Source organism: Tympanuchus pallidicinctus, unplaced genomic scaffold, assembly GCF_026119805.1.
Source record: "Tympanuchus pallidicinctus isolate F22 unplaced genomic scaffold, pur_lepc_1.0 scaffold4, whole genome shotgun sequence".
NCBI lineage: Eukaryota > Metazoa > Chordata > Aves > Galliformes > Phasianidae > Tympanuchus > Tympanuchus pallidicinctus.
Genome location: NW_026294758.1, coordinates 10070409 through 10214587, shown reverse-complemented (window position 1 = coordinate 10214587; position 144179 = coordinate 10070409). Strand labels below are relative to the sequence as shown.

At 40.7% G+C, this 144179-nt stretch overlaps 3 protein-coding genes and 1 long non-coding RNA gene across 8 annotated transcripts; 2 read left to right on the top strand and 2 right to left on the bottom strand.

Annotated features, from left to right (window-relative positions):
• Positions 1-26072: 26072 nt before the first annotated feature.
• On the bottom strand, positions 26073-43142 carry FEM1C (fem-1 homolog C). Of its 2 annotated transcripts, none has more exons than XM_052700597.1 (3): positions 42827-43142; positions 41913-42649; positions 26073-31057 (listed from the first exon to the last, which is right to left on the bottom strand). In XM_052700597.1, the coding sequence occupies exons 2-3, from the start codon at positions 42454-42456 to the stop codon at positions 29748-29750; spliced, it is 1854 nt and encodes a 617-aa protein (XP_052556557.1). In that variant the 5' UTR covers positions 42457-42649; positions 42827-43142; the 3' UTR covers positions 26073-29747. The 2 variants fall into 2 exon arrangements, with proteins under 2 accessions (XP_052556557.1, XP_052556558.1); XM_052700598.1 differs by having other exon boundaries at positions 41913-42584.
• A 20122-nt stretch (positions 43143-63264) lies between these two features.
• Positions 63265-80839, top strand: ALDH7A1 (aldehyde dehydrogenase 7 family member A1). The gene is made up of 18 exons (XM_052700600.1): positions 63265-63484; positions 63607-63660; positions 63856-63921; positions 64906-64986; positions 66626-66749; positions 67309-67441; positions 68057-68101; positions 70857-70934; positions 71628-71725; positions 72677-72718; positions 75344-75438; positions 76264-76348; positions 76626-76732; positions 78024-78140; positions 78552-78649; positions 78813-78886; positions 79833-79908; positions 80529-80839. The coding sequence occupies exons 1-18, from the start codon at positions 63299-63301 to the stop codon at positions 80581-80583; spliced, it is 1614 nt and encodes a 537-aa protein (XP_052556560.1). The 5' UTR covers positions 63265-63298; the 3' UTR covers positions 80584-80839.
• A 12866-nt stretch (positions 80840-93705) lies between these two features.
• GRAMD2B (GRAM domain containing 2B) lies at positions 93706-134272 on the bottom strand. 4 transcript variants are annotated; one of them, XM_052700604.1, is made up of 14 exons: positions 134139-134272; positions 111115-111237; positions 109461-109548; positions 109103-109169; positions 108319-108422; positions 104163-104258; positions 102995-103066; positions 102794-102874; positions 102023-102134; positions 100783-100905; positions 100506-100593; positions 100002-100103; positions 98171-98264; positions 93706-94930 (listed from the first exon to the last, which is right to left on the bottom strand). In XM_052700604.1, exons 1-14 carry the CDS (start codon positions 134255-134257, stop codon positions 94889-94891), a joined length of 1311 nt encoding a protein of 436 aa, XP_052556564.1. In that variant the 5' UTR covers positions 134258-134272; the 3' UTR covers positions 93706-94888. The 4 variants fall into 4 exon arrangements, with proteins under 4 accessions (XP_052556564.1, XP_052556563.1, XP_052556561.1 ...); XM_052700603.1 differs by having other exon boundaries at positions 100506-100596; positions 134139-134235; XM_052700601.1 differs by lacking the exon at positions 93706-94930 and adding an exon at positions 95120-96958 and having other exon boundaries at positions 134139-134249.
• A 1075-nt stretch (positions 134273-135347) lies between these two features.
• Positions 135348-139576, top strand: LOC128089335 (uncharacterized). The gene is made up of 3 exons (XR_008210489.1): positions 135348-135473; positions 136157-136221; positions 136902-139576. It is a non-coding gene; the product is annotated as an uncharacterized LOC128089335 (long non-coding RNA).
• The last annotated feature ends 4603 nt before the right edge of the window (positions 139577-144179 follow it).

The following is a 144179-nucleotide window of genomic DNA, read 5'->3' as shown; positions in this document are numbered from 1 at the left end:
AATTGGTGCAGGGCTGAAAAGGAGAATTCAGAGTAGCCTTTGGGAAGAAAAGCAAAAAATAATGGCAGACTCCATGAAAACGAGCTCTTTTTGTCACTTAGGATATTTCTGACAAAGACAGTGCTCATTTATGGGACATGCAGTGCTATCCCTCATTGCAGATCTGGTGAAATCCAAGAGGCTTGCTGCAGACTGGCAAGCTATGGCAGAGGTTGCTGACTCCTTTTTAGGAATTGTGGGGGATTATTGTGTTCCAATGAAATGTCAAAGAATGGGAGAATAGGGTAAGGAAGAACAGAAGGGTAACAAGAGTCTGTCATCTTCAGAGGATGTCAATTAAGTATGCTGACTCCATGAAAAAACACTGATTCATGTTCTGCATCTTCGCACTCCTACAGAAAAATAGCTTGTTCTGTGCTGTATCTGCAAATTCCCAGTCTATGCTCTCAGCACAAGGAGAGCTTTTTGAAACTTAGGCACACAGACAAGAGATTTACACTGACATTACAAAAGTCAGTTCTTAAAAGTCAGCAGAATACTAATATCTTCCCTGCATTCTTTTTCTTACTTGCCTGAACTACACACAGACCATAATGAAATCTTTCTTACTTTTTCACTGTGACATTCACAAGGAGGTGTCCACTGGCTGTATACGTTTATTCCATGAACATCTGCATGATGCTGTCTCTTTCTCTTTCTGTTTCACCTATATCTCTGTGAACCAGTTCATCTTTGATAGGATTAAGCCTTGACATTTTAGAGATGCCTATGTGCTGGGCTGCAGTACAAGCCTTTGATGCACACAAAGCACTCCCCATGAAGATATATAAGAAGTGAGAGATGAAAAGGTCCTTAAGCATTTGTGAGTCAGTGCAGGGCATAGTGGAGAGAATAGTTACTGATTTATTTAACGAGGCTTTCCAGAGGAAGCTAGAGTGTGCCAGTGGAAAAAGAGCTGTATGCCTCTCCTTGCCACAGCCTAACTTAACAGTTCAGTACAAAGCATGACTGCCTATGCTGACCTATAAACGGGATGATTCTGATAGTACGGCTCAGAAATAGGAGTCAGTTGACAGTCAGCATAGGGACTGTCAACACATGGACTTCTCATTAATTGTAATGTCCCATAACAAGCTCATCTTTGTAGTTACGTAGGAGAAATGTGAAGAAACGTGGATACTCTAAGCAAAGAAAGCTCTTTGCAACTGTGCTCTGGGCATGAAAGTTTGATTAAGCTAGGAAGAAGCACACAGGAAATGACTGTGCATGGGAAAAAAAAGAAAAAAGTGAGTAGAAATAGGATGAACAGAACCAGGTCATTTCTCTCACTCTCACAAAAACACATTTCTGTTTTATTTAGGCCAAAATCACTGCATTATGTAGAGGACACGCTTACAGGAGTGAAGTCCACAGGCAGCAAGGAGACACCTGCTCACTGGAATCCAGCACACAGTTTGTAAGAGGAAAATCTGCCTCAGCTCTGTGTGAGACAGGGTCAGGCACCTGCAGAGCACACTAAGCTGTTTGTGGTAGCACATACAGGTGTGCTGGGTGGTACAGCATGTGACATACAACTGTGAGGCTGTAATGAGAAGCAGAAGGCATATCAGTACAGAGCTGGCAAAGTTTAGCCCTCTGTAAATTGGGGTTACTGACTGATCCCCAACCTGCAGCCATCCTGCCCACGCAGATCTCTCGGGTGATGGTGTTGCCTTTCTAAGGGACAGTGGCTTGCTTCATCTCATGCCTTGCCAGGAGATGGAGGGAGACGTCTGCCCCAGGGCTGCAGTGGGAGGAAGCCCAGCCCAGTCTTTCTGTTGAGGATACCCCAGCAAGGGTGAAGGGCTTCTACAGCAGCCTCTTGGGTTTTTTACTTACCAGCTGGTAGCTCTGCTATAGTGAAAAGGCACCAAAATGACTAAGGTACTATTAAATGTAATAGTTGTGTTGTGGAACATGTAGTAATAAGGCAATGAATTGTCAATATACACATATTCTGAGTCACTGCCTTTAGAGAAAGGAAAGAATTTGGGTCATAGTAAGGCAGAAAAATATATATATATTTTTTTCCCCGTGATATCTGAAACTAGTTGAATGCACACACATGCAAAAAAGAACTCTTCTCAATTAAGGAACCAACTCAACTCACTTTCCCACATCACTAAGAAATGAAGACCTTCACCCTTACTGGGTGTCATACTCCCTGTGTCTTCCCTCTTTGCTGTTGATTCCTTGCTCTTGCTGTCTCTTGTTTTCTTTCCTAGCTTTCCTCCCCCCTCAAGCTTTCTCCATTGCTCAGAGATGCAGGCAGCAAACACTTCCATCCTTACCAGGTATGGCTGCTGCTTCTCCCATTCACCTGTCCCAGTTTCATCTCATGCTGAGCTACTGGCAAGAAGAGACATCAATCTTGGAGACAGAAACAGTGCAAGGAATTGAATTTGCAGCCCTTCCCTGGAGCAACCAGACCTGTGTGATGTATCTTCTCAATACATGTTGCTGATGGCTATAGAGGAGAGAAAAACACCTATTGTTTCCCTTTCTTGCTCTCTAGTTTCCCAGTGATATTTACTTACTGTGGCTTTTATCCACTTTCAGAAACAGTTCACAGGGAGGGCTCTTCATATAGCAGTCTGGGAAGAACTGTTTAAACATATCAGCTGCAGGCTTGAATGTGTTGCATACCAGAAAAAGTCAGCTAGGCATTATTTTTCCACACTGAAGCAATCAGTAATTCCTGGCAAATACTTCTCTTGCATGGTGCATATGAAACAATCTCAGACGTTATTACTATGAAACAGCAACGTGTGCCTTTCCTTTTCAAAAAGCTCTTCACACTCCTTGTCTGTCTTCTCAAAATCTGAAACTGACAACCAAATCTTGGAAATGTGAAAACAAAGGTCCAGGATAATAAAAGTTGAATGGGCATAAGCAATACCCCTGACCCTGGGGGTGTTCAAGGAAAGGCTGGATGTTGTGTTGAGGGACGTGGTTTAGTGGGAGCTGTTGGGAATAGGTGAACGGTTGGACTGGGTGATCTTTTAGGTCTTTTCCAACCTTGGTGATTCTATGATTCTATGACTCTATGATTCTATGAATACCAAAGGTGTCACTTATCAGCTTTGGATAGGAGTACATTTGGACCCAATTGACTGCAGTTTACTAAAACTCTGTAGTAGACTCTCAGCAAAAAGAAACTGAGAAATACAAGCAACATACACATCATAGAATCACAGAATGTTTTGGGTTGGAGGAGACTGTTAAGATCACCTAGTTCCAATCCCCTGCTGTAGGCAGGGACACCTCTCTCTAGACCAGGTTACTCACAGCCCCTTACAGCCTGGTCTTGAGTGCTTGCTTGAAGGGGGCATCCACGACCTCTCTGGACAATCTGTTCCAGTGTCTCACCACCCTCACAGTAACGATTTTCTTCCTAATATCTAGTCTAAATCTACCCTTTTCCAGTTTAAAACCATTTCCCTTTATCCTGTCCCTAAATGCCCTTATAAAAAGTCCCTCCCCAGCTTTCCTGTAGGGTCCCTTCATGTACTGGAAGGCTGCTTTGACGTCCCCTGGAGTCTTCTCTTCTGCAGGCTGAGATATCTGTGATACTACTTAATAAAAATATCAGAACAGGCACTTTTTAAGTGGAGAACATTCATTTTTCAATGCTGTCATTCTATGTTTTTTATTTGGACAGAGTTTTGGCATCTTTCCTGGGTTCTACTGATGCAGCAAATGTCTGCTGTAGAGAAGAACTGTTTTTTTTTTGGCCACCAGGGTCCTAGCTGTGGGCTGCTTTGGTGTAGATGGCAGCAATGATAGCAAGGCCTATCTGTGAGATAGGACGCAGCACTTGCAGAGGTGCAGACACTGAAGCTGCAGATGACCTCACTTAAGGGTTCGCAGAAAGGCAGGCAGCCCTAATCCCCCCTGGGAACACTGGGCTGAGAATAGCAGCATGGGCACTGAACCCAAGCACTGCCTGGGGTGCTCAGCTCCTCCCAGCTGCCTGTTTTTCAGAATCTTGTAAGGTATATTTGATTCCAAAGCATTAATCAGCTACAAGAGGTGCCATTTTGTGGCTAACATTCACTGGTTGGGATACAGGCTACTTGCAGGGCAAACTGCACTGCGTTGGGTGCAGGGTCTACTGCTGGCATTGTCTTCAATTTGGTTAGTTAGATTTTTAACACTGCATCAGCCAGTCAATGAGTAAAGAAAAGAAATGCACTTGATGTTAGGTTAACAACAGTAGTCCATTTTCTCCTTCCTCCAATTAACCCATTATTTTTATCTCCCTGACACATGCACAGTTCTCTTGTTTGGGAGGAATTAGTTGGTGAACATAAGTGCTACATCTCTTCAGTTACGCTGGGCTTGTTTTGTGAAGTCCTTTGCTATTGCTTGACATAAAATGCCTATTGCCATGCTATTATGGAAAAGTGCAGAACAAAACAGGTATCTCTCTAATGCTATTACCTTTCGTGTCATTGCCTGTAGCCCCCATGGTAGGAAATAAATCTCTGACTTGAGCTGAAGTGCTTTGTATAATGGTTTCAAAACTGGATAAACAAGTTTTATGAGCATTCTCTTCTTAACTCATTTGGCATTATGCACAAAATTAAGTTCACCTTTTGCTAATTCAGTGACTTTAATAATGCCAAAGGTACTTTTCTTTCAGATAAAGCGTTGCATGTACAAATATGTGCATGTGTATCTATCATCTGTACACAGTACAAATGTACTACAGCTCAGGTTTCCCATTCCATACGTCTGAGATGATCGCTTTCTTCAGATGAAAAACATCTTCTATCACTGTGTATCCAATTAGACACAGGCACAAAAATCTTCTGAGCTTTTGGTCACATCAGCTGTTCTCTGAGCATTAATTTCTCTCCCAGGAAAAACTACTAAAATGCATACAACTCTGTTCACTTTAGATTACATGAAACCAGATGGTTCAACTCTCCTGTCCCATCCAGAAACGTACCTGTATCCTTGTGAAGAGTAGGGGCATCTCCTTGATGTTGAACTTGAGTTTGAGAGAGGTAGAGGATTTTTAAAAGGGCACAGGCATTTTCTGGTCACAGGATGCCACGACATCGCCAACAGGGGCTGGGGAAGGTTTTGTTTGGCAAGGATCATAGAATAATAAAATGGCCTGGGTTAAAAATGACCACAATGATCAAATAGTTCCGACCCCCTGCTATGTGCAGGGTCACCAACCAGCAGACCAGGCTGTCCAGAGCCACATCCAGCCTGGCCTTGAATGCCTTCAGGGATGGGGCATCCACAGCCTCCTTGGGCAACCTGTTCCAGTGCCTCACCACCCTCTGTGTGAAAAAAATTCCTCCTAACTGGATCTAGTGGATGGCTGGGGCCATGCACAGGGGCTTAAAAGCCACCATCACAATTGATCTCAGGTTAAAGCATCACCACCACCTCTCCAACTGTAGCTGGGGTGATATCCCATGGGAAGACACAGCAATTGCCAGTGTATTGCAGCAAATGAACTGCAGAGCATATCTGTGAAGGAATGGCACTTCTTCAGCTGGTCTTGCTGTTTTTCTGTCTCTGCTTTGCTAAAGATGGTGGGTTTTTTAGGTTTCTTCATGCTCCTGGGAGGGGGAGAAGCAGAGAGACAGTGAAATGAAATGCTAGGCTAGTCGGTAGTGAGTAACGAGTCATTGCATCACCCACAGGAAGAGCACTTTCAGGCAGGTATATTAGATATACTTGACACCCATCTGCAAGTATACCCACAGTTATGAAATGATACGTTATGTTTAACAATGGCTGCATATCCATGCTCAGGAGTGCTCTGCATGCTAGATGGGCTATTACACCAGAGAGCTTCATTGAGCATGAAGGTGAGGAATGTTTTTCCTTTTTCAAACTGTATTGTAATCAAATTCTAGGTAGAAGGGGGACTGATTTTTTCCCTTACTGTAATGGAAGAGATAGGAGATAGATCTGACAAACAAGTGGGACTACCTTATTTTGAGAAAGCTTCACTTTGGTAGGACTAAGTCTGCTTTAGTTGCTCTATTAAATTCCATCCCAAATTTGAGCAAACAGGGATGTACAGGTAACAGAGCAATGGAAGAATCGTTTTGCTTGAAGCATGGCAGTGTACTTATGGAAAATGATGAAATAAAGATGCAGGAGAAAGCTTGTCATGAAAAGCAGCAACAAGAGAGCATGGTGGGCAGTGTGGTACAGGCAACATTTCGTGGAAGTGCCGGAATGACTTTTGCTTGGATTATTGCAGTTTGTCATGTAGGTGGCTTATGGTGGCCATGTTAGAGGAGGTTTTGCAGACCACAGCTCTCTGGAAACTGTTGAAATAAAGTGTTTATGACTCCTATGGAGGGAGACAGAGAAAATGTACAATTTCAGTATGCAGAACTGTCAACAGGCTTTTATTTATTCTGTTGTTTACTCAAAGGCAACTTCATTCGTGATGCCAAGTTGAGCACTTTGGAGGCCCATCCTGGCAGCTGGCAACCTGTTTACTTCAGCTATAATGGTGAGATATTTTTAAACATAGCAGAAGGAACAGTGCAGTGACCTTGCCTTGGATCAGCACAGCATTTTCAGAAGATCAGGAAAGTATTTTTGCCCTTGGAAGGGGAATATTAGAAATCATCTTTTCCAGTACAAGTATCTTGAAGTAACAGAGATACAATATCTTGCTTGGTTTCCATAAAGAAGCTGCAGCTGAGAGCACACTGTTCAGAAAGCCCAAGAGACCTTGGCTTCCTTCCTCCCACTCCTTAAAGTTTCCTGTGTCTTCTGGCCAACTGACTATTTCTGTGATCCTGGATTCTTTGTCTATCAGTAAAATGACAGTATTTCTCCTGAGGATGTTTTGTGACTTAAATAATTTGCTTTAAGACTCTTGGATGAAAGGCTCCAAAAAGTCTGGTGATAAATACATACAGCCAAGACTGCAATTCAATTAAAGCATTCCAATTATTCATGGAAAGAGGAAATGTAAACCAGAAGCTGCCAGATGTCCTCTGCACTCCTTCCAAAATCTTCCTATCAATAATACAGCATGATTTTGTGCTGCAGAGATTCTTCATGCATTCATCATTGGAAAGAAATCTCAATCAGAGCACTACCAGTTCTGTGATAGTTCTCTGCAGATCTATAATCCTCTATAGTAGATATTGGCATCAAGAAAATATCTACTGATGTTTAGCCTGGGAAAAACATCACCATTTGTTACTCAGCCCAGATCAGGTGCGAGGGTGTATTTACACACTTTCCTTAAAAATTCAACCTAGTCGTGGAGATAAGTGTGTGCCACAGGAATGGAAGTGATAACATGCATCCACATTGGAAGAAGTTAAATAAACATTTGTGAATAGCAGTGTGCTTGATGATCTGTTCTTCCATGTATGCTGCTTCCACGAACTGCTGCAGCATTGCAGCCCTGAAAGTTGTGATGCTGGGCTGTGGAGATCTCAGCACAGGGTGAAGGCAAAGCATGCATCCCCTGTGCCACCTGGAGTTTGAGGTGGTCTGCTTCTGGCACTTGGGGTCACCACCAAAAGTCAATCAAAGCAATGTCAAGGCCGGAATTTGCTCCCCCAGTCCTGGTGCAGATGTTATGCAGCTAGCAGCTCTCACAGCAACTGTCCTGGGCTGCCTGTACACTGCTCTTGCAGTGTATTTCCTTTGCAGGTGACAAGTCATATAGTTTGGAAGGTATTGCCAAAATCTCCAGTAGTGACCATGCATCAAAGAGAGCCCTAAGAAATGCTGCCTTACATAAAAAGAACAGGTGGTTATTTTCCCAGCAAAGATTGGCTTGGAAGAGAAGCAAAGGCAAATAGCCAGGAAACGATCGTGTTTCACTTTGGGAGATCTTTCTAGCTGGCTTACGTGTTATGGATAGCAACCAGGAGGCTGGAATTAGACTGCTAGGATACATGCAAACCTTTCATTATAAATTCCAGCCTATTAATGATAGTTTAATTTATTTTGGTGAGGCTCTTGGCTACCTTTGGAAATTCCTACGTAGTTTCCACAGGGCAAAGACTCTGAAGTGTCCATGTGTCCTGCTAGTCTGAGAATGCAATGGTGTGTGCAAGATGAGGAGCTTCCTTTCGGAGAGACAGGGTCTATCCACTTGATAATCTATTGATTTCAAACTTAGAAAAAAAGTAATAAGTAGCAATCTCTCTTTTTTCCCACCCGCTCTTAAGAAAAATAATTTGGAGCAACAATGGGTTCAGCAGACCTGCTGCTTAGGAAGCCCAGAAGCCCTGACAATTCACGTCACCCTGAGTCTGCTCAGCTTTATACTTCCATAGTGCAGTAAGGACATTTTATCTCTAGGACCATGCACGTTCCAGGTTTCACGTGTGGAGATCAGTACAAAACACTTCTGCTGGGCGGCGTCCCACCCCTACACCTTCAGTTCACCGAGCCAAGGTCTTCAACAGCAAAGATCTCAGTGACTTAACACAGAGTTTACTCGAAGCCCAGCTCACCTTGTCACTGCAGCCCTTGCCATCTGCAGTTCAGGTACTAAACAAGATCCAAGGTTCAGGCCTCAAATACCCACATAAAAACTCTCCCAAGAACAGAATCCAACCTTTGGACTTTTTTCCAAGGAAGTTCTGCTTGTGCTACAGTGCGGTTATCACTGCCTCAAAGTGCATCACATGTCCCATAAGGGCAAATGATACGCAATAAAATCCATGTACAGATCCACGTACATATTGTTACATATTACATAACATTACATAAGAGGGGAACACCACTTAACAAATCCCTCCCTTTTCTCACAGATTGCTCCATCACAGCTCTGTGTGTTACACTGGCAGAGGTGTTCACCATGACGTGGGATGGGGGAAGGCTCTTCTAACAAACCAAGTCTGGATGATTCTCCCTTGACCTTTATTCAGCATTTTTACTGACAGATTTTTAAAGGCAGTCTAAGACCTTCGTGTGCTGTTTTGAAATTCTGTGCAGGAGGCTTACTTACTGCTTCAGTTACTTCTATTTCAAAGCCCTTTTCCTTATTTGCATGCGTACTCTAGATGGGAAAGTCTGAAAGTGACCTTCAACAGGTCACTGCAGCTCCCTCTGCTCACTGCCTTGCAACTCTTTACATGGGATTTCATTAGTACCTAGTAACTCAATTTGCATGGCCAAAGTAGGTCATTCCAAATTTAGTCACTGCCCTCTTTTTGTACAGACCCAACCTCTTTACGTTCCTGCAGCTACACCATGCTCTGCTCACTGTGAGGCACAGCTGTGGGACCCTGACCTTCCACCCCGTATCAATGTGGGCTCTGTACAAACAGAATAACAGAATCAGGGAATCACAAACCTTGTGGGAAGCTGAGGCCACTGCCAACAAGGCCTTAAGATCCAAATAAACAGCACAAGAATGAGAGGTGGTCTTCATTTTACCATTGGAAAAATGAGGCAGTAAGGGATACCCAAGCCCGTGGCAGAGCTCGGAGCGTTCACCAGACCTGTCCCAGTACTGTAGCGCTTTCTATCATGATTTTCTAATACAGGTTTTGATTTTCCAGCCAGCTGTCCAGTCACTTAAAATATACTTGTTCTTTCTGTGCACTCACTTTGCTCTGGAGACCCCTGTCTTGGGCTGCCTGACCATTGCAGGGGAAGGATCCAGGCAGGGAGCTGTTGAAATCTGTTGCGAAGGTGAAAGGGTTAGAAACAGCATCCTACACTGGATATCATGCTCAGGTGCTACATGACTGATTATTGTAGGGATGAGATGAAATGAACTCAATTGCTGGAATAAGAACTTCACTAATTGCTCATCTTGGGGCTTCTGTCCACCTTTCATAGCTTTCAGACATTGGTTGTAGCAGGAGGGAATGGTCTAGATTTGGGGAGTATGTGCAGGGCAATCCAGGCTCTGATTTGACATAAAGAACATAGAAGGGAAAGCCCTTTCTCAGGCACAGAGCCATTGCTGAACAGTACTGGCACAGACGAGGCCCTGAATTATCCATTTAATTCATCTAATCCCATTCTGGACCCAGTTGTACTTTTAGTCCCTCAGCACTGTGGCAAAGTAGCACAGGTAGCATTGATGTCCAGCACTGCTGCTGATGTTTACTTCTGACTGCTTCATCTCCAGCAATGATGCAGCTTCACTAACAGCTTCAGAGTCCTCTTTCCCTGCCTGGAGCTTCAGTCGCCTTCATCTAAGTGCCAGCAAGGACATACTGCTTTTAAATTATTCAAGAGAAGCATACCTCTCCCTGGAAAGCTTCCAACTCCCAAGTCCACTGGAATAGAGAGTAGGTTTCTCACACTGAACTGGGGAATTTATACTCATAAAAGCGTCTTTCAACAATATAACTTTCAGACTAGTTTGTTCTGAAGCTCATGAATTGCTTGACTTAGTAAATAATGCTCTTATCTGACTGCTAGTTGGTGTCAAATAGGGCAAAACTTTAATTCCAGCTGGTATATTGAATATATATTTATTTATTATTGCTTCACCTAATCAAGTTGTTAACCAATTAATTTCCAGAAGGTAGCAATGAAGTGCCATACTTCATATATGTATAATCATAGAATCACAGAATGGCCTGGGTTGAAAAGGACCACAGTGCTCATCCAGTTCCAACCCCTGCTGTGTGCAGGGTCGCCAACCAGCAGACCAGGCTGCCCAGAGCCACATCCAGCCTGGCCTTGAATGCCTGCAGGGATGTGGCATCCACAGCCTCCTTGTGCAACCTGTTCCAATGTATCACCATTCTCTGAGTGAAAAACTTCCTCCTAATATCTAACCTAACCCTCCCTTTCCCCCTTGTCCTACCACTATCCATCCTCTTAAACAGCCATTCCCAATCCTGTTTGTGTGCTGCTCACAATGAGGTCTCCCAAGAGGCTATGTGTTGGGCTGTTCTTGTCATTTTACATTACAGCAGGAATCACATTCAGAAGCTTTGTTCATGGAAATCTAGGAACATGCTCTAGAGGTATTTCAACTATTTTTCTAGATCAATTGATTTTTGTGCCTGATCTAACACCAACACTGCTGTTTATAAGGCTATCTTCCTCTACGTTCATACCACCTATTTTTAGCTGAGGACAGAGTGGAAAATTTCAACCTAAAAAGCAAATCTTGTGCTTTCTATCAGGTCAAATCTTGTCAAAAGTTTAAGAAATGCTTGGGAAAAGGTGCCACAATGCAATTGAAGCATAAACTAATCAATTTCCTAGCATCCTGAGAAGTGAATGTGCATAGCTATAGCTCTGTGTCATAGTTATTGAGAAAATAGAACCGGCAGTGGAGTACTGACCCCAAAGATGTGTGAGATACTTTCTATTTTGCTTTTATGTTCCATTTCTGAAGGATCCTTGTGCACACATGGCACAAGATTAGCAACAAGATTCACTCCCCAGCAACATTCCATGTACAAACAGCCAGCAGTCAGAATTGTTAATAATTTACATAATAATATATATTACATGATATATGTGGTGATACATATGATAATATTCTGTATATCCATAACAGCTTGCACATGTCTGTCCAGGTGCCCAAGCCTGCCTGAGTTCTGTGCCCTTACAGAGTGGGGAGCAGACAGATGGAACAAGCAGGTGATGGAAGCTATGAAAGCTGCAAGAACAGCAACGTGCTCCTGAGCCTCTGTAGCACAAACACCAGAGCCTGCTCCTTTGCCACACTTTGCAGAACATCATACGTGTGCTGACTGCAGGATTTTCCCTTTCAAGGAAAGCTTTTGAAAGATAAACAAATCACGTTTTCTCCACTGCATTATTCCCTTCAGGACCATCTAAGAAGCACTGGTACTGTGGAAATAAAAGCAGACATGCAGGAATAGTGAAGAAAGGATCGCACTAAAATTGAAAATACAAGTCTAGTGCTGTTGTAATTTCTGCTGCGACTCACACTGAACTATTTCCATTTTAAAAGTCTGCTTTTTATGGGGAACGCTGATCCCAAGCCCTCAGCACTACCAATAAGGAAACACATCAAGAGGTTGCAAAATGGGTTTTTTTAATCACTAATATCTTCAAGTCTTTTCAGGGCACCCACTCTGTTCATCACTCCCACGGATGTCTTTCATCCCCTCTGCCCAGCCTGCAGTATCCCAGAGCTCTGCTTGCCCAGCCTTGCTTCCCACTGACGTTTTTGGAGTGTTTCACTTTTCCAAACTAGGGGTGCATGAACTGAGGCAAACAAAATAGGGAGATACATTTGATATTAATGGACTTGTCTAACTGACCAGAAGTCAGCAGGTTCAGGTGCGAGATGACCAGCTCTGGACAGCAGAGTCCCTGGCCTTACCCACTGCCCTGCTGCAGTGAGGGAGGCATGTGAGCAGCCCACCACAGCCTGTGTGGATGCACCTGTAAACCACAATGCTGCTGGAAGCATCATCCTGGTAGGTGGGAGAATCAGGAGGCACAACCAAGCAGCTGTTCCATCAGAAGTTCAGATTTATCTTTGCTCCTTTATAATCTCCCACTATGGCACCAAGCACTGACTGTGCTGGTGCTTACGAAAGGCATTCTAAGAAGTGATCTTAAAAGTGAAAGTGTAAATGCAAGATGTACCATCATCTATCTCACAAATTCATCTTTCTGCAGCAGTCTTGTAAAACTGCCATGTCCATTCCAGTTAATACCTGGCAGTAATCTTTTGAATTCAGAGTTTCTTCCTTCCTTGAGTTGCACTGCTTTCACATCACACATGCAGTGTACTGGGGCGCATGCCCTGCTCTTATTGAGGAGGCGTGGGGAGCAACAAAGAAATCTTTCAATTTCAAACATCTCTACTCTCAAGTAACTTCTGTTTTATAAAATGCAAATATGCTAAAACACACTGTGGCAACACTGAGGTGTGACATCACTGAAGAATTACACACTCCTTGCTTCTTTTGTTATAAAAATCACAGTGCCATGACCATGCAAGCCAGCATCCAGCTTTCCTACTAGTGCCAATGCATTTTAGTGTGTAAGTGCTCTTAAGTGACTCCACACTAGTGCTTTTTCACTAATGTTCCTAGGATAAATTTCAGCATTACTGTTTACTCCTTCCAGCTATTCATACCACTTGTGGCCACTCATTCTCCACAGTAGTTCACTCCTATCAGCAAAGGCGAGTTGAAAAGCTGTTTTTGCTCAGTTGCTTCGCTCTAGTATTTGTCTAGCCTTGTAGCAACAAAAAACACACTCTAGGTCGCTTTAAAGCACCTTAAGACCACTGGGTTCTCAAGGTTGCAGCTCCTGTGCGAAGGGCAGAATTGAGCACCCCACAGCAGTCTGGAACCAAGCTCCTCTGCTGGTTCACCAGCAACACATCCTGCTGATCACAAAGGTGTTTGTAGGGCACAGGCAAAGTCGTAACTACATCCTAAGCCCACACCTGCAGCAGGCTCCACTGGCATCCTGAGCAGAGATGTTGCTGTCAGAGTCTCAGAGATTTTAGGAGTGAGTTTATATCCCTCGTGACGAACGACCCTAGTTTGCTTCACTAAGCTAAATTTTGTGTGACCGACTGCTAAGGTTAAGTCTTACAGATGCTGGAGCATTGCTCCCAGAGGGAAAAGTGGCCAAGGATGTAACTTCATTCTGTTTTCAGTCACACAGTTTTGCATCTTGTATATTTTACATGCACTCAAAATTCTGGAAGATACTGTTTGTTTTTTTTCCTTCCAACAGTTTTTCGGGCAGCTTGGTTGCCCAGGAAGCACTGTGGGGACCATGCATGCAGTGCTGACCGTACTGCAAAGCACTGCAGAGGCTACACCACATTGCAACCCAGGGGCAGCAACACGGGTTGCTGGGTGACCTGTCACCAAACAGATGCAGTCACTTGGGTATTTAAAGCACAGCCCCTCGTCAGAGACCCGTGGTTTTGCTGAGACACCTGTTACTTGCGTGTTTGAAATTTCTGCCCTGAACTGACAGGCTCAATATCACGCTCTAGCTAGTTAGTGCTTTTTATAAGGAGATCGTGCAAGATGTGTGCAGTCCTCCCTGACCTGTGATACACCACTGTTACTTAAATCAGACTCAATGTGCACACTACCAAATGGACTGCAGGAGCAGTCTGTCCCTTCCCAAAGGAATAGCAGTTTATGCATCTGTTTGTGTTTCCCAGTGCTTGATGGGAACTGAAGGTGAGCTGCATGCTTCCTACCAAAATACACCATTCAGTAGCAGGAGAACAAATGCTTATTTGTCCTTGTTTGCAGTATCTGAAGGAGAACATTTTCTACCAAGATGGGCAGAAATTGTACTGCAGCATCAAATCACTCTAACTACTAGCGATAGAGCTGACAGCTGAATTCCCCCACCTGCTCTGCGTGCTCTCTGCCCCATAAAGGTCTCATCTCATATGTTGTGGATGGAAACTAAGTGACAGATCAAAGGGATGAACTGAAGGTACGGGGCAGCCAATGCAAGCTCCAGAAGCAGAAGATTCCAATTACGAAATCAAAAGCCTCACAGGAAACCTTACTTCAGTTCTTCTGATTATGCACTTGATGGGAACAGAGATGGTGACCACTTCTGCTGGAAGACTGGGGCCACGAGAATGATTCCTCTGGTTTAGACATGGAAAGTGAGAAGCAGAAGGGCAGAAAGGAGGACTGACCCTGGAGGCAAGCATCGGGGGCTCTACAGCACCAACAGCTCCCACACAGAACAGCAGTCACATTTTTCAGTACGCTACCCTGACTCACATTCAAAATCACATCTGCTCAATGCACAGATCCAAGGGGACAAATTCAGCTCAGATAATGCTCCCAGTTTGTGCATTCTTGGAGCTTACTCTGCAGAGGCTACTGCACTGAGCCAGCCAAGACAAAGCAGAATTCCACATACCACATCCTGACTTGGGTAAAGCACATACATGATTACACTAAGATCAAAACTGAGGTTTTTTTTTTTTCACCAGACACTCAGCAGAGGGTTAAGATGTAAGAATCACATACCACCCAAATTTGCAGGACCCAATTGGGTGCAGCCTGAGGCAACCTGGCCTGACTTAATAGCTGACCATGCTTTCAGTTAGAGGTTGAACAAGAAAGATCTCAAGCTCCCTTCCAAGCTGGGCTATTGCAGAAAAGACACCGAATGGAACCAGCAGCTGGAAAACATGCAGTGTCTGATGAACACTTAGCATCTGGCTGAGAGTCAAATATAAAGTACATCTCCAGTCTCCTTGGCAGCAGCAGGGCTATTCACAGGAAAAAGCTGAGCAGAACCACACTCAGCTATCAGCCTGGTACAAACAGAACCGGATGGGCTGTGGTAATGCAAAACACACTGTCCCAAGGCTATTCCAATCTCTGAGCTTCCAACAGTATTACAAGGATGAAAGTTGTCCATGAGGCCATCAAAGACAGTAGTCTGCCAAGGAAAGACAAGAATGTTTATGCTGCAAATACATTTTGAAAGGTTTTTGTGTGCTTGAAAACACAACTAGGGCTTTATTAGACATTCCATGTCCTCTTTGACAACATAGATTTTATGTTATTAAAAGGCTGATCATGCCGATGCCTGGAAAAATACAGCTTTGCACAGTGCTTTACTTATTCCTATCTCTGTATGAACAATTTAATCCTGCTTTGAAGGATTGATGAGTGCCCTGATAAGGATTGAGCACACCAGCAGCTAAGCATCTTGCCTCATCCCTTGCAGCTGCAATGGTCACCTAGGAGTGAGAGGGGAGGAAGGCAATCCCACAGCCTCTCCCTTGCCTATCTTACAGGTGCCCTGGAGGGACCACGAGAACCATTATAGGAAGCATCCTCCTCAGAAACTTCTCCCCCATGTCTGCTGGCATGCTGTTCCTGACTCCCCCTTTTGCTGGGCATCTGCTCTCTACCACATGGGGTGCAGGAATGTAATCAGAAAAAAGCAATCCAGCCACTTCCAGCCCTTCTGAATTGTTAACCTTGCAGGGGAGCTGTGCCAAACTGCTAAGCACAAGGGTTCCCCCATGGTTTGTGAAGCCTTAAACCCACCAGTGGAAGAGAGACATACTGCTGCAGAGCTGCCACATCCCCTTCCCTCCCCAACTTCTCTGCATTGTTATTGTCTTGTGTGTTTACTCTCCTTCGCAAAATCTAGTGGATAGAGTGGTGATTGTCTCCCTCTGCTCAGCTCTTATGAGGCCCCATCTGGAGTACAGGAAAGACATGGAGATCTTAGAGGAGGTTCAGAGGAAGGCCACTAAGATGATAAGGGGCTGGAGTACCTGTCCTATGAAGAAAGGTTGAGGGAATTGCGATTGTTTAGCTTGGGAAAGAGAAGGCTTCAGGGAGACCTTACTGTGGCCTTCCAATTCTTGAAGGGAGTATATAAACAGGAGGGAGAAAAACTGTTTACAAGGGTGGTTACAAGGTAGTGATAGGACAAGGGGGAATTGTTTTAAATTGAGACAGGAGAGGTTTAGGTTGGATATTAGGAGGAAGTTTTTCACTCAGAGGCTGGTGATGCACTGGAACAGGTTTCCCAAGGAGGCTGTGGATGCCCCATCCCTGAAGGCATTCAAGGCCAGGCTGGATGTGGCTCTGGGCAGCCTGGTCTGCTGGTTGGTGACCCTGCACACAGCAGGGGGTTGGAACTGGATGAGCACTGTGGTCCTTTTCAACCCAGGCCATTCTGTGATTCTGTGATTTGTCTCCAGAATACTCTGAAGCAGTAAGAAATAACCTGAACTCCTGGAGCACAGGGAACATGCCATCAACCTGCTGCTGAAGTACCAAGTATTTTGATGGCAATAACTTCCCTTTGTTGGCAAGCCCTTACACAATGTGGATGTTCTTTCACAACAGTCTTCACCTCAGATGACAGTAAAGGAGAGACTTTAGAGAGCGCTGCACATTGTCAGCAAGCAGTCAGTGGTGTTTGTGGCAGAAAGAAGCACACAGCACAGATGTCTTTTGAAAGGATGTCACCTTTCCAGAGCAAGCAGAAACAAGCCCCCAGGGAATGCACCTCACCCAAATGCAGACTTTTGGGGGACCCCCTTTGGAATGTGTCCACAGCACCAGGACAGCAGGAATTAGGCAAGATAAGAATGATGATAGTGCTCTGCTAATTTTGAATGACTGCTGGAAGCCAACAGTATTAATAATCCTGATGCTTCTTTGCCTTTTGTAGTTGCTTGGACTGGCATCTAACTTGAAAACTAGGTAAATATAATATTGCTGAATATTGCTGAGATGGCTGAAAAACAACTCAATTTTGAATGCTGAAGCTCCAGACAGTCTGCAAAAATGAGATCTGTAGTTTAATGCTGGTTCACTTCCGAATGCAAGTGTCACATCCACAAACATTAACATCTTCATCCAATTTTATAAAACAAAAGTCTAAAATTAGGGATCAGGGGCACGAGAGAGAGGTGCTTGTTCTGAAAGCTTCCCACTGCTAACTCCTACATGTGTAATTTGCCTTGTTTCAGAGGTGTCAAGCACAAGTTCTGCAGCATAAAACACAGCTGGGAACATATCTGAGTAACAGTAATTGTGTACTGAGGTGAATCCTAACTAAACCATAGTCTCTCTCTGCTACCACTTTCCATTGAGCAGGGTGGGGAATTATTGCGCTTTGGATGCTCTCATATCCCTGAGATGAGCCAGAAAGATTTCTAATGCTCCAGACAAGTTCTCAATTGAGTTCTGTAAGTTTAGTTTTGCAAATGAACTGTCAGATTTCATACAGGACCTCTCTCTACTGAGGGAGCAGTCAAAGCGCATGCGCTGGCATGTGAAATGCTCACAGCAGGAAAGGAAACAAAGGTAGGCATGGATTACTTTTCCTCTAAATATTAAGTTATCACACACACAACCACACCAAAACAGAAAAATAGTGTCTATCTATATACACAGTTGCATCAAATGCCCGAGTGCATAAAACCAAGGAATCCCATGAAAATCAGTTTTTTGCTCAGTGAATAACTCTGTCCACTCACAGTTGTTTTGGTTTTTTTTTCAGCAGCATCGAAGACAAAAGCTGTAACAGAGACATTTTTACATTTCTTCTTCTCTTAGTGCCTCAGCTTAGCTAGCTGTAATCTCTGAGTTTGCCACTTCAAGATTTAAAAGAGGCTTTGCCTCTGCTACTTACTGCAAATTCAAGGAGATGCATTTAAAACATAGTTAATTACTCAGGAAAGTTCACAGCTCCTGCAACAAAGAGTTTGCTTCCCTATTTGTAGGGGCATGCCTAGGCACTGTCCATTATACCAAATACGCACATGCATATTTATGCAATGAGCTATACAAAAATTTTTACTTAAGGCAGGCGCACTTGCTGCCTTGCGTTTTTAACGGCAAAGGAATATTTTCAGCACGTTTCAAGTTGTTTTTCAGCACCCGCCTTCCTCCATCCCCAGTTGCTAAGTGCTGGAGCTTCAGGACACATTGCAGCAGGTTGCAGAACTTACATGCTCAGATTGGAGAGAGAGACTACCATTTCTAGGAAAAATTTTGATTTGTAAGTCTATCTGATTAATAAAAATCCCACTTCCACATGGAAGCTGCCCATCTCCCTGATTTAGTTAGCAACAGCAACATTCCCAGAATTCATCAGCCTAATTGGACAGTTATTGAACAGTATTCCATTGAAAGCCAAAAGCACTTTCTGGAAGAAGCACCATAAATCATCTTCCAGAGAACATACAATAAAATATCTGAACAATCTCAGCTATCATTCTTCTGAAGGTCTCTAGCCAATTTTTACAGATGATGGAAATGTTTTTTTTGTTTTTTTGTTTTTGTTTTTTTTTTTTTCCAGCTGCTAATTATTAAAATAATGATGTGCTTTTATCTCTGAATTGGAGACATATGGGTTCAAAAGGTGAATTATTTGGTTGATAAGAAATTGGTTGGAAGGTCACAGCTGGAGAGCTGTGGTCAGTGGTTCTGTGTCCAGGTGGAGGCCAGTCATGAGCGCTGTCCTCCAAGCTCTGTCTTGGGACCAGTACTCTTTTCTACCTTTGTCAGAGTCCTGGGTGATGGCACTGAGTGCACCCTCAGCAAGTTTGCAGGTGGCACTGAGTTGAGTGGTGCAGTTGACACGACAGAAGGAAGGGATGCCATCGAGAGGGACCTGAACAGCCTTGCGTCCATGTAAAGCTCATGATGTTCACTGAGGCCAAGTGCACTTGGCTCAGCGCCGTCCCAGCTATGAGTAGAGACTGGGAGAGGAGCTCCTTGAGAGTTGACCGGCTGAGAAGGACCTGGGGGTCCTGGCAGATGACAAACCACATGAGGCAGCAGTGTGTGCTTGCAGCTGGGAAGCCAACGCTCTCCCAGGATGCATTCAAAGAGTGGCCAGGAGGGCGATGGAGGTAATTGTCCCTCTCTGCTCTGCCCTTGTAAGGCCCAACTGATGGAAAAGTTTCAAGAGCAGCAGCTGTTTGTTGATGGATCTACAGTATGTAGTACAAATAGCTTTGTGGATCCTACTCTCAAAGCCAGCAAAATATTTAATCATTGAAGCACTTGTGAGTCCAGTATTACTAATGTATTTTGTCTTTAACCCTGACAGATGACAAACAACATGAGCCAGCAGTGTGTGCTTGCAGCCTGGAAAACCAACAGCATCTCAGGCTGAATCAGAAGAGTGGCCAGGAGGACAATGGAGGTGATCATCTTTCTATACTCTGTCTTTTTCAGGCACCATCCAGAGTACTGTGCCTAATTGTGGTGCCTGCAACACAGAAAAGGTGTGGAGCTTTTGGAAAGGGTCTGGAGGAGGCCCACAAAGAGGGCTGGACTTCTACAGACACACTGAGAGAGTTGGTCTGGTTTATCTTGGCGTTCTGGAGAGATCTCACTGTGGCCTTCCAGTACTTCAAGAGAGCTTATAAACAGTAGGGGTCTGACAGTGATAAGAGAACGGGGAATGGCTTTAAACTAAAAGAGTGGAGATTTAGTTTAGTGTTAAAAGAAATTTTTTACTCAGACAGTGGTGAGTAACTGAAACAAATTGTCCAGAGAAGCTGTTGATGCACCATTCCTGGAGGCATTCAAGGTCTGATTGGATGGAAGCTGGGCAGCCTCATCTGATCACTTGTAACCCTGCCCACGGCAAGGGAGTTGAAACTAGATTTAAGATGCCCTTCAGCATAAACCATTCTGTTGTACACCCAGAGAAGCCATCAATGCTCTCCATCTCTGGAGGTGTTCAATGTGAGGCTGGGTGGGAGCTCTTGGCAAACTGATCTAGAGCTTGATTTAGCTGTTGGCAACCCTTCCCATGGCAGGGCTTAGGTCTAGGTGATCTTTGTGGTCTTTCCAACCCAAGCCATTCTATGATTCTATGTACATTTCTTTCTACCTTCTGAACAATAATTTATTCAGCATTGAGTTGCTTGCAGGAACAAAGTTTGTACTGAGTGGTCCATTACAGAAAACACTACAGTGATTTAGCATCTGTTGTGGTGGAGATTTTAGCACCATACCAGAGAATGGTTTGATGACTACACATAAAATCTTAGTTGCTAGAGAAGACAAAGCTAGATTTGCACTTACATCTTTTTTGGTTTTGAAGCTTGCTAAAATTACTGAAGTATTATTTAAAATTTCTTTTCTAGCCTGGCAGTTTACTGTATGTGAACAGAGACACCGGTACTCTATCTATAGTCGCTGCCTTGTGTTGCTTTTTGCCACTGGTACAGTAATGACACTTCATTTCCCCACCGATCATTTTTCCAGCATCCTCTCACAGCTGAAATAAAACATACAACTGCCTGCTAAACCAGCCTGGTTTGAAGTAGCTGAATGCTCTTCATTCACTTTCCTTCTGTTCATGTACAACCATGTTGCACGGTTGAAGACTAAGTCAGATGGGTATAGAAAAGTGTAGCACCCCTCCAGTTTGTCTCAATACTATTACAGACAGACCAACACCTTCAGGCACCCTGACTATTACTGCATCCCAGCTTAGATGATGGCCCAGCTCCAAGTGGAGAGCTACCTGTGCCAGCACACTGTTTCCACAGCATCTGCTTCAACAGCAGAGAAGCAAGGCTGTTGTGTGCATGAGATGAAAGAAGAGGAGTGCTGGCCACAGCAGCAAGAGCTGAAGTGTGCCTCTTGGCCTTGTCCCTTGCTCACAGTGCAGTAGAATCAAGCCCAGACCTTTGCCCAACAGCATGAAAGATGGCAAAGAAAGACTACTCCAAGGAGCTGATGAACAAGGGCTGACAATAGGCATCTGTTCATCTAATTCCCTAATTCACGTATAGCCTCTGAAAGTCCAACTGCCCAGCACATCCTCCTCCTTCCTAAAAGCTCTTTCTAAGTTCTTCTTCCTTCCCCTATTCTAAAACACAGCCCTCTACCAGTCTGAGATCGGATTTTCTTTTGCCTGCTTTACTGAGGAGCCTTCGGGAGCTCTGTGCAATCAGTGCTATTTACTGTACAGCCAGAGGTGTTACTATCCAGCCAGAATGAAGCTGGCAATAAGCAATGGTGTGAGCATGTTCAGGGCTCAGACAAAAGTGCATTTATATGCTTCTCCAGACCCACCAGCAGGTGCCTGTATCTTGGGTTAAGGCACAATCACTGCACACACAGTGCTTCACTTCCTGCAAGCATGTCCAGCTGTCTTTTTTTCCCTCCTTTGGATGTAGAGAAAATAGTTCCATATTTAATTCCAGTATGGGAAACCACAAACTGCAGAATCAGCAAGTTTGAAAACATAGGACTGGCTGTTTCAACAGAGGGCAAAATTTTATGTACCTGCATGGGAAGAAATCCAATGCTACTGACTCTGGAATGAGATTTGCTTACAGAATCACCACAGCTTACACCATCAACAACTGCTCTGTATGCAAGCAGTCTCACACAAGGCATAACACATTGTGTGAAGAAACAATCAACAGTCAGAAGGTCTCATTTTGTCCATCTCAGCCAACTTTCATGTTTGTTCTTCACCATCATGAAATTAAGAGAAATCTAACTATAACCCCATTGGTCAGATAGCTCCACCTGGATGAGCAAGTGGAAGGATTATGTGACATGTGGTGTAACAAATATACAAACCGCCCTGACCAGCAACTGCAGCTGCTGCTGTCTAATAACAAGTGGGATACCAGAGGCTTCTCCTGTGGTTGTGAGTAATCTAGCCCTATCTGGATGGTCTCACACCTAGTAACAGCCGAGCTTGTGCCAATTCTACAGTGGAAACTGCTGTCAGGAACTCTGCCTTCTGTGCAGCCTACTGAGAAAATTACTGACACTTTCAAGGCTGCCTTATTTCTGCTGAATATACTAAACTGGCTGAAGATGTTACAAAACTATGAAGGATAGACATGTACAGTACGACTATGCGGTGGTATCAGCCTCACTTCCCTAAGAAGTGAATCTAAAGAAACAGATGAGAACTTTTTATTTTTCCTCAGAGTCTTTGCATGTGAAATCACCAAGGCCATAACATACCAGCTGCAAAGGGTCTCAAAAGTAACATTCCCAGAGCTGGATAACCTGAGCACTTGCTACAGGCAAGCTTCCCAGGGTCATTTTGAGAGAGCTCTGAACCTGTGCCTTGGTTTCTGCATTTCTGTAATAGGGCACATACTTCTTAATATCACACTGGCAGCATTTGCATTAAGGTCAATCATGCTGTCAGGCACGTACAGTACGGCTGATTCATTTTCCAACAGCTAATGATGTGGTAGGTCCACCATAGCAATCAAGCACATTATCTCATTTTCCAGTTCAAACCATTGCACAAATTACAGGGTGTTATGTTGGAAATGCAGTAACCACTTAAAAGGAAGAGGAAAAAACACCAAACAATGTGTCAACCTGCATTTAAGGCAGGAAGAGAAACAAAATTATGACTGTGTTTGTGTTAGGAAGGAGTAGATCTGCAGAACAGAGCTGGTGCCAAGAACCAGAAGTTATACAGCACACTTCTGGGGTAAAGAAGGGAAAAACGAGAGGAAAAAGTGCTCGTTTCAGAACAACTTAGCATCTAACCCCACAAACTGAACACCCCATTAGTGCTAAGTGCCTGTTATGTGAGCTTGTAAAAAACATTTTTCAGCTTAGCTTCATTTAAAAGGAATCCAGGACAGGGAATAAAACAACCATGTGATGTGAACAAAAGCACAGAAAGAGAAGGCAAATGGCAAAGTTGCTTCAGAAGCATGCTCAATCAGCATGGGCCAGCTATGCTGCAGGACAACTTGCCCTTTGGCTCCATGGTTAACATGAGTTGGGACTGAAATAAGCCATATGCTGGTTTAGCAACTGGCTGACTATCTCCCTCAGTGAGAATTTTAATATTTAACAGGTCCCGATTTACTTATTTTTGGCTCCTTGAAGTTTATACTGAATGTGATGAAACAAAAGCATGATGAATGAAGCCAGAAAGCAGCACACAGATAGTTTAGAACTTAATTATACAGGTTAGCAAATAGAGAATTGCTAGATTACAGCTAGCAAACCTGCAGAGAAATTTAAAAGAGACAGCGCAATTCTGATAGTCAGAGGTGCACGAGGAGAGCAAAGCAGAAAAGCAAGTTTGCTATTCTGAAACTATGGGAGGACAACACAAAATAATTTGTCTCACACAGTATATTTAGCCTCTTTTTTCAGTTAGGCTAATGCAGTACTTAAAAGGAAGTATCCAGCAAGAACTGGAACAGGACAATAAAAGCTACACTACCTCAAGAGAAAATAATTCAGTATTGCAACTGTGCTTGCAGCCCAGAAGGCCAGCTGTACCTGGGCTGCATCAAGAGAAGTGTGACCAGCAGGTCAAGGGAGGTGAAAAAAAGGAGGAACCAAGCCATCAAAAGGTTGGTTTTACTGACTTGGTGACGCAGTTTGCTTATCCTTACAGTTCAGAAAGTTTGATTTGAGCATTTTTGCTGCCTTTCACTTGAATACTGGGAGGTTAACTCTCTGCATCAAGGACAAAGAAGCATGAAACTACTGAACATAAGTAACTGTGGAAAAAAGTAAACATTGGAGGGGAATTAAGTTCACTGAAGGACTGAAGTGCCAAACAGATCAAGGAAGAAAAATTTGGCAAGAAAATTACAACTAGATAAAACTTCAAGAGATGCAATGGAAGGAATCCTTAGAATTTCAGACAGTGACCCATGTTTCTTACAGCCTTCAGGGAGTCAAGGGTACTGCTTACATGACGGCCTCATACTTGAAACAGGCACTTGTAGGAGTCAGAAAGCAATTCTGTCTTTTCCTCCATTATGCACATTTGTAACTTTTCTGCTTCCATGTCCACTCTTATCAACTTCATTCCTTCGTGTCAGAAAAGACAGTAAGGTAAGGAGTGGAGAGAGGTGTGACCTTGTTTTCCACTGTTCTTGTAAGTGGCTCTTGAAAAATTATGTGAAGGAGGAAAAAAACCACAAGTGCACTGACTTTGGCAGAGTAGCCTACCATTCACTTGGCCTATTTTGCTCTCTCCTTGTGGGACTGTGAATTTTCATCTTCAACTGACAGCCAGCATTCGTTATTGCCAAAAAGCACTTTGCATGGGTATACAGCTCAGGTGGACACTCCTAAATGAAACAGCTACCATCGTCTGCAACTGCAGAGGGATGAAAAACAATGTAAGTTATCATTTCTGGTTTTCCCTTTCCTAGTTGAGTGAATCCATGTTCAGATTATTAAGCCATCTGTTTAACAAGAGTGTGAAAGCTCTGAATCGGATTATCTCATCCAGAACATCATTTTTTGATGCACGTGTTTCTGACTAGGCCTAAAACTAACACTTCAGCTCTCTGAATTGGACACTACCTCATGGGACTGTGACTACCATGTCTATCTGCAGAGATATTTTACAATTAATGTAGCAATGCTTGTAAAATCTTCCATTCTGCAGTTCTCTTTAAGAAAGATATCTTAGTTTTTTTTTCTCCTACCTTTGTAGGACTTTTTTTTTTTTTTTTTTAAATGATGCAAGCAATGTGGGGAAGAATTGAAAAACTTTAAGAAAATTAATCTGTACAACTTTCTTAAATAGCTGTTGTTCATTTATTACAAGGTCTTTTAAATTTCTTTTGTGCTATAAGCTAGCAATATGCTTAGATAGCATGACTAATTGCACTATCTAGCAACTGGCCTAGACAACCTCTACAGACATCATCTAGAAATAATCTCTCAGTTTAAGCCTTTTCCTAACCCTAGCCCATTACCAGAATACAATGGTTTGAGCAGACCACCATTTCACAGTGAGAAAGGGAATGAAACACACTGCATTTTGTTTAAGGTACAATTCTTAATGACATGAAAATGAAAGTCTAATGCTCCATCACTGGCATTAGTTACCTTCAACTCCAAGGCGTATCAACCATCACTGGTATAACCTTAAAGAAAAGGGATATTATAGACTCAGACAGGTATTCTCCAAAACATATTTTTAATATAATCTGCATCTGGAGCCTCCAGAGAATGTAAGCACAGAATTATGCTTGTAATTTTTTTTTTTTTTTTTTTTTAAAACATTGATGCTAAAGCTAATTACTTCACGTAAAAAAGAAACTGCAGTGTTTCCATACATGAAGCTCACCCTGCACAGAAATTCTTTATGGTAGAATGGAACAAATACAAAATCAGTTAAAACCAAACAAACAATACCTTTTCATTCTGCCCTCACTGAGGGTTCAACAAGTACATTCATACTCGAAGCCAAGAGTTACGGACAGTCTAGTAGGTCTCCCATTGATTTCCTCATAGTTACTTTGAAACATCAAATACCACTTGACTTTATTGCAGTCACAGAAAATAGAAATTAGCATTAATTCTACATGGACACATCTGTCAACACATTCCAGAGTATAACATGCATTCCACTCTGTATATTCCAAAGCTTGAGGAAGATCTTTCAACAGTAGTCATGTTCTGTCACCATCACCTTGCAGTCAATATAAAACTGAGGAGAGGCACATTTTTATCCCCTTTTAAAATACTTTTGTAAAGATTTTGCTATGGCATTCTATTCCTTTTTTTTTTTTTTTTTTTCCCTTTTTAAAGTTTTTTTTCTTTTTTTCTTTTTTTCTTTTCTTTTTTTTTTTTTTTTTTACATTTTAAGTGTTTTATAAAAAAAAAAAAATAATGAAAGTTTAATTTCAATGAGCTGCAAAACATTTATTAAGAGAGAACTTTTTGAGGACTTCAGAAATACACAAAATAGCTTCCTAGCCAGGGACTGCTGCAGAGTACAAATGGAAAACGAATTGTTGCCTTGCATTTCAGAAAGTGCATGCATATTGCACTTAAAAAGAACACAGACATCACAGACAGCTGGAACCTTGTTACCAGTATGATACAAGAGCAGGAACATAATCTTAGAATTTGATAAGAACAGCATCTCACTTTTTACTACAGTACTGTTCATCTACCTGGCTGAAGTATTTCTGTTGAAGCCCAAGAAGAATAGAAGAAAAACGCCAATGAGAATTTCTATCTCTGTTCCCTCCTCATAATCCCCAAAATACACCTTAAAGAGGTCTTAACAAGCAAGGAGGTATCTTTGCACTTGTAAACTGCTTAATCAGTTTTAAAACCTGTGTCACCCTTGCTGAGCATTGCAATTTTTTTTCCACAGTGTTCTCAACATTTTTTGTGCTGGTAGCTCTGGAACTGCACACTTCACCAGAGAGAAGCTCAGCTATGACAAGAATAGTTACAGTTACAACAAAAAACTGTATTCTGAATGCTCTTTAGTTCATTGCCCTGACCACATCAAGTTCAGCTAGTTGTACTATTGCATATAACATCAATAGGCTTCACTAAAATCACTTTACTGCCACCTCTGAATAAGACTTAAAAACAAAACAAAACCTTTTGTCCAGAAGGTTGATATTTAGATTGCAGTGGAGACAACACTGGCCTGAATTAGGAGCTGAAAGAAAATCTGTTACTTCCCATCAGCACTGGCCACAACAGTACGAGCATATATGACAAGGCCTGCCATGCCTCTCCTGATCAAAAAATCCTGAAATTAATCCATAATGTATCATCTGACACAGGCCCTGTACTGACTTTTTTTTTTTTTAAATGAAGCAAAAATTAAAGAGTAATGTAAACATACAGGTCAAGAAGGAAATGGAAAAGACAATTAAATGCATCAAGTATCTGGCAAAAATCACAACACTGAGTTCAGCAGATAGCCTCAACATCATGAAAAATTGACTTCTGAATGGAGCTGATGTGCTTCAGAATTGACATATCAACAGGTATTTAGACAGAACTGTACACAATAAATCAGTACTTTATCACATAAGACAGTTTTTAAAATTAAAGCAAGTAGTTCACAGAATAGGCCTTCCCTGAAAACTTAGTCGCCACTGGATTTACATATATTTAATGACCATCTGCTTTCCAACCATTTTGGAAATGTCTTCCACTCAATAGAACAAATATTGTTTGCTAACAGTGAACTTTTTTGAGATTGTATTTCTAGGCTAACCATGTCCAAATAACTCATTTTAAACTGGTTATTAGAAAATTATGAAGACAAATTTAAACAAAGAACACCAAGTAAGATTCCAGAGTATTAAAAAATCCCAAAGATGTTAAAATCCATCTATTTATAGAACCAATAAATTGTGACCTATAGAAAGAAAAGTACGTTTATGACTTGGTATAATAATGTGGATTATTTGTACTGTGGCATCATTTCTTGATTGCCTCTACTTACAAAGTAGTAGAGAAGCATAAAAAATAAAAATAAGGAGTATAAAAGTCAAGCTGTTGTTCTCACAAAGGACAATTTGGGTGGCACACGTTTTAATTATCAGAAACCAGAAAAAGCCAGCTAATTCAATTGTTTACCTTCCAAATACATTGCCTTATCTGGATTTCTTCATTCCCAGACTTTCAAAAGTGTACATGTGGCGTGGGATAAACAGGTGAAAGTCACTTTTAGTAAACCCTAAAAGTGGCAATACACCAATGGCACTTTCAACATATCTTTGTTTTTAAACATTCCAGTATTTTTTTCAAGAATGACCAAGCTAGTAGTGTACACTTTAAAAAGAACCCCAAAAATGTCAGAAAGCAATGAAGAACTATTCTAACATTCCCTCAAGATACATTCTTCCTCAACTTAAAGACAAAGATGTTCCAACATAAGGTTAGAAAATAAAAAATTACTTTTCTATAATAGCTTTATCTAGTTAATTTGGCCTTTAAATTTCTACAAATCTGTCGAAAGCCATAAGCCAACTTACTGAAACTCTGGAGCAAGAAGCCCATAGGTATGCTTACTACCCACCAGTGGAATGAAGCCTTAACAATATCCAATATGCTAGGCTAAGAAACTTACAAGTGTATTCTATTCAACAGAACTGAATTTCACTTCAAGACATTCGCAGGGCTAATGTGCCATAATATAATCTACTATTAATCAACAGTAAAGTGCTGAATTATATTAATTACCTGAATTGCACATTTATGATCTCCATTTATAGATTTAACAAGTCAAAAGAGCCCTTTCTGTTGTAAAAGCTAAGCTGTTGTGCAAATATTATAAAAATAGGTGCTTTCATCAGGAGCTTTATACACAACAGAACCTCTGCTTTTTTTTTTTTTTTTTAAAAGTATAGCTGACACACTAGAGAAAAGAACATGCAAATATTTATAAAGATATTCCAAATGAAAAAAAGGGACACTTCTATAGAACTTCCAATACCTTGCCATACAGCCACACAGTCAAAATAATGTTAAGTGACGTCTAGACCTGGACTGATAAGCATCATGCCACCAACATGCTTTAGTTTCTTTTGTAGCTAAAGTTGATTTGTAAATTTAAACTACAGCATTCATTTGATCTACTTCTCATTAAATTGTATTGTTAAGTCTGCAGTTAAACTTTGAACAAACTTCACATCTAGTCACATAACCAGCACAAGCAAGACATGACTGCAAAGGGGAAGGTGTCACTTGTATATAATGAAGACCCTTCCCTTAACTGTATGATGCAACAGAATGATTTTCAGATTTAAAGTTCAGAGAAATTATCACGTGAAAGAGTTTCTTCTCCTAAACTTAGCTCAAATCTCCTGAGGATCAAGAGGAAAGAAACCTCAGTTACAGCACTCAGAGAAGTAAAATCTAAGTGTGGAGAACTGATAATTAGTTTCAAAATGTGTCATACTATGAAGCCAGCATTCTCACAAAATCTCCAAACAAACTGCAAAATGAAATGTACATTTAGTTCAAAATTGGCCAAGTGCTGCATAGAAGTATGCTCACACGCAACAGTCGTAACTCAACTAGTGCATAGAAAAGATAAAAGCACTTATGGTAGTTGCAAATGTTAACAAGTCCATCCAACTTAAACAGTTTTACAGTGAGTCCATAAAAAAGAAGAGAGTAGAAATGCTCAAGAAAAAAAAAAAAAAAGATGACCTTCCAAGTGTATAAAATCCATACGACAGTTATAGTATAAGACTCTAGTGGAAAACACTCAACTCAGTTCCAAACAGCCATCAGGCAATTAAGACCAAAATAGACAAGCCTTTGGCAAACAGTTTTAAGTCTAAATATGGCATTTCATTTCTAATTAACTCACAAAATATAATATATGGCATACATTAAATACCAGGTAACCAACTCTGCCAAACTGATGCTAACAATGCTTTAGCTAATGAAAGCAAGATGGAGCAAGCTAAGAGAATGCTGGTGTATCACAACATTGTTCAAAGCAAAACATTGTCACCTAGTCGTGCTTAAGAGAAAACAGTGCTCTGGCATTTCATACTATCATCTATGGAGCAAAATAAAGTTCTCTAGTTTTTCTGGGATGTGGCCTGTGTAGCGTATGTTACGATTCACTACGACACGAGCAGCAAGACACTGCAGTGTAATATGATTTATGGGCTGGATTAAGTTTTTGGCTATTTCTTTATCATCCAGCAAATCACTAGCAGTTTTTCTATGTGAGTTTGTGGCATCAAAGTGTGAACCTGAATTAATGAGAAAATTCATTATGTCTGGATGATTGTTCAGTGCAGCAATGTGCAATGGACTATTGTTATCAGAGTCTCTGACATTTACATCAGCACCACATTCCACCAAGATAGCAGTTACTTGTAGAGAAGGGAATTTACAAACTGGGTAGCGACCCACACATGTAGTACTATTGTCAACAGCAAGGTGAAGTGGACTGAAGTTATTCTTCCCTCTAGGCTGAAGCTTAAGAAACTTATAAATAGTCTGTTTCTTAAAATACTCCTGTTCTGAACTGCAAGGTACCTTCTCCAACAAGCAAATTAAATGCAAAATGATGGCAAGGGCTTTGTTCAGTTGTATTGGATCAGGAGGACACTGGGTTTGTTTCATGGCCCGCTCTATTTCAAGAACACTTTTGCACAGTATACCCATCAGATCCTCAAATGTAACAGTAGTGCCTAGTAGGCCTTTTGCCCTATCCTGCAGCATGAAGGAGAAAAGCTCAGCAAATGACAGTAAACTGCTGGATGTCATAGGGCTCAGAGGATCTAGGTTGCTCTGCTGCATGTCCAACGCGTATTTCCACAAGTTGATGCAACGCTTAAAGTTCCCAGAGTCCGCATAGACAGCACCTCTGTATCTAATATAGTAGGATGTATCTGGGTGAGATGGGCCCAGAATACGTTCTCTAATTAACAGAGCTTGCATTCTCATCTCATCAGGGTCAGCGATAAGATTTTCTAGCTCTTCCGAGCTGTTTACCTCTTTAGCATAAGCATAGGCCATAATTAGTGTTTGTGGCACTGGTTTGCTCAGGATATTAGTTCTGTCACTGTATCTCATTTCCATAGCTCGCTTCCAGTACTTCAGAGCACCAAGAAGATCTCTCTTTTTGTCAACAAACGTTGCTCCTAGAAGTTCCAGAGCATTTATGCATTCAGCCTTACTGGTTTGCACATGCTGGGTCAGGAAGTCCACAATATTTGTGTGGCCTGTCACACTAGCTGACAGAAGTGGAGTCATTCCATAACCATCCTTTTCCATTTTAGCACAATACTTGAGAAGCATCTTCATGATCTCCAAACTGCCAGATTCTGCACAATCATGTAGTGCGGTGTTTCCTACACAAGAGAAGAAAATCAGTTACACAAACAATCAAATTATAGGCTAAATCCTACTGCTTTAACCATTTTAAAAGGTCTGTTTTGACATTTATGCAACATGAAAGGCTTTGCAGGCAGTTAAAATATTTTTAAGATCTGATTAAAACATCGAGATTACAAAGGCAGTTAAAGGAATCAGAATGCTTGATATTACTGATGGAATTAGGCAAATCTTACGGGCCTTTCTGTCTGATTGATAAAAAGAAAATTAAAACAGACTTCCCCACTACACATGAGATTTTTCTTCTAGATTTGCTTCTAAAGAGGAAGCAAAAATCTCTGAAGTTTGTTATCTTCATGCTTTCTTTTTCCTTCTTCACCTGTCAAGTTTTCTTCCTCCCTATCTTCACCAATGATTAAAAATAACGTTATCTGTATGAAAGCTGAAGGTGAGCTAACACAGTAAGAAAATTCCTCCAACACAGCACACAGAATCTTATTTACATTCAGATTATTTTTCTATGCCTGCTACTGCATAGTTTGTAAGTTAAGAGGGGTCTAGTCTTAAAAATTTTTAGAGAAAGCTGTAGCATGCACCAGTACCATCTGATTAAAAATAACATACTAAGCTAATTACAAATAACATTAGACACAACAGTTAAATATTGAACTATTACATTTCAAGTAACTTTGCCCAGTTTCACACACAAATACATCACTGAGAAGTGACTGAGGTGGATAAGCTTTCCTGATCCCCTCCACCAGTACAGAACCTCACACTATGGAATTCAGAAACAACCGCAAGTAAAACTCACACTGTATTATGAATACTACAGATTCTGACTTAACTTTTCAGCCTCCCTCTAAGCAATACGAAAATAATTAACAGAAAGCTCATGTAACTTGTTCCTATTGCTTCCATTAGGGTTTTTTTTTTTTTTTTTATATTATTAGCACTGTGAAATCCTAATTAACTGATTGCCAGATCATCCATCTCTATTACACAGTCAGTAAGTTTCCACACTCCCAACCAAGATTTTTTCCAAGATCACAGTCACTGGATTTTGCTTTAAAAAAAAAAATGAGAGAGAAATTTCACAGAACTGTCTCATTTACATTTCTGTTAGGCTTTTGTATGCCAACAAGACAGCAATTTGCAGCAGGCTTTGTTGTACCCCTAGGCCCTCATGAGACTGACAGCAGGTTAGGAAACAAAGCAACAGTCTTGAAATTTTAATGCAATGTTTGGAAAAGCACACATTTAGCTTAGGTTTTGTTGGTTTTTTTTTTTTTTTCTTAACTTTTTTTTCTTCTCCTGAGAGATGATTTGTTAAAAAAAAAAAAAAAAAAAAAAAAAAAAAAAAAGGAATGAACTGAATATTTTAACTAATGAAATGTTAATCTGGACATCTAAGAGCTGAAGTCTGTATATAAGCAAACTAAGTTTTTTTAAGGAGCTTTTATCTCCCATTCTACTTTCTCCTGCTTTAAATACAGTAAATTGAGACAAAATGTATGAAGTTGGCACTGTGTATGCCTCTACATACATGAAAAAATGATTCACACTTACAAATTACATTTCAGAAATAAAAATAACCTTTCCCTTTATTACTACCCTTCTGAGAATTCATGTAGATCTCCACAAATTTATATCTCCCAGCTTTTCAGAATATGACTTAAGAGCATTTACTTCCTAAAAAGAAAATAACGGATACAAAAGTATTGAAGAATCCAATATGAAGTATTCATATTGAAGAATGAAGAAAAACCCTATAGAAGCAAAATTCACAATTATCTGCGAAGACTGTGATAACTTCCTCTAAATTCATGCCTACCTATCACCAGCAGAACCAGATGATCTAGATCCACAGTGCAAAGCAGTCGCTATACATCAAGTAACAGTTTATTGTGTGGTAGTATGCTTTTACTGCTGAGACAAGAAAATATTCATCCAGCACTTCTACGGCTGTTGGCAGATAGCAAAAATCCGTAGATTCATGGTCTGTTTAGACAAAAATGTTATAAAGGACACAGAGCCTTCTATCTTGATTCCTCCATAACTACCTCAATCACTGCCCCTTCTCACTCTCACTTCTCAAAGCTTCACTTGAAAATTAGTTTGCTGCTTCTTCCTCAAATCGGCTTGCAAACCATCCGACAGCACTTTAAATACGTCATTCTTGCTTTCATTTCCAACAGACAGGAAAATAAAGGAAAGGACGAACGGCTGCTTTTTAGGACTAACAATCTCAACTCAAGCACGCCAAAAAACAACAAAAATAAATTGCTGCCATCCTAATCAAATTCATACAGAGAAGCACAAACAACTCTTTTCAAATGCTAAACGTTAAAAGTTCAAAAAGCTGCAATTGCAGCAGAAAAATAGCTATGGATGTATTTTGCCCATCAACCAGTATTTTAAGTACAAGTTCCAAACAAGAGACAGTATCTGATTTCAGACAGTGAACTTGCAAAGTGTTCTATTCCAAATAAATTTTCCAATGGTGGACAATTACTTCACTATCATCTACTGAGAAGTAAAACAAGTAAGCAGATAAAGACATCCAACTCAAAATGGTGCCCGAAATTATCTATTAGATCAAGACTTCTGAAGCTAAATCCAGCTCACAAACTGACAAGTGATTTTCAAACTTTAATACCGTAGTCAATTATTGTCACTAATGGAGAGTGCTATTAAGACCAACAAATTTTCCAACTACAAGAACAGATTTTCCCAAATTCAGGCAGATTATAAGTCTGGCAAGCATAGTTAATCAAATTTAATTTCCTCTCTCTGTGTTTTGGTAACTCAATAGGTATAGGAGCATCTGACCTCTAAACTCCTAAGACGGCATGGAGTAAAAAAGTAGAGAAAATTAGTGAAACTTGCCAACACATACATTATGTATGTTGTCTGGCTACGCCAGAGAAAATCTATTTAAAAATACAATTACATCATTCAAACCATAACTACAGACTGGCTGATTCCTAAGGCCATCTGCACTTACTGATGAAAGCAAAACCAGATGCATCTGGGTGCTGCCTGAATCATCAGTTAATACAGCCACTTCAAGCCCAGGTCCCCACTCAAAGCAGTGCTCAGGAACTCAGGAATTTGCATCTGCTTCCTACCTTCAGGTCAACATTTTAGGCTATGACATTTTTTTCCTCTTAACTATACTAAAGACAAAATACATTAGTAATACTGGACTCACAAGTGCTTCAATGATTAAATATTTTGCTGGCTTTGAGAGTAGGATCCACAAAGCTATTTGTACTACATACTGTAGATCCATCAACAAACAGCTGCTGCTCTTGAAACTTTTCCATCAGTTGGGCCTTACAAGGGCAGAGCAGAGAGGGACAATTACCTCCATCGCCCTCCTGGCCACTCTTTGAATGCATCCTGGGAGAGCGTTGGCTTCCCAGCTGCAAGCACACACTGCTGCCTCATGTGGTTTGTCATCTGCCAGGACCCCCAGGTCCTTCTCAGCCGGTCAACTCTCAAGGAGCTCCTCTCCCAGTCTCTACTCATAGCTGGGACGGCGCTGAGCCAAGTGCACTTGGCCTCAGTGAACATCATGAGCTTTACATGGACGCAAGGCTGTTCAGGTCCCTCTCGATGGCATCCCTTCCTTCTGTCGTGTCAACTGCACCACTCAACTCAGTGCCACCTGCAAACTTGCTGAGGGTGCACTCAGTGCCATCACCCAGGACGCTGACAAAGGTAGAAAAGAGTACTGGTCCCAAGACAGAGCTTGGAGGACAGCGCTCATGACTGGCCTCCACCTGGACACAGAGCTACTGACCACAGCTCTCCAGCTCAGTAGCTCTCTTACTACTACGAACTTCCAGCTAATTCCTTATCGACTGAATAGTGCAACCTTTAAACCCATATCTTCAATTTAGAAATAAGGACGTTGTGCAGGACCTAACACTGGTTACTATTAGCATTATCAGAATGAGGGTAACTTTTTAGCTACCTATACTGTAGTAGGGCTTGAAGACCACAATGTGTAGGCTAATAAAGGAAGATCATTACCATCAATTTTTAATATCCACATCTCACTTACTATCACTAGAGAGTAGAAGTGCAATAATGAGAAGGAAGCACTGAAATAACTAAAAGACATTGTGACAGCAACATTAAAGATATCAAGTCTATATCCTACATACTGTATAGGAAATAGAATTTCTCTGCTATGAAGGCAGGTGGAGGGAGCTGGGCTTGTTCAGCCTGGAGAAGAGAAGGCTGCGAGAAGATCTTACTGCAGCCTTTCAGGTTTTAAAAGAGGATTTAAAAAAAAAAAAAAAAAAAAAAAAAAAAAGGAGGAGAATCAACATTTATCACATAGTGGTAAAACAAGGGAGAATGGTTTTAAGCTCAAGGAGGAAAGGTTCAGATTGGATGTCAAGAGGAAGTGCTTCACTATGAGAGTGGTGAGGTGCTGGAACAGCTGCCCAGAGAGGCTGTGGATGCCCCGTCCCTGGAGGTGTTCAAGGCCAGGTTGGATGGGGCCCTGGGCAGCCTGGGCTGGTATTAAATGGGGAGGTTGGTGGCCCTGCATGTGGCAGAAGGCCTGGAACTTGGTGATTCTTGGGGTACTTTCCAGCCCAGGCCATTCTGTGATTCTATGAACAGTTCAAATAAGTGTGATAAACCATTATTCTGACTTTAAAAATTCCATCCATTTCAAAAATACTGCACCATCTCCAGTGACAGGAATAAACATAGCTAAGTGTTATCTATGCATTTCAAAAACTAACCAGTCCAACACCTGTAACATTATTTATTTAGCAATTACTAAAAGAAATATCTACTGCTGTATTAAAGAGACTTAAAGAAAGGCATTTGAAAGTCATACTTTCGTAAGCAACTTTCTAAGTGGCAGAACTTGAACTTGACATATTTTTTTGCAAGTTTGGGTATTTTTATTGTTTCTCTTAAAGTTGTGGACGATATTTCAAATGATATATTACTAAACGCTGCTAGTCTATTTTCAATTCTGAAATCATTTGCAGGAATTTAATCACATATAGAAGACAGCAGATGTTACAAGAACATGGGAGGCTCATCATTTTTGCACAGGAAGAAAACAGAACTGGCAGTGTTATGTATGCTGGGTACTTCTTTGCTAGAGATCTACTGCTGGGACACTGCATTGCTAATACAACTTTCTGTCTGTAATAAGAAAAAATTACTCTTACACTACCTAATAACTTATTCTAATTAAAAACCGTAACAAAATGAAAAGCAAGTAACTCCCACCTCTGGTCTTCCCAAACCTTGTGAGAAAAGATTAGGGAAAAAGCTAGTCATATCTCATCATAACTGCCTGCTTTTTTCTTTTGATACTTTTTTAACATATCACAAGCATTACAAAAACATCTTCCATACCACAGATCAAATCCCTAGGTCTCCAGTGTTACAAAACGCTCATTTGGGTAGGGATTCAAATTTATAATGAGGTCATCTCTTTCTATGTCAGAAAGAAGTAATTCCCAGAATAGACTTGTGACACAGGAATGAAAAGAAAGCAAGGCAGTGACACAGAAAATTATTAGACTTGATTTGCAACCCATATTAAGTACACTCACTTCCTAACAGGATGGAAAAAAAAGACCAGATTTCTGGTAGTAAAACTTGTATTAAAATGTTTTACCAATCTGACTTCATATCCAGGATCTGTTTGTGAAAATGAATACTAAGCTGCTGAACATTACACACCATAGAAAAAAAGATTTAATTAGAATGACTGACTAGTGTGGAAAACTAGCCATGTTATCTACTCAAGTATCCTTACAGATTAAGTTAATCAGTTTTTTTGAAATGAAATTGTGTAACACTGATTTTCAATACAGCACTGGAAGCAATTAAATCCTTCAGCAGCTGTACTGTTTGTTTTTTTTTTATTAAAAAAAGATACACAGCGCTGTAACATACAAATAAGGTAAGAAAACTTTCACATTATTTACATACAGTATGCGTAACAAAGAAATGCTCCAGGTAGGTCTTCCTTGTAAAAAGAAATCAAATTGCAAAGAACTGCAAAGAAAGCTTAGTAAGTTTTAGTGGATTCTTGATATTCTGTAACAAGAATAACTGCGTCCCTTGCTCACAAATGTATTTCAGGATAACTTCTATTGTCAAGATTAACAATACAAAGCAGTTGTTAACCATTTAATTTCACTGTAACCTCCTCTTTAGTTGGAACTGATGATTTATTTCTTTGAATTGTATCTTCCTTATTTCACTCACAGTCATTTCCGCTGAGATTCACATCGCATCATACACAGAATACCCAAAAATGCAGCGCTCAGCCAAAACAAGGAGAAATAAAACAGCTAAAACAATAATTAAAGATTTTTCCATTCCCAACAGTTTTGAGCATTACACTTTCCAGGCTCCCACACAAAAAAATGGAACTGAAATAGAGTACTACTGTTTGAATACTCTTGATAAAGAACTCGTAGTGACTGATGTCTGCATACTTCCATAGCTTTCAAAATAAGCAAGCCAAGTAAACAATATTCATCCTTCATGTTATTTTATAAGGTCATCCCAATCAAATTCTGTGCTATGGCTAGAACAACGTAGGGAGAGCAAGATTTTTAGTTGTACTCTGAAAACGCAAAGATAACACTACACTATTCCCTCCCATTACAATAGCAGAACTAAAGCAGACTGCAATTGTGTGCTTAGCTCGTGTGTTTAACTTGTTAGTTTCAAACAAGCAAATGAATTTATATTATTGCACCAGGCCTGGACTGGGGAAATAAAGAATAATGCAGAGTATCAGAGCACGTATAACTGATCCTTGCAATGCAAGATCTACATGTTTTGTCTGGAGTTCCAACTACAAGATTTGCTTAAAAATAGTCAGAGGGCAAAATAATTACACAAAATACTTGATTTAAATATAAAACCCAAGTCCAACAAACACAACTCCAGACCTATCACCAAGAGAATCCAAATCAGTAATCACAACGTACAGCAAAGACAGCTATCACTTCAAGTGCATCAGTAGCCATTTTCCTCCCTGTATTGACCAACTAAAAGAAATTCACCAGTGAAAGATGTATTCAAGAAACTACAAGAATATTCTTAACACGGCGAAAGAGCACTGCCTCTTAACCACAGATCATTTGCAGAATTCCCAATACAGACAAACAGGAAACTTCATGCAGCCAAAATATGGAAGGTTCCTCCTCAACCGACCAGCAGTCAAACTTCTCACAAGAAAACCCAGATCTGCTTCTGATCTCCTTGTTAACAAGCAACTTGGGAGCATCTTTAGATTATGAGAGCTTTTCTTTGGAAAAAAAATAAAGAAAAAATAAACTGATTAGTAGCTGCCCAAGACTTTTTATACACTGAAACTTTAATATGTAGATTGCTCCAAAAGTAATGCTTCCTATTTACTTCCAAGGAAATTACAACAGATACAAAGAGCACAGTAACGCTATTTGATAGTGCAAATTCTCTCCTACAGAATGCTGCTTTTCAAGATAGCTGCCACCATTAGCTATGCATTTTTGCCCAGAGTGAAATACAGCCTGCAAGCCACACTGAAAGTCTGTGCTAGAAGAAGAGACCCACTATCACCACTGCTGAAACAGACCTCTCACCACCTCACTGTGCTGACACCCACTGTTAAGTCCCCACTGACATTTAGCAAGCTTTCATGAAGGTCAACAGGTGCCATTTTTTTTCTGCATGGAGGAATTCAGCTCCACACCTTTGCTTCACACACACTTCCATGTCAGATGCCATTTTTTATACTGTCCCTTCACTACTATCTGTTGCACAGCAACAAAATTCAATGGAATAGAGGTTGAGTCTTCCTGACAGTACTGCCATACCACCACCATGCACCTCTGATATTCTGGACCAACAGCATAAAACAGGAGGCATTACTTTCAGAGCAGCACTCATTTCTGTTCATTTTATTCTGTAGCTTCTCAAGACAGGAATAGTGTGTTGGAAATGAACTAGGCAAACACTCCAGCTTTCCATCTGAATATATTTCATTTCCTCCCTGGAACAGCCAACACAGATGCCTTCACATTTCTCCCTAGATGTTCAGAGTTTTGAAAATGTGAATAAAATCCTATCTTACAACATAAAATTCTGTTGGAGAAATACAATGGGTAGATCAAGCAATTTAACCCTACTCCCTTCTGATTTGGAGAATAGTATATGTAAGAAAATATGTAATAAACTCCCTCAGTCGGCAATTCTCCAGGTCTACATCTAGAGAAGTTGCATCACTTTGGTTTTATAGACAACTTGGTAATTCTAAGTGCTACAAAGTTTACATTAAATACAGCTTTCACATCTTTCACAGAACAGCAGGCTTCCCCATTAATGGCCCAGGAAGGGGGCTATCTAAAAAGAGAGCTCAGGTACAGGAACAAGTTCTACTATTCAAGAGCAGAACACTCAAGTCTTCCATCTTTCTACTATCCTAGCCTTACATTTTGCCAATTATTTAATACACAGCTGGGAGGAGAAACAGAAAAAATAATGAAGAGGTGGAATACGACAATGTAGCACAAATCCTGCTGGAAACAGGAAAATACACTTTGATGGAGTGAGGGAGGAAGTTTTTCACCCAGAGGGTGGTAAGGCACTGGAACAGGTTGCACAAGGAGGCTGTGGATGCCCCATCCCTGCAGGCATTCAAGGCCAGGCTGGATGTGGCTCTGGGCAGCCTGGTCTGCTGGTTGGTGACCCTGCACATAGCAGGGGGTTGGAACTCGATGAGCACTGTGGTCCTTTTCAGAACCATTTCAGGCCATTGGCTCATTTTCAGGACCTTTTCAGGACCAATGGCTTATTTCAGGCCATTCCACCATTCTGTGGCTCTAATAGTCACTTTGAAATTAACCGCAGTTGAATATCATTGCAAAAGAAAGTTCTGAAGGTTACCTTGTTGAGCCTCAGCCACTGCGACACTCATACTGCTACATACTACTCAGTTTTACTCAGCTCTGTTCTCTCATCTTTCAAGTTCAGGTTTTACAGCACTTACTGTCTCGCTATACCTTGTCACTGCTTACTGAATAACTTCACAGATCTGACCACCTTAAGATGCCAAAATGCATGCTCGTCACATAGGAGAGAACTTTTAAAAACAAAAAGGCAAGCCACACCTGGCCAAGAGATATTATCCACACAGAATCATTCCGATGTACTGCAGTTCAAGGTACTGAATTATTACAACCTAAATCATATCCAATCCAACTTTTAAATCAACAGGGAGCAGTTACACCTTAGTAACTTTTGCTTATGTGCCTAAGGTATGAATCACACCAGAAACCAAGGACATAAACAGAGCAAGGAATGAAGACAGAAATGAACAGTAAGGAGAGAGCTCTCAGGAGTGCCCTTCAGCTGTTTAAGCAAACAAAAAACCCTAACAGAGTAGAAAAGTAAGGTAAGAAGCAGCAGCAAATCAAAGTCTACTTCACCAACATGAAGGGAATGAGACTCAGATTTCCTCCTCCTGCCCCCCTTCTCTCCCCCCACCCCATTACATCAGATACTTAACAGCTCTGTTCTGCCCTTACCTATTGTGAAAAGGAACACTTCTGTTCAAAACCAAGAAGGATGCACATTTTATGCTCAATGTGTTGTTCCGAGAACACTCTGAGGAAAAATGACATTTTTGTCCTAACACATGTCCAAGATGATTCATAAGTAAGCTTAAATCCTTAAAAAGGAGGATTTATTTTTCTCTGCCTACACTTATGACAAATCTGTGTTATCTTGCTTTACGTTAGCCCTCACATGTCTGCATGATTTGCTGAAATAGAGTATAATTTACCAGTATAATATGATAATCCAGGTACAAAGTAAATTTTGACAGAAATCAACCATTAACTGTATTATTTTCCAACAGATACAATTTAACCAGAAACAGGCAGTGGAAAAAAAAAAAAAAGACTTTCGAATTTAGCAAAAAAAAAAAATTATATATATATATACACACACACACACACAGAAAAAAATACATAAAATAAACCACTGAAACACAATGAACACACAATCCTGGGTCAGTGAGATAAAAATTAACTGCAACCTGGAATACTTGACATGCTTTTTTAGGCCAATATCACAACCACATAAAACTCTGATGTATAGCAAAACATAGCAGCGGTTCAGCCAAGCAGGCTATGCAATTCCTACTGAAGCCAAAATGTCAGATTTTCACTTTGAGTCTGCAACAGCAGGACTGCCAGTGGTGTGAATTGTGAAGGGCATAACTTTGCTTCTATTTCATAGATATCCTGATGTTATTGCTCAGTCACCTGAAACAACTTTTCTTTTTTAAAATCCTAATGTACACTTTGGTTTACTAACATTTAAAAAAATAAAGTCCCAAAAAGATGCAAAAATTTGAAGGGAGAGAAGGGGGAAGAGTAAAGTTCTCATTTCTTTACAGAGTAGGAAAGATTCTTTTCTCTTTTCTTACATCTTTCTCTATTCCAGTTTTAGTGGCACAAGTCAATTTTAAGTACAGCTTTTTTTTTTTTTTTTTTTTTTTTAAGAAACAGCGTTAAAAAGCTAGAAATACATGCTTACACACTCGAGTACTCGAGTCTATTAACCAACAGTCGTTCTCAGCAGAAGTTTGCGCGCTTTCTGCATGTGCATAGGAGTCAGTTCATATGTCATTTTAAGAGTGTGAGGCTTAATATTAATCAGTCTAGAAATAAATTGTCTTGTCAGTGTTAACAGTGTACACTGAAGAAACAGTAACGACATAGCTGAGTACAGTTCATCTCTTCCTCATCTACATGAGACTATTTTTGGATTCTCACAGTCTCCTAAAGGTGTAATTCTATCTAGGAACATAAAACAACTTACCTTTAACACTTTTTCTGTTAACATCAGCTCCTTTTTCAAGTAAATACTGAGCAATTTCTTTGTGGCCTTTATAACAGGAAATCATCAAGCACGTGTGCCCATGGCGGTTTGATACTTCCAAGTCTGCTTTGTGCTCCACAAGGTACTTTACTATCTCCAGGTGGCCATCGAAACAGGCAGCTCTGAGGGGCGTTGAATTTGTCAGGGTTGTGTTGTTGACAGAAGCACCACGATCCAACAGGGACTGAACCACGTTCAAGTGGCCGGCAGCGGACGCTGCCCAGAGCGGTGGAGCTCCCTCGATGGTCTCACCGTCAAAACTCACCGAACCGCCAACTTCTATGGATGCAGAGCAATGGTCCAACAAGTACTCCACCATGTCAAGGTGACCATAACGGGCTGCCACCAGAAGTGGTGTGGCACCATCGGTTTTTTCTGACATCAGTAAGGCCACCTCTTCTTTTGTTTTGCTTGCCAGTAACTTGGAAAGGAGCCGCAGCTTGCCTTCACGAGCTGCATTGAACACCGCTGTCTTTAGATCCATCTAGCCTGTACCTCTCCAGCTGCGGGCAGATGCACGCCTGCTTCTTTTCTTTCAGTCACGAGCACGAACCTCCCGGCAGCACAACCGCTCAACAGCAAGCCCCCAAATTTCTCTCGGGTCGGTTTCACCTAGACGGGACAACATGGAGTCCGCGAGCGAGGTCCAGACCAATCACCGCCTCTCCTTAACAGATCTGCAAGAAAAACAATCCAGAATGCTTCCACCCTTCCCGCAGACACCCAGCACGACTCACCCAGCGGCCTCTCGCGGACCCTCCCGGCGCCGTGCAGCGCCGCCCCAGGACGGCGGCCGGACCGAGCCCTGCCCGCGGCAGCGCAACCGCCACCGCCCTGCCCGGACCAAGGGTTACCTTTCCGCGGGGCCGCCGCTTTCAAGCGGACGCTCCCGCCGCCCGCCGCCCCCTTTCCAGCGTCTCCATGACAGACCGCGGCCCGCCGCCGACGCTCAGCCGCGGCCGCACACCAGGACGCAGCGTAGCCTAGCAGGCAGAACCGCCGCCAATGAAGAACCCGCGCGGGCGCCCGGCAGCCACTGGGGGCGGACGGAGGGAGGGACTGCGCAGCCGCGGGAGAGAGGCAAGGCGGGGGCTGAGGGCGGAAGGGGCGGGTCTCCGCGTGGCGCGGGACGCAATGAGCGCTGTGGGGCCCCGCCTGGAGGTGGCGGCTGTTAGTGTGGGTTGTGGGGTCAAGGAAAAGGCAAAAGCGTGTAAATGGGAGCTATAAAGGGGTAGGGAATCTTTGGGAGGTACGCGGATGGAACTGAGGAGTGATTGAAGGCTTACAAGTTTTAATCGGCGGTGTGTGGGGGGAACGTGAACAGAGGGAAGTGCGTGCTGAGCGTCGAAAATAATATCCTGGTAGGAAGGTGCCGTTAGCATGGAATCGTTTGTGGAGTTCTGGAAGCGCTCTCACAGTCGTTTACAATGGGATTGTATTAATTATGTAACACAGTGTTACATAATATATATAATATATAACATATACACACAGTGTATATAAGTAGCGCGCTGGGGGGAAGGGAGCAGGTCTGCCCTTTAGGGAATAGGGAAGTGATAAACCAATGGATCTAAACAGAAATAAATTGTTAAATAAAACGTAGCAGCAGTTGTGCTGGGAGTTACTGAAAAACATTTGAAAGTGCAGTAGTTGGTGACAGCCAATGTGGCTTCACACAGGGAGGTCCTGCTTAACTAATCCAATCTGCTTTTATGACAAGGTCACCCATCTAGATGACCAAGAGAAGACCATGAATGTAATATTTTTGCATTTCAGCAAAACTTCCACTTCTGTTTCTCACGGTATCCTTCTGGACAAAATATCCAGCCTACAGCTCGACAAAAACATACTGTGATGGGTGAACAATTAGCAGAAGTCTCATGCTTAAAGTGTTTAGTAAATGGAATTGGATGAGGCTGGCAGCCAGTCACGAAGGGTTCTGCAAGGCTCCATTTTACAGACTGTTCTCTTCAGTGTTCTCATCAGTGACTTGGATTCAGGACTTGGAGACGTACTAAGTTTGTGGACAACACTAAATTGGGAGGAGATGTTGGCTCCCTTGATGGCTGAGGAGCCTTGTAGAGAGTTCCTGACAAAACATGGGCCTGGCAGCCACCAGCCACATGAAGTTTAAGAGCAAGTGATGGATTCTGCACCTGGGCGGGGCAGCCATGATTATATCTACTGACTGGGAGATGAGAGGCAGCTCCACAGGAAGGGATCTGGAGGTTCTGTTTGATTGCACGCTGAAGCTGAGTCAGCAGTGTGCCCTGGCAGCCAAAGAGCCTGTTGTACCCTGGGGTGCACAGACCCAGTACTGTCAGTGAGAGAGGGACTGTCCCTGTACTGGTGCGGCCTCACCTCAGGCACTGTGTGAGGCTTTGGGCACCATGACATAAGGATGCAAAGCTATTGGGGAATGCCAAAGGAGGGCTACAAAGATGGGGAAGGATCTGGAGAGAAAGATGTATGAGGAGAAGCTGAGCTCCCTTGGTTTGTTCAGCCCAGAGAGGAGACTGAGGGGAGGCCTCATGGCAACCTGCAGCTTCTTCATGAAGGAGCTGTATCTCAGCTCTCAGTGTAGACACTAAAAGTCTTTATTAACATGGAGATCCCTTGAAATTTTTTATCCCACTTTTCATCACAGGCCATGGAGCACCCCCCAGCATGACTATACTTTTGCTAGATACTGAGCTAATTCCTACATTTCTGTGCTGCATTTTGCAAGGCAGATGTGTGCTCCAGCTGTTCTTCATCATTTACATATCTCTTGTCCTATCTCAAGAAGTACTCAGTTACCCAGGCTGGTCTGGCCAAGAGTTAAATTAGGAAGAATGTATAGGACTGTGTCATGTGTGCTGGCCAGGGGATGTAAACCTGTGCCCCAAAGCTGGAGGGAAGGCTTGAAAAACTTCTGACCCCCCCCAGCCTGCATATATCCTGAGTAGTGTTTGTGCTTGGCTGCATGGTAGAAACCCCTTCTCTGCTTCAACTCTGCAAGTTGTTAGCTTTCCTTCTCCCTGGGCCGTTAATTCACAACGGTGAATTACATTCTGTAGCTCATGCGTGGACACAGGCCAAGAGGGAGAGGTTTGTCCTTTAATTCCTCACTTCAGCAGGTAAATGAGCACCTCTGCCCATGTGCTCTGGAGAGAAAAGATGAAACTTTGCCTCCAACAATGTCAGCTGAGCTAGGATTTTACCTCACTGAAAGCCACGTCAATATTTGGCTCTCTAATTTTCTATAGTTGTACTAAGAAATTGGAGAGATAAATAAGGAAATAGTAATCAATCTAGTTACAATATAGTTACAATAGTGCATGTAAAAACATGCACTAATCACGCCAATTTTGCAGGCTTTTAAATTATTTATATGCATATATGTACACATATACATGTATATACATGTATAATGGAAAGTGATTTATTGATTCACTTCCCTAAATGTGCACAGTGGTCTACTAATTGAAAGTGTACAAGTGCTATTCCAAACAGTAAAACTAGTGAATTTAATGCAGCATAATTTAAAATTCTTCCATTAAGCACTATTTGCCACTTATAAAATATTCCCAGATTGATTGGTATGGTTGTTTCAAGATGGTAATAGCACCATGGTAATTCTCATGGTGCTACCCAGGCCAGAGCAAGACATGCTGTGCCCTGATGGGATCCACCACCAGAGAGACACTGGTTGTGTGTGGTGGCTTTGCGTGCAGTGAGCTGGTGTGACTAATCCCTCGATTTGCTAAAATCCAGATCAAGACCTTGTGACACCAAAAGCCTCTTACATCCTGCAGGCTATACCTGTTCTGGTTTATTACACAAGTGAAATCCTGGGGGAGGTTGCTCACAGTCTCTGTCTTGCCCTTTTTTACCCCATCCATATTATCCTCCTGCTCTTTTCCCTTCTTTGCTCACAGGCCAAGGCAAAGACCAGGCCTGACAGCTTTGATACAGATAAATGGAATTGTAGGTATGAAACTGAAAAGATCTCCTCAGTGAGTAGAACAAAAAATAACCTTTGTTTTCTAAATATAGTACAAGTATTTCACCTACCATGGTGCCTATTAGGCTAGCTGTGATATTTGATAATATGCATCCCTCCACTGATTGATTAGATCACACTCAGAAAAAGCAGGGAGCAGATCATCTGAAATGAAACAGAGCTCAAGAAGGCTCTAGGGGGTCCAAAGCATTGGAAGCAAGCATCTCTGTGGTAAAAAGCTGCTTTCCCTCAAGTAGACTCAGTAGAACAGGAGCAGTTGGAAACCAGAGAAATGCTGCATTTGCTGTAAGCAGCGCTAGCACAGAGGATAGACACAATACAACATGAATGCTAGGCAACAGGCAGGACTGCAACACTGCATGGCGTGGCCTGGCACAGCATGAAGCAGCTGCAGCAGAAGCTGTGGGATGGCTGGGAATGTTCTGCTATCCTCCAGCCCTAGGCTTTGATGTGTGGCCCTGCATTTCAGACATCTGCAGCTGTAGCTGTCCCTGGAAGTGTGCAGCAGCAGCAACATGCAGTTTGAATGAGTGTTGTCTTCCTGAATATAACCAGAAACCTGCAGGCCAGTGCACTGTCTGTGTGTGTAGGGGTGTCTGCAGGTAAGAAGGGGCTTCTCATTTTCTGCCTTCAGAACATTCGCAGTGGCAGCTGGTCAGACACAAATATGCTACCCTTCATCTTTGGGAGCTGTTTCTCATTAGATTGCAAGTTGTGACTTTTCTGTTGGTCTACTTCTGACCACTGTTGCCAACTTACTGCTGAGAAATATTGGTATTGGCTGGTCAGAAAGCTATTTTAAAGTCTGGCTTCACTCTAGGCTAGCAGGCTTATTGCATCACAAGGCTTCGCTCTCAATATTTCCAGTTCCCTTGCATGGGAACGTCTCCTCTGCCTGTCTGCCTGGTGGCTTTTTGCAAAGAAAGACTGGACTTCTGGGGGACAGTTCTCCTTATGGAGCTGCTTGCTCCTGGCCACAGCCACCGTTGGCCACCTTATCTGCCTGCGTAAGCCCCTCAGTAGCAACTGTTAGTTTGCCTTTCTGAGCAAATCTCCAGCAGATACACGGCAGCCAGTTCCCTCCTTATCAGGCCTCCCTGTTCCATTGCTGCAATATATGAGCATCTACTCTCTCCTTTTTTTTTTTTTTTTTTTTTTTTTTTTTTTTTTGCACAGATTATTTTACTGTAGCAGGGCTTCTCACAAACACTCCTCAGAAGAGGTTTCTAGAGCAGATTGGAGCTGTTTGCTTGTTGTTTTTTTTTTTTACACTGATGACACTGAGCTTATTAAACCTGTTCTTCACAGATGGCCTTAGCTTATTTAAGATTTATAGATCCCTTGAATTTATGCTAGCAATACCTTGGATACATGGCCACAGTCCTCTCCTTAGGTACCCCCAGCTCTGGCTGCCAGCCAAGATGCTCAGGAAAACCATCCCTGGCACTGAAATTTGAGAAGGCGTGGGAAGGCTGAATGGCTGTGTTTTGATAGCCTTTTGTCCCTCCTAGCAGTTATGCTGAATGAGAATTTCTATCTTCTGAGAAGAAGAGCTTCTAGTTCAACTTAACCCTGCCCTTTCTCTATGGGATGAATAGGTGACATGGCACCTGTGCTTCATGTTTGCCACATGACAAGTTGATTGGGCTAGAAATTTTGCAACAGGAATATACTTTTTAGTGAGATAAAAAAGAGCATGTCTTATTCCAGTTAATAGATTTTGGCAAATAAAATACAGATAGCAACATATGGATTGCTATCCTTGCTTACTGCTGTAAGTAATAAGGCACAGAGGTTGCTGTTGTGCCTTCAGAGGCCAATCAGCACCTAACCCACCAGACACGTTGCAGAACAATTTTCCAATGTGCTTCCTGAGCTGTTCAATACCCAGGCACCAGGAAGGTGTCTCCATCCTCATGCAAGTTGCCCCAGAGTGGGTGGGAGATGCAAGTGCTTGGAGCAGCTCTTAGCCTCACCACCACTGATTTCCAAATTCGGGACCTTCATAGGGAAGAGGTGATGTCAGGGCTGTCTGTTGCAGTGTGCTCTGGGATGCAAGGAAGAATCTACAAATGTTATTGTCATGGCAACTGCGCTCCATACTCTGCAGAGGGGAAATTCTGCCTCAGACTTAATTTCATATCTGCAGTGTATTGTGCTCTGTTGCTCACTTGGTGGTATGCTCACAAATTCTTTTACCATATTGCTGATGGGGTAAGGTGACCCAGCTAGCTTCTCTATTGCTCACATCACAAGCATGAGAGCAAGGGCAGATCATAGCTGGATGACATTACACATTTCTCAGGCTTTTCTTAGTGCATGATACAAATTTAATCTCATTATAGTTCCACACATTCTTTTAAGCACTGGAAAATACATACTCTGAGAACACTGCAGACAGCCCAAACACAGCCAACTTACAAGAGGCACGTAGAAGCAGCAGTCAACAGAGGGTGCAGTCTGAATCTTGTGACAGGAGCTTTGCTTAGCTGAGGTCTGCAACTCTCTGGCAGGCTCTCAATGGCTGGGCAGCTGGCTGCTGCTGGGTAGCACACTAAGCAGCCCAGTAAGTCCAGCAGTGCTCAGCTACAGGCACATATCATACAATGGGAAAGGTAAAGATTTCTGAAACAGAGGTTGGGCATGGCACCAGTAATGACAAGCTGCATTTGTCGATACTAAAATGAGATGATAATTTTTACTGGCAGGCATCTAGCATGCAGAATAGCTGTAAGTGTGGTTCTTGCAGGGAGTATGCAGCAGCATCAGCAGGTAGTATTACACTGCGGGAACATTTTTCATTTGAAATGGCTCATGAAAGAGAACAGCATTTAGACATGCATGACCTGGAGACTTTTGCTCCCAGGCGTTGCCTGGAAGCAGGACAGTAGGATATTGCTTGCAAGTATTGGTGTCTTACTGCAGAGCTACTGATGTCTCCTGGGAGCAGCCAGAAGAAATGACTTTATAGAAATGGAAAGAACAACTAACAGCGGTGTACTGACTTGGTAGCTAAGGAGCAGGAGCCAGAGAGTAAGCTTCCCTTTTTGGAAATATTTGGCTCCATAATAGCTGGGGATTCACGTCTCCTCCTCCCTTTCCTCTGAGATTTTTCCAATTCTCCTTTCCTTTTATTTTCTGCCTATTGTGCATAATCTTCCCAGAAGTGTGGTTTTATATACTGTACACTATAGATGGGCTGTCTTACATTTACCAATTTAAGTATTACAGGAAAATCTAAATTTACACCAGACAGAAGAAAAAGATACCATAAGAAAAGTTAAAACAATCAGCACCAGCAGAGGAACTCAGAAGTACACCCACAGTTGGAACCTTCCTTGTGGCTCTGCTCCAACAGCTCCAGCAGTGCCAGTGGGATGAGAGATTCAGGGACGCAGCATATCACCTCCACTTATGGTGAAGTGTGCCTCTGTCTGAAGGCAGCTGCCTGTCCATGTGGGCAGTGCACCTGAGACTTGGGGCTTGGTGGGTCAGGGCTGGCCCAGCACGTCCCCGGATCTGTGCATTCCTCTCCCATGGCACAGGAGTATGACCTGCAGGTGGTTGGAGCATTGGAGCACTTTGTGTGTTTGTAAATGGTTCTTTCCCTAGCTTTGGGGCAGAAATACACAGCTAATATTCTCCTTTCTTGCAAAGTAGAACAGAGGCAGAATGCAAAACCGTATGTCCAAAATCATGCTGCAATGCAGGCAGTGGCCCAAGTACCATGGTGGCTGCCTCCCCACTACTACAGTGTCAGTACAGATCCCAACATTGGAGCCCCTCTCAGAGTCTTTTCTCTTCAGCAAAGCACAGTTTTGGCCGGAGATGACATATGAATTGCTATCCTTGCTTACAGCTGTGGGAGATGACTGCCCTCACGTTCAGAATATGTTTTGTTTTGTTTTTTTTTGTTCTTCAGAAAATAATTATCTGCTATGCTTTGATTGCATTTCCTCCAGGAAAAAAAAACAAAACCAACCAAACAAAAAACCACTAAGATTTCCAATGTTCTTTTAGCAGTTGCAGTCTATACCAGCAATACCCAACTATTCTGAAAACTAAGGTAAGGTGGATTACTGAATTACAGGTGGCAGTTTTATCAAACACAGGAAGAAAAAGCACCACTGAAGGTTTTTCTCAACTCTGTCCATAATGGCTAAAGAGCCTAGATATTTGGAAACAAAAATAAAAGTGATTCAAAACAATGCAAGTTCTGTGGGTCTTCCCACTTCAGCTCATAACAGTTACCCTGAAGACCATTATCTCCACCACAGTTGTCTGATTTTTTCCTCTAAAAAACATACCTGTATTTAATGTAAATGAGCCAGAATGTTTCCATTGAAATAACAAAGCACAACTGAAAATGATTTTGTATATAAAAACATCATGAATGCAACAAAGTCAAAATATCTACATACCTATTTCTCAAAGTAGCAGCTCTGATTTCGATAGATTGACCATGCAGATTATCAGTTAACGTAGAGTCTCTCTGGCCTGTATTCTGATTGCTAGCCTCTCTCAGCTGTCTGGTGAGGGAAGTTTGTTTGGGCTTAGAACTGCCTATTACAATAGTCATTCTCTGGAAAGGTTTGCTGATGTGACTAGCATCTGTTGTCTCCTCTCTGAAAACAAACAAACAAACAAAAAAAGAAATAAGAAAGCAAAAAAAGCTACAAAGTGTTAGGGCAATGCTGAAGAAGAATTCTCTGTCTTTTTAAAATGCCACATACCGGTTTGTCTGAAGGAGGCTATCATGCAATGAAAGAAAAATTGAGAGAAAAGCCACACTTCCAGTTCAATACTTGCCAGCCCTCTTCCTTGATGAATGAGATGCTGAGCCCTCTGTCACTCATGAATTGGTCTGATGTATCATGTGGATACACACCTGTCACCATAGATGGAGCCTGTCCTGTGAAGGGAGATGCTTTGCTGAGAGTACAAGCTGAAGGGTTATCCATCCCTCTGTGCTCTGCTCCAGATAATGTTGATGAGGTGGAGGACACTGGAAAACTCACACAAACAACCTTTGAGCTGTCTCATTCCTGTTTATTCCTTTAATTGTTGTTTATATGGCTGAAACTAAACATATAGGGGCATCCTCCCCTTGTGCAAATAAGCTGGAAGAGCAAGGATGCTTAATACCATGGACACATTTTACAGACATGAGCAAATCCACAGGTAAATCCACCATGGATGTCCTCCCTTACCAGGCTGAGGCTTCTTAAGCAAGCACCCTAGGTCTGGGTTTGCTGATGGTGAGCTAGGTGCTGTCCTGCCCTACCTGCTCTGAGACATCTATCAAGAGCACTCACAGCTACTTCCTGTGTCAAGTCTGTCTTGCAGCTTTTCCTTCCTTGGGCACAAGATTAAGTCACATAAATTCATTCAGGTCTAAGCATAGGACCTGTGACAGGAATCATCTACTATACTGTGCTGTCCCATGGTTCTAAATCCTTTCAGTTCTGTATGGAGTATTGGGTCCTGGTTTCTGCTCCTTCCATCACTAAATGTTAGCTCTGCTTTACCACTACAGCCTCAGGTGTTCCCCACAGCTGTGTGAAGTACTATTATCTTTGTTTGGCACTGGAGGAGCAGGGCTTGGGCAGCCACAGTGCATGTGTCATGCGGCAGGAAAAGGCCTGTTGTGGAGCAAGTGTCCTCTACTGAAATGTGGCACTTCCCTCTAAGTGAGGGCCTACAGTGAATATGATGCTCTGATCTTGAGATCTTGAAAGTACAAGCTGCCCCAGCTGAATTGCTTTTGTGCCTGAAACATGTTCAGCCTAGATATGTACAGCATCTGATGCACGAGCTCAGACGTGAACAATCCAAATAATTTATTACAAGTTCTCACATCACGTATATGGTTTAGTGGGAGCTATTGGTGATAGGTGAATGGTTGGACTGGATGATCTTTTAGGTCTTTTCCAACCTTAGTGATTCTATGATTCTATGATTCTATATATCTTCACAAGTTTTCTTTTTCTAGCTTTCCCATCCGCCCCTACATCTTTCCCATCCACCTTTACATGTCAACAGAGCATTCTACTCTCTTCAACTGTTCATGCAGGTGCTTATCTAATCAGAGCTGTGAGATGTTTTTTCTTCTTCTAGAGGTGTCCTTGGTTCTCAGACTGTTTATCTTGTTCCACAGCTGCTACTCTGAACAGTTTTTCTTGTATTCCCACAGATATGGTCAACAGATGCTAGAATAAAAATGTCTTTAATAACACGTGCTGATCTGGTCGTGTAGCCTTGAACAGGAGAGAGATGGTTCTAAAATTACAACAATGATGGATTTCAGAAAAAGTGCTACCTGCTGCAGAGCAAGACAGCATACTATCTGTAAAAGTCTGCAATGGGAAGGTTACAGCATGAACAGTTAAGACATCTTACACATGGAAATGAAGACAGAACTTAGCTTTATGTGTCCTTGTTAATTAATTATATGCTGTTAGTACCCTGTGAGCTGCAGGAGTGGGAATGCAGGGTGGAATCTGTTCCTTCTGCACTGACTCCAGAGCAGCCTTTGGTGCATCTGGTCGTGCTTTCACATAGCAGCAATTGTTTTCAAATGATTCAGCAAATGTTTTGGCTCATTTCTTTTGTTCGAGAGAAAACACAAAGAAAACGAAACAAACCGAAGGCTTTTTTTGGAGTAGGAATGAGTTGGCAGCAAGTTAAATGCTTCAAACATAATTATGGTGAGATGCAAAGTTCTGTTCTAATGATCCCTTGGAATAAATTCACATATAACCTATTGTAGCACCAGGCATGTGGTTTCTGTGTTTGTTTGCTGCCCTCTCTTGGAAGCAATGTCCATATACAGGAAAGGAAACAGCATTTTCTCAGGAGTAAGACAAGCAGCACTTTCATTTCAAGAAGATGGAAGCATTCTGTACAAAAGAAAAAAAAATATTAGTTTCCTTGACTGTAAAAAAAAAAGGAAATGCCTGTACGCATCTGCTTTCTTTTCTAAGGCAAGGTTCAAAATACATGTGAGAGAGAGTTGGAGTAATGAAAGTGTATGTCACAGATAAAGATGATTTATATAGTTATCCCTTCTTTTACATTGGTGCTATTTTCTAAAAGCAGAGTGATTTTTACTATTCAGTTCCCACAGGAATATTTGAGCAAATTCTCAAGGAATTGCATCACTTGCCTTCTGCAAAGATTTCTGTCTGTAATGTCATAAAGGCTGAAAGAAAGCTGCACTGTGTGAGTAAAGGTAATCCTTTGCAAAAATAAGACCTCCACTCTTCAGCTTAAGTCTCCTTTCAACTTCAAGAAGTGAAATCTGTGACATTCAAGATCCTGTATACCTGATAAGGAAATGCATCTCATGTCAGAGCTTACCATCAGCTCTGCACACACTTAAGCAGCTTACTCTCAGCAGGTGCGCTCACTGGCAGTGAACACAGGACATCTATACTTCATGAGGCTGCAAACAAGCAGCCAGTGGAGTACTCAAAGTAGAATGCTTTTCCAAACGCAAGCCATCTATGTCTGTCCTATTCAATATGTGTAGAAAAGCACTGATTACCTTTTCTGTCTAGACATACCTAACACCTAGTTTATGCTGCCACATAGATTTTTTTATTCAGTGGTATAAGGGCTGGGTCTGCTTGCAGTGACTTTGGAGGCCACACCTATGGGGTGGATGCATCACCATAAAACTTTCCAATTGCCAGAATAGGTTTTCCAGTTCCTTGCTGCAACCGGAGCACCCCAGCAACTGGATCAGGCTGATGGTAAATTATTAGGGCAATTGGTAAAGTATTTTCACTTAATCACTGTATTCTTAATCACTGTATCACTTAATCACTATATTCATATAGTAATGAATAGATTTGCTTATTTTCTTTACTGTTAACCTTATCTTTTAACTATATGCACTGCTTCATTTTAGTATTATTTTTAAACAGACTGTAAAATAGGCCTATCTGTTTTGTTGGTGTCTGTGTCTTTCCTGTTGGCCCTGTCAATTGGTAAAGCAGCTTCCAGCCCCTACAGTTCTGTGACTTTGTGACTTTGTAATTAGTTTCAAAAAATCACAAAAAAAAGATGTAATAGAATCATAGACACATAGAATGGCCCAGGTTGGAAGGCACCTCAGGATCATGAATCTCCAACCCCGTGCCACATGCCACAAACCTCCACATTTAATACCAGACCAGGCTGCCGAGGGCCCCATCCAACCTTGAGCACCTCCATGGATCCACAACCTCTCTGGGCAGCTGTTCCAGCACCTCACCACTCTCTCTGTAAAGAACTTCCCCCTGACATCCAATCTAAATCTTCCCTCCCTCAACTTAAAACTATTTCCCCTTGTCCTGCTGTTATCTACCCTTTCAAAGAGTTGAGTCACTTCCTGTTTCTAGGTTCCCTTTAGGTAATGGAAGGCTGCAATCAGGTCACCCTGCAGCCTTCTTTTCTCCAGGCAAATATCCCACTACTTTTATGGTCTTGTTGTTCTCTTTTTTAAAAAATGTTTTAATAAAAAATATTAAACATTAAAATAAGTCATTACTTATATACATTAACTGTATTATATGTATTATGAGAGTTGCTCCAGAAGTAATGCTCCCTACTTTATGATGTTAGCCCATGACATCAGTCAGAGGCTGATGTTGGTGATACATCAGTAGAGGTTGAAACTTCCCACCAGTATTCCTTTACATTTTGTTGCAATGTGAGAGACAGCAGCAGAGGGACAGTCAGACAAAATGGCATTTGATGTGGAAGTATAGGTGGAGCAATGGTGTGGAACTGAATTTCTCCATGGGGAAAAAATTGCACCCAGACATTCATTGATGCTTGCTGAACATTTATGCAGACTAAACGGTGAGACTATGGGTACTGTGTTTCAGCAGTGGCAACAGCATGAGTGATCACCTCAGCTGGCACAGATTTTCATAAGCATGCCATGCAGGCTCTTCATTGCTGGCAAAAATAGGTGGCTAATGGTTGTGACTATGTTGAAAAGATAAGGTTTTGTAGCTGATATTTTGGTCTATCAAATAGTATTACTGTGCTCTTTGTATCTGTTGTAGTTTCTCTGGAAATAATTAAGAAGCCATTATTTTCAGAATTACCTAAGTATATGTGTCCCAAGACTATTACTCTTCACTCAGCGTGGCTCAGGCAAGCCAAAATTTGGACATCCATGGCACAGCTTGGGTAGCTGCCCTCAGGTTCAAAAAACATAACAGGTCATCCGTGCTCCAAGTTAGCTGAGTCTTCCAGTGACAAAGCTTGGAAGTGGAACTGGTATTTACTTACTTACTTACTGAAGATCTGGTGACCTAAACAGATTTCATCTCTACTGCAGCCCTGTCTACCCTGGCAGGCAGGTCCCTGGTTGCCTTTGGGATGCCAGCCTGCATGCACTGCTCATTCTTCACTCATTCACAAATGTTCTGTCCTTCTACAAAACACTCTAGACGTGGTGGTGGCCACAGAGATCTGTATGTCCCAAAGAATTTTGCAAGTACATTAGTTTTATTGGCAACATTGTTATCATGACTAAACCCACATCAGAACAGAAACCCACCTCATGATAACTAATACAAGATTTGCATCATCTCAGAGAATTCTCAAGACAAGTTTTCTCTCCTTTCTGAACTTTTCAGCCTATGATTTTCGAGAAATTCAGCAAAGCCTCAGTTAATTCGGATGATAAGCACAGGGCTTGGGCCTAGAATATCATGTCCCAGTTACTTCAGAAATCTAGGCACTTCATACCCTATGGGAAGAATTTTGTGTTCTCATTTTTGATGGTGCAGGAGGATGAAAAAACATACCATTTATCAAAAATCCCACACCCAGTCCTCTTTAAAGATGCTACCACTTTTCCCAAGGATTCAAACTTGTGTAACCAAAATGAAGCACTTCAGTATTTTAAATATTCTACAACAGGCAGCTTGAACTCCACCTGGGCCTCAGTCCTGGAACTAGAATACAGAAAATGATATTCCATTTAATTTCAGTTGGAGATTAACTCTTGGTGGTCTTTAGTGAAATACTTAACTTGGCAAGAGATGTTAAAGACAAGAAGAGATTCTACATGTACAAAGGTCAGAAGAGATAGGCCACAGAGAGCGTACCTGCTCTGCTAAAAGGGAAAGGAGGACTGGCTACAACACATACAGAGAATGCTCTCTATACTCAGTGAGTTCTTTGCCTCTGTCTTTATTGTCATCCAAGATTCTTACATCCCTGAACCTGGACCTCCAGGTGGGAACTGGGAGAGCAAACACCCCGAAACAATAAGGGCAAGTCCAAGATGGACTCATGAAACTGAATGTGTACAAGTCTATGGGGCTGGATGATGTGCATCCCAGAGTCCTAAAGGAGCAGTCTGAGGTGGCTGCTGAAATGCTTTCCATCATATTTGAAAAGTCAGGTGCAGTCCCTGGGTGTTGGAAAAATTTGTAAGAAAGGAAGGAAGAGGACTTGGGGAAGTACAATCTGGTGAGCCTCACTTCTGTCTGTGATGGGAAGATCATGGAACAGATCCTCCTGGGAGACATGTTAAGGTATACGAGGGATGAGCAGGTGGTCTGAGACAGCCAGCACAGCTTCACCAAGGGCAAATCATGCCTGACCAGTCTGATGGCCTTCTATGATTCCACGAGTGACCGATATTGGTGGAAAAAGGGAAGGCAACAAATATCATCTACCTGGACGTCCACAAAGCCTTTGACATGGTCCCCCACCATTTCATTATCTTTGAATTAGAGAGGTATGGAAGGATGGACTATCTGGTGGATAAAGAATGTGTTAGAAGGTCACAGTCAGTACAGCCTGGAAGGCCAGTATATCCTGGGCTCCATTAGAAGATGAGTGACTAACAGGGACAAGGAGGTGATTGTCCCCCACTATTGGCCCTGGGCAATCTGATCTAGCACCTAATCTAGCAGCTAGCAGCACTGCCTGTGTCAGGGAGGTTGGAACTTGATGATTCTTGGAGTCCCTACCAACCCAAGCCATTCTATGACTTTATGACTCTATGAAATATCCACAGAGACTTTCCCATGGAGGATCCATTCCTCAGCACCTATCTGGGCAGTGAAGGTTTCAACCTAAAATAGCTAATGCAGCTCTCTCCACATAGCTGTTTTGTGTCAGCAGGAATCTGCTTATGCTTACCACTGCTGAATGGAAAGTATTTCCTCCAGTGCCTCTTTGTAGAACTCTAGCAGCTTAATTTCAATCCTTTATTTTTAATCTAATTCATCACTCATGTATCACCTATGGACCCTGAGCTGCCCAAATCAGCCCTGTGTCTGAGGAAGACACAACTCCAGGTAGGACCCACTCAGGTTTACCTCCTCTGAATCCTAAGGATGACAGCTTTACTGTCAAGCTTACAGCAGTAAGTGAAGAGACAGAAAATGAGTTCAGTACACCTTTATTTCTGATGAATGCCATTTTTTGGAGAAAGTTTGGGAACTTGTGCTGTTCCTCCCAGGACATTTGCCTTTAATTTTCTTTGAGAACAGGCAAGTTTTGATAGACTGCTGAAGCACATGCAGTGGTAGACAGGTGCTATTTAGTGTCTCCATCTCAACATATCTCTGTTGGTGGGGAGCGGGATGACAGATGTGGACACCTGATTTTCCCTAGCAGTCTATGAGAAACATGGGTGGAAAAGAGCCTTCGAGTCTGCCTGGAAGAGGAGAGCTCTTCACCCAGAATGTGTGCACTTTGCTTTGGATAGGTTCTGTTCAGCATTACCTCCCTTTGTTAAAGAGACTGTTTCAGACCTACCTACAATGGAAAGTGACATTCCACTGTTATCAGGTCAACACTGTCCTGCTGTCAGATCATGTTGTATCAGATGGAAAATTACAAAGGAAGAAAAAAAAGTCAAATCGACAGAGATCAGCAAAAGAATTTGCTACAGGCAAAGACCAGATGAGTTGCACTTGGAGCAGCTTGCACTGAGAAAGAAGTAAATAAAGGAGAATAAGTGGGGATGCAGAATAGAGACTCTCATAAAGTAGAAGAAGCAGCTGCTATTCCACCCTGATGACAGAAAAAGGGAATCACTAGTGGTGCCTGTCAAGTTCTTGGCACTGGACCATCCTCTAGAATGTTGTCCATCAATTGAAACACAGTGAGCATGAGGAAAATTTTCTCCTACACGTTGTATGCATTCAGTCGGTATACTCTTCCTGCTGGACTATAACTGTCACCACTTCTAGATAAACACGTACATACCTCACTCTTTCCACTCATTTCCATTCCATTAACATTCCTCATTGTGATGAAATTTTCCTCCCTGACAAAAGTACCAATCAATCATTAAATATTACATTGCGTTTGTTTGCCTCATATGCTGATCAGTGGAATTTTACTGGGGACTTTGGTATTGTATGTGCTTGAGTAAGCAAACTAAAAGGGCACAAGCACATTGCCCTGGAGATACAGACTTTGCTACTCAGATGACCAGAGTAGTAGAGACTTACAAGCAAAACAACCAAGGTAATGCTAGCATCTTAGCCCCCTCTTGAAATCCAGCCCAGCTCATCATTGTCTGACATCATAGATAAGTAACTGTTACAAAATAAGTAATAATTGAGTTTGCTAATTTTTACTGTGAGTGGAAGTCATTAGTCTGTGTTAATTAGTGACTGGCTAATGTATATTATACCTGAAAGATATAAAATCTGTGTAAAAGACACTCAGAATGTCCCAATATAGCCAGATCACTTCATGCACAAGAATAAATATTCATATTTAATACTTCCACTTTGTGTCCTAATCTCTCTTCTTGATCAGCACAGGTTAGATGCAAGTTTTTGTGACAAAATAGTATTACAGACAACTATATCAGAAATTCAGACATTATCATCCTTTTCTTCTGAACTGTTTTTGCAACCACAAAGTTCTAATTGCAGCCAAGAATTCTAAGTGAATATTGCTCAAGAAATCAATCTAGAGAACTGCATGATCATATTTAATGACACATAACTTTTGGTGATTTCATACAATACTATTTGGAAACCATTTTCACACAGCATGCAGTACACTTTTTTACTGTACTCCCTGCCAAGATACTGCACAAGCCTGCATATTATCTTCCTATGTCATGTGCTTGTGTGCCTGTGCTTAGAATAGAATCACCAAGGTTGGAAAAGACTTCTAAGATCATCTAGTCCAACCATCCATCTACCTCCACTATTTCCCACTAAAGCATGTCCCTCAGTACAACATCTAAATGTTTCTTGAACACCTCCAGGCGTAGTGACTCCACCACCTCCCTGGACAGCCCTTTCCAGTGCCTGAACACTCTCTTGGAGAAGTATTTCCTAACGTCCAGACTGCATCTCCACTGATGCAATTTGAGGCCATTCTCTCTCATCCTGTTGCTAGCTACATGGGAGAACAGGCAACCCCCACCTCACCACAACAACCCTTCAGGTAGTTGTAGAGAATGGTAAAGTCACCCCTGAGCCTCCTCTTCTCCAGACTGAACAATCCCAGTTCTCTCAGCCACTCCTCATAAGACTTGTGCTCCAGACCCCTCGCAGCTTCATTGCTGTTCTCTGAACGCTCTCCAATGCCTCAATGTCTTTCTTGTAGTGAGGGGCACAAAACTCACCATACTCACAGTGCAACCTCAGCATGACTGAGTACAGAGGGACAGTCAGTTCCCTGCTCCTGCTGGCAACAATATTTCCAGGTTGCCATTGGCTTTCTTGGCCACCTGGGCACACTGTTGACATGTTCAGCTGAGCATGACCAACATGCCCAGGTGCCCAGGTCCATTTCTTTTACTCTGCCCCAAGCCTGTAGCATTGCCTGAGGTTGTTGTGTCCAGATTGCAGGACGCGACACTTAGTCTTGTTGAACTTAATCCCACTGACCTCAGCCCAGCTATCTAGTCTGTCCAGATCCCTTCCACCTGGGTGCTGCCTGCAAATTTACTCAGTCCCCTTCCCCAGGTCATCAGTAAAGAAATTAAACAGGACAAACCCCAGAACTGACCTCTGTTGGAAGCCTACTTGCATTTTACCCTTTGCAGTGTCCTAAGATAGGGCTGTTCATCTGCCTGTGCCACACCATGATAGCAGGTGTCAATCTCTCTATCCAATTGCAGGATTCATATCAGCCTGGTGACTTCCTCTCACAGCCTGATCAGCTGCTCAAAAAGCTCAGCAAGCTGGGCAAACCTGTACTCACAACACCCTCCACCTAACTCAGTACCTTGGATTTCTTCCACATTCTAGAGCTCCAGACCACCAAAGGTCTGGGCAGCTCTTATGCTCCCTAGGAAGTCTGCATCTGCATGCACACATCAGCCCAAAAAGATTGTGGGCCCCTCATCTGGGTTTCTATCTCAGCCTGTCTGTTGCACAGCTCACTGTTGCACATTTTTACTGTATCCTTTTACTATGTGCCCCATCTTTTGGCTTGCTTGGGTTGCCCCTAGTGAAGAGAAATTGCTCTGAGATGCATATATGTAGGTACTTTAGAAAGGAATACCTCCTGATTATTCCCATGGAGACTACAAGACATACAAAGAGCACAGTAACACTATTTGATAGAAGAAATTCTCAGTGAGGCCTCAAGGTGCTCATCAAAGATTTCTGATGAAATTTTGTTCTTCCTGTACCTCAACCTGGAAAAGAGTTGTTCACAAATGTGTGTAGTGCCCAAAAGTAATAACATGAATTAGGCATGACTGAGAAGGGAAGCAATATAGAAGCAATCCAGATCTTATAGAAGCCTAGTGAAGCCATAATCAATCTTTTTTTTTTTTATTTTATTTTTTTTGAGTTGAATATTAGATTTAGATGTGGACATTCTTTAGCAAAAAAGAAGAGGTCCAAGTGAGGCATAGTGCCAGGGTTTCCATTTTCTTTCAGCTTGACCAATAGCTGCTATACCAATAGACATTTGTAGTCATAGCTGAAGAAACTGCTCACTTTCTCTTATGGAGAAAGAGAAAGTGCATGCAGGAGCTAGAAAGTAGAAACTTCTTGCTTGAAGCCACAGCCACTGATCTAAACATTTCAATCCCACTTTTTTTTCCTCCCATTTTTTCCATTTTTCCCCTTTGTTTTATTTTTCTCCTGTAGAGCCCGATCTCTGGGATGGGCACTTTGTAGGTGTTACTGTGAAATACACATTCAGGCATATATATTATGCAAAAAAATAGGTGAAATTCCAGACAGTGAAGTACATCAGTAATTACCACCTTACAAAGGTCATTGTAAAAAAGCAGCCCCAGCAAGGCCTCTTGCTCCCCAGGAAGCCAGAGGGAATAGCGCAGCTAGCAGGACAGGGGTCACCACCCAAAGTTGTGGTGAAGGCCAAAACACCATAAAGTGGTGACAAGGCAGGTCCAAGGTCAAGACAGGAAGTCAGAGTGTCACTGACTTAGCTGGCAGCTGACAGTGATGGACAGAGGTCAGCAGCCCCAGGTCTGGCTCACTGGGTTACCTGGCCAGGCAGCAGCATAGCCACAACCATAGCTCAGCACAACTCAGGCAGAGAGGATCCAAGGACTGAACTGGTACCTGGTCTGATAGAGTCTATATGAGTGGGAGTGAGGATGGGAGGCTTGTGTGAGGCTGGCTAGAGCTATTAAGGCCTGTTAATGCTGTCAGGTATTTAATACCGAAGATGTCGGTATTTAATACCAAAGAAAGCCTGCATCCTTATGCTACTGTATTTCTCCTGTCTATTATTATCCCTCTGGGAGGCATCAGAGCCTCAGAGATGTTCTTACGGGGGTCATCTCTGAGAAGTTTCAGTAACTGGAATCCGTACTTTCCACAAAGTTTCTTGACAACTTCAAACATAAAGCAGAGGGCTTCTGTTCTGCTGGTGGTTTATCATACCTGATGAATAATATGCAATGACAGTTATGCCCACAAAAGCCTCTCAATTAAGTGAGCCAGATACTCCTTCAAAAGCCTATTGTTCCCTGAGGCCTATGAGGAACTGCTGAAGTTCCAAGTGCATAAAGCTGTTCAGAAAAATGGAACCTATTTCATGTGTATATTTGATCTATACTAATTTAACCTTTTGAGAAGGTGATAGTTTGTGCTATGACTAACAGTAATCAGGAGGCAGAGCAGCTCGAAGGATGCTTTACACCTCTGGATCACTAGATCAGAACTAACTCACCCCAGGTCAAGTGTGAAACTGAAACTTACCTGACATGTTTTGGTGGCCAACGTGAAAGGAGCAGAAGGTGTTCCAGCTCTGACCAGGGCCCTCTTGGTAGGCTCTGCAGGCCAAACAGTGAGCAATCAGCTCTTGATTTGTTGTCCCATCCTCAGGATAATTTCTTGAGGTCAAGTTTGCAAAAGCACAGTGTCAAAGCAGGGGAATAAATCTGCTGTTCTGTTATTCTTTTGACTGTGATCTTTAACCAGATAAATGTAAGATTTCATCCTCTTTCTGAAAGAGAGCTTTATTTTTCAGATATACCAACTTCCATTTCAAGATGCTTTTGTTCGATGTCCTTTATATACTTCCTTTAGAAGTGAATGCACTGATCTCTCCTACAAGTTTTACAGTTTCCAAAACCAGTTTTTTTGTACAAGTGAAACTTCAGTATTGCATGTACTAAAGCCAGTGTCGTACACAAGTCTTAAACTGTGACAGACTACTTTAAAATAATCACCCAAATATGCTTTTCATTTGAAAAAACTACTTGAATAATTTTTTTCTCAAGGAGTGAATCACTTACAGTGCCACTAACAGTAAGCAGTTGTGGTAATCAAAAATTAATTACAGCAGTCCTGTGATTTGTGGATTTGGATCTGTGGTCCTTTTAGAAAGTGATCAGGCATTTAGACGCTAGTATCAGCATTTATTCCCAATTGATTCAGCTATTCCGAAAATATTACACCCCCAAAACCAAATGGTATTTCATGATAATCATCAAAGAATCAATAGAAAGGCCTGGGCTGAGAAGGATGTCAAGGGTCATCTAGTTTCAAACGCCCTGCTGTCTACGTTTCAGAAGCCTGTCAGAGGAAGCTACGGATTAAAAGCATGGGTTAAAAATCACTTGCAGTTTTGCAAGAGGAATGTGTACCAACTGCAGTAATTGCACTAGTCGGTATACACGACATTAGCATCAGCAGGGGCGGCGGGCGGCGCTTTTGAGGATGGCCGGGGGCTGCAGGGGCTGCGCGGCTGGCACACCGCCGACCGACAGGGGGCGCCGCCGAGAGGGGTCGCCGCCTGTCGGGGGGCGCCGCCGCACCCCCACCAATCGGCGCGGGCTGCGTGAGGGCGGGCCCGGCGGCCATCGCGGCGTCCCCCCCCCACCCGCGCGCGGCTGCCGGCGATGCTGGGTTGGCGCCGCGCTGCCGTCTCTCTGCTGCCGCTGCTGAATCGGGCCGGGTGGCGGCGGTCCGCGGCCGCCATGTCCTCGCTGCTGGTCGGCCAGCCGCAGTACGCCTGGCTGCGGGAGCTGGGCCTGCAGGAAGACAACCCGGGCGTGTACAATGGGCGCTGGGGCGGCGGCGGCCAGGTGAGGTCAGGGAAAGGATGGGCAGCGTGGGAGGGAGGGGAGAGCGCGGCTGCTGGGCGGATGTCTGCCCGGATCCGTGTGCGGCCTCTTGTCTGTCGCCTGACGCTGTCCTTCTGTTCTAGGTGGTGACCACGTACTGTCCTGCGAACAACCAGCCCATCGCCAGAGTGCGGCAGGTAGGAGAGCAGGCTGTGTCCGCTTGTGTCCGTCTGTGTCCTGTGAGAGGATATAAATCTCTGGGAGCGATCTTTCGTAGTGCGGCCTTTCCATGAGGTGCTCTGTGCTCGAGCTGGGCACAAAGGCTTTTCTATGGAGTTTTCTTTGGGGTTTCAGTATTCCTAACTTTCTCTTTGACTTGCTTCTTCATGCAGGCTAGTTTGGAGGATTATGAAGAAACAGTGAGGAAGGCTAAGGAGGCATGGAAAGTCTGGGCTGATGTAAGTTATCAGTTACATGGCCTTTGTGTTTTTAATTGTGTCTCTGGCAGTTAGAGGCTGTTACATTGCCCTGTTGGTTGGAGATGTAAAAGCGCGATCGTGCCACATATGTTTCAGAAAAGCAAAGATCTGTAGTGAGGGCCAGCCTCAAATGTAGACCTGCACAGCTGGCATTCATAACCACTAAGCACAAAAATAAGCATGTTGACTTCTGAGAAATGCTTGTTTCAAGAAACCTGGCGTGTTTACCCAAGTTAGTGCCCGTAAGCTATCGCCAGCAGATCTGCTGAAGTTCTGAAATCTTATAAGCAAGGAATTACCCTCTTAGATGTATATTGAAGATCACATTTAGTATGCTTTCTCCCGTGAGAGTTCTGCAGGGTATTTGGATTTCGAACTCCTGGAGATAACCTTGCTTTTGTGGTGTGAGTAAACCTGCTGGTTTTGACTGTGTGTTTTTGACCATACTTTGAATCCTGATTATTCACAGAACTGCTATTATTCCAAAACTTTTCTGTTACGTTGCTGTATCAGTCTGCTGTTTCCCCATAGGAAGCTTTAGTTGTCTTGTCCCTGTGCAAGCATCTGTTTTTTGCTTGTTTTTACAGACACTGGAATTTCTTTGATATAACTGAATTTGTAAGGTGTCAAGCATTCTGTTGTATTCCTAACCAGAAGAGAGCAAAAACTTGGGAAATACCACAGCTTCTTTGAGATATCTTAAAACATTGTTTTGTTACAATTTGTAATATTAGTGAGTAGGTGCCAGCTTATAATCTGAAAGCAATTTAATGCATAATCTCTGTGAGGTAGGAAGAAACTTGTCATAAAACTGTGTGATAAAAATGAGCAAGTTAGCATGTCTTGGGAAGAGAGTGAAAAATTACTACAATCAGTGATCTCTTGCTGCAGGCATAGAAAGTGAACATAATATAGAAGAAGTTACAGATGTTCAATTTCAAATGTATTCTTTTTTTTTTCTAGATCCCTGCACCTAAGCGTGGAGAAATAGTACGACAGATTGGTGATGCCCTGAGACAAAAAATCAAAGCTCTCGGAAGCTTGGTAAAGTATTTTAGGAAGCAGGGGTGTAAAGTGGTCAAAACTCTTTTGCGATGGTCTTAACATACTCTGCATTACTAATCTTAATGGCTGTTAAAATGCTGTTAGTTCTGTTAACTTGCTTAAAAGATTTTAGATGTAATGTGTAAAAAAGCATTCTAACATTGCATACTGAAAATGAAAATGATTTTTTGCATTTTTAGTGGGGATAAAAAAAAAGTGTAATTCATTTTGAGCCTGTACACGGGCAAGGGAAGAATGTTATAACTGCTGCCATGCTGTTTTCTCATTGTACCTGATCTGTTGCTCCCTGTTGTGTACTAAAAATGTCCTGAAAAAGACTTCCCTCTGATACAGAGCTTCTAACCTTGAGCTCTTTTCTGGTGATCTGTAGGGTTTTGAGAATTGAGATGTGGAGGTATAAGGCTTCAGAAGGTGATATAGTTTTAATGAGATCTTCTTCCACTGCTGTGTCAGATAGAAAGGTAGAAGGACCATTCCTTTAAGACACTATTTGGTGGCTAGGGAAGAAAAGAGTCCAAGGGGGGACCTTGCTGCTATCCTTTTACAGTTCTCACCTATATGTGCTGCTGTTCAGAAATGGCTGTCCTTGAATAACTTCATGTAGGTAAGCTCATATTGTTAGCCTACAGGCTCTTCCTTCTATCTTGAGCTGTCCAGGCATCCTGTTCTGAGTGTGCTCAAATTCTAAACAGCTATCTAGCAAATGTGTTACATGAGCTCGTGTCCTCACTTCTTTAATGGCTCCCTGTTCTTTAGGTTGAAGCAGAAGTCAGATGTGGAGTTCCCTGTGAGCAGAGTAGCCTAGCAAGTTTTTGGGACAACAGGCACCGTAGAAATACCTATGAATGTGTTTAGTCAGCTCTGTCTTAATCTTTGCTTTTTCAAAGTACAATCCTCAGCTTCAAGTGGTAGGTGATATTTGTGTAAAGTTGCTTGTATCCTAATATCACTGTAAAATAAAATGGGAGTGAACAGGGGACTTCTCAGTTCATACGAGTGAATTTCAGATATCAGCATACTCATTGGCAGTCTGGTTGCTGTGTACATACAGCATGTTTTTAACAGAGGGCCATAGTTTAGGAAAAGATATTAAACAGGTTGCTGAAAGACTGAAGATGTGCATTCATTTTCAGCAGTGTTTGAAAACTGAATCTTGCATAGTTGCTTTGAGATGCTGTAAAAATGAGTTGTTTGCTCATGAAAAATTTAAATGACTGTGTTGTTGTGGGGTAGTTATCCCTCTTTTCCAATTTACTCCACATTGTATTAAAAATGTATGCAAATGTCCTGACTGAAAAGAAATGTTCTTTAACCCCAAGCTGCGAGATTCATTACTGTTGAATAATTCTCTCATTAGATTTTTTTTTTTTAATTTAATTTTCTCTGTTATTTTCCTTTATTAATTTCCTCCTTCTGTATGAGAATGTGACTCCTTTATCTGTTGTGTTGTTTCTTTAAGCTTTGAATAACTCAGGTAGAATTGAATGTCTTATATTGAAAAAGTCTATATTGAATTTTACTTGGTGTGCATATATGCCTGGTAGTAGTAGGAGAGAAAATGTATTGGAAATTGATGTGTATTAAAAATATGTGTATATCTTGTTATTGATATTTTCAGGTCTCATTGGAAATGGGAAAGATTTATGTTGAGGGTGTTGGGGAAGTGCAGGAGTATGTTGATGTCTGCGACTATGCTGTTGGTTTGTCCCGAATGATTGGTGGACCTGTTTTGCCTTCAGAAAGTATGTGTTCTGTTTTTTTCTTCACCCTTGTTTCAACTTCTGGTTTTCATGTTAGTGGAAGGATGAGGATGTACTGCACTGAAATCTCTGTGCTTGAGTTATTTATCAAGCATGTTGCCTATAAGTAGATGTGCACAGTAGTGCCACCTAATGAAGTATCTGTCCTATGGCATGCATCAGGAGAGGCAATTTTTCCTCCATGAAGCATTATATTCTCTCTGCCATCTCTGTAGTAGAGGTGCTGGAGGAAAGCATGTAAAAATTTTGTCAGTATAAAAATGTGAAGTATAAAAATGTGAAGCCTTTTGTCAGCTGTTACTGAGCAACCAACATTCTATTAACTGAGTAGTTAAAATGACAAATTTTCTCACTATCATTAGTTTTTTTTCCCCACAATCTAGCTAATCTTGCTGCAGTAAGCTGCAGAGCCCTTGTAATACAGCTCTCTACAAGCTAGTGCTCTGATAGACAGAGGAATAGTGACAGGCCCCCTCCTCACAGCATCTTATGCATTCATTGAATGGATACAAATCATGGTATGTTCTGTCTTTTCCTTCAGGATCTGGTCATGCTCTTATAGAGCAGTGGAATCCTGTTGGGTTAGTGGGAATCATCACAGCCTTTAACTTCCCTGTGGCAGTGTATGGGTGGAACAGTGCAATTGCAATGATCTGTGGAAATGCTTGTCTCTGGTAAGGCACAGCTGCCCAGCATGATGTAGCAGTATTTTAAAATTGCAGAACTCTTTTCTCATGCATGTAACTGTTACCATATTTCAAGTGTTTCCACATATTTGATTCTATTTCATGTAGGGCTAATTTCTGTTTTTTGTAAGGTATGTGAGCCAAAAAGTGCAATTTTTTTTTTTTTTTTTTTTTTTTGTAACCTTGTTAATGTCTTTCATGAGGTTTTGAGATCCAGACCCATTCAGGATTTAGTCAAATGGCAAATTGGTGGAAACGTAAATTGAGGCTTAGCAACATTGATAGTAACAGAAAATCAGTATTTTTCAGAACAGGTAGAGATAAAATTAAGGATCTTAATAATAACTTTGCTTTCTCCCCACTCCTGCTTCTCTTCCATCTGTCTGCTTCATTATAATGTCTGGCAACGTCTCCAGTTCACACTGAGCTCATCAGCTCTAAATGCTCAGTGCTGTACAGAAGCATTTGACTTCTTGCCTTAACATGCATCTGACAACCTGCTTAAGCATGCTGTATTTGACAGACTGTAATAACTGCATAATTAAACTATTTTTCATTTGAAAAATTGAAAACAATGTCTTTTTTTTTTTTTTTTTTTTCCAGGAAAGGTGCTCCCACAACTTCTCTCACAAGCGTAGCTGTTACAAAGTGAGTTCTGGTTCCTTGCTTTCTGTTTTCCTTTTTAAACAAACTGTTTTATGGGTGAGATAGTGTTTAGTGTGAGAACTTCTTTTCCCTTGTAACATGTAATGTAATAATACACAGTGTATATTGCTTGTTACCTATACTGTTGCCCTTTTTTTTTTTTCTGGATCTAGTTTTGTGCTTCCACTGAGGAACATCTAGCTGTGTTGTTTGCTTTGCTGTAGAAGATGAATAGCTTGTAAAATTCAGCTATCCTATCCTTAATCTCTCATATTTCTGAATCATCCATTTCTTTTGAAGCCCAACATCAGCACTTGGTTATGTTTTTTTTCATTTTTTGAGGATGGCAAATTCTTTTGGTTGGCTCTATAGACCTATCTCCTGAAGATATGTTTGCACAGTCGTTATTATCCAGAACTAGTAACATCATTGCATGTCTTTCCAGGTTCAGAACTCATTCCTGATAGAAAGGAGAACACTGACAAATAAATGTCATAGTGATACTTGCTCTAGAGTTATTGCTACTTTCCTTACTATGCTGGCATTTTAAGTGTGTATCTGCTGCATGATGCAAAGAAGTTTTATGCAAAATATAAATGACTCCTTTAAAATGACTAACTTTATAGTCTTGTAACTTTAATGTGGACTTAAGAACATGGCCCCAGACTAGTTGCAAGTATTATATCTGACTAGGGTGATCAAGAAAAACAAGAAGGGCTTCTTTAAGTATATTAATAACAAAAGGAAGTCTAGGGAAAATGTGGGTGTGTGGGTGTGCTGCTGAACAAGATGGGTGCCTCAGTAGTGGAGGACACGTAGAAGGCAGTTCCTAAATGCCTCCTTGCTTCAGTGTTGTTATATTGTTATTGTTAAGACTGACCCACAGTAATCTCAGATTTTGGGGGTAAGAGAGAGAACCTGAAGAAGGGAAGACTTCCCCTTGGTGGAGCAGGATTTGGTCAGAGATCATCCAGGCAAACTCAACGTGTATACATCCTTGTGCCATGATGGGATGCGCCTATTGGTGATGAGAGAGCTGGCAGAAGTGATCACTGAACCAATTTCTATAATCTTTGAAAGGTCATGGAGAACAGGAGAGGTGTGAGGACTGAGGAGAGACAGCCAATGTCTCTCCAGCCTTCATAAAGAGCAAAAGGAAAGACTCTGGAAACTACAGACCACTCAGCTTCATCTCTGTCTCTGGGAAAGTGATGGAACAATTTATTATGGATGTCATCTCCAAGCAAGTGGAAGAAAATAAGGTTTTCAGGAGTAGTCAGCACTAAGGGGAAATCATGCTTGACCAACCTGGTGGAATTCTGTGGGTAGATGAGGGGAAAGCAGTGGATGCTGTTAACCTTGACATAAGCAAGGCTTTTGACCCTGTCTCCTGTAACATCCTTGTAGGTAAGCTTAGAAAGCTGAGATCTATGAGTATACAGTGAGGGTAGACTGAGATCTGGGTGACTCGGAGGGTTGTAATGAGTGGTGCAGAATCTGTTTAGAGGCCTGTAGCTAGCAGAGTGTTCTCCAGGGATCAGTACTGCATCTGGTCTTTAACATCTTCATCAGTTACCTGAAGAAAGGGATAGAGTGCACCCTCAGCAAGCTTGCTGACGTTGCAAAGCAGAGAGTAGTGGCTGGCACACCAGAAGGCAGTGCTGCTATTTAGCAAGACCTGGACAGGCTGGAGAGTTGAGCAGAGAGGAACCTGATGAAATTGAATAAGGTCAAATGTAGAATCCTGCATCTGGGGAGAATATACTCATGCATGAGTATAGGTTAGGGGCTGACTTTCTGGAAGGGTGCTCTATGGAGAAGGATCTGTGTGTTCTGGTGGACAACAGGTTGTCTGTGAGCCAGTGGTGTGCCTTTGTGGCTAAGAAGTCCAGTGGTATCCTGAGAGGATAAAAAGGAGGATGGGCAGCAGGTCCGGCGAGGTGATTCCTTCCCCTCTATTCTGCTTTTGGTGAGGCCACATCTGGAGTACTGTGTCCAGTTGCAGGCTCCTCAGCTCAAGAAAGATGGGGAGCTACCAGAGAGATTGCAATGGAGAGCCACAAAGATGATTAGGAGCCAGGAATTTTTCCCCTGTGCAAAAAGTCTGAGATGCCTGGGACTGTTTAGCTTGGAGAAGACTGAGGGAAGATCTTATCAATGCTTATGAATATGTAAAAGGTAGAAGTCGAGTGGATGGGGCCAGGCTCTTTTTCGTGGTGCCCCGTGAGAGGACGAGGCTTCAACTGGAACAGAGGAGGTTTTGTATGAAGTTGAGAAAAAAAAATTCTTTACTGTGGGGCTGACAGAGCGCTGGAGAGATTGTGGAGCCTCGTTCTCTAGAGACATTCAAGACCCACCTGGACTGTTTCTTGTGCAGCCTACTTTGAGGGGTGGACTAGGTGGTCTCCACAGACTCTTTCCAGCTCCAGTAATTCTGTGATTTTTAAGTAACTTCTTGAAGTTATGTAAACATCTCTTTCTAATGATGAAAGATTGTAGGGACAAGGTTTTTATACAATGCTCTAATGCTTCTCTGTGCCAGTTATGTGGATGCATAGGGAATGTATTTTCAGGTGTTTTTCTGCCTGAACAATGATTGTAACATGCTTGAGTATTTATTGTATAAACTGTCTGCGAGACTGTTGCTTTAAAAAAAGAAAATAATGGTAATGTGAGGCTCTCTCATGTGTCTTTAATAGCTCATTGCCTATTATATGCACCCATTGGATAACTGAATTTTTTATGTTTTTGATTTTAGGATAATTGCCAAGGTCTTGGAGGATAACAAGATGCCTGGAGCTGTCTGTTCTTTGGTCTGTGGTGGAGCAGACATTGGGTAGGTAATGTTTCTTGTGTTTTGTGAGTATGTATCTAATGTAAACATACTATGTATTCCAGCTTGCTATTGTGACTTTAGCTACTAACAAGTAACTTACCAGACATTCAAGTTAAGTGAAGAAATGAAGAAATGTGGGTCAGTTTCCGTTCTACTGCATGTGGTTACACCCAAAAATATGGCCTACATAAAATTTCACTCATCTTACTCTTTTTTTGATTTATTTTTTTTAGACCATCAGTTTTTCAGACCATTTGTAGAAAAGAATGATTCCCCATGTTTCATGCTTACACTAAGCTGCGCAGCTGTGCATGGATGTGTAACATTGCTTGGAGGCCATGAAATGTATAAATTTCTCCTACAAATGCATAGCTCAGCATTTCAAGAGAAGTGATATCAAAATAGATGATAGCTATTAAAGTTGTAGGGGATGCTTGTCTTCTTAGGGAACGGAACAATGGAAACTGATCACACTGTGTTCTTTGGCATGTATTTAATTGTACAGGTGATGCACTTATTATGTGGCATGAAGCAGGGCAGGGGAGCAGTCTTGTCCCTCTTCTCTGAGAGATAAGAAGCTTTCCTGATGGCTTTTCAGTCGTTCACGAAATGTTTGGTTTACGTGGGAGGTGTGAGCAGCTTTTCCAGCAGTTTACTCTTTCTGTAAATGTGGTGGCATGTCCTGTTGTGCAGGACAGCAATGGCGAGAGATGGGAGAATGGACCTGCTGTCTTTCACTGGCAGCACGGAAGTGGGCAAGCAGGTAGCGCTCATGGTTCAGGAGAGATTCGGTGAGTGGGAGTCTTTTCTTTCTCTTTTTGTGGTTGGGAAAGGTAGGGTAAACCTCGTAGGATTTTAAAATACAACTTGTTTCACCTATCTCCTGTTTTAACATTTTTTCATCTTGATGAAGGTAAGATGAGGAAGCACCTCAGATGTAGCTATTGCTTTTTCTTCTGCTTCAGTCACAATTCAGTCATTGCTTTTTTTCCCCCAAGATTTCCACAAACCCATTTTACTGTAGTTAATTTGAAATAAGTTCTTGTGACTGTCTTACAGAGACTGACAGATGACAGTTTTTTGGCAAATCCATTCATGAAAAAATATCCCTTCACCTCTACTCCTAATAAATATAGGAGAAAATGTAGGACCTTTGAAATATGTCTTCAAATACCTACAATAAAAATTGCATAGGTGTGAAACCATGCACAGTTGCAGGATTCTAAGTTTTTAGTTTTAAAAAGAATATATTGTGGACAAGATTGTCCTGATTGCCAAAAAGAATTCAGAATAGATTGCAAACTTTCATTCATAAGAAGATGGTGATTCCTTCTTTTAGTTTTGAGATAAAGCAGTTGCTAGGGAAATAATTAAGACTGCTGAAGTGTTAATTTATTCATTTTTGTATGCACAGCACCTCCTAATCTTCATCTGCCTCGTATTGTTTATTCTGCAGCTTGTTTTGCTTCCTTCTTTTCCTTTCTACTGCAATTTTACCTCATTTTTTTAAGCTTTTTTCTTTTCCAGCTGTTCTCCAGGTTGTCATCCTTCACAGTCTGTTATAGATGCAGTATCCAATGTAATTTACTCCTCTGGCTAGTGCAGTTTGTTGACAGTGATGCCTAAAAATTTCTGTCCAGAAAATAAAGTGGAATGAAATCTAAATTCAGTTACTGATGACTTTGCTGAAATGCATACTGAATAGATGTACAACTCATGTAATTTTTGTATGTCTTTATTAGGCCGAAGTCTGCTGGAACTGGGAGGAAACAATGCCATCATTGGTAATATACAGTGTAGAAATTTAGTCCCCTGAACATTATTTGAAACTTAGTATACATATGTTTGTAACAAATTGCTCTTTTTTTTCTTTTTTTCTTTCAGTGGAGCTTAAAAAGTGCTCAGTAGAACATTTTTGTGTGTTTTTATAATCTTCTTCTGTCTTAGGTGTTGCTGAGGGGGCAGTGATTCAGGATAAAATTGAGAGTTCAAGATGTTACTAGTTTTGTGTTGAATGGCATGGGATTGTGAACAGTGCTGCTAATAAAATTTGACTTTAGGATATGAACACTTGGGCACAGTTTTTAACACTGCAGAGTAAAAGAACGTGTGCATACGTATGCACAGACCTATGAGTGACACCGATGATAGTATTTGACCACTTAAAGTCTTTGGAAGTAGAGCACGTAGGTATTCATTTCAATAGCCTGTTTCACAGGTTTAAGTGATTTAGATCATGTTCTGATTAACAGGCAAAAATAAAATAAATACTGTAAAAATGAACATTAGAAAGAAAGAAAATAGAAACCACCTGAATGCCTGAATTGCCGTTCATATTTTTTATTAATGCCTTTTCCTTCACCTTTCTTGTGATTTGAACCAATATAATTGCCTGTCTAGAATATTAAGCACTTTCAAAAATCCAGTTTGAGTAGTCTATTTTTTTTTTCTTGTATACAATAGCATGAGCTTTCTGTACAGTTAGTGAAGAATGTTTATTTTTTTCTTATAAAAGTCCATTTTTTTTTCTGAAGTTGACTTTGAATGAAGACTTAAACTTTACTTGCTTGGACTTTGAGTCAGATTTGTCTCCCCCAAATTCCCCCAAATTCTGTGGGTCTAGTTAAACTGAGTGATATTTTCAGAATCCTCTGGGTCTTACGTTTACTTGCCTTAGTTTAAATATTTCCATGTCTTCTAGCCACAGATTTCTTCAGCTTATTTTCATCTCACATTTACATTGAGTAGCTGTGCATTGTAGCTACTATTTTCTTCTGTGCCACCTGCATACACTTCTCTTCATGCTACTACACTTTTCATGGAGGGAGGATGGAGAAGGGCAAGAAATTAATTGTCCTTTATTAAGTTAAAATGAAGCTGAGTTTGTTTGCAAGCTTTGTCGTGAAAGGCTCTATACAGTAGTTCAAAGATCTGTTTATGTCCAATTGTATGTGTCTTTAGTTCAGGTGTGTAAGGATGGAAATTTTGAGGTGTTTTTGTACATGTCATTTTGAAAGCAATGCCTCCGACTTATGTCCATGGAAACTGTAACAAAGAGCTCAGTAACACTATTTGGTAGAGCAGATTCTCAGGTACAATGTAGTCAACACCATTAGCTATGCATTTTTGCCAGCAATGAACAGGTGCCTGCATGCCATGCTCATACAGATATGCACCAGTGGAGGTTGAGCCCGTTTCTCAGCTGTTCTGACTGCATAGCTGCTAGGAAAATGTTGCTCATGCAGTTTCTTTTATCTGCCCAATCAAATGGAAGTAAGAAGACATGAAATCCAGACTGTGCAGGGGGTGTGAGGACAGTCCAGCTGAGTGTCATTTGGCTCCGTGGGGCATGGCATTGACATGTTTCTAGAGAAGGGTTGTCTTCTCTGCTCTATCTGTAGAAGTTTGAGCTGTCCTCCTAGTGTTGTGTTGTAGCAGTCACAGTGGATGATTTGACAGTGTTCCAAGAAACCCAGGAGGGTCACTTTTTTTCTGACCCAAAAGATAGTCTGAACACATTACCCACTGAGGGCTGTATATTGAACTTTGATGGGGAATTCATGCTTCACTATTTCGTGGACTTCCATTTTGACTATAGTTTGTAGTGGTGAAACTACATTTCATCTCTGGTAGTAATGTGAGCCAGGAAGTTGTTACCATCAGCTTTGCATTGGTTCAGTAGATCCTGATAAACCTGCGTACCTTGTTCCTCCTGTTCCTGTTATTTGTGGCATCCCCCTGGTGCAAACATTGTGATATTCATCATCATTTCCAACACACTGAAGCTGATACTCAGCTCTGTACACAACTCCCTGATTGTAATTCACTGATTGGTGCAAATGAGTTGTTTGAGATGCTCTTCATTTTGTGGTGTGACAGCTGTGCACGACTGTCCTGTACATGGTGTGTCTTGGCACTGTCTCCACTGCTGAAACACACCACCCACTGCCTCACTGTGGTAACATTAACTGTTTGGTCTCCATGAATGTTCAGCAAGTGTTGAGTGTCACTGGGTGCAATTTCTATCTCACAGAGGGATTCATTTACACATTTGTTTTATATTCACTTCCATATCAGGTGCTGTTTTATCCAACTGCCCCTCTGCTGCCATCTGCCTCATGGCAACAAGATGTAGTGGACTTACTGTGGGAAGGTTCAGTCCCTACTGCCATACCACTGCCAACATGGGTCAACACAGTGAAACAAGAGGCATTACTTTCTGAGCAGCTTTTGTGTGCACTCATGTGCTGTGCTGTCGCTGCTATTCTTCATACTTCTGGAGTGGCTTGCTAGAATTTATTGCATATCATTTAGTGTCTTAAATCTAGCAAATTTAGGGAGCCTTCAGCACTTAAACACCATTTTGCACCTTTTCTTTATTAACATACTGATGTTTAACTTCTGTTAAGTGTTTGAAGATGCAGACCTGAACCTAGTCATCCCCTCTACTCTGTTTGCTGCTGTGGGAACAGCGGGTCAGCGATGCACAACTGCCAGAAGACTGGTGTGTAAATCTTAACTGAACTGGTTTGGATAGATCTGACTTCAAAAATTAATTCTAAATTAGCTCAGGAAATTCCTGTTGGTGACTTATATTATGGAGAATAAGAAATATTTGCTAGGTGTTTTTTATTCTCTCTGATATCGGTGTGGTGACAGAAAAAGAAGATACCTGTAGTTCGTCACTGTAATTCTAGCGCCAGAGGGCTTCTGTGAATGTGTTTCTCACATGGTCCTAAAACTCAGAAAAATAATGCTCATGTTTTCTTTGTTTCCACTTTTGATGCCAGAACTTAAAATTGATTGTGGCTGGTTCAGGTTTTTGTTTGTGGAATTTCAGAAGAGCAAGGATGCATGTGTCTCCTGATGTTTTTGTCCCACTTTTTCAAACCGGCCATTTTGAAGAAGTGTAGAAGTATTACAGTGTCAGCATGCATCTGCATAGTCTTTTCATATTTGTGTTGATCAGATGCATTTTTGTCATAAAGGCTGTAGCTTTACTTTATTGCTGTAATTTGAGGAATGACTGCAAATTTGTCCACTTACGATAAAACATTATGATTACTCTGTGGAATAATCATAAATCTCCAGTGGAGTTACTTTAAAATGGGTTTTTGCACCTTTGTTTCTTTTAAATCTTCACGATTTGCTTTCTTGGTGGTGCTCCTGTTTTCAAACTTTCTACTGTATTCATTTAAGCTCAGTATTTGCCAAATATGAGCAGCACTACCTCTACACTTCCTTTGGCAGTCTTCAAAGTGCAGTAGTAGTTCAAAAGGAATGACATAGGCTTTGCTGGCTTACAGTCTTCTTACCATGTTTTGTTTAGTTCCTCCATGAAAGCATCCATGATGAGGTGGTGGAGAAGCTTGCGAAGGCCTACGCCCAGGTCCGCATCGGTGATCCGTGGGACTGTAAGTAGCAGTTTCCAACTCATGGGTTTAGGAGGCATTTGAGTTTGCACCTTTCTGTTTAAGTTCTAAAGTATAGGTCAAAGATACCTAATTTTAGCAGTTTACCAGAGAATAGATATAGCTAGTTTTGTGCAGAATACAAGCCCTGAAGGGGAGATAAAGAATCCTGTCATCACTGTTCATCTCGGGCAGATTAAATAGTTACTCATCAAATTTTGTAAGAATGTTATTAAAAGTTTCAGTTTTCCTGAAATAATGTATTTGGGTTTTTCTTTAGCTGACACTCTGTACGGTCCCCTTCATACTAAAGAAGCAGTGAAGATGTTTCTTGATGCAGTAGAACAAGCGAAACAACAAGGTGGCTCTGTGGTCTATGGCGGAAAGGTGAGTTACTTTTATTTTCCTTTCTGCAGTTAATTTTCCAGGGAAAAACAATACACTAGCATTGTGGCTTAGGCCAAGATTGTGTTTTCAGTTTATGTCATCAATTATGGGATGTCAGTCAGTCACGAAATGTCCAAATTGGAGTCCTGTGCTTACAGTAAAGATAGGCTTATATAGAATACCAAGAAATGGCTATGAGTTTTCAGCACTGCACTTTTTCCTGCACTACTCTTCCATCTCAGAGGATGGTGAAAATACTGACAGCAATGTAAATGGTGACTGTGGGGCACATAACAAAGAAAAATTGCTGTTCTTGAACAGTGAATTGGGTTCACTGTATCAAACTTTGAGAAATGCTGAAGATTCAAAGTCTCTGACACATCTTCATTATTTGCCTGAAGTTGCTTCCTTTTTATTTCCATGGGAATGACAACAAATACAAAGAACATACTAACACTGTTTGATAGATCAAACGCTCACCTACAAAACCCTATTTTTCTACATATTCAACACCATTATCTATGCATTTTCAGCAGTGATGAACAAGAGCCTGCGTGCAACACCTGTTGAAGTCTGCACCAGCAGAGGTGACCTGCTGTCACCACTGCTAAAATGCACCACCTACTGCCTCACTGTGCTGACATCCACCGTTTGGTCAATATAAGCATTCAGCAAGTGTTAATGAATGTTGTGGGTGCCATTTTTTTCTGCAAGGAGAAATTCAGTTCCACAGTTTTGCTTCATACACATTTCCATGTCAGACTGTTTCATCAGTCTGCCCCCCCTCCCTGCTGCCATCTGTCTCATGGCAAGAAAACATACTGTAATATTGGTGGGAAGGTTCAGTATCTACTGCCATATCACTGTCATCCACCGTTGATGTCGTGTACCAACATTATAAAATAGAAGGCATTACTTTCAGTGCAGATTTCATATGTGATGTTAATTGATTAAGAATTGTTGTTTTTACAGACACCTCATGGTTCCTGCTGCCTTCAAATTTCTAGTTGACTCACTGATCAGTTTTAAAGACAGAGAAAGTAACCTCTTTTTTCAGTTGGTAGACTTGGAGATTTAAATACTTATTTAGCAAACTAAGTTATACTTCTGTATATTAAACATGTAAATAAGTAAATTCCAGGTTATCTACTCAGATGATCTGAACTGCAAGCTCTGATTGATAGGTACAAGTACAGTGATAAAACTATGAAGGATTCCCTTCCTGCACAAGTACTAGGCGGGATGCTAGATTGGCTGCACTTACTCAGTTCTTTTCTTTTGTATTTTGAAGGTTATAAATCGCCCTGGAAACTATGTTGAACCAACCATTGTGATTGGCCTTGCCCATAACGCACCCATTGTCCACACAGAGACATTTGCTCCCATACTGTATGTGCTGAAATTTAAGGTAAAATAGCAAAGTGATTTGTGCCCGGTGTCAGGGATTTCAGGAGAGCATTTTCTGATGCATGTTGTCTATATGCAGTTTTCTTGACAGTTGGAGAAGCTGTTGTTCTGCACTGTAATGGCATATCTCATCACATAGCTACATTTATGCATGTTCTGTGAAGAGCACTGATGTTGAGCTAAGTCTGTGCAGGAACAGATCTTCTCATTTATGTCAGCCTGCTTTATAGCAAGTTTTGTCTTTCTCTGAAGTGGTGAGGGTATCCTATCCTTGATTTGTTACACATGTATTTGCAAAGTGGTATTCTGTTTATTTGTATTACACTTGTAATATACTGGAATTTTCTTAACACTGCTTTTTTTAATTACTTTAAATAGATGTGCTTCAACTATTGTCATTCCTTCTTTCTAGGAGGAAGAGGAGGTTTTTGCTTGGAATAATGAAGTAAAACAAGGTCTTTCCAGCAGCATCTTTACCAGGGATTTGGGAAGGATTTTTCGCTGGCTTGGGTATAATTCAGAATAATTTTTTACATTATTAAAACTTAAGATTACTGTATTTTGTTTTGTTTTTATTCCTACATATGGTGCTAGCTGAACATTGCTTAGCTCTTATTTTATGGAGCGAGTCTTTGCTGATCCTGATCAGTAGCTGCCTTATCTTTGTCCACAGACCAAAGGGATCTGACTGTGGCATTGTGAATGTCAACATCCCAACGAGTGGGGCAGAGATCGGTGGTGCTTTCGGTACGTTACTTTCAGTGTATGCTTCTTCTTTCTTTAAACAGTGAAATCTCTAGTGCCAGATCTAGTGACTTGATGTTATTATTGAGGTTTCATTTTTCAGTGACTCTTCATTTGTCTAATTATTAGCTTTTCGTGAAAAGAAAAGCTTCAGCTAGAGACCAAATTAAAGCATTAAAGTAAAACTAGTGTAACTTGGATCTCATCTTATTTTTTCAAGGCTTTAATCAATCCATCTAAATAACTAATCTGAAGAAAGGAATGAAGTTAATTTGAATTGCAATGCTGTAGCCAAAAATGAGAAAAATGGCTAGAGGTAGTCGGGGTCCATCTTGTAAAAATATTTGTGTTTGATTTTTGAGTACTGCACTTATCTTTGTTTCTTTCATTAGGGAATAGGAACTCGGAGGTATGCTCAAAACGTGTTTAGGGACATGGCTGAGTGGAAAACTGTCTAAATCTAAGTTTTATTTAAAACAGTCTTGAACACATTTTTTGCATATGTTTGCATATGCACACAAAAACTGAAGCATAGAGTGCTTTGTGAGAACTTCCCAAGATTTTTGTCTCATTTATTTTTTGGTATACTAAAGAAAGTGGAGGAAGGAAGAATTGATATTCAACTGATCATTTGAACAGTGTAAGAACCAGCACATTCTGGTGCAGTCGCCTCATGTTTAAAGAAAATATCTTTAGAACAACATCCTCTGTCACCAGCATGGTGAGATTTTCAATTTCAAGCAGGTGGTTTTTGAGTCAAGAAGGGAAGAGAGAACTAACTGTGTGAGTTGTATGTAGTGGTGGCTTGGTAATTTATTTCAGGCTTAGAACAAAGGATAGGGAAGTTTATTCCATGAGTTTTTACAGTTGTTGATCCTCCTTGAGTTAATCCAGGTTCCTGTGCTCAAAAAAAAATGTTGTGTTTCCATTTATAATCTTTTTCCTACAGGTGGTGAGAAGCATACTGGTGGAGGAAGAGAATCTGGAAGTGATTCATGGAAGCTTTATATGAAAAGGTCAACATGGTAAAACAAATTTTTCTTTTCAAACAAATATAAAATTACATACAGACTTTGCTAAAGCCCAAAACAATTCTCTGACTACAGGATGTTATTTTCACTAAATGTGAGAAAAATTGCACTTTTATATGATTATCTTTCTTATCATGTAAGAAATTATGTCTGTGTTCCCAATAGAGAATGATTTCATTAAACATTTCTTCATTCACTATTTAAGATGAACATGTGCTTTTACAGAGCAGGGTGGTTTATGTGATCTGGAAACATAAATTACTCTTTAAACATTGTTTTTTGCTTTATAATGTTCTTTCTTTTACCTCTTGCCTGATGTTAATGTTAGCAAAAAATGAGATAACTGAAACTTTTCAGAAAATACATGAAGAGGAACCACGGAGAGAGGGGCCAGTTTTGCCTGTGTGTGTGTGACTTACTGAAGTGTTGGATGTCTCTCTATGAATCTTGTGAAGGGTATCTTCTAGCAGTCAGGCACTGCTGTTCCTTCTTGCCATTTCCTGCCTTTCCTGTGCTGACTTGGTTACCATGCAGCTGGTCAGAAGCTGTGTACATAGGAAGGAGGCTGCATAACCCATCTCACTGATCTCTCTAAATAATTTTTTCTCTTCCAGTACAATCAACTACAGCAAGGATTTACCTTTGGCTCAAGGAATCAAGTTTCAGTAACAACCTCGTGAATGCTGTGCCAGGAACTCTCCTAACATTTCAAAACCATGTACCTTCTAATACTCACGGTGAGGAAAATGATCTGAAATTCAGCTACTACAGTGCTAATTCTGTCAGCAAATCAGATTCTCTAAAAAACTGTATAACTTCTGATGTTTGAAATCACTACTTCATCTTCAAATATGGAAACCAGAATGTTTGGGAAGAAGGGGAAGTGACTGGAGTTAATAAACTTGAATTGAGGTGGCCTAGATAATCTTCTGTTGCCTTATCACTGTCCTTTAATGTCTCTCTCCCTTGCCTCCTTACTATTTCCTGTTATTTTTCCATTTGGTAGATCTGTGCTTCAAACTACAAAACGCTGAGTTTTGTACAGATAAGTAGTGCTGGGGGGGTGGGCAGTACGGGACTGTTTCTCAATGCATAAATAAACTTACATTTTGTGAAATCTCTTGGGCTACTAAGTGTTTTTGCTTTTTGTTTTGGAGCAGGAGCATTCAGCAGGCTGGCCGTTTTCACACACTGAGCTGACAGTTGGGAGAAGTGTCGCTAGGCTAAATGAACCACTTCAGTTTTCCTGCCTCCTTCAGAAAGAGAACTTTAACTCCATACGCTGGGAGATTACAGATAGGATCAAGAATTACTGCAGCCTTTTCTAGCCATCCCTACAGCTAGAATTCAGAGTTGGTTGTCAGGGCCCTTGTGACACCCTGGGGTCAAACAAACCGAAGAACCTGATACGCAGTGAGGGGGAATACTCCTTGAGCAGGGATTCTCTGGGGAAATGTTTATGTCATGTTTCAAATTATTTTTCTCATGGAGACTGAAAGTTATGCCCACGGGGAACTCAGCTGGGAACTTTGGTTTGGAATGCAAGACAAGAAGAGCCATAGCACTTCCAGGCTGATTCTATCCACTGAGTAACTTCAGAGATATTTTTATCTGTTACTTCTGGAAATTTTTTTTTTCCACTTTGTGGAAACTTGCTGTGACAGACTATCTGTAAACATAAGAAAAAACATTTATTTTGGACTTAAATTCTAGAACTTCTAATTGGGCTTTAGATTTACCTCTATTCTAGAATTTGACAGCAGCATTGTCCAAACTCTCCAAAAGAACCAACACACCCAATACTGCCCAGTCTTTCACATCACAATAGCTACTGTTTTAAAACAGCATTTTGAATTTTATAAGCTGTGTTTCAGAAAGTTTTGAATAGCATTTCTTGAAGAATAGAGAGTAGGCAAAGTTCTTTTTCTCACTGCTGTGGTTTATCTAGGCGGTGTCTGAGCAGCGCAGTCAGTCGCTCACTGCCCCTGTTCCCAAGGGGTGAGAGAATTGGGGAAAAAAATAAGTAGAACTTGTAGGTTGAGATAAGAATATTTACTACTATAGGAAAAAAAGGAAAAGGGTAACAGTTAGGACTATATGTGTGTATGTGTGCCTATGAATGTGTTTAACAAGTGATGCACAAGCAATTGACCACCACTCCCCAACAATGCCCAGAGAGCACTTGAGCAATGGAAGAGAAAAAGATGAATTTCCACCCCCTTCAAAACTCCTTCCCCATGATGTCATATGGTATGGAATATCCCTTTGGCCAGTGTAAGTCAGCTGTCCCAGCTCTGTTCCCTCGCAGCTCCTTTCGCCCTTTGCTATGTATGGCCTTGGCTCTGCATGACACTGCTTAGCAGTGACTATAAACACTGCTCTGTTGCCAAAATTGTTGATAAAACATTGCATCATACCAGATATTCTCAAGAAGGCAATTCTGTCTCAGCTGAAACTAAGATACCTACTGAAGTTCACAAGTCTCTTACAGCTGGATGAAAAGATCTGCAGTATTTGGGCTTGGACGTTTAACTATGAGACAAATTTCAAAAAAACAATGTTACGTATTTGCACATATGAAAAGCTGACAGATCATCAGCAGACAAAACTCAATTTTAATTTCTCTAAAAATAGCACAAATTGTACAAGCTGTATTCTTTAACACATTCTGTGACAGTGGAAGTCTCAATGAAAATCTCTTAACAACAGAGATTTAGATTGAATGTCAGGGGGAAATTCTTTACTGAGAGTGGTGAGGTGCTGGAACAGCTGCCCAGAGAGGCTGTGGATGCCCGGTCCCTGGAGGTGTTCAAGGCCAGGTTGGATGGGGCCCTGGGCAGCCTGGGCTGGTATTAAATGGGGAGGTTGGTGGCCCTGCCTGTGGCAGAGGGGTTGGAGCTTCATGAGGTGCCTTGAGGTGCCTTGCAACCCTGGCCATTCTGTGATTCTGTGATTAGATTCTAAAAATAAAAATGAATGCAAAAAAACACCACAGGAACATGATCATGAGGGTGACTGAGCGTTACAGCAATCATGCTAAATTATTTTCAAAGTTTAATTTGAAGTTTTGATCTAACTATTCTTAATAAAACCATCTTTTGAATAGCTTTGCAGAGGACTCTCAGCTTCGAATACTTTTTTAAGTACTTCTGCATATCATAAATAACCCCGCTGTATGCACTTTATGTGGACAGATAACAGATTCTCTCTCTAGGTAGGTTGTGATTTCAGACTAACTTGTGCTGAGTGTACAAATTATGATTCCATAGACCATGATACCTGTATTGACATTTGACTTCTACTATGGCAATGCAACCGATAATGGTAACATTTAATCTGCTCTCCAAGCAATTTATGTCTTGGAGCTACTGCATGCAACATAATAGAACTTGCAGTTATAATACAAATTCTCCATGGTTGCAAAAAGTTAATTACCATTTAAGTGTGTAACACCAGTGAATAACAAGTGTTAAATGACACACGATCAATAATTTATTCATTAGCACAGTATTGCTTACTGTGCAATTATATTGATGGAACATTGTTGCAAGTAACTTTCTTTTTGCAATATTATTTTTAACTGAAGAAAAACACAAACTGCAATTTTTACTTTTGAACATACACAGCAGCTGCCTATTTTAGTGAATGTTAAAAACTTGGAACTGCAGGCTGTGAACTGCTGCTTCTCCTCTGTTTTATTGCATCCTATCACGGTTTCTAAAAGCAGAGGAAGTAGCGGATTGCTGGCACTGGAACCAGGTAATGCTATTTGTCAATAGTAGACTGCTAATTGGATTTTGCAAATAGCAGCTGAATGTGTTATTTACAGCAGTGTGATACACACTTGTGTCTGTTCTCTATGTTGAAGAGAACACAAACTTTTAAGACTTACCTATGAGCAAGTGTCTTAATCACAGAAAGTAAAATGTTTGAATAGAAGTCATGGAAGGGCAAGGACTTTTACAATGCCTTGTATTTGGTATTTCCTACCTGAGGAAAGCATGCTGTAACTTGTTATATGTCTAAGGTTTGTAAAAAACTGGATTGATTGCAATCCTTCATGAAGTTCTTTGGCCACCGAAGTGCTTTTTTATATGGAAAACACAATCCTGTTCTTCTGAAGGTCTCTGATGTTCCAGCACAACTGTAACTATTCATTCTTTGTCGGGATTTAAATCCACTTTATTCTGTAAAAGCCTTAGCTGGTCAATACAGTTCTAATACAACAGTTTAATTCCAAAAGACAAAAATAATACTGTTTCAGCCAAGTACTCACCTCCAGGGGATAACAAATTATTTAAGAAATACATTGGTTGCTTTGAAAGTAGTGCCTTCTATTAATTTCCATAGAAACTGCAACAGATACAAAGAGTTTAATAGCTAATCCCTAGGTAATGGCTAGAGATGTGAAAGAAAGCAGGTGGCGTTGGTTATTCAAAAGGCCACTCACCCCTATGGTGAAGGGCATGACTCACATTACTGGCAATAAAATCCTAGGTTAGCAACTCCCATCTCATTAGTGATCCTCAGGAAAGAAATTGGCTGGTTGCATAACATCGAGGGGAACTTGAAAATCCACTGATTCTGCAACAGAGGTGTGAATGGACACCTTTTGTTCTGCTCACGTTTTTCCATTAGAAGTGCCCTTACTAAGCCAACTAGACTTTATTAGTAAAATTATTGCCTTTTTTTTTTTTTTTCTTCATCAAGTAATCATTAATGATAGGAGCATGCTGGCAGCAGATTGCATAGTGCTGCTTCTCCAGTGTTGCAATTTGCACTGCTGCCAAAAGGCCCTGAGCCAGAGGCCACAGTTTGCTCAGACCTCTGTGCCAATCCATGCCCACCCGGCACAGCAATTCATGCTTTAATTGCACTACAGTATGTTATGTAATCAGGCAAAGCATAGAGATGTGCCCTTACAGCCCAAAGACCATCACCTTATAGAGACTTGTAGTTTTGACCGCTTCTTGGGTATTAAGAGATGAGAACCCAGACTGCTGCTATTAACTTATTGCTGAAGTAGTTTTCTAGACACTTTCTTAATAAGGCTGCTATTTATTTATTTATTTATTTATTTATTTTGAGACAAATGCTGGGGAAAACATCAAAACTATTTCAAATAATGAAAGATTGGTGTTTTCTTCCCAAATGGCGTCTTCTGCAATGATGCCAAAACTTTTGCAGCACCGTTCACGTTTAGTCCTGGCAAGATTTGTAAGAATACTGTAGTTTTCCATCACCAGGCATTGTTAGGAGCGTACGAGCTCATTTACTTAGGCAACTAATGTGCCTGGTTCAATTTAAAGAGAAAAGGGTCTCCTCTTTGAGAATTCCCACTGATGGGACCAGCAACCAATGGGAATGCACCCTCTCATTGAACAGCAGTGGTACAAAGCTTTAGGTGGCAGTGTCCCCAGAAGTAGCAACTATCAGAACTGATGAAATTGCTGGAGATTTAAAATTTTCCAAGTCAAGGGAAGAAGTTTAGGGGCAATGAGAGTCCAACTGGGGGCCATTTCCCCATGTGGAGCCAGGAGCGGGTTGATTATGCAGTAGTGAAAATCATGTGCAGCTTAAAATTTTCCAAGTTCAACCACCTTCCTTGGATGGCCCAGGACACCACACGGTAATAACAGTAGCAGTAACACCCTTACAGGTGCACAGAAACGCTCAGGTTGTTCAGCAAAATGTTTTTCTTAGAAAGCAGTCCAAGGAGCTGGAAGTGTTTCGGGCGTCTCACTACAAAAGGATATTGAGTTGCTGAAATGCTTCCAGAGAAGGGCAAAGAAACTGGTGAAGGGACTAGAAAATATAATTTATTAGGAGTGGCTGAGGGAACTGAGGCTGTTTAATGTTGAGGAGGCTCAGGAGAGATCCCATTGCTTTCTACAACTACCTAAAAGTAGTCCACGTAGGACAGTGTTGGTCTTTTTCCTCAGGTCACAAGTGGTAGAGCATGAGGAACTGGCCTCAAGTTGTACCAGGACAGGTTTAGCATGGCCGTGAGGAATAGTTTCTTCATGGAGAAAGTGGTCAAACTCTGGAAGGGGCTGCACAGGGCGTTCCCCATTGAAGAGTAAAAGATGGTTCACAGAAACAAAGGATAAAAGATAGTTTGCAGAAGAAAATATGCAGAGGCTGCTAAAAGAATGAGGATGGCAACAAACTGGGATTAGGATAGTGTGTGAGTGGTGAAGGACATAAAGATAAGAGTTTTGAGAACAGCTCGAGGACATTTAGTGAGTAAGTGATAAGATGTCCACAAGGCAAGTTAGAATTGGTGCGGGGGCTGCCCCTCCTGCAGGGTCAAGAGTTAACAGCAAGGAAGACCACGCTCCTTTGCGAGGAAGCTGATGAGCCTTCATCCCACGACCACCAGGAGGAGACCCCCACTGCTCACGACGCACGCATGAGGGGAAGGGACCGTATGCTAGGGGTTCTCAGAAATATAATGAGTATGTATGTGAATTCTGGGAAAATCACTGATTATGTTTAAGTTCGGCACATATCTGTACCAAGATTTTGCTCTACTGTGCGCAAGTTAGGTGGATCTCTCTCCCTTGCATGCAGTGTTTTCATTCTCATTTACCTTTTCTCTTGCTGGATCTTCTGTGTTCAGTTAAAAAATTAAAAAGGATCTTGTATCCAAATACTCTGTGCATGATATCTTAGCAGTACGTATAGAATTCAGTCTTTAATCTCTGACTTTTTGGGTTTTTTTTAGACTTTGATGAATTTTCTTGTGCATTCAAGGCAGTGGTAGTTTCATGAAGAGGCCCATCTTGGTACACAGAAGCCAGGAGGTAGCTGTCTTCCTGAAGGTGGTCTCGAATCCGTTCCTCCCTCAACCATAACCACAAAGGGACATTATATGGCATTAAAGAAAGCACTGCCAGCCCCACAGCCAGCAGCACATGCCTCGCCACATTCTTACTTCCCCAGAAGGAGGATGGACCCTCTGGACACACAGGATCAACAGTAGTGCCTTGCTTTCTTCTCCTTTTTCCTCTCTCTCCTTTTCTTCTCTTTTCTTTATCCTCCCTTGCTCACCTGTCTTTTAATAAATAAAGGCACACTCTTGCTTGATCAGCACCTTGATTCCATTCCAAGCCTTAATTTGGAAAGACTGGGATCCAAATAATGAATTGCAAGACATATTTGGTTTGCTTATCTAATATCAAAGATATTATTTAAAACAAACAAACAAACAAAAGAGTATGTAAATAAGTTGACTTCAATATCAATTCTGTGAACATTTTATATTAATTACATTTAAGGTAATGAAAATGTTAACAGTGATAAACTAAAAATTAAATATCCTGTAGGACACTAGGTACTTTTCTGTATAGTTGTTATGTATTACCCCAGTGCAAAGAGAACCACAAAATGAGATGCATAAATGGAATTCCTAGAATTAGCTTAAAGAGATTATTTATTTTAAATATTAAGAAAAAACTCATGACATGCTGGATCTGCTTCTTACAAAAAGGTTGCTGTTAATTCATGAAATAGAAATGAATACAAAAAGCAAACTAACTAAGAAATGAGGGGGATGATAACTTCTTCGTGGTGTTGCTGCCGAGAGGTTAATTTCACTACTAAAGCCATGGAGGAAAGCTAATGAAATGTGTCAGCAAGTAACTTTGCTTTTGCAGGAGAAAAGTGAATATGGGACTTAGTTGACGCTCCACCTTCTCCTGGAACACACGTGCTATGGCAGACATGACAGAAAATTCCAACTTCAACATTAAAGGTTGGAACACCTTTAAAAAAAAGTCATATTTCTGCAGATTGGAAATAGCACTTGTTGAGCTGCGTCACTCTATGTGCTTCCTGAGGGAACACAAACCAAAAGAATCGTTACAGGATAAATACATTATTACCGATCATCTTCCATACAAATAGAGGATTTTCCTCTGATGCTAATAGAGCAACCAGAGCTGCTTGGAAGCCTAACTAATCTCTGCTGATGCATTTGGTCCATCTCACCCATCTATACCAAGGAGTTTTGGGGAAGCAGAGAGTTGCAGGTCAGCAGGGCAGATGTACAGAGATACTGCTCAGAATATTCCTGTGCTTTTCAATTTTTTTCTTTTTTTCTTTTTTTTTCTTTTTTTTTTCTTCCCATGGAATAATGTTACAGTAAACTATACAGAAAGAAAGTAATGGCAGTAAATCTCCTAGATTTCTGGCATTGCTGAATGGGCATTCATTCTTTTGCTATTGGACTGTCTTACAGAATCTTCTTTGTATTCATATATCTGTTGGAAAGTTAACTATGTTTTTTGTATGAGTTAGTATTTACCAGATCAACTTATGGATGCAGGTTATATGACAGAATCACAGAATGGCCCAGGTTGGAAGGGACCTCAAGGATCTGAATCTCCAACCCCCCTGCCACATGCAGGGCCACCAACCTCCCCATTTAATACTAGATCAGGCTGCCCAGGGCCCCATCCAACCTGGCCTTGAACACCTCCAGGGACGGGGCATCCACAGCCTCTCTGGGCAGCTGTTCCAGCACCTCACCATTCCCATGGTAGAGAACTTCTCCCTGACATCCAACCTAATCTTCCGTCCCTCAACTTCAAACCATTTCCCCTTGTCCTGCAGTTATCCAACCTTTCAAAGAGTTGATTCCCCTCCTGTTTTTAGGCTCCCTTTAGGTACTGAAGGCTGCAATGAGGTCAACCCACAGCCTTCTCTTCTCCAGGCTGAACAAGCCCAGCTCCTCAGCCTGTCCTTGTAGGGGAGGTGCTCCAGTTCGTTATCTTTGTGGCTCTACTCCGGACCCTCTCCAACAGCTCTCTGTCTTTCTTGTACTGGGGGCTCCAGACCTGGACACAGTACTCAAAATAGGGCCTCACAAGAGCAGAGTAGAGGGGGACAATCACCTCCCTGTCCCTGCTGCCACCCCTCTGCTGATGGAGCCCGGGATGCCATTTGCTTTCTGAGCTGCAGGAGCACACTGCTGGCTCATGGTAAGTTTTTCATCTATCAAGACCCCCAGGTCCTTCTCTGCAGGGCTGCTCTCAAGGACCGCTCCCTCCAGACTGTACGGATGCCTGGGATTCCTCCGGCCCAAGTGCAAAAATCAAAAATATCAGACAACTCAGGAAGAAAAGCAGAAGAAGAGGAGGGAATAACCAACTGAGTTCTCAATAGCTGGCTCTGAACACTCTGGTTTCTTTACTTCTAACCCAAATACAGCAGCCTTGGTTTCATTAATTAGACTTCAAGCCACAAACTGGTTTCATGGATGGAGCTACTGTGATGGCCAAAGAGAGATTACAGAAGCAGAAATGCGCCAGAGGACATTGAAGAAGCCTGGAAGATGCATTTTCCACAGTCAAGAATTTGAAGTTTTTTAGATGAGCAAATCGCAATTATCACTGACCTGAAAGGGTGTCTGTCCATCTTCAAGTCAGCTGACATCGATTTTTTTTTTCTTGCATGTTAGTTGTATCACTTCTTAGAATTATTTTATGAGAAAGCAAATAAGGACTTATCTTCATGCTAGTATCATAAACCAATATCACAAAGCAATTATTATTCACATGATTAATCTGTGAGAGAGGGTTCATGGTTCACTACATACACACAGGCTGATTTTTTTCTCACCTTGCTTCTTCACCAGCATGTAGCCACCTGTGTGCATTGCCACACTAGCAAGCTGAAAGCCCTAGGAAGATTCAGAGCTATGTACTGCTCTGTATGGCAGGTCCAGCATGTAGGGGAATAACTGAGTTACTCATTAGCTTTTCTTCTTGGAAGGACTTCTTCCTTATTTGTGTGAAGATAGTGTGAAGAGTTGGGTTATAATTTTGTACTTGAGAGCACATATAAGTGCTTTTCCTTTAATCTCTTGCTCATTACTGCTAAAATGCCTGCTCAGTAGAAAATTACCTTCACAATATCATTAAGTAAGCAATTAACAGAGGCCTTTCTTGTATGGCACTGAAAACTAACAAATCCTTGTTATTAAGCTCAATATATCACACTTTCAGAACAGGATGCTCCTTGTATATCACCATGCATGAGCTTGTTTGTTAAATAATCATGGAAAAATATATCTTTCAACTGTAAGAACATAATATACTTCCAAGCACCAGCCAAATAAAGTCAGTACAGAAACTGGCATGGCAAGCATGTTACACACATAATAAAAATACACTGGCACATACTCTGTGCTCAAAGGATAAAAGGAAAAAATGTGGGGGGAAAAAAGCATGTCCACACTGTGTTCAGAGGCTGGCAGCCAGCAAGCATAATGAACATGATATGTATTTGGAGGGCAATGATTTCTAAGGCATTCTTCAAGGAGGTATTCTTTCCAACTATATTTTAACTGCAATGCCTATTCAGTAAGCAGCCAGCCAACCTCTGGTTACTCCTTTGGGAACAGTTACCCTGTTGGAAAAGTTTTTGGCTTCCCTTCCAGGGGAGGGAAGTTTTTTTGGCACAAAAATCTGCACATTGTGGCACAAAATTTGAAGTGATTTTTGCAAAGCAAATGTCACCTTAACAGTGGATATCTGAAATGTTATTCTATGATTTGTATCAGACAATTTAGTTTAGGGAAGGCTTTGCTAACATACAGGTGCCTTGAATTCCATCAATCTTAAGAGTCTTTCCAACCTAAACAATTGCATGATTCCATGCTTCTAAATAGAAACTTGAGGGTCAATAGAAGCAGAAAGTCAAAATAGCAACCAAGTACGTATCCCTGAAAGTCTATATTTTGGGTGGGAATAGTTATGATAGGCATATTAGCATCATAATACTTTGTGAAGCTTGGGGATTAAAAGCCTGTTAGGTGCTCTGAGTTAGTGCACAAACTGTACATCGCTTTATTTTATGCATTTGATTTTTAGTCAAAATCCAACAATGCCACTGATTAATAGAATAATCTAAAAGACATCTAAATGAAATTTACTGGCACATGCCTTGTTGTGGTTGTTCACTTAGCCATAGGCTACTGTGAAATGTCATAATTATAAAAGGGGGTCATATCAAATTTATAACTTAAGACAGCAAAACAAACAATCATAAATTGAGATTTGCCAAAAAAGATTAGTCCATTTTTCTCCTTGAGCAAATCTGCATGTCAGGCTCCGACAGCCTCACCAGGCAAACTGAAAAATCCTGCCAAAATCTTTTCAAACAATATTATTCCTCTACTGCTCACAAAAATCACACACACTGAGCATGAAAGAAACTATTTGCTCAGTGTTCTGCATGAATAACCAGCTTTTTCATTATATTTACTGCACATCACACCTGCTCTGTAAAGGAAAAACCTCACGTATCGTTGGGCATAGCACCTCACAGGCAGCTGCAGGTGAATCAGCTGAGCCATCACCTTAAAAGGTCTGTAAAGCATCAACCCAGAGGTGTATTTAATGTTGATCAGCTGACAGCACAAAGTCAGGAAAGAGCAGGTGTAAAAGAAAGCTGGGAGCAATACTGTGTAACTGCATAAACAGTCAGGTGAAAGCAGTGATGGTATGAACATCAAACACACATACACACAAAACCATCTGTACTCTTTGCAAACGTTAGTCAAGCTGCTCCTGTTGGAGTTCCGCTGAGAAGGGCAACATTTGTTTTCCTTGGAGAGCAAACTTCACATGAGCAGTAGCATACATGTGATATCCCTCAGTCCTAGCAGTTCAGGCAAGTAACGTGGCAGAAAATGAATTCTACAACCCCTCAGCCACCCAGCCTCTCCAAACGCACACTACTTCACTTTCCCATTCCTATTCCTTTCTGTGAAAATGAACAATAGCTGGGAGTACGGCAGAGGGAATAAAGGAAAGGAAAGACTCTTCCTCTTGGCAGTAGTCTGCAGTTAGATGAATTCAGAAATACCAAAAGACCATGTTGATAACATTCCATTCCTCAGTTATTTGGTCCAAGTCCATACCCATAAAGTGGAGAAAACCATGCTGCAAGGGCTTTTATTTGCTGGATATTGCCAGAATGAACCGTGGAAAAGTCAGGTCTTGTCTAGCTCTCCCACCCACAATCACCGAAGTGCTTTGGCACTTTCTTCAAACACCATTTCTGAGAAAGAAAGCAATGTTTTTTTCCCCCCTTACAGTAAGAACTCACAAGAACTGAAGCAGGTTGGGCTGGGACTAGTAGGGAAAAATAATTGGCACAGCAACTACAAGTAGGAAATATATTACTAATGCACCCTTGTTGCTTTCCACACATCTCCAGTTTCCTAGCAGCTTGACAGAGCCCAGCACTACCTATAACTACACGCCTCACAGCTACTGGGACTTAGTCCTCATTTTTTCTGCCTCTAAGTTGTGAATTATTTCATAATTGAAATAACAAGAAAAAAGAAATAGGAAGGAAGATAAAAAGGATGATTTTTCAAAATCAACCTATTTATTATCGCCATTAACAATCCGTGCTGAATATTTATTGATTTCTGACTTTCCCCAGCGAGCTCATTTCCTGCTTATTTCTGCACAATCAGTACATCCTATTTGCAGACCAGCATGAAATCCTTGAGGCATCCTCATCCTACCTCTAGAAAAATAAGGAGTGAGTTTACAAACCGAAGAGCTGAGGGAAGGCTACCACATATAAAGACCTGGTGAGCTGAAGTGACCACAGTCAAAAACTCTAACTGCTGCTTCTTCCCCCTATGAGAAACTGCTGCACACCTTTGTCCAGACTCACCTCTCCTGGCATGCAGCCATACAGGCTAAAGGACACCCTCTACCCTGGATTACTCTTTCACCTCTACAGTTATTCTGTTTGCTTATGGCTGGTGATAAGCCTGCCTACAGGTTTAGCCTGTCTGCTTTATGTAATACTCTCTTGTTTTTATATAGCAAAGCACATCTTTGCTGATCTAAAGGAGTAATAAACTAATTCAGACCAGCTGATGGATATAATTAAACTACCCAGATGCTCCTTTGACAAAAGTGACTTGTGACCTCAGTTTTAAAGCATCACAAATAGAACTACAGCCCTTATACTGAAACAGACAGAAAAAGTAAGTAAATAGAAAAGTGAAAATGTGAGGAAAGAGCACAAAACTGCATAAAGAGTGGAACTGTGGAAGAAGAGGAAAGTAGGGAAAAGGAAGGATGGAAGGATAGAAAAAATAGCTTTTTCAACAGTTTTCTTGCAAAAACTGGTTTTCCAATAATCCTGTGCTGGCTGAGAAAGGAAAGATAGGGATTGTAATAGGGAGAACAGTCGATCTCACAGATTTCTAACCAAACACACTTAGATGAAAACTTGTGCTAAGCAGCCATTTTACAAAGCATGAATGTATCTCTCAGCTGCCTCAACATCTCTTATCCCTCAAGGAGGAAACATCTGAGAAAAGATGGCCGAATGGAAGCCAAAAAGATGAAATTTGATCCCGTTGTTTTGCCTTTCTCCTCTGAGTATTAATAAGCAAGTGGAAACACACAGGCAGGATGCAGTTCCTTTGCACTGTGTAGAATAAGCCTATTCAAGATCGTGAGTATCATGTTTGATTAAAATCGATGGATGGGAGCAGGATGATCCAAATCATAGAATCACAGAATCATGGGATCACAGAATGGCCTGGCTTGAAAAGAACCACAATGATCACCCAGTTTCAACCTCCCTGCTATGTGCAGGGTCACCAACCACCAGACCAGGCTGCCCAGAGCCACATCCAGCCTGGCCTTGAATGCCTCCAGAGATGGGGCACCCACAGCCTCCTTGGGCAACCTGTTCCAGTGCCTCACCACCCTCCAAGTGAAAAACTTCCTCATAAATCATAGAACTGAGTTGCTTGTTTCAAAAAAGTTTATTTAAACAAAGTAAGGTGCATTTCACAGAAATGGTTATAAAATGCAGAGCATATATAAACAGTAATATTGCATACACAAGTTGTCATTATCCTAAATTTTGCTTTTTCAGATGAACCAGTCTGCTCTGTGAATCAGAAAGCTAAAAAAAATCCAAAACAGTTATCCTACTAGGTAAGGTGAAAAAATATTGTGATGTAACAAAGCAGATGTCCACCTTTTCTTTCAGTTAAGAACGTGGCAATAAAAATAATTTCAGTAATTTGTCAGTTTCTATTATTTGGAAATATCTGTTCCATATCAGGACTAGACTTATATAAATTGGAATATGAAATGTACTTGCTTGGCTAACCAAGGCTCTATGCAGCTCTAAGGAAAGCTAGCTGAGATCTTCACACTGATGAATTAACTTAAAGGACAGAGACAGAGCAGATAGAAAAAACAGTTGGTTTTCCAGACAGACATGTCATACCCATAATGCTATTCACAAGCAATTTAATGGTGAGTTGGCAAGTTCACACATATTTCAAGCTCGACTTTGACGTAAAATGAATCCCCAGTAGAAATGGACTTCATGCTCAGCAGTGATCCAGTGCCACAGAACATGGAATCGAGACTTTTTACAGCACCTGAGAGCTTAAGCACACATTAAACATTCAGTACTCCACAGAATCAAACATGGAGGTGTTTGGTTTTAATCTTTGGGATGATAGGACAGAAAGTAAAAAGCACAGCCCTAATCCATAGCCACAGCTGTGAGACACACACCAGCTCATTCATGCAACATGTCAGCATATGAATTGTGTCTGAAATGCTTACTTACAAGTACATGAAGAGAGGCAGAAAAGGAAGGCTGAGGTAAAAGGAGTTGCTTCAGGTTTGCACTGGTGTAAGGAAAGCTAAAATCAAACAAACTGTAAAATCCATTAATTACTTCACACACAATAACTACGGAAAAAAAAACAAACCCTTATTTTCGAAACATGCAGACAAACACAGTTAAACAATAACATGACTTTCTGAGTTGTGACATGAGCATCACCAGTTTAACCTTGGCTTGGACTAAAAATAAAGAAGCTTGAACTCCGTCCAGCAGAGCTCCTTTGAATCTGTTTGTCAAGCAAGATGAATGAAGTCTGAAGCAGTCCAAGAACATAAACATTTCATTCACCATCTTCAAGCAGTTTCTGTAAGTTATTCTGTATCTTAGAAAAAGAGATAAAAATGATTGGGAAACAGAAAGTGTTGTACTACATTTTTAAGAAAATCAAGACATTCTTCAATATATTCTCTGTGTGCTTCTTAATTCTGTCACTGCTATTTATACCAGTGGTATTCGTACTAATTGAGAGTATTCATATTAAATGACAAGAGTCAAAGAAGCATCCAGATATGATCAGTCAGCAGAATGCTTAGCTGAGCAACTGAAACCAAGCCGATATCGCTTACAGGTGTCTCCTGCAACCTCCCATGGGTTCTTTTCTTCATCAGATAGGAGACAGGAGAACGAAACTAGAGCTAGAAATAAATTTTCAAAAAATCCAAAATTTGTAACTCAATCAAAACAAAATAGAAGCTCTGGACGTAAAAGTCCTAGGTTTCAGCAATTCAGATAGTTTTAGAACAGCTTCAACTACAGAGGCTTCTGATGTATGCAGCAAAATAAGCTCATCTAACCACAAGCAGATATGTGTCCCTATGCCCATGTATTGATTATACTACTGTATACTGTAATTCCTGCTCAGGGACATCACCTCTCAAACCCTCCTCACTGAACTGCTGTCCCGGATGTCTTTTTCAAGAACAGTGAAAAACAGTTTTGTAAGACCCTTACACATGTGTTTCCATTTAACAAGCTACGTTAGAGTAAAGAAATGAGTAAAATCAGGCCACAATTTTTTTCAGCCACTTGTAAAACTTTGTCTTAATACATGGTGCGTTCTGATGGCATGTTAAATATATTTAAAAGCCAAAGCACAATTCTGCTAGGTCATGGGAATTTCTGGACTCCAAGTATGAAGTAGGTCACTTGAAAAATCATGGCAGAATACTTCTGTGCTAAACATTTACTAACTGAAGAGTAATTTTTCATTTTTAACCTAGACAGTTTCTGTGAAGCAGTTTATAGTGCTGCAGCCTCACAAGAAGGGGGGAAGAGATGACAGTTTGCACTGAAACTTCTGCATTAGTTTTGCTGTTGAAGCCAGCTGAAGTCAATTACTAGCACTTTTCACTAAGACATATAAAGCAGTTAAACAACTGCAGTAACTTGAGCATATAACTTATAGATTTCTGCCAATTTTGCAGCAGTCAAACAACGTTCTAACTACTGGTTGTGGCAGCTACATGCAGTTCTCATTTAACTTGAGAAGCAGCTGACAGAGTTGTGACTGTTTTGCAATGACAATTGCAAATGTCAAGCAAATGTTCAATTCTGTAGACGCTAAATGGGAGAAGTACATGACTTAAGACTCTAATTCAGGACCAAGGGTCACTTCTTGGGAACAGCTCCAACATCCAGCTGCCTTTTACTGTATTTCCTGGCAGAGACAATGAAAGAGACTGTGCCTGCCTAGTCCTGTTGTTTTGCAGGCTTCCCACTGAAACAAAGCGAAGTCTTCCAATCTTGCCATTTGAAGACTTGTCCCAGACAGCTGGAAGGTAATAACTTCTTAGATGGACTAATTTGGCTAAAGATTGTAACTTAGTAATCATCTGGTAAGATTTCTTCTCTGGTGTTCATATGTTATCATCAAGAGCATGCAGAGATAAGTATGGAGGGAAATATTTTTGGAAGAGACTCTCTTGATCCAGTGTCACATGGGTAACAGTAATATTACATAACCTTCATGCTAATTGAGAAACCTACTTTGAGGGGAAAAAAAAAGTCACTGAATAACCTTGGCAAAAAAGCCAGTTTTAGAAACAGGTTAAAAACCCCATCTGATTTAATCACACAGGAATGTCAGTAACTTCTGTTTTCACTCCACTAATTAATTAATTTATTTATTTTCCCCATGCTCAGCCAGTTGATTCTGACATCTCCCCAACACACCCGTTCCATTTGCTTAGTAGCAGGTAGAGGTGTCAAAGATTTGGTGGTGGGGTGGGCTGTGAGCTGATGCTGGGGCTGCCCAGTGCCAAGCACAGCTTGTTCCAGCAGGCTTCAATGGATCCACCTCATACACAGTAGAGCCCAGCAGCCATGGCAGTGGCGCATCTGGGAAGGTGCACTGAATACAAAGCAAAAGCATCAGATGGAGAGAGAAGAGAAAAACAGAAACTGTATAGGGAACATCAAGGCCAAGGAGGAGACAGGAGAAGAGGAGGGGTGAAGGTGTCCCATGGAGGCTACGGAGAGGCCATGCATGCCAGAACAGGTGGAAGTTTCCTGAAGTACTTCTGCCTTTGCAGAAGCCCACATCAGTGCAGGATAAAATGCAACTGGAGCAGAAGAGAAATGAAAGGAAGCAGTGGCAGATTGAAAACTGATATTTCGTGACAATAATCCTTACACTGAACCCCAAGAGAATAGTTTGGTGCCAGGAAAGGAAAAGTCAGGAGAGAAGATGAGCCTGGGAGAAAGGCAAGGAAAGGTGTTGTTCTAACATTTGTCTTTGTTTCTCATCACCAAATGAAAATATACTGATTTTTCCCAAGCTGAGTCTGTTTTGCTTCTAATAGTAACTGATAAGCAATTTCTTTGCATTTATCTTGATCCACAGTCCTTTTCATTCTATTTTCTTCCCCTGTTCTGCTGAGGAGTGAGAGAGCTGCTGAGCTGGTAGGTCTGACTGTAGGCCAAGGCAAACTCACCACAGTTCATAAAGTGGAAATCAGTTCTCCCCATCCGCTCACGTTCTGCACAGATTTCCTATTCCAGCAAGTACATTTAGGCTTGCAATTATTGGATAGTGAAGAGCAAAGGTATAGGCAAAGCTCAGGTACAGTGACTTAGAAAGCTGGTGCAGCAGCAGCATTTGTGTTACAGAAGAGAGATGGATTCCAGCCATTTTGTATGAAGAGGATGACTCCATATGAACGCCAGCACAGCTTTTCTTAATCAGAAAACCAAAACCCAAACAAAGGCCCCAGACAAGGAATTCCTGCTAAGGAAATTTCCTGTTAACTTTAGAATCCTTAACTCTGATGGACAAAATTAAAAAAAAATCAAGATAATTAAATATAATTATCACCCCTGGCCTGATTGGTCTAGTAATATTTTTGGTGTTGAGCCTCAGCTCAAGGCAAAGCAGCTACACAGACCAATGCTTATACACTGGCTAACTTACAGCCCAAGAAAACAGTGCATCCTCTAGTAAAACATGCTAGTTTGTAGCTTGAAATCTGTGAGTGCCTTGGTACCTTCAAAAAAACAGACCAAAGAAAGTCAAGAAGAACCTAATGAGCATTACTGGCATGTGCATCATATCATACAAAGTTACCTTTTCCAATTTCATAAGATTAGTGTTTAACTCATCGCAGAAGGCATCAGCATTAACTTGCAAGTGAGATTCCAAACGTTGGCGCGCTGGATGTCTGTCAAACAGAATGAAGAAATTTGTGTGATGGGAATGAGAAAATGGAAAGCAGAGCTGAAAGCCACATTCAGATATGAATTATTTGAATGGCAGCATTGTGAACTGTATTTGTTTACAGAAACAAAGCCCTAAGTCACTTCTGTACTTCTGACTACATTCCTTACATTATTTCACTCTCCAGATGTAGAGTAGAAATAGCTGTGAAGTATTCCATCTAGAAATAAGCTGGAGAGCTGCATAAGTTCTGTGTCTTGTGACTTGGAGAAAACCAAAAAGCACAGCCCCTTGGCACAGTACAAGTGCACATTAGGCCATCCTGTACCCCTGCTTTAGTATTGGAACGACAGAAAATAGGACCTTTCTGTGTAAGAGTGCTTCAGATGATCCTGTTAGTCAAAATATGCAAAAAGTGGGAAAATGGCTTTCCATATTGCCTACTACTATGTAAGTTTATGCTTCTTCCCATACTACTGATAAAATATAAATGCAAGCCTGTTTAAGATAAATCACCATTTCCTTCCTCTTAAGAACCTAGCTTTGTCATATACGCAACTCAGCTTTCAGCTGTGTTCTGTGGATCCTAAGCACAGCCATTGTTCAGAATGACAATATGACTAAGTCTGAAACACTTTGCAGAAAGCTCCATTCCACCTGGGTACAGCTGTCTGGAATTTTGTTTTCTCCTGTTTTTCAGGTGGTGCTTCTTTAGCTGCCAGGATTGCTAACTGCACCATGTCACAGCAGACTTTGCAGTGAGGTTTAGAAATGACTGAGTCACATTTTTCAGAGAAGCTCAGAAAAATTAAGTCGTGAGAGGGAGAGAAGAGTTAATGCAAAATTTGATACTAAATAAAGTCATCGTATTTTCAGTATCCAGCTGAACTCCCTTCTGTCCTAAATTTTCTGAGGATGCCCATATGACATACTGCTGCATCTCCCTTTGAATTTGCAGATTTTCTGTTCATGCAACAGAGGGGCTGAAAAAAAGGAGGGGAAGATCATATCCATGACTTAAGCTCTTCCACAGTTATAGAATGAAACTACTAAATAATTGCTAGGAGACTTATAATAAAAGATCTGCAGTCCTACACTTCTTCTTCACTGGATGTGCCAGAAACTAATGGCATGTTTTCTAATTTTATATAGTTTGAATACTCCGTAAGTGCAACCAGGAAATATGATTTAGTTATTTTCTAGCCTTCTACTCCATACTGAGAGCAGTCATAGACACCTTATGATGCATTTTTTGGCAGTTCTCTTCAAAGACATGAAGAACTAGTTGTAGTTTCTATTTTGTTGTTGTTGTTATTATTTATTTTTGCAAGATATGATGTCAGTCTCTAAAGAGGAGTTGGGCAGCTCAAGGCTTTTAAAAACATCCTAAAAGTAAGTCAGATGTATTAGCCTAAAGATTACAAAATACCTTCTGTCATGGCAGGTTAATCAAATGACACTAAGACTGAATCATTATCTGGAAAGAAGCTCATTTCAGCAGTTTACCATTATTTACAGTTATCTGAAACATCCTGAAAGCAATACTACATCATGCCATTTGCTTGCATTAAAAGTCTTGAAAGGGAAACCATGAGATGAGGCTTGTGCAGACACAAGAACTACATTAAGTTTCATGAGGGCACAACAGTAACACAGGAGTTTCTGAAAAGACTGGATTAGCATGAGATACTGGAGAAGTATTTTTTATTTTTAATTGAAATAGTTATAGAGTTCATCTTACTCCTTAAAATGTGAATCAAAAGATGCAATGGAGATAAGACGTTCTTCCAGGACACTGATTTTGTATCTCATGTAGAAGGTAGAAAATATTAAAACACAGACACTGTAAGAGAAAAAAGTAAGATATGTCAGTTATGTTTATATGGACATGGGAATGTCAGAGACATCTCACAAACGCAACATTAAAAGACACTTAAATCAGTATTTGTACATGCTGTACAGGTACTGGTAGCATTCAGATAGTTTTGAAAGTCTGAACCTTGAGTATGGCTCTGCTAAGTGCAAGTAGTTTAAATTCTCCAACAACTCCTGAACCAAAAAATCCTTGGCTTTTAGAAGTAAAAGGCCTGTTAAATAGGTCTATCCTGGCATTTCTAGTTCTGAAAAGATATAAAGGCCAAAGTTTTCATCAATTTCCTCTTTTTCAAGCAAAGCTGAGATAATATTAATCTACATTAAAAAGAACAGAGTTGCTCAACAATCTTGATATCAATTGTTTACTTACAGAACTGCATAAAATATAAGTATGTGGTTCAGAGATAAGAGCTTCTGTAACTTATCCTTGTGAAAGAATCTGAAAGGTTCAGAATGACCTGCTAGGGAAAGAACACATGTTGTTTTGATCAGGAAACACCAAAGACACAATGGTGTTTTAAAGCATGCAACAGATAATACGAATAGAGAGATGAACAGGAAGAAATCTTCCATATTACATGAACTGACGTAACTACATGAGTTGGACTCAACTAACTTCAGCTGAGGATCTGCCCTTAATTTCCTACCATTTCGAAGGCAGTTTCTGGCTTTTCCTTCAGGTGCCCATTTACTGCGTGCATCAGAACGGACAGACTTTGTTTCAGACTTTGAAACTTTCAAGTGAGTCTGTGTCTCAACAACGCGATAATCTGTCAAAAGCAAGATTTTTAATAGAGCTGAAATATGAGGTCAAAGGAAACCATTTGTAGCTTAAGTTAGCCAAGGAATATGGTAACAGAAGGGTTTTAAGAGACGTACTTTGAACATAGATAGAAAGCAGGTGTTATTTTACAGGACTTAAAATAATCCATGTAATAACTGCACATAATGACAAAGGAGAAGAAAAGCATGTGGACTGAAAGGGATTGTGTATGGTACGTTTATACTTCCAGGTTATTCAAGAGAAGGCAACCCATTCAAGTTCCACAGATTATCACTGAATTTCCAGACTGAAGATTAAACAGACAAAAAAGCAATCTCTCAAAAGGACCAAATATGCTACAGAGATGATGGGGCCCTGGGCAGCCTGGTCTAGTACTAAATGGGGAGGCTGGTGGCCCTGCTCACCTCCCTGCTGGTGGCAGGGAGGTTGGAGATTCATGATCCTCGACATCCCTTCCAACCCAGGCCATTCTGTGATTCTGTGACACCTACACAACATTCTTGCTAACAAGGTGAAAAACTTGACGTAAGAATGAACAATGGATGATATCTTCGGGAGCTTTGATGACCACAAGGAACAGAATTAAGGTTCATAAAACAGAAACATAAAATCATACGAAATAGTTTTGATTACTAAAATCTACCACAGTACATAATATTTATTTGCACTGATTAGAAGACATTTTTTTTAACTTGAGCTATTTTATAACAGTTTTTTTAAATTAAAAATGAAAAAGAAAGGGGAAAGTGTCAAGGAAAGAGAAAAATAGAGAGAAAGAGGAAGAGAAAGGAAGCATGAATGTTTGCTAAGCTATATCTGTGACAGTATAATTGATAAGGGGCATATAAAACAGATGGTGAATGCAATTGGAGTCAGTAGTGATAAATCAAGCCTGATGGTGATGAAGTCATTATTTAATTCTGGATTACAAAGCGCAACATAACAGGAGAAATTCAGCTCTCGCAACCTGGAGGAAGACTGTACCTAACTAGTCTGCAGGACTGTGGAGAACACAGATCCACTTCTACATTGGAAGGAATTACAGAAGCAAAACCTAGAACTAATCTGTTCCCATCTTCTTGGAGCTCCATGATCCTACTCACCTTGGAAGCGTTCCAGCTCCGGGGTCTGTGAGCCTGTGCTGCTGGACTCATCCATCTCTTGTCTCTGCTCCTGTGCTATTCCATCCAGATCAGAATAGTCTTCATTGAAATCCTGGTGGGGAAACAGTCATAGCAAGTCTAATTAACCTTATTTCCTCTGACTTCCATGTAGAAACTGAACTAACAATTACATATTTAAAACTGCCTGAACAGAAGTAATTTTTGATAACACAAGATGTTGAAATCTGGTTAGCAAAATAAGCAGACCACATACAACCACCAGAATTTAAGCATCATTCCCTGCCTTAGTTCAACTGAGAAGATTAAGTATGCCTGCAAAAGAAAGATTGCTAGATTGAACAAGTCCAGAGCAGGCATTTCTAGAGTCAGAATCCGGTCTTCACATGTGCAGACACAGCTCTTTCAGCTTTCTGAACTGGCTCACAATGGAAGGACTGTAAAAGAAATACTCTGAAAATAGCCAATGTCAGAGGAAGCAGCGACTGTTAAGTAAGTACACAGAGCAGTGATATCTGACAGCAAGAGAAATATGTAGGGCATACACACCCTGTAATATTTCTAAGACATACACAATATATATCTAATTAATCAAGCTATACCTATGCTATCACTGCTTCTTAATGTTAAAAAGTTCGTGGAATTTTTACAAACAGATGTCATAATTTTCTTTGCTCTCCTTCCTTCAGACATTACAAGGATTTGCAACGAACAGAGCAGCGCAACTAAAGAACAAACATCGAAGCCATTTACCAGGGACAGAGTTGTAGGACGATCAGCCCTGAAGCTATTTTCAACAGAAGATGGACTGGGATTGTTGCCCATACTCGTATCCTGAAAAAAAAGGCAGCAGCTTTAACAAGAAACACTCCTAGCAATTGCCCAGCAGTTAAAAGTGCTAAAGCAGTAATAACAAACATAAATCTGCATTTCTTCATTCCCTTTAGTACTTACCTCAAGATGTCTACATATAGATTTTAATAGCTTGTAGGTTGTATCTCTGGAGAGTAAGGAGACAAACATATACTGAAAAACAAAAGTTCCAAAATCATTTGAGAAAAGACACACAGCACAAGTTTCCTTTCATCTTACTTAAACTGACAGCTATCTAATCAGCAAAACCACCTATTTTCAAGAACCTTCATGTAGCAAGGAAAACCTCCACTCCTTCTGAGATTAAGAACTGAGGTTAATCGCAGGGAACACAGAATAGGCACATAAAATGTGCCATGTTCTACTGCAGAAAACAGCATAGTCCAGATCTATAATTTTAATTTCTTGGTTTGTTTGTCTTAAAAACTTTGCATGCTATGTTTCCATAGAATCCTAGAATGGGCTTTGTTGAAAAGGACCACAATGATCATCTGGTTTCAGCCCCCCTGCTATGTGCAGGGTCACCAGTCACCAGACCAGGCTGCCCAGAGCCACATCCAGCCTGGCCTTGAATGCCTCCAGGAATGGAGTATCTACAACCTCCTTGGACAACCTGTTCCAGTGCCTCACCACACTCTGAGTGTAAAAAAAAATAATTTCCTACTCTTAAAAGAAAATGCCCAAGTTCAAAAACATTTCTGCAGAGAAAATGGTTTTGTTTTTGTTTTTTCTTAGGATAATCACATTTTCTACTAATTGATGCAATTACTACTGAGATTGTAGGGAGAAACTGCATTTTGCTGCATCTAAGGTATCGCTGATCGGGTGAGAGATGCCTGAGATGCCTGAACATTGTGAAGAGCTGTCAGCAAGGCAGAGAACACTCCCTGAACACACTTCCTGGGGTGTCACTACACAGAAGTCTTGGAGAACGAGGAATGATAGCTTACAGGCAACAGCTGACAACAAGAGGTTGCATTTCTTATTTTCTCATCTAGTTCTACATAGCCCTTGTCTGACACTTGAGGAGGCAGAAGTAGCTCAAATTATCTGGTAAGAAACCAGACCCTGTGGGATTCTAAATCTAAATGACTACACGTGACCAATTTCTCTACCTGCTTAAATGACCAGCTGGCACCTTCAAGAATCTCTCATGATATGAGTGCCAGTAAGTAGACAGGACAAAAGATGTTGAAAAATGAAAAGGAGAACAGGCAGGGTACAATAGCATTGTCCTCTATGTACTTACTCTGTCTGTGACTGTTGCTATGATCAGAGCATTTGGCACAAGAAGGGCAGTCTTGGTTTTCTTCAGAAGTGTCACTGAGAGCACAGGTATGCTGATCTACAACAAGACCATGGCAGTATTAGTCTCAGTACATGCATACAAACCTGCATGCTGTTCCACAAGTAGCCAGCCTACCAACTGTGATAAGCCAGACTTTCAATGCTCTCCATGTAAGGATTTCTCCTCTATGTCTTGATTACTAACAATTCATATGGAACAGGTGTGGTTTCAGATTAATTTCTTAACTATTTTTAGTTCTATTTTCATCAGATGTTCTTAAAAGACTGGAAGCTTTGTTCACTGTAGATCTCCAGAAGCAAGTAGTCTTAAAGCTAGGCGTTTTGCTGAGGAACAAAACAAATCAGACAACAAGGTATTGAAGAATAAAAAATAGCTCTTTTCACCACTTACAGATCCTTTCATTTGCACTTAACAGCTGAGTAAACAGCTTGTCCATGAGTATCACTGAAAGATCCAGTAACCACACGCCCTCTGACTTATTTATACCCATTCCTGAGTGCCACCCAAACTGGCTACATTTACACTGAAAAGTTCCCAAATTTTCCTTCTGCTCAGTGTTTTTATCCAACCCCTTCAGTAATATGCGTGGTGCTATATTTCAGAGTATTTCAGTTAAAATGTTATGCGTGGGTTCTTTCTGTAAACCTTGTATTATAAAGGACTGAATAGCTGGTTTGACTTGCAGTTGAAAAGCTTTGGGCTTAGAAAGTTAGGCAAATAAAATAATCCAAGATATACATGGATAGGCTACAGCTACTGTTGAAAACACCTGCCTCAATAGTTTGAGAAATTTCAAACTAAGATGAAAAGTGTCCAGAGATTGAGCACTGAGCGATCAGAGCACTGAATTAAAAACACATTAATGCAGGAGAACAAGGTTTCTCTGTGCAATTTCATAAACCTTCATTAACTTTTGTTCAGAGCAATAAGTGCAAAGCAACACCAAGCCATTAAAAATATATATATATTTTGGAACTAACAAGAAGTGTGCTTCATCTGGATGCAAGATAACCAGCCACTGCTTAAGCATGGCTAGCTATTCCTCTGTCATCTGCAGGCTAGACAGTCATTTGTTCATTCATTCATTCAGTACTCAGTTTTATTAAAAAATATGTGAAAGAAAAAAAAAAAAAAAAAAAAGGAATGAAAAAGAAGAAAGAAAAAAGAAAAGAGAAAAAAGCACAACCACAACAACAGCCAATGCCTGTAACTATATATTATTGTTAGGTCTATGCCTGAGTCTAAGAATCTCTAAGTCTGAACACAATTTTTAATCTGGACAGTGATTATTCTATCTAATTCTATTTTATATCAATTATTTATCTTATCTAAACATGCCAATTCTATTTGTTTTTCTATTTGTTTGGCTTCAGACGCCAAGTCTTTTCCAAACAAGCTAATTAAATAGATTCTCCATTATACTTTTCCTGAACTGAATGTTTTCTTGATCCAAAAAGATTCTGCAACACTTCTGTTCAAAAAAGGCTGTTTCTTAAGTGGAAAGAAGGGAGTAGATATGATGCTTGTTTGACAGGAAGACAGAACAGAATTGTCATGTAGTCAGAATACAGTTTGCGTTGCTGAAAAAAACCAACAACAACCATAACAACCACCACTGAGAAAATAAATGAAACCTACCACTCCCAAAGATTTATCAGCAGAAAATCTGCAAATAGCAGTGATAAAAAAAAACGCAGCTTAGAAGTTTTCTAGTTGGTTCAGTCCACCTCAAGGCACTTTAAGTAAAAGATGTTAATGGCATTCTGCTGCATGCAATTTTGATGGATAACATTACTGTAATCAAGACTAAAGAATACTTAAGTGGGATTAAGTACTTGCTTATTGCATTCTTACTTAAGCATTAGATTAAAATGGGAAAATCACTGCTAGTATTTTATTTCTATCTGGAGTAATAATTATTTCAGGAAACAAGTTTACATGCAGGCATCTTGAAAAGCAACTAGGATGATGCTTAGCTCCAGAGAAGACTGGAGGTCAATACATACAGCCAAAATAGAAGAACCTGGAAAGACAGCAAAGTCTTTCAAAGCCTGTTAAATCCTGCAGAAGGATTCTTTTATTTCTTTGTACACAAAGTGTTTACATTGCAGGTTCAAATCTCCTTATTTTCATGACTATTTCACCCACCAAAGATTTTAAAAGAAGAAAATCTGTAGGTAGAAGAAATTGTCCTGATAAATGTAATAGAACATGTAGACCTGCTACTTCTCTCAGCAGATGGGTTACGGCTAAGTTTAAACTGTTTCAAGCAATAGAGGTTTTGCATCTTGGCAACTCTGTCAATATATGTGGCATCTATGAAAACGGTTCTTCCTGTCAAGCGTGATTTCTTCCCCCCTTACTACACGATTCTTCATTATACAGCCAATTTCCCTGTTGTTTTGTTGATGATATGTCTAAAAATCTATGCCTGCTATATGTGACTGAATCAAGTGTGTGTGTTGTGGAGGCAGAGAAGACAACTGGAACAACATGACCAGGCCTCTCTCTTTTTTCATTCTCATTTTCGTTTTTCTCCCCTCTCAATGTTTTCTAAAACAGGGACTCAGGACTGATTGCTTGGAATATCACTACGGACACATTCTGAAAACTTATCTACTTTATCTCCTGTTTCCCTTTGCATCATTTATATGAATATATACATACACTCACACTGCTGACATTTTACTAATATCATTTGCCAGTTCTAAATGATTATCATTTAGCAGCTTTTATTCCATGTCTTTCTCTTCAACTTGGCGGGTTTTTTATTAGATTTTAATCATGTATTAATCATGTAAAATTCAAGCTAAGCTTGAATTTTAGAAAGCTGCCCCACAGTTTGGAGTAGGTCAAAGCACATTCATTTGTGCTGTGCAGGACACAGACAGCAACTTCAATTTTAATGAAACTACCTGACAAGATAGATGCTATGAACTTAAATGATGGCATCCAATCCTTCATTAATTTTGATTTCTTTGTCTGGCTTTCAGTGACATGCACACCAACATCATACATATTAATATATTGCTTACACTTAATTAATATAATGCATCAACTAGGAAACAATAGTCCAGTTCCTTGGCCCAAGCAATAATTGTATTAAGTTATAGAGCCAGTCTCAGTAATGTGTCATTAATAATTTTAATCATTTTTAAGAAACATATTCTACCTTCTTAAAGTCCTTGTCAAAGATACACTGTGTTCCAGCACAAGAGCTGACAGAACAGAAAGAATGTATTGTGAACTCCCTAAACTGGTGTCAGCACCACTGAGAAAGGGTTTTGATGTAAAAAGCAAGTAATTCAATGAAGTACTTGTGAAAGAAAGAAGCCAAAAAAATCCTTACTGCAAATCATGCTTCTTCCCAATAAAAGATCAAAGACAGAGAAGAGTTTATTTTGACAAAGACCCCAAAACTTCCAAATCAACAAAACAGAACATGCATATTTTTGGGTGCAGTGTAATTTTAACTATATGCATAATGTTCATCAAAGGGGGATAAAACGCTATGCAGGTCATATCTGTATTGAGAAAAGAGTAATTAGGATCGTCCCAGCTGTTCAAGTCTGTTCTCTTCTTTACACTAGGCTCACAAGTGAAAGCCTACTAGACTTTCTCTGTTCATGTAGAACAGAAGGAACAGGTAGAAGAATCCCCTCAGGCCTTTGCAAGTTCACTCTGGAGTCAGTTTTGGTGGTTTTTTTTTTTTTTTAATTTAACTGTTAATGAGTGTGCTTGATCCTTCCCACCATTTCCCCAACTAGCCCTTATACTTTGCACCCTGCCTCCTCCTTCTCTTTTCCAAAGTTAACCCAAGAGAGCCAGTTTCGTACAATTACAGCTGTGTGAGTTTGGCAGCCTTTGTAATTCCATGTCAAGTTATTTTCTTACGTATTTTTTCAGACAGGAAATCCTTAAAGCGATGACTGGTTCTCTAATAGTAATAGTACTCCTGTTTTAGAGAGACTTTTGGGCATAGTCATTCTTTTCAGTAACACTTGAAGGTATTAGAAGTTTTCTAGCCTTGCATAATAAAGCAAATTTCAAGTGATGACAAGATTTCTAAGGAACTGTACTATGATTTAGTACTAACCTTAGTGTCTTTACCAAAAACCTTGGAATGGAAACAAATCCAGTTTTCAGAAAGGAACAGCTTTCCTTGATAAAGAATTTCTTTCTGGAGAGCACAGGTAAAACCTAAAGTATAAAGATATTCTGTAACTTTTAGTGTACACACAACACACACTGGCATTTTTTTCTTTTTTGCTCTTTATTTATTTATTTATTTATTTATTTATTTTACTCATTACCTGTTTGGGTATATACCTTTTAACAAACAATGTCAAACCATCCCTGATCATTGCAGGGATTTGAACTAGGCAATCATTAAAGGCCTCTCCCAGCTCAAACGATTCTGTCACTCTAAACCTTGATACACTGAAAAAATTTTACAAGTATAGAAAAGCTCAGAAGATTTCACAAGCTTTACTTTAATTCAAAACAGATGAAGAATAAAGATTTAAATGTGTAATATGCAACAGGGTCTCAGATGCCAAGACACTTTTTCGACAGAGTACCACCTAGATTCCTACAAAGCTTTAGACCAGTTTTCAAAACATTGCTCAAGGTTACTCTGTTAAGAAGTACAAAGTGAGCTACAACACCAAAAGATGCTAAACACACGAAGAACAAAGAAATATACATTTTACAAGACCGTAACAGAAACACCCCTGCATGCAAATGAAGCCTTGCAGCTCCAGGCAGCTGGAGTTAAAGTTTTTTAAAATTGGGGCAGTGCTTTTTTTATGCCACCAGAGTTGGCAGATATTAACAGTATTTTGATCCACAGCCAGCAATAGAGGGGTCTTAATACTCACTTTGTTTCAGTGGCTCATCAATGGAAACATCCAGAAACAGCTTATGAAAGTGTGCATTTGCCTTCAGCTAAAAAACAAAAAGGCCCACCACGAAAGACACATGCCTTATTAGATGTTCTTACAATTAAGTGACTCATATCACTTCCTATACTTCCATTTTCTTCTCCTTCTGCCTATTTGTTTTACAGCACATCATCATTTTTGCTATATGCCTATTAACTTGTTCTGATCTAAGATGAAAAAAGGGACCTACATCCTTACACAACCAGGAAATAGAATACTAGAAAACAAGGATGCTCTTCCAGTTCTGTATTTGCTCTTACCAGTCATCAACAAAAAAAGTCCATCTTCTCCCTACCTGATTTGAGATATGTTTTTTCCTTTCAATTTTGGAATCATTCTTGCTTTCCACTGTCAGGAGGGGACTTTCTGTACTGCTCTTTGTCCTGAAAATAATAATTAAAAAAAAAGCATGCCATGTAAGATTATTGACCTCATTTAATTTGCCTTTTAAGTTATCAACAGGACTTTTTTTTTTCTGTGAGACACATTAATCTTTCAACTGCTACAACCTGATTTTTGAAGTAGTACATAGCAATGTATAGGAGTCTGTTTTAATCTTGAATTAGGTCAGTCCTCCAAGAGGTTTATTTTTAACTTAGAAGGAATATTTTAGACCACTAGTTGTAAGGAAAAAAAATGTTCAAAGCATTTTTATAGGTTTAATGGATCATCATTGTGCCTTGCTCCATGTTTGTTTCCAAGCAACATAAGAAACATTAAGCAATTCACTTGGTAATGTAATAAAAGTCAAACCTTAGTAGCAGAGAGTTCAAGCTAGTGCAGTCGAAGCTATGAACTTATACTAGAAGAAGGGAGGTTGTTTGGAAAGTGCAACAGAGAAAACAAGAATGTACTTTCAGAGAATGGCTACAAACACCAGTGTATGGAAATCAATGAGACAACCAGCAATTCTGGAAGTGAAGTTTCCAATAAATCAAAAAGGACTATGAATGCTCTTTTTATAGGAAGCTGTTGTACCTGTACACCCTTAGCAATTCATACTGAAAGAAAAAAGCAACAACAACATAAAAAAGCCAAATAGCTCAGAAGTAGAAAGAGCACAGAGGAAAATCTCTGAGGATGATAGGAAAATAAATTCTGCTTATTTCAGGGCTAAGAGTGAGAGGAACCTCAAATTAGGGGTATAAATAAATTGCTGTGTTTCTCAGGTGGTCCCTCACAGAAGAAGCCTCCAATATACATCTGTAGGCATATTCACGTTTCTGTGCAATGTACCAGTCAAACTGAACAGCTAGCTTTGCCTTATGCCAATCCTTCCATATAGCATAGAGTCAAACTGTATGAGAGGGATTAAACTGGAAAGAAGTTTTACATAAAAAGTTATCACGTATTTCTCTCAAAGATGCTTCAAAAATTTAAGTGCTGCTTTGTAACTACCTGCCCTGTGACCACAACCACTCTGTCAGGTTGACCACTGACTTCTGCATTAGCTGCCCAGTTGAAAGTGAAAGGAATGCAAAATTTGCCCTTCAGAAGTTTTTTTTTTTTTAAAATTATTACTTCAGTTTCTTTAAGAGAGACTGCAGTCATCTGATACAGTTTAAAGTGCAGAGTCCAAAAATATTCTTTTGTTATAGCTTTATAGTGGATAAGCACACTAGCAAGAAAGTATTCTACGAATAACCCATGACTCAAACTGCAGCTCAGTTAGACTGCGTCAACCTGGCTGTGAACAGGACGTAACCAGCAGTGGTTACAGTGCAGTGCATTCTTCCCTGCAAGAGGAAAGCTAATCCAACCCAAGAGTTCATACTACCACTCTTCTGACTGCTGCTGCCATGGCAGCCTCAGGATGTAGGCTCCCTGCTTACCTGCTTAGGGTGCAAGCTAACCCACAAATGGGGTATCTGATAAATCTCATTTCTCAGCTCAGCTTCCCATTCTGATTTTTTAATTAGCAGAAACCTGACAATATTCCTGACCATTACCTAGCAAAATCAACTTTCTTTCCATCATCAAAATGTTCCATTTCACTGGTAGGAGTTTGCAGCAAAACAGGAGGTGATTTTCCTGGCTTTCTTCTTTCACTCGTTCCATTTTCTACATCAGAACTGCAGGGGGGAAAAAAAAAAAAAGCAATGTGTATTGCAGGATTCATACCAATGCCAAATGCCACTTTGCCATATTGTCACTATTGAACAAAATGAAAAACAAAATTATGACACCCTTTACACTGATGTCCTGAAAAGTCTGCATCTATTAACTTGTCAGTATTACGTCAGGACTTTATATTCATTAGAAAGATGTTGAAGTGTTCAGAAGCACAAGTAGTGTTCTCCTGGTTCTTCTTGACTGGAGACTGGGACCAAGGAAGAAAAAGAGCAACAGACCAGTAGAAGAAACTGGATATATGGATGATGTAGCACTCAGGAAGAGTGAGGAAAAGTAACTGTTCCCCTCCACTCTGCCATTTTAAGGCCCCATCTGGAGTAGTGCATCCAGACTGAGGCCCCAGCACAAGAAAGATATGGAGCTGTTGGAGCATGTACAGAGAAGAGCCATGAAGACCACAGAACTGGAGCACACCTCTCTTATGACAATTGAGGGAGCTGTTTAGCCTGAAGAAGAGGTTTCAGTGAGACCTAATTGTGGCATTCCAGTCCTTGAAGGGAGCTTACAGGCAGGAGGGAGACAGACTTTTTGCGTGATCTGATAGTGACAGGACAAGGGACAATGGCTTTAAACTAAAAGAGAGGAGATTTAGCTTAGATCATAGGAATAAATGTTTTACTCAGAGGATGGTCAAGCCCTGGAATAGGCTGCCCAGAGAAGTTGTGGACGCCCCATCCCTGGAAGCATTCAAAGCCAGGTTGGACGGATGCTCCAGGCAGCACATCTAGTTGGATGATAACACTACTCATGACAAGGGGGTTGAAATAGGTGGTTTTAAGGACCCTTCCAACCTAAGTCATTCTATGATTTTATCATTATACATCTCAACAGTTAAGAGTGCTGGAATTTCAGTAATGAGGAGAGGTAAACTGCAATCTTGCCACAGATGTTACAGTGCTCATGACATTTGCAGCTCTGGTTACTTTCAAAATGTACAGTCTCATTTTGGAAAAATGCATTTCACTTTTAGCACTTAGATATGATGACTAACGGAAGTTACTTTGATTGGCAGGTTGATAGATAAACATTATGCATGGTAACACCTAACTCTTAACAGAGTATTTGTTGCTCACTGTTGCATGAGGACATTGGATTGTATTTTGCCTCACTTACCTTTTCCACGAGACCTGATCTGCACAAAACTAACAAATGAAGGGCCCACTCCATGTGCCAAAAGTGCTATTTCTTTCTGCAGAACTGTCACAGTGCACTGTCCTTTCATAGCACATAGCACTGTTTCAGAAATGCACACTGAAGAATCAGCAATAAGCAATATGTTAAAGCCCTTCTCTCATCATTATCTCACCTCAGAAAACTTAGAGGAAAATGCCATTACAAATAGCAAGGTCTGAAGAATATTAATACTTTAAAATAAGGCATGACAAGTAGATGCAACATATAAACACACTCTTTTATGGAAGACTAAAGCTTCCGCATGAAAGAAAAACAAATTATGCTGCCTGTAATCTAAATGCCTGAACACAGATGAGAGCATTTACAGAAATTTTTCTTTATGATGTTTAATTTCTACAATTCTACGATGACAACATAGTCATCACTGCCATCAAGTGAGACTGTTGTATCAATAGGAAGTTTATTTTTCCTACTAAGGTAACAGCTTTGCTGACAAAGATTTCCAGACTAATTCCACTTGGTTTTAGTAAGAGCATAATATTTTCAGCTTTGATTATGCTTTGGTAAATAAGATCAGAAGATACAGCTCACAATGTCTTACTGAAGATATAATGAATTTAATAGTGTTCTAATTCACAGCTAAATTAGGGTTAAAGCCATGAAGTTTTACCTTGCTGATTCTGAGATTTGTTCTCAAAAAGTCTTATGTTTCCATACGGCAATTATCCCCCTTTCTAATTCTTCCCCACCACTTAACAGTCTTCACCACAGGGGCACTGAGTTGACACTTGCTAAATCAGTTCACACTTTGCATGAAAGGGTCACAGCACTAAAGTTTATAAGGAAAAAATAAATTGTTTCCGAGTTGTTTTGTTCTTGGACTGGCTCTGCCTGACCACAAGGCACTGGCTTTTACTTTCGGCCTACATACATTAGAATGAAATGATCTGATTTAGCTGGAGCTCAATCTTTTGAATGAAAAACCCAAATAAGCAATTTTGTATTGTTAAACATTTTATGAGGATAGAACTGTCAAACTAAGGTGCTCCCCACAGTTACAGGAGAGCCTTTATTCTCAAAGCCTGCAAATCCTGCAAGTATGAGGCTGGACAGCCTGCTTATTCTGACAAGGCAATACTACTGGCAGATCAAAGCAGCCCAAGTCAACAACCACACTTACTACAAAAAACTTGTTGTGAAAAAGAACATATGCCCTGGGGTTTAGTATTCCCTTACGCTCACAAGTATAGTAAGATGTTTTGTTACTCCTAAACACATTATTACTTACCACTCATACACCCTTTTCCCCACCCATAAATTATTCCCTGTTCCTTTCCCTGGTTGCCTCTCCAAAGAGGGGTCAGATGGGACTTCAGGGGATCATCAAGTACAAGCTTCCCTTGCTAATGCATGCTCCCTACAGCAGGTTGCACAGGAAAGTATCCAGGCTGATGCTGAATATCCACGATTGTCTCCTTCAGTTGAGAACAGAAGGGATGTGCCTAGGCAATAACTGGGTTCAAAACATCTCAAGAGAGAGGAAATGTCCTCATAAGCGTGTCCTACTGAAAGCAGTGATAGGGTATGCTCCTCCCAGCCACCACAGTCTTGCTTACTTACACCCCCTTCACATTGACCTTTCACATAATTAGACACTACACAAGAATTTGTCCTTGTACTTCTGGTATTTGTAGCTCTGTATAGTGGCTAATTTCCTAATAATTATCTTCAAAATGTCAGAAGGAATCTTATTTTATTTGACCTTCCAGAGAAGGAAAGATCATGGCATGACCTAAAAACAGCATTTATCAGGTCAAAAGTAAATTAAAGTGCTCCTTACAATTTCAAGTCTAAGTCAGGATTCATAAATACTTTGTAAAAAGATCACAAGACTCAGCAACCCACGCAAAACAAACAAAAGATCAAAAGCATCACAGAAACAATATTAACCTTATTACTACTGTTAACAACAGTTGCATTTAAATGAATGATGTTTGCAAGCATTAGAGCAAAGAATGTAAACTTTGAAACAGCACCTTGTTGATTGGAAAATAAACATCTTTTACATTGAACATAGTGCACTTGGTACTATTACTAAGCTGATATAAAATAACTGCTAAGAGAAAAAAAAAGTCTCTAAAATCCATCAATAAATAAACCGTAGTTATAAGCAGTATAGGTAAACTTCTTGTAAAAATGTTTGTTTTTAAAATATGCAGAAATAACAAGATGTGAGTACTGTAAGATTAAATCACATAAAAGGAAAAATGATAGAAATACATTTATAACAGCAAATAGACAAAATTTCACTATAATGAAGAATTCAGAGTTGTATTATCAGTAATGTCAGAGGAACTTCATCTCTTCCGATTTGAATGGTTTCTGTGACATAAATGCTTTCTGACAGACACCTTTGTTGAGCTGCTTGTATGGCACAAAGCTTTTGGACTTTCAACAGCTTTCCTCTTCGAAGCTAATCTTCTGCAGCACCTGGAAAATGCAGACTGCCTGTGAAAATAAGTTGTGTCCTATTAACTCAGTGGGATCCTTTCATAGAAAAAAGAATTCTAAAACATATATTTTTTTCCCAGTTCCCTTCCAAACTTGTTTGAATGAGAAACGCTGAACAAAAGTAATATACCAGAGATGTGCTAACAGGCCACAGTTTTGAAAGCAAGCCTTGAAGAATGGCCAGCTTGTAATAGATACAGTCTTGCAGACACAAACATGTCTCAGACAAGAACTTCAGAACCAGATAAGGTTTGCTGTCTCCCGACAGCACACACAGACTTTCCTGCAAAGCTTCGTAAAGACATTCAAAGGAAACCCAGGCTACTTGTTCTGTGTCAATAATCAAAGGTGCTAGTTGCAACTTCAGCTGTTTGCCAAGCACAGTGAAAATAAAATTTTCTTAGGGTTTAACAGGGGTCAGCATTGCTATAACATACCCTTTGTGGACAAAAGATTATTGTGTTATATTAGAAGTCCTGCAGCCCTTCTTCATCACTTTTATACAACAAGGATTAATTTTGCAGCTGCAGTTAGAAAGATGCTTTATTGGAAAAGATCAACCAAAGTAGTGAGGAATATCACAGGAACAGGATGGCCTAGGTTGGAAAGCATCTTAAAGACCATCAAGTTTCAAGCCCCCTGCTGGGGACTGGTTGCCAACCACAAGGTCAGATTGCCTGGGCCCCATCCAACCTGGCCTTGAATGTCTTCAGCAATGGGGCACCTACAACTTCTCCAGGCAAGCTGTTCCAGTGCCTCACCACCCTGTGAGTAAAGAATTTCTTCTTAACATCTCACCTAAATCTCCCCTTTTATTTTAAAAGACATTCTCCCTTGTCCTATCACTATCAGACTGTGTAAAAAGTCACTTCCACTCCTACTGAAGTATTGGAATGCTGCAGTGAGGTTTTCCTGAAATCTCTCTTCTCCAGACTGAACAAGCCCAGTAATTTCTTTACTGTCCTCAAGTGGGCTTGGTACAACTTACACAGACATATTTATCACAAACATAATGACATCTTGTACCTTTCAGCTCATTTATTGCATTTACTTGACAGCTACAAGCAGATCAAAGGGATTTGTCAAAGAAACTGAACCTGTGCACAAGGCCAAAACATTAATAGATCGTGTTACTTAAGCTATTCTTACTTGCAGATGAGAATAAATTCAGATGAACTGTTTATTCTTTCAAAAGCTAAAAATGAAAGGGAGAGGCTCAAAATGTAGCAGAGACAGCCTTCAGGCAAAGATGACTGCAAGGCTGTATGATGAAATATGCTAATGTTTGAAAGGACACTGCAAAGTGTGCTGCAGTCAGAGGCTACTTCCTTAGCACAGATATCCCTTGACTTACCATTCCCCTATGGAACAATCTTCTCAGCATTCCTTTCACTCAGCCTAAACTTGCTTGAGTTGTAAATCTTCTTTCAGAAGGTATGTCCTGTCATTCCATTAAAAGTCTTTTCTACCCCAAGCCAGCCTGAACAAACCTTTTTTGGTCATGTAACTGCACTCTGAAGTATTTCATCTGATAGGTTTGCATTCATACCTTATATAGTTGAATTATTTCTCCCAAGGACTGAATAAAATACTCTCTTTTCTTTGTAAACTATCCTACTGTCCTCTTCATAGCAAATTAAAGCAGTACTGGATAAATCATCAACAGTGCCCAAGGATTTTAGAGCTGTATGTTTCTACACAGATTGGTCACTTGAGGGCAAAATGCCCACAGACTCTAGTATCTGTACAGCCACAGTACAGTGCTATGTGGCACAAGCACTGCTAATTGGGGAAAGTACATCCCCTAAAGAAATATGCCACTGAATACTGTTATAGAATCATAGAATCGCTCTGGTTGGAAAAGACCTTAAAGATCATCAAGTCCAAACACTATCTAACTATACTACCCTAACTCTAAATGTTATGTTCTTACCTATTTCTAAGACCAAGTACTTCTACTGTGCAACTGGAAAGATAAGCATTGATTGTCTTTGAGACTCCTGAACTATCAAAAGAGACAGAAAATGAATGTGAGTCCCCCTAATCACAAAGCAACAACGAATTCATTAACAGCTGATATATTAAGAACAGACATAATGTATCCCAGCAGAACGTATTCAATATTTGCGTGTTTTGACATACTCAGCAAGTACCCCACACTTAAAGCAGAAAAGTAAATGGGTAAAACCACAGGTGTCCAACCTTTCAGCTTGTCTGGGCTGTGTTGAGTCAATAGAAATTGTCTTGGGCTGCATATATGTAGGGAGTTCTGAAAGAAATGCCTCCTATTTACTACCTGTTTATTACCATGGAAACCACAACCACAGAGACACATGACCAATTTTTCTTTGAGTTGAACACCGGACTGCAACTCAGTACATTCCATATCAGTGGGTAATTTATTTATGTTGGCTGAAAATAGAAAATAGAGTTGCAAATTGTCAAAAAAGGTTTTTTTTTTTTGTTGTTTATCTTGAAACTAGTTCTCAACTTCCTTTATCAGAAAATAAAGCAAGGATGTATGTTCCTCCCTATTCACAGGACTGTGTTTAGGCAACGTATGAATGCATGTGACTATCTGCCATAACTTTATTAAGCACTGCACCCTTCCTGTGTCCTAGTTGCAGGACAGACAGTGCAAACTGCACACTAATGTGTCCTTGTTGGTGTGCAGTGGGTGCATGCACAGGGCTGGGCTGAGCTGCTCAGCAGGAAAGGGCTTCGCCATGATGGTGTGGGGTAGGGGGTGGCCACAGCACAGATTCAGCTGGGCCAGGTGCAGCCTGCAGGCCATGGGTTGGACGTGCTTGGTGTAAACCCAGCTGAGTTCCAACTATTTCAAGTTGTTCAAGGAGCAGACTAATTTTATTCTTAATAAACTATAGTCAAATATGGAATAACGGAGACAACATTATATAGTGGTATGCTAACTGAATATCATACAGACATTGATGGGTGCATAATAACATATAACACGTTATACTCTAGGCATTTCTTTGATGTAATACATCTGTAGGCGTAAGTGGGAACCTGATATCAGTTAAAACCGATTATTAGTAATCGAAGAGATTTTTATAGTGTTCTATATGTTAATATATTTCATTTCAGATTTATTTAATGTGCTGTATTTCACAGCTATCTCTAGGAACACAACTACATGTGTTTCAAGTGTCCGTATTTCTGTGTATTTATTAAAAGGATGAATGAAATTTGTGAGTTAGTCTTGAAAAGAAACTCCTCCAACTTTGTTAACAAAGAGCAGGAGGAGTCAGTTTTTTTCTCACCTGAACAGACATTTCACATAATAACCAGATCAACTTTCACACTTGGACATCAGAAAGATCACTGTGACACCGCAGACGTCATCAGCAAGTATGTAAATTCTCTGCTCCAAATACCATCTATTATTAACTGGCAGTATTCTCTGTCTAATCAAAACCAGACTGCTATCAAGTTCCATGGGGGAAAAAAAAAAAAAGAAACAACACAGAAGAATTCCCAGTGCTCTGAAACGTGAAACATTATAACAAGATATTTTATTAGGTTAACATTAGAACAGGAACATAAGCCATTTAGCTTTCTTGTCTTGTCAAAAGTTTCCATTTCAGATATGGACTTCAAAAAGAAAAAGCCTTCTTGCACATGCGTTTGCTCAACTCTACAAGATTTTTGAGATGCAATTTTCAAAGAAGTCACAGCAGGGTGCCCAACAACTATTCATCTGAATACAGAGATGGCCAAGACCAACACATGACACAGATCTTACTGATAGGCATATTTATGAGGAAAAAAAAAAAAAGAAAAATGCAGAAGCCCTTGAGGCAGGCATGCAACTTGCGGATGAGCACCGCAGATACAACGTGTCCAAATTAAACAAAAACAGGGTTGAATCATTACCAGTTCCAGGAGCTTCTTAAGTATGTGCCAGCATTTGAAGATTAAAAACGGCTCACAGATTTAGCATTTTTGGTGGATTTGGCTACTCTTTTTTGTGAATCAAACATGCATCTTCAAAGTGAAACTCAACTTTGCTGTACCACACTTCAAACCACAACACCGTTTGAAGTAAAATTACGGAAAGCTTACAGTACAGCAAAAAATTTTATGCATTTTGACGTGCTGGCTAAACACAGGCCTGCGTATTTAGTGAGAAATATGCAGCCCTGCTTTCCATTTTGATAAAGGAATTTGAGAATAACTTTGAAGATTGTCAAAAAAATTCATGAATTTTTTTGGTATATTTGTGTCTCCATTTTCAGTTGACATAAATATATTATCATCAAAACTTCAAACTGAATGTAAAGAGTTGCAATCAGACATCCAACTGAAGGAAAAATTTGATCATGTCTCTTTACTGGACTTTCACATGACCTATCTTATGAGAAAAAAGTATTCCTTGTGTCACAATTACATTTTATTCATGTCATCACTTTTTGGACATATGTACATTTGTGAGCAACTGTTTTCAAGGATGATGCACAGGAAGAGTAAAATTTAATCAAAAACCTCTGATGAACACTTGAGAACTTACAAGAAGCACAACCACTTCTACCAAACCAAACAGTGATGCACTAGTTTCACAAATATATGGCCACACACTGGTTTTATCTTTTTGTTGCCATTTTTTGTTTTATTAAAAATATCTATATTAGAAAAACATTTTGTTACTTATATATTTTAATTATATTGTATATTTTATATGCAGCCCAAGACAATTCCTCTTCACTCAGTGCTGCCCAGACAAGCAGAAAGGTTGGCCACTCACTTAGGGAAAGATGTTCCTTCATATTTGGACTGGAGCATACATTCTTTTCCTTCCCCACTTGGCTGGCAGCCTTAAGGTGGGAATTTTTATCTGATTACTAGCTCTGCCCTACCTAGCACAAGACAGAATCCTAGAATCATAGTTTCTATTGAAGAAAAAGTATGCAGCCTTAGATTATGCCACATTGTTATCCTTAGCTTCCAGAGGTCATAGGAAGAAGGGATCAGAAAGTAGAATTTTTTTACCTATGATTTGTTCAGGATGTAGAAAACAGGATAAAGGCGCTTACGTGTCTACCAGTTCAATCTGCTGTATAATTCAGGCAGAAACAGCATAAATTTCTCTCTAGAACAGCACGAACATCCTTATAAATGAGGCATGATCACCAGAGCAGAAGTGCAATGGTTTGGCCTCACTCTCCGAAGCTACATCTTTGCCTTGGAGAAAAAGCACAAACATGCCTCTACATGATATGAGACTTGGCTGCCAGCATTAACCGTATTTTTGGAAAAAGAAAATGTCTACAGTTATATCAGACTGCATCAGGATTTAAATAAACAAATAGTCAAGCAAACAAAACCCAAGGCATAAGCAACTATATTAGTGACTGCTATTAAGAAGGCAAAAGTGTAATGGATTGCAGAAGTTTGGAAGCAAACCTACGTATACCTTATTTCCTTCCCCTGTCCTCACAGGTATAAACTAAGGCTGCCAGGAATCACTTGATCACTTCTGGTTCTTCACTCTTTTTACATAATAACGCCATATGCTGCACACAAACTGCTTTAATAAATGCAAAGCCAAAAAAAAAACCAGCCAAAAATAATTGGTTCTTTGGTTTTTCAATCAGGATATTCACGAATAGAAGTATGATGGGGGTTTATCATGTAGCAGTTTCTTTGATTGCTGGTGTTGACAGCAGGTAATCTACAAGCATTAACGAGGTTTCTCTGCACAAAAGGCAACTAGTTGTGCACAAAAAACTTAAAGGAGTTACTTAAAGGAGTGTCCAACTACATCTGGTTTTGTAGGTTTTCCAACAAGAAATGTACACAGCAAAGACTAATGTCCAATTGAAATGAAAATAATTATCTAATTGTGTCCATGTACCCTGTTTTATCATACTTTACATTAAGGATGGAAACTGATTAAAGTGAAGTAACTACTGGAGGCTCCCTGCTCTCCAAAGGTCTAACAATGTATATTTTCTCATAATTATCTCTGCAATCTATAATTCATGTATTCACAGAAAAGGACAATATAAATTTAGCTAATACAAAAGTCACTGTTTCTTAGTAGGAAATACTGTTAACAATGGTTCTACCCAGCATTAATCACAGCAGCAACTTTGACTGTAACACAGCATATAAAGAATCATTTTTCTTTCACAGTCTTGAAAAATATATTATTAGAATCAAATGTAACAAATAGTGACCAGATCTCTGTTGTGCTAGGCTGTCTTTCTATTTTCTGCATCACAGGACACTGAGTCTGTAAATCTTCATTTTACTGAGCTTTTTCATGGTCTACATGCCATTCTGGAGGGCAATAATCAGTCCTTCCTATGCTGGGCTTAGCAAATTTACATGGACTCTAAGATTTCTGAAGATCTAAAGGACAAATATAAAATTTCATTACACTTTAGACTTTCGTACTATAACATTGCTTCTTGTCCAGAGGAAAGCCAAACAAAACTTCAACTAGTGCAGATTAAGTTGTAATTACAAAATTGTCCTCAAGAACTACAGGTGGTCTGTTTAATACACAGGCTAAACTAAAACAAAAATAACGAGAAGTCAAAAGAATGTATTAGTAATCTAGCAAGGAGGAGGGAAGCAGAAGCTAGGCCTCTAAACAAGTCTAATGAGGCACGCATTAATGGCTTGCAAGATTTCCTTTCCAGTTGTGTTAAAAATCACACTTTAAGGAAAAAGGGTGCCAGAGCAGCTTTCCCAAGAAGAGACAATGTGGGTTTACCAATGTATAACTGTACCAATTTGTCTGCCAATATTTGCACCAGTTGCCTCAAACTTAGCATTTCTTCCATGCCAAGATTGCCAGACAGCTCAATCACTGAACTGCCCATAAGAATGGATGTCTACAGTACACCTAGGAAGGACTGACTCTTGGGGGTTATCAGGAACTACTGTTTCACAGTGAAATATCCAGACATTTTCTACCTGAGAGGAGGAACACTTCATTCTATCTGTACATCCTCTGCCCTGCTGAGTTTCCCTGCTGCCCACCTGTAACTTCCACATTATTTCCTGCTAGTTGTTCTGGAAGCTTACTAACCGTCCTCACCTTAGCATGTTATTTTTCAAGGACAGAGGCTGAAGAATGTCTGTTCCAGGTAAAATTTTATTTGAGGGCTGAAGGTTTTATCATCTGCTTCAAGACACAGTGAAAACACAGAACTAGCTCTAACACTGCAAGTTTACTTCTTTTATCCCAGTCTAGTTGAGATGATGTGGGTATAAGTTTTCCATTTAACCAGTGTAGTATACAGTTGTGGCAACTACATGTACAGAACATGGAGACTATTGGTCCCAGCAGTGGTATCAGTAAGCATGGTATCACCTGTCAAACACCAGCAATCAATCCCAGTGCCTAATGCTTATCTGCAAAGAGTATTAAGTGGCCAAGAAGCAGTTCTCATAGACAACAAATAAAGAGTAAAGGGCAGCACATTTGGGAGCATTTCAGGCTGATCAGTGATGCACTTTGGTACAAAGAAAACATCAGTTCAGATTCATGAGATACTTAAACATGCACACAAGTTAAATGCACTTAAACATGGCACTTGTTTGTTGTTTGTTCTTTTAAAGAAAAGTTGCCTTGTAACTTCAGCATGTATATACACGAACAAAATAATAATAGGAAAAAAAAAAGGACCAATTAAAAACAATTATGAACAAAAAAATATTGTCCAGACCAGAAAACTCTATTATGTCACACCTGAAATTGAAATGTTTCACTTTACAGTTGTAACCTTATTTTTAGGTCACACAATGCAAATGATACTACAAAGAATAAGAAAGAATTAACAGGGAAGAATTAAAAAAATAAGATGCATTGTACTATTTAGTGTAGAACATGTATGTAGGCACACACCTACAGTGCCCTGCAGTCCTTGAAAAACAAACAACCAATAATAATAATAAAAAGGCCACATGTAACAAACACATAGTTTAACAGAGTAGCAGAGTTTAACTGCTGGAAAGGATCTGGATCAGAGCTTACAACTTCCAATGAGTACTAAGCAATCACCACTTACCTCTGTCCTTTTTATACTTCAAGTAATGTAGTTAAAGACAAAGGTTAATGAGTTGTGTTTATGCACAGGTCAACCAATAAAAAAACTTTTCACTTATCAGTTGGTAAGTAGTTTTGAGCTAACATCTGTTATTGCAGCACAATACAGAGAAAAGCACCATAAAAATCACATTCTATCTTTTCCGAGAAGTACATAATTTGAGTATAAGCATTTTCCACTGCTTTCAGTAGTACATGTTCCTCAGGACCCTATTCTGTTCAAAGAAAAAAAAAAAAAGGAAAAGTTTCCAAATCTTTCAGTGTTGTAAGTCTCAGCTCCTCATTTGCTTAAGTTATACTCAGTAGCCGGATGCCACCTTGTGCCTGCAACATCGCTCCATTTAACGTTTGCTACACCTTACCATTCAGTAATTCAGTACACTGACTTAAGTGCAGACAGATATAATGGTCTCAGGATAAATACTGCTTGTGGAATCCAAAAATTTCTGTCCTGACACAACATAAACAAATACATGTGAAAAAACAAAGATGCTGACACTGAATATGCACCACATGTTAGTACATCGCTGCCATTTCTCCATCATGCATGGCCCCGTTTCCTGTGACACAACTTCTGTTTCAACAGCAATCCATGCAGTGAGGCTTCCAGCCTCTTAGAGCAACATCACAAGTGTTCCAAGAATATACCGCACTTGCAAGTCAGAGAAACAAACTTCTATTCTATACAATGCAACAGTTAATTCCTTTCTGGTGCTGGACCACATACCAGCTATCCATGTTAGGATACAACAGGTACTGGTGACTGCTTGGAAGTGTTTTCTGCCCAGCAACTTACAGTTCACTTGCAAAGATTTCCACTTAACAACAAAGTTTTGGCACAACACTACTCTGTGTGTGAATAACAGCACACATCTTCTGTCCAGTGAAACCACTGGGTATTTTATCCTGCAAGTGTCATGCAAGCTTTGTAGAGACTATGAGCCTATTTCTGGATATGCCAGAGAATCCCATTTCCTAAATCAGTTGAAACATGTTCAAATTTTCCTGTGCAAATCACGGAGCAGATTAATATAATCTCAGATTAAATCTTTAAATCAATTAACTAAAATAAAAACTTCTACAGCTTCAATCCAACAGGAGTACCTGGGAAACCACTATGGCTGCAGAAGCATTTTGAGCTATAAAGTCCATCTCTAAACAGAACAATATTTCAAGCATACCTTCAGGAAGTACAGGAATCCATGCACATAAATCTCTTGTGCTTTGGAAAATGTTAAGATTCTGTGGTCCTCAGCCACTCCAATGGAATTTTTTTCAAGGAGAAGCCAGCACAAGCCCTGCTGGTAGCACACTGTTCCCTGGCTTTACATGAAGTGAAAGAACACTCCCTCCATCCCAACATGCATGTGCTTATTTATGTTTTTTTTTGTTGTTGTTGTTTGTTTTTCTAAAGAAATAAATCTTCAGCAATTCAATTTTCTGCTAGCTCACCTCTGAGAGAATCAAGACCAAGATTCCGTCTTTGTTCTTCAGCTGAACAATCGCCTTATAGTTGCACTTCAGTCAAACCAATGTTACTTTGCTTTTGACATTAACTCTGAGCCAAACTAACACAGCACTTCTTCGGGGATTCACTTATGGGTTAAAATAGGATTGGTAAATACATTCCAACTTTGATTCCAGTCACTACATACTAACACAATTTTCTAATTTAGTATTTCAACATTTTCTGCTACCTCAATACTTTCATTCTCCTGTTGCCCAGGCCAGCATTACTGAACATTCTGTAGCCTGCAGAACGAAAAACAAAGATGCTACTTTCTAGGTGTAGGTACAAAAACTGATGGCTAGGAATCACAGAATTGCAGGGGTTGGAAGGGACCTCAAGAGATCACTGAATCCAACCTCCCTGCTAAAGCAGGTTCCCTACAATAGGTTGCACAGGTGGTCTTCAGAGAGCTCTTAAATATCTCCGTAGAAGGAGACTCCACAACCTCTCTGGGCAGCCCATTCCAGTACTCTGTCACCCTTACTGTAAAAAAAGCTCCTCTGCACGTTAGTATGGAAAACCCTATGCTCAAGTTTTAGGCCATTGTTCCTCGTCCTGTTGCTGGGGATCACAGAGAAGAGCCTGACCTTATCCAATTGCCTCCGGCCTCCCTTTAGGTATTTATAAACATCAATCAGATCCTCTCTGTCTTTTTTTTTCCCCAGAACCATAACAAGGTTACTCGATCTTTCCTCATAACAGAGATGTTAAACAGGAGTTTTCAACATTTATCATGCTGGTTAAGACTTACCTCTAAAACTACACTAGATTCACCTCTCAAAGATGGGACAAAACAGAGCATCGTGTAGCAGCTCTGACATCACCTTTTTTTCTATGCTGTCTGGTGCACCTGGCCCTAACCGCATAATCAGACACAAATTTTGAATGCCTGAATAACTTCATGAGGTTGCCATATTTCCATGTGGGGATAAGGACACATGACTGGAAGTCAAAAGGTTCTAGAGGCCATGGAGCTACACCTCCCATGTGAAGTCACTAATGTGGCCACACAGGACATTGGACACTTAGAATAAGCTTTGAATATTGCTGCTCTCTGACAGGCAAGTTATTTTTTGCAACTGCGATAGAAACTTTGGGAATACAACTACTCAAAGAGTGGGGATACAGCTGCCAACGAAAAAAAAACACAGAACTTCGCAGACTTTCCCTCTAGAAAGGGAACTTGTTGCTAGTAATTTGTTCTCCTTTTTCTTTCCCTTTTTTTTTTTTTTTTTTTCTTTTCTTTTTTTTTCCAAGAGATTACAACTGTTTGAAGAAAAATACTTAGGGGGGAAGAATATTAGGAGCAAGTAATGATTTCTTCCCTCATTCTCTCACTCTTCCTCTTGAAAAAGCTTCCTCTTCTACGAAAAAGCTGCGGCCCCTGGACTCCCCGCCTCGCGCTGCTCGGTGCCCTTTGACAGCCAGCCCGTTCTCCCTCCCCCGGAGCACTTTTGCTGGGTTCAAGCCCGGCCCCGCTCGCCACGAGCACTTTTTGGCCGAGTTGAAGGCTTCCGGAGGAGCGGAGCACAACTCCGCGATCTGCCGGAAACCGCCGCGGATAGCGGCCGCGCTTCGGCGCGACTCTCTTCACCACTTTCCCCTCAACTTCGCACCACAGCCAACGCGCACGGACCCCCAGCCCCCCGGCCGCCCCTCCGGGTCCGCGCGCCTGGCCCTACTCACAGATGCAGAGCGCTCCTGTGCTCCCGCCGGCCGGCCGGCCGCCCAGCCTTCCACTCCTCCGCATCGCAGCGCTGCTCCGGCATGAGCACCATCGGCACCGCACTGCGCGACCCTCCGCCGCCGCGGCGGGACGGGACGGACCGCGCCGCTGCTGCTCCCGCCCCGGGGCGGGCCCCGCCGCCGTGGAGCCGGAGCGCGGAGCCGGGGGCGGAGCGCGAAGGAAGCTTTGCTTGAAAGGGTTCCCCTTGCGCCTAGTGGTGAAGCTGGTCGCAGAGCCTCTGCGGCCTCGGTTGTGCGGCGGAGCGCTGCAGCGCGAGGTGCTACTCGGGCAAAAGAGCGCCTTTATGCGAGGGCAGCAGAGAAGCGTCTTTGCACGCAGCGGAGGTTGGAAGCTCTCGTACGTGGGCTCTGTCACCCACTTACCATCCCCGCCCCAACGGGGGCTTCGCTAGCCGTGAGCCCCGTCCACCTTTCCGGGGCTTTGGAGGATTTTCTGCACCATCCCGGGCTGGTTGGTCATCATTGGGAAAGTGGGCTACAATAGAAGAAATCTAACGTGTTCCTGCACTCGGTGCTTGTCAAGTTGTAAGGGAATCTTTGCACAGACACAGCTGCCAACTGGCAGCATTTTGGTGCAAAATACTTTGCATGACAAGCACAAAACATGAGTGTACATATAAGGGAAATGCTCTCATTACATGATGAACGGTTGGGTGGCTGTTCAATGTGGAAGGATGCTAGTCTCATGAAACATCACGCAGAAAGAGCCTGCGGTTTTAGGAAAGTGACATCAGAAAGGCCAAAGTAGCACCTCTAAGCTAGGGTCAGTATTAATGACTTAACATCTTAGAATATATCCTTGAGTTAATAATCACTACGAAGTTTTCTTTGTAGCTATCAGACTTCACTGGAATTTATGGGCAAAATATATATGTGGCAGTGTTCTCTGTGGATATTAGGATGGCATATAGAGGCAAATACGTGTTTCAGTGGCACTACTAAGATTCATGCATTGCTTGATGCTTGCACAGCGTAAAAGAGGAGGAGCTCAGTATTAAGAAATGTTGCACTATATTTGGGAACTCACTAAGAGGAAACTACAGTTAAAGGTTAAAAGGCTCAGGAGTGCTGCAATTGATTGGGTGCACAGAGCCTGCAGAAAATTAGATTGAACGGTCTTAGCTAGACTGGATGTGTTTTATCTCCAGTCTAATCAGCTGTAAAGAATACGTGACAAGTGTGCAGAAAGGAAGGAACTTAAAATAGGTTATTTTCTGGGATAAATCATTAATATTTTTGCATTATTCAGTGTAAAAATCAAGGCCTATGTGGAAAACAATGACCTGTATGTTGTAGAAAACATCATCCACACCTGTTACGTCCTGTACCTGTGAAACTGCCTTGTGCTGTCCTACCCAGCACCTGAGCAAACTTAGCACTGCCTGCAGAGCTTTGCAGAGCTGAGTCCCATTCATGGAAAGGATGACAGAATAGGTCTCACTTCAGCCATTTGGGTAACAAATAGAGCAGGAACTTACTTATAAATAGGGTTGTCTTCCCACATCTGCTAGAATCCAAGATCCTTTCTTGGCAGCCTGCGTGAGGCCTTGAGTTTCCTAGGAATAGTCCTCACTAAGTGTGTGCTACCATGGTGTACACGGTATGTCTGGAATCAGTAGGAAAAGTGACTGCCTGCCCTCTGTGTTGCTTTTGAAGGCTTTTCATTACTGGGATGCACTAAAAATGCATCAGTTGCTATTTTAGTCCTCTTGTGTTGTTCTGCTCCCTCCAGCAGTATAATGCTGATTTACACTGTTGTGAGAATCTGACATTCAAATATTTGAACAAAAAGAAATCAGTCACCTTCTGAGTGCTTTGATTTTCAATCTCTGACAGATTTAGCTGCGTGAGAGAAATGCTACTGCTGCCTATTTTGCTCATTCCAGAGACTAATTTCTCGACATGGTGACATAAGAAAAGGAAGAAATCTCTTGTCTCCTGGAGCTTTGTCTCTGCTCTAGTTTTGACCTTAGGTATGCAAAGCATTCTGTATTGAATAGCCAAGGTATTTTCTGTGAAAAGAAAGTTACACTGAAATAAATGGATGCTTGCTGCCTAGGCATTAGAAGTGAATAATACTTGGTGGCATATAATGATATCTTTACTCTTGTCAGAGCCTTGGTACTGGCATAGTTTCAATTCTTTAGTGTCTCTTTCCTATTACCTTCTGTTAATGTCAGTGGAAGTAATAAGGGCTGCTATAGCTTGTTCTTTTTGGAGGGTTTGAAAAAGTGGCCAAGCTTCATCAAAATGTGCGTGGTGCAGCAACTCCAGAACAAAATAATGCATTCCAGTGTAACAAGATTCTGAATGTGTTATATTAAACAATATTGAATAGTGTGCAGCTCTTTATGTGGGTGGAATATGATCAAGAACGTTGTTTTTATTTAGTAAGGCACAGTGAATCTTACATATGCCAAAAAAAAAAAAAAAAAAACCCAACAACTGTGAAGGATCTTTTACTGTTCCTCCCCTGAAAAGTCTATATTAAAGGGTGAAATAACGAAGATGAAAAGGGCGAAACAATAAAGGATGAAAAAGTAGAGTTGAGGTAGTATGAAAAGCTGTTATTGTACAAAAATAACTTAAGTTACATACGAAATCACAGAGAAACAAAATTGCTGGATCACCATTCACTCTCCCAATTACAATGTTTTCTTTTTCCAAGGGTATCCAACCTTTCGGCTTGCGGCTTGTTTAGAGGGAATTCATCTTGAGTTGCATATACAAAGGTCTTTCCAAAAGTAATGCCTTTTATTTATGTCCATGGAAATGAGATTAGATACAAAGAGCAAAATAACAGTTTGATAGAGCAAATTCTTAGCTACAAGACACTATTTTTTCCTCAGTCAACATTAGGTATGCATTTTCACCAGCAATGAACAGAAATTTCCATGCCATCCTGATAAAAATCTGCACTAGTGGAGCTGATCCCCACTGTCAGTGTCACCGCTGCTGAAATGCCCAATTCATGCTCACATCCATTGTTTGGTCTCCATAATTGTTCAGCAAGCATTGAGAAATATCAATAGATGCAATTTTTTCTATGTGGAGGAATTCAGTGACACACCTTTACTTTACCCACACTTCATGTTGGACACTATTTTACCAGGCCAGCTGTTTGTGTCCTATGGCAACAGAATGTAACAGAATGTTGGAGGGACGGTCAACCCTTGACTGCCATATCAGCAACATCCTCCTCTAACATCATGGTCCAATATAATAAAATAGGAGGGATAATTTTCAGAGCAGCCCTCATAAAAAATGTAATTAATGTCTATATGTAACAAAATTATTTTAATGTTCAATATTTTCAATTAAGACAAATGGAAAAAGGGCAACAAGCTCATAAAACTCGTGGAGTATATGACCTTTTTTTTTTTGTGAAACTGATGTATAGGTCTGGTTTGATGGTAGTGATTGCAGTTCCTAGGGAATTCTCAGACTGTTCGTCAGATACTGGTGATGGAATTTTACTCTTCCTGTACTTCATCCTTGAAAACAGTTGTTCACGAATGTGCATACTGCCAAAAAACAATGATAAGAATAGGGTGTGATTGTGAAATGAGGGATATTTCTCTCTCATAAGAGAGGTCTCATAAAAGTCCAGCAAAGAAACATGATCAACTTTTTGATTGCAATTCTATACATTCCATTTGAAAATTCTGAGGTAAGGTATCATGTTGATAGAAAATAAATTCACTTGTAATAAATCAAGGTTCTAAATATTAGAAGATTGCTAGTGCCAGAATAGTGAGTTGTGCAGTTCTGTAATGAGCGAAAAGCTGTTTTGACCGCCTGACCACTCTGTTCCCTACCTGGATTAGTATTTTAGCAATATATTCATTTTTAGAAGTGTGAGATTGCTTTATAGAGACCTAAACCAGATGATAGGTTTCACCTTATCTTTCTGCTAGAATTCCATCTACTTATCAGTTTCTGTTGTTGTTGAAAGGAGCCTAGCTTACTGCAGAGGTTGTATTACCCTTTTGACATAGAGGTGGATAAGGCTGTAAGATATTATTTAATAAAAGAACCTCCTCTCCCTCCTATAAATTGGAGCGAGACAAAGGCATGTAAAGTAGACTGGATTCATAGATGGAGAATTTCTCATCACAAACTGTGTGAGGAGCGCTGAGGCTGTTGTGACTGAATTCTGAGGCAAATGAATGCAACAGACTACACTGCGATTATACACTGTAGCATCCAGAAAGAAAAGGAGAGAGATTCTCTCACAAAATTTATGGAGTGTTAATGATGTGGTGCCAGCCTCCCTCATAGTGAATATGTGACACATTTTACATGTACTCCTTCAACACATTTACTTCCATTGTGATACCCATGCCCTTCGCACAACAGACTGTAAAGAGCTGCAGGATATACACTGCATACTTACACAATGCAAGAAAGGAAAGTGCATTAAGTGTATTAATGCACCATCATGGAGGTGACTCTTCCCCAGTTAGCAGCCTGGCCTGACCCCAGGCATGCACCCACTGCTCAGAAACTGTCACATCAGTGTGTGATTGGTATGGCCTGAAATCAGGACATGGGGATGGTGCAATGCAACAATAAATTTATGGCAACTGTGCATTCTGATAATTGCCTAAATACAGCCCTGTAAACAGGGGAGAGTATTCAGTCTTGCTTTCTGTTTTGACAAACGAGTTTGAAAATAAGCTTTAAGACTGCTGTATATATGTATGTAGTATACTTGTCAACATAAATAGTCAACATTTTTAGTCAACATAAATATCTTACCTGTGAATTTTCAAATGGAATGCAAAGAATTGGTATCAGATATTCAACTCAAGAATTGATCATGTGTCTTCACCAAATCTTTGTAAGACCTCTCTTAGAGAAGAGTAATATACCTCACTTAACAATCACAACTTATTCATGCCATTGCTTTTTGGCAGTATGTACACTTGTGAACAATAGTTCTCAAGGATGAAGTACCGGAAGAGTAAAATTTCATCAAAAATCTTTACTTGTGCCTTGAGAACCTACTCAGTATTGCAATCATTGATGTTAAATGAGACATTGATGCATTATTTCAAAAGAATCAAGCTCATATATCACACTGTTGAAAAATAATGTTTTGCGGGCAAGAATTTGTTCTATCAAGTAGCATTATTGTGCTCTTTGCATCTGTCGTAGTTTCCATGCACTTAAATAGGAGGCATTACTGCCTCCTGAATGTCATCCAAGTGGCTCTGGGCATAGATTACGTGGACAAAATTTTCAAACGAAGTGCACCAAACAGTTTTCAATCTGAGGCACCAATTTATGTGTCCAATGAATAATCTGATTACATGTATACAACTGAATCAGCGTGTTGTAAAGATATATACACTGATACCTCTTTGAAGGGATATGGATGCATTTATGATGTATACATTTTATGTTGCAAACTGTTAAACATTTTTTTTCTTATTCTGCAATAGGCAAGTTATTAATGCCCAATCACAGCCAGCAAACACAAGGACAGTGTTTAATTGATTTAATAAGACAACCTACCAGGAGCAATGTTGAGGACACTTTTGACATCCATTTCCATCAATGTGCCCTTAGAAATCTTAGCTTCTCCATGCAATACTTTTTTTTTTCTTATTTTTCAATGTTGCTGCTCACTAATGCTCACAGAACTTTTTCTCTGTAGTTCTGATAAAACTGATTCTGATTTCCTCATGTTTGATGTGTTTTTTTCAGGGTCATTCTGAAGATTTGTCAGCACCACAAGACTTAAAGTTTTTAAAAAAATTTAGAAGATCTGATGGAGGATAGTGGCTTGCACTATAGAGATGGGTTGCAGTGGTTGAGATTTCTTTTTTCTTTCCTTTTTTTGTTCAATGTTTTGTCTTAGAATACTGGGAAGTTTTTTGTTCAGATGTCAGAGCAACTCAGTACATTCATAGTGATAAAATGCTTCATATGTGTGTCCAAATCTCTAAACAATTATGCGTGGGTGACACCTCAGCTACAGCTCCAGAGTCTTAATTTGCTTCTGAAATCAGTTCCTCTCAGTGTCAGAAATAACATGCTGCCATGGTGATAAGCTGTGAGCTTCCCTGTCTGAAATGTTAATAACTTCCTGAATTCAGGCAAATTCATGTTCATCTGCATGGTGCCAATTACAGTGAATTGAAAAGAGAAGTGTATAAAACCTAGGTATATAGTCAGTTTGGGGCCTCAGGCATGAATAATTGGGATGAAAAGGAGCAATCATTAATACAGAAAATAGTCTCTGTGGATACATCTTAGTTTTGGGAAAATCTCCTCAGTGAGTAGGATTGTATTGAAAATATCAACTGAAAACCCAAATTTCTTTTTCTGAAGAGTAGTTTCCCTGATTTTTCATGCGCTCTGTCTTGGATAAGCAAATTGTGACTGTGACAAGCACATGAAATGCAAGTTCAGTGAGAACAGTAGAGCTGTTGAACTCACAGTGTACAATCATGCATGTTTCTTATTAGACAGACTTGTATTTACATCCTGTTATTCTGTATTCGCTATTGTTGGAGGTATTGTTTCACACCAGATCCCAACGATTCCTTCTTACTGGAGCAGCGATTGAATAAACTGGATATCTAGGTCTTAATCCTGCCACTTTCTACTTGGAAGACAGCTTGCTTACTGAGAAACAGAAGTAAAAGGACTCTGCTCTTTTTATGGATTCATCACATTGTTATCAGAGTACTTATAGCTTTGTATGTTATCTAATGATAAATAAAAAGTGGGTAAGTGTCTGCTTGGCGTTCCATGCCGGAGAGAGGAAAGAGTATAAAATTCTTATTGCCTGAATTGCAAACAGTTTAATAGCACCAACTTGTGTTGATCTCTCCCTCCAGCACTGCATGTACTTATGTTTGATGCCAAATTGCAAGATGAATCTGGAGAGGCATACGAAGAGCCATGTGGATGTTTTTTCAAAAAGCAGGCTGTAAGTAATTACTTCTGGGTAAGAGCTCTCAAAACATCCAGTTAACTGAATTTCTGGTTACTTACTCTTTGTTCGGACTGATGGGCAGTTAGGTTGGAAAGAAAGACATACAGATACAGTCTTAAAAAGCTGCCAAAACATTTCACATGATGAAAAAATGAGGCCAACAGACTTACTTTTACTTATTAGCTAATTAGTAATATGATCCGTGACCCTGCTACAAAGAAATATGATTTAATCACACAGACAGTATCTAGAGGTGATCCCTGCAAATCACATAGGTATGTGCTAGTAATGCTTTGAAACTACATTTCCTCACTTATCCATGCTGTCAAAAAATATGCATGATTTGTCCAGAAATCTTCCAAGAAATCTTCCTGCCTTACCAAGGGCAGCTGTAAGTACACAATCAAGCAACTCCACACTTCAAAGAAAAGAGATTTCATCTTGAAACTTTTTTTTTGTGATTTTTCTATCATAAAACCCTGTAGCAATCTCACCTTGTGTGAGCTATAGGTCAAAACACACATGAAAACATTTTCTCAATTTGTGTTCTAGCCTATACTCTGCAGAGGTCATTTTAAGACTTGCATGTATTAGTGTACTGTACACATTCAAAGCCCTAAATGAGTGTAATAGTTACACAAAGAGAAAACACAAAGAACACAAAGAGAAAAATAGTTACACAAAGAGAAAAGATTTGGATTTTCTTCCAAATCTCCCATTTACACTCACTATTACTCTCATTTTTCAGCAATGCCAAGTTGTATGATCATCTCTGCATGCATTGCCTTCAAAAATTAACAGGCATTTTAGCCATTGTGTTTGTCTCTTTGTGCCAGTGCCCTGCCATGCTGCTGCACTCTCCATCCCAGCATCTAGCATGCATAGAGCAGTCAAAAGTCTCTGTATTTACCTTAGAAATACTGATCCAGAACTCTCCGTAGGGCTGGCTGGAGGGCTGCTGCTTGACTTGCCGAAGCTGCTCTGCATTTCAAAAATGGAATCATGTAGAGAATTCCCTTTTCTCATCATTTTAATGGAGCTAACTGCAGAGTCAGGCAACTTCTGGTTGGTATGTAGTGATCCTTCAAATGCACAGCCTTTCGCTGCAGTGGGAAATGCACTTCTGGTCTGATTACAGCTCTGGCTGGAGTTTAAAATCAGTTAATAAGTGACAAATTCATGTGACATGATAAGCTAGTTTTCTCTTTTATCTGGAGCACTTCATAAGTTTATTTTGTAATAAATCTCATCTAGTCTGGGTGTAGCATGTCAGCATTAATAGCAATAAATTGTTTTGATGAGTTAATAAAAAGAATATAAAACAATTTCTGATTCAGATGATGGCTCATTGACAGACTTTTACCAAAAGTGTTAACATCGTCTCAGGAATTCTGCTCTGTCTCTTGTTATCCAAGTTTAAGCAATATAACAGTATATATTTAAAAGTGACTATATCCACCTGTTCTGACATGACAAAATTATTAGATTGCGCTCCTGCAGTAATTTATTTTTGCAAATGCCTGCATGTAGCTGCCATAAAATAAAGCCAATGCCGTTAATCTGAAATACAGATAAGCTTTTAAACTTCAATGCATGAAACACCTACTGGACAAAACCAGATTGCTCAATATTTTTTTAATTGGCAAATATTAATTGCAAATTTGCATGGATTGCTGTTTGTTGAAGATCATGATAAGGTTAATAAGTGATAAGGTTAGTTGAAGAAACAATAAGCACAGTATAATATAGAGTTAACATTGCAAGGATTCCAGAACTTCTGCTAATCTTCATTTCAGCTCTGCATGGTAATAAGCATCTGCAGTGAGACTGAACAAACACATGGAATGTAGCTCTGTTCTCAGCCCTCTCTTTCTTTTCTCAGCATCTATAAAGAAATGGTGAAGCAGTATGTTTGCGTTTGGAATGTTCTCATGTTTTATTGGTGAGCTGAAGGAAATCTTGTCAAACTCTGATGTCAACCTGGATACTTCTCTCTGTTTTGGTTTTTTTTTTTTTGTTTGTTTGTTTGTTTTTGTTTTTTTTTTCCCCACTATTAAAAACCGCAGTCTTTTTTTTTTCAGTATAAATTTTATCTTGTGATCATTACTAAACAAATCATAATGATATCTACAAATGGCAGAAACAAGAGAAACACTGACTGTTCAAACTCAGAAATATCATTATAGTCAAGAAGCACACATAAACATGAAACAGCGATCTTCTCCAAAGTGAACATTTCAAATAAGTGATTTTCTTTTCTTGAAAGAAAAAAAGGAAAGGATTAAATATGTACTCTTGATCCTTTTAGATGTCTTCTGTGAGATGGAACAAATCAAGCCCCTTGTATTTAGGAGCAGTGCTCAAGCTGCTTAAAACTTTACTGAATTAAATTTTCAGAATGTCTACCTTTTTCAATAGCTGTGCTGTATGTATTTGGGTCCTGCCATCTGGGCCATTTTGTGATTCAGGTTTTACCTGATGCTGTTTGATTACAGATTATAGATGCAGATCTATAGATGCTGGTGAACAACATAATATTTCTCAATTTATTCCTATGTATTCCTACTCTGTTATAAACTTCAACAAATATATCAAAGGAAACTCTTTTCCTCTTCTAGGAAGGAGAGAATCAGCCTTGGCTCCATTGTTTTGCTGACATCCTCCCACTTGTGATAACAAGTCCTTTTAAAAGAAACAAACATCATTATAACTGATTAGAAAGCCAAAGTGATATAGTGAATTTGTGAATCATTAATGAGAAATATTTATATTTGAAAACTAACTATTTAAATGTAAAAGTGTAATGAAACCCTTTCATAAAAAGTCGGCAAGACAATTGTGCTCTCCCTGGCCATTAGGAGGCAAGTACAGAAAAAGGGCAATTGATTTTTTCTATGACTAGATAACTGCAGGATTTTTTTCAGCAAGGAGCCATTGTGGCTTTATTTCAGTTCCTTGAAGTTTACGCACCCACACTGCTGTCCACAAAACAGGTAACTTCTCTTACCGAGCACCCTGACTCTTTCAAAACCACTGTTATCTGTCATGTTGCTACCATAGGGTAGGTGTGTGCTTTTCAGCCTTCAATAACATGACCATGTTGAATATGCTTACAGAATTACATTTGGGTAAGAAAAGATGTTAAAGCCTGCTTACTTCCAACCCCCTGCCATGAGCAGGGTTGCCACCATCAGAAACCACCATGCTGCCCAAGGTGTCATCCAACCTTGCCTTGAACACCTTCGGGGATCCTGCGGGGCATCCACAGCTTCTCTGAGCTTTTTCCAGATCCACACCATCCCTCCTGTAAAGAAGGTGGATTGCAGTTTGGAGTTTACAAGGCTATGTATGAGATGAAACCTGAATTCATGCAATTTTTATTGGAAGACATTCTCAACAGCAAGGTCAGCAGGCAGAATGCCCTGCTGTGATGTACTGTGATGTACATGTACTGTACTTCATAAGCATGGTGCCACTTCTTGCAGCAGCTGCTCTCATTCTGTGGGGGAGTTTTAGGTTGCTACACACTTTACACTTGCAAGAGCTACTCTGAAAATAATGCCTCCTATATTATTATATTGGTCCACGATGTCACAGGCGGATATTGGTAATATGGCAGTAGAGGGTGAACCTTCCCACCAGTATTTTATTACATTTTCTTGCTGTGCAACAGGTGGCAGCAGAGGAGCAGTGTGACAGAATGGCATCTGGTATGGAAGTACGTATGAAGCAAAGGTGTGGAGCTGAATTCCTCCATGTGGAAAAAATGGCACCCATTGAAATTCTCTGACGCTTTTTGAGCAATTATTGAGACCAAACAAGGATGTCAGCACAGTGAGGGGGTGGGTGGTATCTCTCAGCAGCAGAAGCTGTGACACTGAGTCACCTGCACTGGAGCGGATTTTTACATGTGGCATTCAGGATCTTGCTCTGGCAAAAGTATACAGCTAATGGTGATGACTGTGTTGGAAAATAGTGTTTTGTAACTAAGAATTTGATCTATCAAGTAGTATTATTATACTCTTTGCTGAAATTTTCATGCTAAGACTCATTACTTATAACCTACATATATAGGCATGTGGCAGAGACAGTGCTTTGTTGAGCTCTTTCAGATCTCTTAGCAGTAGTTAATGGACACAAATTTTGCCAGTGTATCTTTCCTTGTTCTGCAGCAATGGATTAGGTGTAGTGAGAAGTTTATATTCCTGATGGTGTAGCTATCTGCTGTGCATTCATTTCTTCCCAGAGAATTGTTTTCCATGTTCTCAAGAGATTGGTAGCTCAGTGGTGTGTAAGCTTGAATACATTGTATTTTTTTTTTTTTTCTTCAAGGCCTGTGTCACAAAAACTGTTTTTCTCTCCTTATTGTTTTTCTTCTTCTAATCTACTTTTTCAACACTTTACTTTGCCAAGCAGATGTATATTTTCCTCACTCATTGAACAAAGTCCTTTAATTCTGACCTTTGCCACTCGGTACTGCTCTCCTACTAGACTGTATATTGTGGAGTCTAGTGCTGTTGCAATTGCTTCTTATAGGTAGGCAGGACAAAAATAAGTCACTTGTGTCTTTGAACCTCATACAGTTTTATTCCATCTGTGCAGACACTACTGAAAGGTTACTATTTCTCCTGAAAATTTTACAATCTCTTTTATTTTCTATCCTCTTATGGTGGGAATTTTTTTCAGAGAAAGTTAATCCAGTAATAGAAATGGTGGTTTACTTTTGTTTTCTCAGTTCCACAAGTATTTACTCTGTGTAAAGACATACCATGAAATACATGAGCAACTGTAATTGTGTTACATTTATTCTAAGTCACTGTGTGATGATGAAATAATCTCATGTTATCAGACACGAGGAAAAAAAAGTGGTGAAATCTGGGTATTCTGAGTGAGAACTTTGTTTATGCTGAGAAGGAAATAACTGATAAACTGCCTAAAAACTACAGGTTAAAGTGAAGGTAAAAGAAGACTTCATTAGACAAACAAAGAAAAGGAGATGTCTGAAATTCCATTCTGAAGAAAAGACTCAATTTTACTACTATCCCAGAATAAATTTGAACAAGAAACCAGCTGCTGTATTGGTGGCAAGATGTCATACTAGTGATTTGACATGGTAGCAAATGCTTTTATGTACAACTTTAAGATAGTTTGTGTCTTGGTTGGAGTGTAGCAACAAAACTTTATAGATTTTAAAAAAAGAGCAGAAGAATTGATGAGGGGATGTCTTATCAGCTTGCCCTAGATTGTAATTTGTGGGCCCTAAATGTGTGGGCCCTAAAATGAATATCCTTGTGCATAATTAATCTGTTTTGATCCCTAGAATCATGGTGGTCAGCAGAAAGGTGCACAGAGCTACAGTTACCTAATGGCAATTCACTTTGGCTGAAGCTGTGCAAAGCTAGCCATTTTTCTTTGATTTTTACATTAAAAAGTGCACCTTTCTTTTTATTCTTTGTATGTTGACTGTGAGGATTATAGCCTGCAGTAAAATGCTGCTGAGAATTGAGAAGAGGCTTTATCTCACCAGGCTGGCGACTGCTGAGGTGAATGACATAGGTTCAATGAAATGCTGAAAATTTCATCCTACCCATAGGGTTGTAATCATATCTAAGGTATAAGCATAGCTTATGCTGGCTATCATCCATTTAGGCTCTCCTTTATGGAACACTGCTATTTATAAATGAGGTACTGGTCTGCACAGTGTGCAGTGCTGTCACTGGCTGTGCACTGGCACCCTCTTTTGAGGGCTATATGACTCAACATAGTGAATAAAATATTAAAATTCCAACAGTGTTTATCCAGTGTGGCAGCACCAGGAGTGCATGAGCCAATAACAACATATGAGACACACAATGAGATAACAGCTGTTAATATAGCTTTCAGAAAAACAGCAACAAGATTAGAACAGGAATAAAACTCTAGCAAGGCCAGCCCTAGAATGTCAGTAAAGCAAATTGCTAAAATAAGATGAGATTTTGAGGCATTTCATAGAATTCCACTGAGGTAAACAAAAACTTTACATGTTTCATTGGTCAGACCATTGTCAGATAATCCTCTGATGCAACAGTAAGCCTAATAGGAGGAATGGAAAAAACTCAACTGATAGGCAATTTCCCACAGTTTGAATGAATCATAGATTTGATTGCTTTGACTTTCTCAGAAAATGATTAGACTGGTCCACGAGAAAAATAAATATACGGGAAATTTAGACCTGTCTTTCTGCTCTATCAGAAAGATGGCAGCTTACTACTCTGATGGCTGGCTGTCCTGTCATAATATGAGCCCCACTGTTAGATTTCCATACAACCTCTACTGTGTGTTTTTATTATGCCTAACACAAAAAAGAATTAGGGAGACTGACTTAATCTTATATGATTATACAGCAGACTGTCTCCTAAATGTAAAATAAAGTTACATTTGAAAAACAATAAAAAACATTTTCCTTTGAGCATCTTTTCAGAAATAATTTTCAGCCCCTGCGTATGTGAAGATCTACTTTAATCTGCTATCTTTCCTTGTGCAATTCTGTTAAAAGCAACACATTTTTTCTTTTTCTAAACTGTGATTAGAAGATAACTTACTGGAGCAGAAGAGGAAGCAAATGGAGGTATGGCTCTTTTCCCTTGAAGATTTTATTATATTTAGCTATGTAGAGGTTTTAAATTACTTAAGACCATTCTTGGGAGCAAAGATACTTTAGCATCCTTCTTGAGAGCAAGGATAACCTTAAAAAGTGTAGTGTCCTGAAGAGAACTATTTCAGAAGCAAACATTTTATTGGATACAGGATTTTTGTTTTGTTTTGTTTTGAGTAGACTGCATATTCAGATCTCTGGGGCCACTTCCATTCCATTATGGGGAAGGCAGCACTGTATCTGTGGAGGGTTCTGCTGGAAGGAGTGGGTTGAGGGGCTGGAGCCCATCACGCTGTCGGCAGAGCCCCCTGGCCAGCAGCTCAGGCTGTGTGATGAGGCTGTACTCTGCAGCACTCTGCTGCTGGTGAGTGAGATGTTTACCAGCTCTGTTTAGATTTTTTTTTTTTTTTCCCCAGCATAATGGCAAGAATTTCTATGACACCCACTTTTTATCATTTAGAAGAATTTGACCCATTTTGACTAAATGTAATGCAGATGGATTTGTGCAGTGATAGGTAATAGCAATAGTCCCTCATTAGTCAAAAATACCTCTGTGGATGTTCTAATGAGAAGCTTAAAACACTGTACAAACACAAGGTAATGAAGTTAACACCACATTTGAGAACTGAATAACACTACCCTGTTGTTACAATTACACTAAGTGAAATTTGAAGATGTGAAGGTATTTGCCAAAGGCTAAGGGAACTCAGCTGATTTTATCTAGTCTCTGTTACCAATTAATGCTGAGTGTTTGAGAAGCCTGTTCAAACTGCATATGTCTCTCACTTAAACAAGGTGGAGGAGGTCTTAGAATTTCTTCTCTTCAGTTTGTCCAATAGTGCGCACTGTTACTCTGTATTTGGAAAAATGCCCACTATAGCGCATGAAACACTAGCTAGCTATTTAGAAAGCTAACAGCATAAGAAATGCTATGAGAAGCCTACACTCCCCTGATCAATGGGGGACTGTTGACGAAGCTTTCTTGCTTCAGATGCAGGAGGCATCATGCTCACAGGCTCTTGTGAGCCTATCACAGTGCTGGTGGGGGACTTCAATCATCTGGATATCTCTTGCAAAGACCTCACAGCGAGCTGCAAGAGGTCCAGGAGGCTCCTGGAATCCACTGATGATAACTTTCAGGTTCAGGTATTGGACAGACTGACCAAGGTGAAGAGCTGCTGGACCTGCTGCTCACCAATGCGGAGGAGATCATTAAAGGTGTTAAGGTTGGAGGCAGCCTGGGCTGCAATGACCATGCCCTGGTCGAGTTCGTGATCTTGAGGAATGTGTGCCTGGCAAAGAGTGGGGTCAGAACCTCAAACTGCAGAAGAGCGAACTTTAAGCTGTTCAATGGATTCTTGGCCAAGATCCCCTGGGATGATGTCCTTAAAGACAAAGACATTGAGGTGAGCTGGCTACTCTTCAAGGACGCCTTCCTGAGAGCACAAGAGCTCTCCAACCCTCAGAGGAGGTAGGAAGCCAGCACAGCTTGGCAAGGACCTGCTGGGCAACACTGAGAGCAAAGAAAGGTGCACATAAGCTCTGGAAACAAGGGCATGTCACCTGGAAGAATACAGGGATACCATCCGGACTTGTAGACATGGGATCAGGAAAGCCAAGGCACAGGCAGAACTGAACTTGGCGAGGGATGTGAAAAACAATATGAAGACATTCTATGGGTACATTGGCCAGCAGAGACAGGCCAAAACAAGTATACCTCCTTTGGTAAATGTAAAAGGAGAACTGGCTTCAATGGACAAAGAGAAGGCTGAGGTACTGAATGAGCTCTTTGCCTCGGTCTTCACAGGCAGCCAGGATTCCAGTATTTCTCATGTCCCTGAGCCCTGCATCCCTAAACCTCTAGGTGGGGACTGGAGTAGTAAATCCCCCCCACTGTAAGGGCAGAGCAAGTCCGAGACCGCCTCATGAGACTGAATGTGTACAGGTCTATGGGGCTGGATGGTGTGCATGCCAGGGCTCTGAAGAAGCTGGGTGAGGTGGTTGCCGAGCTGCTCTCCATCATGTTTGGAAAGTCATAGCTATCAGGTGAGGTCCCGGATGACTGGAGGAAGGGTCACATCACTCTCATTTATAAGAAGGGGAGCAAGGAGGACCCAGGGAACTACAGGTGATTCTCACCTCTGTGCCTGGGAAGATCATGGAACGGATCCTCCTGGACGACATGCTTGACTGCATGAGGAATGAGCTGTGATCCGAGACAGCCAGCACGGTTTCACCAGGAGAAGCTCATGCTTAACCTATCTGGTGGCTTCTATGATGGAGTGACAGCATGGGTGGACAAGGGAAAGTGACCAATGTCATTTACCTGGACTTGAGCAAGGCCTTTGACACAGTCCCCCACCAAATCCTTATCTCCAAATTGGAGGGATGTGGATGTGATGGGTGGACAACTTGATGGATAAGAAATTGGTTGAAAGGCCACAGACAAGGCTGGTGATTAATGGTTCTGTGTCAGGTGGAGGCTGGTAATGAGCAGCGTCCCCCAGGGGTCTGTCTTGGGACCGGTGCTCTTTAGCAACTTAATCAGTGACATTAGTGGTAGAATTGCTTGCACCCTCAGCAAGTTTGCTGATAACATCAAGCTGAGTGGTGTGGTCGACACAGTTGAATGAAGGGATGCCATTCAGAGGGGCCACAGCAGACTAGAAAAGTTGGTCTGGAAGAATCTAATGAGGTTCAGCACAGCAAAGTGTGAGGTTTTGCACTTGGGCTGGAGGAATCCCATACAGACTAGGAGGAGCGGCCCTTGAGAGCAACACTGCAGAGAAAGATCTGGGGGTCCTGATGGATGAAAAACTTATCATGAGCCAGCAGTGTGCTCTTGCAGCTCAGAAGATAAATGGTATCCTGAGCTCCATCAGCGGAGGGGTGGCAGCAGGGATAGGGAGGTGATTGTCCCCCTCTACTCTGCTCTTGGGAGGCCCTATTTTGAGTACTGTGTCCAGGACTGGAGCCCCCAGTACAAGAAAGACAGAGAGCTGTTGGAGAGGGTCCAGAGGAGAGCCACAAAGATGATCAGGGGGCTGCAGCACCTCCCCTACCAAGACAAGCTGAGGGAGCTGGGCTTGTTCAGCCTGGAGAAAAGAAGGCTGCAGGGTGACTTCATTGCAGTGCCTAAAGGGAGCCTACATACTGGAGGGATTCAACTCTTGGAGATGGTAGATAAAAATAGGACAAGGGGAAATGGTTTTAAGTTGTGGGAGGGAAGATTTAGGTTGGATGTCAGGGAGAGTTTCTTTACACAGAGAGTGGTGAGGTGCTGGAACAGCTGCCCAGAGAGGCTGTGGATGTCCCATCCATAGAGATGTTCAAGGCCAGACTGAATGGGGCCCTGGGCAAGCTGGTCTAGTATAAAAGGTGGAGTTTGGTGGCTCTGCATGTGGCAGGGGGGTTGGAGGTTCATGATCCTTGAGGTCCCTTCCAACCCGGGCCATTCTTGATACTGTGACTGTGAAGCATATCCTATTCTTAAAAGTATGGTTTATGTTTTCTATTATATACAAGCATTTTAAATTGTGATTGTAACTTTACACTTGTAAGCTTCCTTCAGCAGATTGTTTTCTGATTTCAGAAAAGCACCAGAACTGTTCTTCACTTAATATTGTCCTAGTTTCAGCTGGTACAGAGTTGTTTTTGTTCATAGTGTACAGTATGATGCTATGTCTCAGCTTTACGAAAAAAAAAAACAAAACAACAACACAGTGCTGATGAAATACCTATGTTTTAGTTGTTGCTGAACAGTGCTGTACAGAGCCAAGGACATTTCAGTTTTCTCAGCTTCCCGTTCTGTCCTGCCAGAGATAGACCTGGGGTACACAAGGAGCTGGGAGGAGGCAGACCCAGGTGACCTGAACTGGCCAAAGGGATGTTTCATAATATATTATACCACGTCACATAAAAACTATTAAACTATGGGGAGTTGGCTGGGTTGGAGACAGTTGCTGCTTGGGGACTGGCTGGTTGGCTGGTGGTGAAAAGCTGCTCTGTGCATTACTTATTTAGTAAATACATATATATTATTATCATTACTGTTATTTCTGTTTTCTGACTCAGTAAATAGTTACCTAAGCCTACAGATTCTGCTTTTATTTTTCTGATTCTCTCCCCCATCCCACCAGCCTAGAGGGGAGGGACCCTCTAACTTTGTGGTGCTTAGCTGCTTAGGATTTATCTTTGTTTCTGAGCTTAATGTTAGAAACATATAAGTCTAATGGGGCCCAATGGGATTCATTCTAGGGCACTTGAGGAGCTGGCTGATATCATCACAGGACCTCTCTATGGTTTTCAACAATCTTG

What these genes read in the sequence shown, in the direction of transcription:
- ALDH7A1 (XM_052700600.1), top strand. Translation starts at nt 63,299, where the DNA reads ATGCTGGGTTGGCGCCGCGCTGCCGTCTCTCTGCTGCCGCTGCTGAAT. An exon ending in ACCTGTTTTGCCTTCAGAAA is followed by an intron (nt 66,750 to 67,308) that starts GTATGTGTTCTG and finishes CTTTTCCTTCAG; the next exon opens with GATCTGGTCATGCTCTTATA. An exon ending in TATATGAAAAGGTCAACATG is followed by an intron (nt 79,909 to 80,528) that starts GTAAAACAAATT and finishes TTTCTCTTCCAG; the next exon opens with TACAATCAACTACAGCAAGG.
- FEM1C (XM_052700597.1), bottom strand. Translation starts at nt 42,456, where the DNA reads ATGGATCTAAAGACAGCGGTGTTCAATGCAGCTCGTGAAGGCAAGCTG. An exon ending in TAACAGAAAAAGTGTTAAAG is followed by an intron (nt 31,058 to 41,912) that starts GTAAGTTGTTTT and finishes TCTCTTGTGTAG; the next exon opens with GAAACACCGCACTACATGAT.
- GRAMD2B (XM_052700602.1), bottom strand. Translation starts at nt 126,311, where the DNA reads ATGGTGCTCATGCCGGAGCAGCGCTGCGATGCGGAGGAGTGGAAGGCT. An exon ending in GGAGCTGGAACGCTTCCAAG is followed by an intron (nt 100,906 to 102,022) that starts GTGAGTAGGATC and finishes TGCTTTTGACAG; the next exon opens with ATTATCGCGTTGTTGAGACA. An exon ending in TTTGATTCACATTTTAAGGA is followed by an intron (nt 98,265 to 100,001) that starts GTAAGATGAACT and finishes TCTGTTTGACAG; the next exon opens with ACATCCAGCGCGCCAACGTT.